The sequence below is a fragment of the Scomber scombrus genome, chromosome 19 (genome assembly GCF_963691925.1).
Source record: "Scomber scombrus chromosome 19, fScoSco1.1, whole genome shotgun sequence".
NCBI lineage: Eukaryota > Metazoa > Chordata > Actinopteri > Scombriformes > Scombridae > Scomber > Scomber scombrus.
Genome location: NC_084988.1, coordinates 4,780,957 through 4,896,904, shown reverse-complemented (window position 1 = coordinate 4,896,904; position 115,948 = coordinate 4,780,957). Strand labels below are relative to the sequence as shown.

Genomic DNA, 115,948 nt, shown 5'->3' with positions numbered 1-115,948 from the left:
GTCACTCTCTTGTTGCCCAAAAAGATACTCTTTCAATGATAAAAAGAAATCATATGCTTTGAGGGGAAATGATTTTCCCAGCTCAATAACTCCCTGCCCTGACTGTGTAGACCCTCCAATGGGGCCAGCTAGATAATCAACTTGAACCAAACCACGCCCCCCTGTTTTATTCCGGGGGAACTTATCAGCGCCTACATGTTGACTGCTCAGCATACGAGACCCAGCAAGAGCAGAGACAAGATCACCTCCACAGGCTCCCCATGCTGACAGACACGCACTCCGAAACGCTTATTCACTTGTGTGGACATTAGAGTCTCCAGCTCTGACAGGATGGATTTTTTGGACCGCGGCTACTTGGAGGCGCGGTCTCCTTATGATTACACCTTTAATTTCTGGAACGACTACCTCGGCCTGTCGACACTTGTCGCCAAAAGCAAGATCAACAGCCCGTCCTGTAATCCCAACTCTATCACCGAGTCTCTTAAAGCGACCCTGGGTTTGGATGATTCTCCAGTTTGCTCCTGCGTAATTGGGCAGGGCAGGGACAGCGATGGACACTTGGACTGCTGCTGCGCGGCCCCGGGCTCCCCGCCGATCTCCATCTATGATCTCAAGGAGCGCATCTCACTTCTCAGGCCGTACGAACAGCTGGCAGGTGATTCGCCTCTCGCAGACAGAGATTCACCCTCCTACAGAGGAAGTTTCTCCGGCCTGGACCTGCTCTCTATGGACAGAAGGCGCAAACAGACTCAGAGGTGCAAGCCGGAGCCGAAGGTGTGCGTCTTCTGTAGGAATAACGGCGCACCGGAGGAGGTTTACGGCACGCACATCCTGAAGACAGCGGATGGCAGAGTCCTGTGCCCCATCCTGCGGGCATACACCTGCCCTCTCTGCAGTGCCAACGGCGACAATGCGCACACCATCAAGTACTGCCCGCTTTCTAAAGATCAGCCGAGCCAGAGATTTGCAAAGGGGGGCAGAGTGATTGCCAAGAGGCTGAAAATCTTCTAAAGAAGAAAAGAACAGAAAAAACTAAAAAAAAAAAAAAACCGGAGGATATGAATGAAGTTTGAGCTGCACTGTCTGAATTTATGAGTTTGTATGACAGTATTTGCCCCATTTAATGCACAAGACAAGTCTGAAGAGAAGAGATTTTTAAGAAAATTAGATTTTTTATTGATTTTCTGTATTTGTCACAGCTTCAATTGTAATGTTTTCGTCTATCTTGTAACTCTATGGGCACATAGTTTACCCTCCCCTCACACACACGCACACACATACACACACACACACACACATACACACATACACACACACACCTCCCCTCCCTCCCAGCACTCTTTAAGACTTGGTGATCAAAAAATGAACCAAAGTACTGTACAGATCGACCTGTGAATGACCACCTTCATGCTGTAATGAGGAGTTACTGTGTTTGATGAAGCGCAGTGCCAGTGAAAACAGCCCTGTGCATGTCAGCAGGCTTGCTTTGGGCTTATGAGACGTCAACGTGAATGAATATGCAGCACTCCTGATATGAGATGAATGTTTAGTCCCATAATTCATTGGCCCCTTGGATGTATGAGGTCTGACAGGCCATGCAAGATGCAAGATATACTACTACTTTACATCGAGCACACTTTTTTCTTGAGATAAATGTTTTGTACCAAAGGAATACACTTTTTGTATTTAGCCTAAAGGTAATTTCGGTATTGTTTATATGTTGGATGTCTTATATTCTTTATGTGATTTTATGTGAATAGTATTTTACATATTTCGACTGAATGTAAAAACAGTGGAAGGTAGATCTGACGTGAAGTTCACCTTAATGCTTCTTAAGTAGCTCCAGGCTCTATTAATTTCAGTTTCCTGTCACAAGTTCAATAACAAAGATGCTGAAATGATTTTTATTTTAATTTTTTAGGGAGGAAATGTTCCTGAAATTCTTGTAAATGTATAAAAAAAGGGGTGAACAACTTCAGCAATGAAAAGCCTGACATTCCAAAGTCTTTATCTGTCAATAGAAATGTTTTATGTACTTATTTTTACCTTATGTATCATTGGGAAATATATTCACTGTAAATGAATAAACATGTACTTTGCATTTTGCTTTGACTATATTAGACTACAACTCACTTTTAATGTCATGTCATGAATCACACACTTGCAGCAGCGTACGCGAAAACATAACTGAATATGACATTTTGGGTTGAGATTATAAGTGAATAAGCATTTTTACACAACTGTATTGCATCTGAAAACATCTCTGCAATAGTCACACTGATAGGCAATGCAAATACGCCACCTAGTGTTCAAAACTGTTAATGACGATATCCCTCAGCAGAAACTGCTTCGGGGTTTCTACAGCACAGATAAGCACTGGGTTATTTAATAAATCCACTGTAATGGAGTTTTAATGATTTATAATTTGGCTTTTCCATGTGAGACTAAATCAGGATGATATTTTCAAGTCAGCTGTAATTAGAAACACTTAGAAACTATTTGAAACTTTTTGAATTGTCCAGGTGTATTGAACCTCAACTATTTGGGACTGACAACATGTGAAAAACTAAACAAACATAGACAATGTATTTACATATCTACTATATTTTTAATTAGAATAGAATAAAATCAATTTGGCCATTATATGTCAAGTATATAAAAGTTGTACTAAATAAATTAACAAAAATGAAATATTATGTACAAGGAATAAACTCACATAAACAAATAGTATAACCCACAGGTTCTTACTACATACATTGCAAAATAAATGTTATATTTACACCATCAACATCAAATTTGAGTATTAAGGTAAAGTCCAGCCCAAAACATCATAAAAACTTTTTTCCCTTTTATGTTTATACGATTCATAGCAGAGTTTAATCTTTAAGCGCAGTGAAAGACATCTGGTGGTCATATTTTGGTAGGACGTGGTACTAATTGAAGCATCACTGGCACCGTGGTTTGAGTCTTTAGAAACAATCGTTTTGGCTCAGTGAGACCACAAATTAAATGCTTCAGGGACAAACTGCATTTGAGTGAAATACAGCTGATAGCTCAGATAATCAGGAAATGAAACTTAAACTATTGGATAAAAAGATCAAACTCCAGCCAAAATAAGTGGAAAAGTTTATGTCCCTTTAAAAATATGAAGCGAACAATGAGCTTCATTGACCCCTATTGGCAACTGCTGAAAATTGCAACAGTTTAGATATAACTTGGAGCATCCCACTCTGCAAAATCCTCTGGATATAACTGACACACATAAAGTCACATCCTTGTCACCTAAAATAGAAAACCAGCTAATTAGAGCAGAGACCTAATAAAACTTTAAGTCTGACACATATAAAGAATTATGTTTGTGGACGAAAACTATGTGATGGAGGACACTGCCTGCATACGATGCTTTATTAATTGATTTTTAGGCCTGAAAATAATCAGTCTCTGTACCTGAAAGGTGGTTTGTAATTGCTGCAACTTGGATGAAACTCCACTAGATGACAAGGTTTTGCTTCAAAGACTCTTCTCTAACATACCATGAATAAATCATCAGGGATCAATCTCCAAACATTTGACTATCTTTCCTACATCAGAGAGGTGATTTTAATGAACTTGTATTGAAGCTGTGTGCACTGGTCTGTACTTTACTGTGTGTCAGAGTTAGAAAAGGTTATGTCATTTTTTGTGCTAAAATCATAATTATTGTCCTATTACATTGTTTTTAATCCCTCTATCTGCAGGTGCATATGAGTGTTAAGGGTCAAATGTTGGGTGCTTGTAGTGCAGAAGGCTATCAGGTGCTGGAAGCTCGAGCAGAATAATGCGATCTTTAAAGCAACTTACAACTGCACCAGTCTGAACGTGTCTGTTAGAGTCTGTGTCCTGGAGCAGGAATATGAATGGCTTCTCGTATAAGAACATCAGCTTGATGCCACAATTTCTTTTAAAACAAATAGTGAGACTGATTTGTAGCGACCCTCTGACTCATCCTTGGATGTTACACAGCATGAGTGTTTCTCTGTGTCAGCAGATACAGATACGCTTCCCTCCTCAGTGGTGTCTCCCACACACATTGTCAGGGCGGCTCAAGAACATCAGTGACTCATCAATTTGAAATAGATGAAAAAAGATACTCTCGGAACAATTGTTGTATTGTAATATGTAGGACTCTGCAAAGGGATATCGATCATCTAAAGGACGATCACAGCAGCAAAGACAGCAATGAAAAGAGGAGATGATCAAAAGTAAAAGTACATGAAACTGTTTCTTTAAGTGATTAAATAAATTGTGTTCAGTTCACACTTACCTGTGGTATGTGGGTTAATGAAGAATGCCCAGTCATCTTTCATATTATTCAAGATAGTGGGCATGTATTTACAACATTAATGTATTTTTTATGCTCTCTGTATGGTAATTAATTCATTGTTTTGTACAGTTAAGTGCCTGGCTGTTAAAGTATATGCCCCCTCACTTTCTTCATGCAGTATATATTGATTCTCCCTCACAGGTTTGTGGAAAAGACTTTGTTTCCAGTCATATTTCCCAAAGATTGCTCCAGTTTTTCTCAGTTTATCATCGTGGTTGTGTTCATTGCTTCAGAAATCCACCTTATCCTGTATTGAGGGTTTTAAGTGGAGTAAAATATGCTCATACTATTGCATAGTGTAATTGCTTCCAATGCTATTTTCAGGGCAGATTAAATAAATCTGCTCTACCGCATCTACTCTGCTGGGCATGGCTGAGAGAGAGAGTCAAAAAACCAACCTCCCCTCTCTTCACTGCAGCAGTCTGCTATTGGCCTGCTGGATGCTGACAGCACTGATGTTACTCTGTGGTGGAGGGGGGGCAGCCTCACTCTATAAAAGCCGGGGATCTGCAGCATCACTGAGCTGGTGCAGTGCAAAAACGCTTGCTCATCCTCACCGATGGTGTGCAGAACAAGGGGGACATAAAAAAAACCTTCTGAACCTGAAACTTCCATATCCTTTTCTTAAACAAACAAAAAATCCACAACAAAAAATTCATCATGACCTCCGAATCCTACTTCTCCTACCGCCGCCCTTGGGACAGCTACAGAGGCTCCCGATCCATCACTAAATCAACCCTGTCTTCCTCCCTCTACTCTTCTCCTCGAGCTCCTCCGTCCAGGAAGAGGATCCTGAGGCTGGCCTCCTCTTCCCTGCCAGATGGGTCTGAGAGGATGGACCTGGCTCAGGCCAGCTCCGTCAACACAGAGTTGCTGGGTCTGCGTACCCAGGAGAGGGAGCAGCTTGTGGACCTCAACGACCGCTTTGCCACCTACATCGAGAAGGTGAGGCACCTGGAGCTGCAGAACCGAGCCCTGCTTGCAGAGCTGGACGCGTTGAGGAAACGACAGAATGATCCATCCCGTCTGCAGAGTCTCTATGAGGGGGAGGCGCGGAGTTTGAGGGCCATGATTGACTCGGAAAACGGTGACAAGATGCAGATGGAGGCGGAAAGGGAGCACCTGCGTGACATCTATGACCAGATGAAGGAGCGCTATGAAGAGGAGGCGAGGCGGCGTATGGATGCTGAGGAGGCCTTGCAGAGGGCAAAGGAGGAGGCCAGCAGGGCCGTGCTCTACAACTGTGATGCCGAGGCCAATGTGGTCTCTCTGTGTGACGAGATGGTGTTCCTGAAGAAAGTCTTTGCAGAGGAGCAAGCTGAGCTTCAGGCCCAGCTGCAGATGGCTAACATCAGCGTGGATGTGGAGGTGTCCCGGCCTGACCTCTCCACCGCCCTGCGAGACATCCGGGCGCAGTACGAGCGGCTGGCAAACAAGAACATGCAGGCTGCCGAGGACTGGTACAAGAACAAGTTTGCGAGCGTGGCGGAGATGGCCAGCAAAAACAACGAGGCCGTGCACGCCATCCGGGAGGAGACCATGGAGTACCGGAGACTGCTTCAGTCCCGCTCCTCGGAGATTGAGGCTCTCCGAAACGTCATCGACTCCCTTAATAAGCAGCTGGAAGACTTGGAGGAGACACAGGGAAAAGAGGTGGCAAAGTACCAGGTGAATGAGGGATATTTGGATCCCAGTTTGCGTGAATATTCAGCCAATAGGAGAATTTGTACTAATATGTGGCACGCAAACTTTTTTTATGCCTATTTGTAGAGGCCTTTTCTAGAATAGTGGAAAGTGAAAGTCTCAAGAGGGACAGATAAATGAAAAGACGGTGTAGAAACTGTCTTTGCCTGAAGGTTTAAAACAGACAGTTGAGAATTGATTCCAGTTAAGGAAATGTGAGCAGTTACCACACAGAACACAATCTACATGAATAAAGTAGAGAAAATGCAGCTGGAAATTGTCTCTGAACCCAACATGGCAAAAAATGACATGTAGATATATTCTGCGCTGCAGCTACACCCTCCCCGTGCTGTAGTACTCAGCAGGAAATGATGGCAGACTCACAGCAGAGGTGAAAATCTGCAAGGTTACTGTCTGACTAAACCAGAGGAGCACATTACAGTGACACACCAAAAAAGGATCAGGGGTTTTAAACTTCTTGTGTCCAGCATCAGTAAGCTTGATGTTTTAATGAATTGCTTCTTTTTTTTTTTACATTTATAGGTGAGGATAAGTGATCTGGAGCAGGATATCACTGAAGCCAAGCAGGAGATGGCGCGTTACCTGAGAGAGTACCAAGACCTTCTCAATGTGAAGATGGCTCTTGACATTGAAATAGCTGCGTACAGGTGAGACCTCCACCGACACAATACATAAAATATAAACTAATATACACTTTTATTGTTGAAATGTGTACAATGAAGAGTAAGCTCAAGCTCTATTTTTTTCTTTTTAGGAAACTTCTGGAGGGGGAGGAGATTCGAATGTCCTACCCTGCCCTTCCTGGAATAAATTAAAACCTAAATGCCACCAGCCTGGCATCAACCTGAATTCTTCATGTCCCTTCTCTCCTGTCCTGACCTTAACATCTCCCCCCCAACCCTCCATTTTTTTACATTACTCCCTCTATCATCTTGCCCCGCCCCCTCTGACATCCCCCTTTCTTTACTCCTCCCAAGACCAAACCGCAAACCAAAAGCTCATTTCTTCTCAAGACAGATGCGCCCTTGTATTAAACAAGAGGTCCACCAGAAGTCCCCCTTCTTCTACACACGTTCTGACACCACACATCAAGAAGATGGCAAACTGTAAAATGCAGAGTGGCTGTACTGCAGTAGTTACATAGCTATGTCGGACGGCAATGTCGTTTTGGTTGAGCTCCTCTTTGTCATACGTGCTAAGGTCCAAGCAGCAGAGTTACCATTTGACTCCACTGGCGCCTCATTGTGCAAACATTTGACCAATTGTTTGTGAAGGAGGACAGAAATTCCTTTTACTCTCTTGATGCTTGGACTTTATCTCTGTTTGAAAGTGATGCATGAAAACTGCAGCGTTATTGACCGGGAACTCTACCAATCGATTACGCAATGTCCTGCACCCCTGGTTCTGTAGTAGTAGTCAGTGAACCAGTAACCTTAAAATTTATTTTCAATATATTAGAGACCCATGTTTGTTTGTTTTTAGTTATTCTTCCTTTGCATTTACATTTGCACACAAATACTGCAAGCTTTGGTTGGTTTAAAATCAAGACTGAGTTTGGGGTCTTTCTATTTGGCCGGATATTTAAACTTCTAATTTCCAATAAAACTGTGTCTTGTCTTGCGTAAACTTTTTGGACATGTAAATGCTGTGGAAGACTAATTGTTACTGGTTTCTCCTTAGAATCATGCAGTGTGTCTCTCAGCCGTTCTGCATTAGACCTTTTTTTTTTTTTTTGGTGTTTTTTTTTAATGTCCTGTTAGTTCATTTAAAGCTAAACAATGAAACTGAAGATAACTGCAGGAACTCCTTGTTGTTTGTCTGCTTATCTTATATCTAAATGGTGCTTAACATCTGTGAAACTAATACAAAGTCCGCACCATTACGCTTGGTGTACCTGTAAGAGCCGGCAACAAGCTGAATAAACATATAACTGACCTGCAAACCGGTTCACATCTTGTGTTTTCATTTGACACTTTTCAGGATATTGAGGAAAAATTACAAACTAGTTAAACATCTTGTGTGTCCATGTTATGTATTCCCTAGTTTTAGACCAAACAGCAGATTATTAATTACATATTTAAAGCATGTAAACTGTTGCAAAAACATAAAAAATGAGCAGAGGTGTCTCTATGCACAACACAATCACACAAAATGTATCCTGAGATGAGACAGAGACATCTACTGCAGCATAGTTTTAGTCGTGAGTGTCTCAAACTATTAATTATGTGTCCAGACGGCAGCTCAGCTCAAATTCTACTGTGAACGATACAAAACAAGCTGACACTGATTTCAGGCTCTTTGGTAAATCTGTTGTGTGTTTTGAATGCATTTTCATAAAATCTTACATTTTGAGATTTTGCTCTAATTGCAGCCGAGGCAAACTCACCTTAAATCTAATTACAAGGCTCTTCATGTCACACTAATTAAAGAGCTATTGTCATATAAATGAATCAGCGATGCAAACTGCAGGCTGATGATCATTAAAGTAATAAAGGTTCAATGGAAATATATGAATTATTGTGGTAATTAATTATTCATCGTAATGATGGGATGAAAAGGAATATATATAGTGTCAATTTGTGAGCAGACTGGTGTAAATTAATATTTTTATGTGAGACTTGAAAATTAGCTATAAATTCAAGGGCGGCTATTAACATTTTCCATCTGAAATACAGCATTAACAAGTAATGCATTTTGTAATTTCATAAGATATATTGCTTAAATTTCTCCTTACTCAAAGTCACGGCTCTCAATGTGACATGGACACACAGCAGCACTGCACCATTTCCCATCATTCCAAGTTCCTGGCAAGCGGGCTGTAGCTGTAAGTTGTTGGTGGTGCATTTCCTCAGCAGGATCATCAATCAGCAGGCTGACACCAGGCGTCCCACTGAACCCTGAAAATAATACAACCGGCATACAATTTTAGGACCTAACCCGAGAGAGGGATCACTTGTTTGAGAGCAAAAAAAACTAAGAATCGGAGACTGAAAGTTAATTTAATTTTCTGGATCATTTAATCACATCAAACAAACATGATGGATGGAGTAAGTCTGGTTGTCATGCAATTGTAGATATTCACATTTCCATTTTTCTGAGCACTTTAAAGGACTTTTCCATCCATGGTTGAATTTAAAGTTATTGCATGACCTTTAAAGCAAAGGTTCAGGATACAATCAAACCTGCTCAACTTCATCTGCGGCCTTTAACAAAGGATTGTGCACCTTTCTCAAATTACTGCAAAGACAAGGACCCTGTTTTTCATCCAATTTGTTTGTCTCTTCTACATGCAGTACTTCAACCTTTAACCTGCTGCTACATACTAAATTAAAACTACTGTATATTCTCCAATAGAGACTGACTGATAAATCAACAGGCTGATATTAGCTCACTGCAGATATATCGGTATAAATGTTATGCAATAAATTACAAGAAATTGAAGTACAGAAATGTTACAGACAGGTTAACCTACTGTACTACTACTCTGCAGCTCACCTCAGCTTTTTAGGGATGTTTTAAAGAGAGTTTTAGCTCATTATTTAACTGTTCAGCTGTCCTGTGCTTTCATAGTGTTGTTTGTTTAACTTTATTCCACCTGCTCAGCACCAAACAGCAAACACACACAGTTGGCTGTAAACTAGCAGGTGAACATTGTGGAGCATTTAGCAGCTAATGAGCCATGTATTTCTCTTAGGAGTTAGTAGAAAGCAATAACAAAGCTAAAAGAGTGTGAATATTGGACTTACATTCAGCAGGTAGACGAAAACACAGCTCCAAAATGAATGAATGTTGCTCCTTTACTGCTGGATGTAGAAATAACTTAATCAACTGTTTGCTAACAAGCTAAAGAGCTAGATTTGTCCCTCAGAGGTTGATAGAGAGCAAAAACAGAGCCAAAAGAGTGTGAATAATTGACTTACATTCAGCAGGTAGACGGAAATACAGCTCCAAAATGAATCAATGTTGCTCCTTTACTGCTGGATTAGGAAATAACTTAATCAAAGCAACAATTTAAAAGGTGATATTAAGTCAGTGGTGTGTTAACTTGTTTCTGCTGCCTCCTAGTGGCCTAAAACACTAATGTAATGCTTGATTCTTCAGTATTAATCTAACAATGTCATACATAACAATATACCAGTCAGAAGGGAACAAACCACCAACTTATTAATTACATTTTACTACTAATTAGCCTATGTACTTTTAATTAAGTATGATGTTTGATACAGGACTTTTACTTGTAATAAAGTAGTTTTTTGGTACTTTTTACTTAAATATCTAAACTGTTCTTCCATCACTACTGACTGTTCAGTATTTGTCAACTGTTACCCTTAGTAACTGTTGCTATGTTACTCCTGCGAGTTAACGTCAAGCTGTTTATTAGACTTTTGGAGGAAATATACCATTATTTATTATGAAATCTCAGTTATAATACACCTTTGAACAGGGGCGATTCTAGGATCAGCTCCTAATGAGAATATGACCTGCTAAATCAGTGGATAACGTAAATTACATTAATATATAGTAGAGTGGTCTACTATAATGTATAATAATAATGGTTTAGAATAAACAATCACAGATTTCTACAGATAGTTAATAATAAAGTACAATAAAACAATTTGAACCTGTAGCATAAGTGTTTGTCCCATATCTAACAGACAGGATCACATAATCATTAAAGTTGTATAAAATAATTTTATGGGGGGACAAAATCCAAAACTTATGTATTTATTTTTAGGGGTTAGAGAGTTTTATCTCATTATTTAACTGTTTAACTGGGTCTAAAAAGGGTCTAAAATCGCCCCTGCCCTTGAGGAGCACACACCTCTTTTAAAAACATGTTTCCTACCACCTACAGATGGCGATAAAGGCTAAACATCATCTTATTTAACTATTACTTCCTTCGGTCAGAGGACACCAACATGGCTGCTGCCTGACAACCATTAACATCAGTCTCAATGTTACAAACCCTCATGTGTTTCCAGTAACTATCTCTTTTACCTACTTGATCATCACTCTTTTTCCGACACCGACCATGTTGCAGGTGATCAGCGCGAGGACAGTCCCAGCCGCCCGGCTCCTCGCACCCAGGGGCGCCGTGCTCGTGGAGGCGGTGCGCGGCCGTAAGTCTCGCACTGACCCGGTGGCCAAGTCCAAGCAGGGTCGTATCAAAATGCCTGGTCCGGTCGACCCGGTGGAGATGGTCGTCCTCAAGGAGAGATACACCGAGTACCAGATGATGATGAGGGCGCTTCGGTAGGTTAACACTGAAAATGGATCCAATTATATCTATCTATCTATCTATCTATCTATCTATCTATCTATCTATCTATCTATCTATCTATCTATCTATCTATCTATCTATCTATCTATCTATCTATCTATCTATCTATCTATCTATCTATCTATCTATCTATCTATCTCGATATTGCAACAATATTGTAGTGCCATTGCCAGAAGTATACACCAGTTAAATAATCAACTTTAAAACAAACTTTTTTACTGCAAAAAATATCCAAACCCAACCCCCTAGTTCCAGCTTCTCAGATGAGTAATTTAAGTAGCCTATTTGATCTCCAGCTCAGGGAAATTATATCATTATAATTATCAATTTTGACTATTTTCTGACATGTTTGTAGACCAAATTATGAATTGAAAAATGATCAACAGACTGAATGATAATTAAAAGAAACAATGACACCAAATGCAAACAGAATAATATCTAAAAATCAATAAAAAACATTTCAGTATTTAACATTGTATTATATCTGTTTAATACACTGCAGAGCATTACTATTCATCATGATAAAATACCAATGAAATACAGCTTCAAATTTTAACTTAGATGCTTGCAGGTAAAACACAAAGGTCTTGCACTCCAGGAAACTTTGTGGGCAGGTGTGTCAGATCAGAAACTGTGATTGTGAAAGGACCAAAGAAATCCTGCACACTGTCAATCACTTGTACTCTTATTAGCACATTTGAGTCCTCAGACCTTAACACTGATAAAAAAAGCAATGTATGTAGTTTCTTCAAGAAGTGCACAGTTGTCCTTCTGAAACTACAAGTATCCACTGATTTTACAGGAAAATATAATTTCTAGTCTATTTATATTCTGAAATAACTTTAGTTGAAATGAGTGAATTGACCAGCATTTTTCTTCCATGTGTCAGTATGGAGTTTAAGGAGGAGGTGCTCCGAAGGAAGTATGAGGAGGAGACGGGCTCCATGGCGGAGGAGAAGGCGGCGCAGGAGGCGGAGGAGCATCGTGGCCTCATGGCCTGGAACAAGCAGGAGAATCTGCGTCTGCTCGCAGTCCGGTGAGAAGAAATAACAAATTATAACATGATGAAGAATATGAAACACATTTAAAGATATGGAGTGAATGCCATATTTTTAATTTGCAGTCTCTTGATGGCTCTTATATTTAATCTTATGTCCATGCACTTGGTAAAACCTCACTCAGCTTCTCTTTTGTGTCTGTCAGAGTTGAGAGGGTCCAGAAGGAAACGGAAGAAGCTGAACGCAAGAAATTAGAAGCTGTTCTTCAGCGTGAGCAAAAACAGCAAGAACTCCTCAAGGAAAAAGAGAGGGAAATTTTGCAGTTGCAGGTACGATCCCACTCAATGCCTTTTTTATTACCTTCTTTTGTCCCAATTATGTTGTTATATTGTATGTTATACAAGATTTTACAGCTCTGTTTTTTTTCTACTCATACAGGAGGATGCAAAGAACTTCATCACCTTGGAGAATTTGGATCAGCGTATCGAGGAGGCTCTGGACACTCCAAAGAATTACAACTTTGCCATTGACAAAGAAGGGAGAGTTGTTAAACAGACGATGCTGCAGTGAAGTGGCAGACGGACCCCTGTGTATCCGTCTCTGAAGATAAACAAAGACTGATGACAAATGAACATTTTTCTAATTCACACTGGAGGCGGATTTTCTTCAAACTCTGAAAAAACATTCAGCGTGAGAGAAGCTGACGTACCTGTAAACTGAGAGATATTAGAGATCCTGCAAGTGATTTAAAGGAATTGTTATTGATGGAAGCCACCATGTCACATTCAGTAGCAGTTCAGTGTTTTATGGAAACCTACATCCTCATATTATCAGTTAAGTGTCAGCTCGAAGTTTGGCTTTTGACAGAAAGACCATTTTTCTGTCTGTACGCTGTACGCTTTTATTTTTCATGTTCGTGCATCATATTGTTTTGATCATTACTGTCTTCTCATGATGTGTAATGTATGTAAAGAAAACTAATGTATATCAAAGTTTCCACTACATTAGTCTGAATCTTTTCTTTAACCGTATTTTAAGTGTGAGTTTTTAAAATGTGGTGTGCAGCACAGTTCCTTATTTCCACAGACGAGTATTACAAAGATTCGCTGTTCTCACTGTAAGAGCTGATCGTCCAAGTTTGCTTCATCTATGAGATAATACAGTCGTCTCTGTCCACTGTTCTGCTTTTCTTTGAGATGCTCTTCATATATTTAGCAAAGAGGAGGCGCTGATCCATGCAGAATCTTAAATATGAGACACAAGACTTCCATACTGAATACATTTGATCTCTTAGAGACAGGTGGATAACAAATGTATTGTTGTACATTTACAATTTTGCAGCAGCTAGTGAGTGATAAGCTCCAATAGGTCTGAAGTTTGTCATGCAGAACTTAACCATTTTATCAACTTTTAAAAACTTTTCTCTCTCTTCTTAGAGGACATTTAATTAAACTGCTATGGGTAGTTTTCTGAGTGTACTGTACCTGTGTGCTTTAAGGATAGGTGTGCACAGGATACAGATGAAAATTTAACACTAAACAGGGTCCCAATAAACAAATTACTACTACTACATACACAGATAATGATGATGTGGTTTTGTGTATCATTTCCAAAACTCTAGCAAAGGAGCTAAAAAATGGGGTGATAGAAATTTTAAGGGAACATTTTGCGTGAAAGTCTAAATCTAGTTTACACAGGGGGAAAAAAAGACAGGTCACAGCTGCAATATAAATCCTTGGTTGCTGCCCTCTAGGGGGCGCTGTGCACAACCCTCCACATTGTTGGGTGTTTGGGTCAATGACGTATAAGGATTTTCAACAACTCAATTTTAAATAATAAAAACAAGCATATCTAATGCAGTAGTTCAAACATTCAGAGTGTTGTGTACCTGACAATTCATATTACAATTTGAAAGTGATTTTAGTGGGTTTTTCAAGATTAATTGGCACTGGCCTGAAAAAAAAGTCATGTGGTGCGACCATGATTCATCTTGAAATATCTTATATAAATAAAAGATCATCATTTACAAAGATTTTTAAAAAATGCAAATACTTTGTTTCCAAACACTTTATATTACTGAAAACTTGTAAAAAAAGATGTGAAGCGTGTTAAGTAAATTAATTTATTTCAAGATGAATCGTGGTCGCACCACATGACTTTTTTTAAGGCCAGTGCCAATTAATCTTGAAAAACCCACTAAAATCACTTAATTTCCAATGCATAATGTGGATCTTCAGTTACACAACATTCTGAATGTTTGAACTACTGCATTAGATATGCTTGTTTTTATTATTCTACAATTGAGTTGTTCTAAATCCTTATACGTCATTGACCCGTTTACTGTTTAACAGGTGTTTACTAGCTTGTGCATGCCAACATGCTGCTGAACAAGTGTAATCCTCTTCTGTCAGGCGAGGCGTGCAGGATGATGATGATGATGATGATGATGATGATGATTAGAGGTGAAGATCTTTAGAGCAACTCACAGGCGACCTGAAGCAGCAGTAGTGAGTGAGGAGGTGAGGAAAGGGAAGGTGATGCTGTTTTTATACTGACTTTGTGATATACCAGTTTTTGTTTCTTGATAGAAAGTAATATCTGCTGTTTAGTCGGTAAGGATAACATTTAAAAAAACAAACATTTTTCTTTTGGGTTGATTTGCATTTAAATACTTTCACCTCCACATGAGCAGGGATGGTGCAAAATCACAAGAGAAAAAGCATTCATTATATAAAACAGGCATTTCCCAACATACACTGTATCTCAATTGTTTCTTCTTTAAAATCCTTCAATCCTAAAATGTCATCTGCATATCTTCCTAAATATAATCATAAATATATATTTAAATTGAGATTTTAAAAAAGGAGACAATAGTTTTCATTTGTCCAAATAATAGTATGAAAGTTTCTGTCTTGGTAGATGAGCCTATTCTTAATGTTTAATAAGAAGTAAAGTGATCAAATAGATAAAAATAATATTAAATAGCAATAGGTTTATCCTTTGCATTCATTCGTGTCTGATTTTGTTACAAAATATAGGACATTACTCTGCTGCTGGCTTTGTGCATCCTGATGTGAGCTATGGTGTAAAGCAGTGCACAGGGTTAATTTGATTGGAAACTGGGGTTAATGGGATTGTTCGACCGTGACAGGAAAGACTGAGATTAGCAGTAAAACGCCTGAGTAGATTGAGACGACCCCGCAAGCTCATCACCAGCACACAAAACTGGCATCTGTTCTCACAACTCAGTGTCACAGTCTGTAAATCTGATTTTCTAATTTAAGCTAAACTCAAAAATTGGCTGTTTCTCAACCATATATTTAAAAGAAGTCATCTCAAAATTAGAATCCAGTCACTTCATATTTACCTCTATGTCAGTAGAGATTTAAGTTTATTGTTTATACTTCCATCAAAGTTAAACTGCAAATTGTTTAGGTGAACAGTCAATCTTTTTACAGTTCTGCAGATACCAGAAAAAGTCCACGAGATTTGTCTAAACTGGTCATTTCTCATAATCCAATACAGTGGTAAATACTGTTCAGTGAGTCAGTGAAGAAAATAAAGGCTACAATAGTCTCAGTGTTGGACTAATGCTGACAACAAGTGACACAGTTTCAGAAATAAGGACATCAATAAGATTAAAAAAAGCATTATTCTAGTTCTGTTATTAAAGCAGTGGGGACCCTAAATCAAATCCAGAAAGTAGGGTAGCGGGATTATTAACTAGACAGGAAAGCAGAAACTTTATGAGAGATTTGCCCTAATTTTTGTTTTTTTTCTTGTGAATAACAGGATAATTTTAGACACTGTTCAGGCCTTTTGAAACTTATTTAAAGGTGCATTTAGTGGCATCTAGTGGAACAGACATTGCACAAATGGGATTGTTTTAATTAGTAAATAATCACCTGAAAATACTAATTCTTGTGTTGTCATTACTTTAGAACGAGCCCTTTATATCTACATAAGGAGTGGGTCCTCTTCCACTGAGCCCGCCATGTTTCTACAGTAGCCAGTAATGGACAAACCAAACACCGGCTCCAGAGTAAACGTTTTAATGTTTTTCATGAGTTTCGCAGCCCTGCAGGTTCTCCTACATGCTTGGAGGTGCAGGGAGGTTAGGTGTATTCAGTTGGCTGCAATCTGAAACCTCACCGCTAGATGTCACTAAATCCTACACACATGACCTGAAAGCAAAACAAGAAGACAAAATTATTTGGAGATTTGGCCACGTGTGGTAGATTTAAGCAACTTTACTTTTAGCCTAACTTTACATTTAATGTTAACAAACGATGAGAAATGTCCATGCTTTGTTTTAGTTTCAATATAGGAGTATGTTCTTGTTTTATAATGAAGCCGAACACAAGTTGAAGCAGCCGCTGTGTCTGTGTTTGACCAATTAGTGACGGTCATCATTGTAAAATCACACCCCTAAAGTTCCTCTATCTTCGGAAAGTTAAACTTCATCTAGATGTGGGACTTTTTTAGGCCCTCAGACTTTCCTACAGGAACTAAATCTAGTCCCATAGTTGCAGTGGAAATCCCCTCTTTGCTTTTTGTGACAGAGGGAACCACTGCTTCAATATGACTATAGAATATGACTTAATACAGTACAAGTGTTTCCAATCAAATAAATCACAGAACCGTTAATATTCCTCTCATCTTTATTTGGTGCAGCGAGTGTGATTACATCAGCAGACATACAGTACAGCAATTCTTGAGGGTGACTGTTGTTTATTTGTCTTTGCCCAATAACATCTATGTCTTGACCCTAAAAGACTATTAAAATACATACAGACTAAAGCTAGAGGTGGCTTCCAACTGGTTCTGACATTTATACTAATGAACAATCATTCTGACAGTTATTGTTCTGGAGCACCTTGGTATTGGTAATAAATACATTCACAAAATAAGTGTGGAGGCAGGCACGTAAAGACTTGACCAAGTGGTCCGAAACCATTTCAATCGATTTTTTTTTTTTTTACAACCTTCCTGAAACGTTTCTTGTGAGCAACATCCAACCTTTCAGCAAACCCTCTATCCAGGTAAGACTTTCATGTTTTATCTACAGATTTTTAAGAAAAGGAAATCTTTCTTTGTTTTGCCCACAACACCTACAAAGACCAGTAATACTTTCACAGAGCTGCATCAGTTTCCATTCATGAATCTGACTTTTTCTTTCTAGTTTTTAAAAAAATGTGTTACCAAACGTCGGACACACATTTCAGGTAGTTCTGAACCTGCTTGCTCCAAGAAAAATAAAAACTATTTATAAAAAAATAATAAAAAATAACACCTCATTCATGTCTAAGAACAATAACATTCAGTACTGTACATCTGTCGTACACTGTACTGTACGACTGACTTTATAAAATCCTATTTTATGATTTTTTTTTTAAAAAGTAGCATAAGCTCACATTAGACTTCGGAAACAAATTTAAAAAAAACATTAGCACTTGAATATTCAAGTATAATAACTCAGGCATACAACACATTCACCAGAGGAAAATACTGTTGGCTCCTTCTGTGACCAACGCAGAATATATGTGGGGATCCAGTTCGGTACCTGAAGATAAGGAGTATGTGTCTCACTTTTTGAGCAGATGAGGCGTGTTTTTTAATCATAAAACCCCAACTTTGGTTCTCATGTTGTTGAGTTATTGTCAATTAAGAAATCTGGTTATTCTGTCCGGGGTATTTCTCAAACCTCCTCTCTGCCTCCTCGCTGAAAGCATCACCTGCAGGTATTAAAAGAAAAGAATGAATAAAACAGTTAGGGAAACATATAAATAAATGTTGACGTTTATAAACTTTTAACTGTTTTTATGAACTCACCAATGTGGCAGTTATGGAACCAGATTCGATTTCCATCGTATTTGCAGTTGCATTTCATGGCGTTGTTGGTGAAGTCACTCTCAGCCACTTCGTAATTTGGATTAATCACAATCTGAAGAGGTGAGACACAAAACATAACTATAACATTTCTTTCACTTAATATCCTCGGAGTAAAAACTGTACCATGAATAAATGACTCTCATCTTTGTTGATAATAGAATAATCCAAGTTTCATGTGGTTCACGGTATTTCATCCATTATTTCATTGTTCAACCTCTTAACCAGACAGTATTTGCAGTGTATTCTACATTTTGAATGTCACATGATCCTGCTCACCTGCATGATGTAGTTTCCAGGTTTGACGTCTGTGATATCGATCCACTGGCAGTCGATGTCGTGACGGTACAAATCCCAGCAGCCCACGGTGATGCCCTGCTCACCAAAGTTGGCACACTCATACCGTTTAGAAACACCTGAGTGTGTGGCACAAATGAAAAGATAGATGAAGTGCATCATTGAATCTATATTGATCATTTTAATTAGAATTTTTGATAAAGACATGTTGTGTTCCATTGGACTGGGTTCATACATAATAAATAACTAAACAATCAATAGGCCGATTAGATTACACAACATCCACAACATTATAACATTGGCATTATACTCACCTTCTTCGCAATCTGAGTCCTCCAAGCAGAAACTGGCCTTGTGTCCTTCTGCCACTTTGGTGCCGTTGGCGTTCAGCAGATCATAATGGGTGAAAACATCCATGCTGTGGTAGTGGCTGTAAAACACAGAGAAAGAGTTGTTGTATAAAAAAAAAAAAAAATCTAGCCTGTGAAACTGAACAAGATGATTGAGCACCAAACAAGTTATGGCTCTTTTACACCATTTGACAATAATGTGTTTATGATTTAAATGATTTATGGACAGAAGATAATAACCACCATAAGTTCTCCGACATGCTTAAAGGGGAGAGATCTGTAACCTCACTGGTAGATGCCACTAAATCCCACACACTGGTACTTTAAATGATACATCAACACTTTAACTATAAAAGTAGCAGTGTAGATAATGGAGGGTGTTTTTTAATGGGTATTGCAGTGTTTTGCAATACAACAACATTTAAAAATGTATAGCCTGTGAATGTTTATCAGTGGCTAAATTTTTCTTGCAGGCATGATGTAAAAAGTCTGTTCATGCCAGAGGAGCTGTAACATAAATATAATTTACTATTAGTTTCTCCCCCACTAATCTTTGTGTCTTCTTTATCATCTGAGTCAGAGAAGAAAAAAACAGAAGGGAGGCGATGAGCTTAACAAAAGTGTAGGAGGAGAATGAGCTGATGTTGGGATCTGAAATATGTTATTACACTAAAGTAAGACAGAAAGCATTTGAACTCTTACTCTGGACTGCAAATTTGTAAATCTATCAACACTGAGTTTCCCAGAAGAACTATCTCGTAATCAGATATCCTGTAACTATGTACCATGATTTCTGCTGCAATCACCTGATTTGTTTTAGAAATGTAGAAACTGCGGTGCCCCAGTGGCCTATATGGGTTAACTGCAGCACCCTTGTTTCTCATTTCTCTCTCTTCTCACATATACTCTCATTTCTCTCTTAGTGTCTGGATAATAAAGGCATAAAATGGTGAAAAAATGTGTAAAAGTTCACTTTACATTATTGATAAAACAGGAACACATGAGCGTGCATGTTTAAATGTGTGCATCGTCATTTCAAAAAATAATTTCATAGCAATGGTCTTAACTTTATCCTTTTCTTCATTTTTTAACTTTTCCTCTTTGTGCTTTGAAATATTGTCCCTCTTCAGCTTTACCCACTGAGGTTTTACAAATTTGATTAGACCTGCTTTCCAGAAACGGTGTGAAAAACGTAATAAACACAACATTACCCATGACAGGCATGCCAGACCCATGAGTGCCGCCCAGCCTTTGGCTTGAAGTCAGCCCGGCCGATGTTGTGGATCTGGGAGGAGAAGCGGAGCAGACGCCGGTGTCCGTATGGCCAGTTGGCCTGAGCTGCAGTTTTTGACAGGCAGTCCTCTTCAGCGGCGCAGTAGAGCATGTGCAGAGGCCGATCCTCAATATAAACCGTCTGCTGCACCAGAGGGGCGTTCAGGACGAGGTCAGAGGCCGCTGGACACAGACACAGAAATAAAGCTTTAGCAAAACTTCAGTCAGGAAGACTTAAAAATGTAGTAATATGAACACTCAATCATTTTTCTGCCACTGATCCTGATCCAAATGAGTCTGGGTCCAAACTGATACTTTGATTTAACATGTATCGGACTCATTAAAATAACAGCTGTAGCTTTCTTACTTTGGCCAACATTTTTCACAACCTAATTAATCCAAATATCGAATATCCAAACTATTAAATTTATCATATTGAATTATTGATATGATATGAAATGGAGCAGGAAGAATATCTTTTACATGCTCAGGTCTGTAGTTTTACTTCACAAATCATCTATCATTGTCATCCCTCACATATGCTCACTCATATTTTCCTTGTTGTCATTGCACGAGGCCATGGACTCAAACATCAGCTGTTCACAACTTTCATGCTGCTGTTATGTCGCCCCACCACCTCCCCATCACTGCACAGTCGTTGCAGATTCAGCACTACAAAACCTTATCAGCCTTATCAGTCTCAGCAGAAGTCACCAGCCAATAGTATCTGGACTCCATGATTTAACTCACTGCTGATCAGTACTGAAGTCCCACAATTGTTTTTGCCTCAGTTGTCTCTCCTGATTGAACTAGGGTTAATATTGAGTTATGTTTCTTACAGAACATCCAGATAAGATCCACTTTCCTTGCAAGTATGAGTAAGAAATGAATTCCTGTTGCCACTCACTCTCAGAGCAGATGACTCCTGCGGCAAACTTTGCAGCTGCTTTCTGACAGCTGACAGTTTTGTGTTGCTGGCAGTGTTGCAGAGACATCTCGCTTCCTGCACACTTCACACCGCTCATCACCATCTCTGTCACGTTACTGCTGTCCCAGTACCAGGTTTCCTTATAGGAGGGGGTTCAATGACAGCAAACAAAGAAACAGACAAAGAAAAACAAACATCGATCAGGAGATAATCGTTCACGAATGGAGCGTTTGTTCAGTGTGATGCTGCTGTTCTAAATAAATAAATAAATAAATAAATAAATAAAAACAGATGTTCATGACTCATTTCTGGCTTCTCACTGAGGAAACAATGAACGTTAGAGTTTATGATCACTGGATCAACAATACCTTGCCCAGATACTGAGGGATACAAGATTTCAATAACCATAATACTTACTGCTAATGCTTTTCAATTCAAAGACACTATAAAACCTAATCACATACTTGCTATAACTTTATCAGCTGTAAATCACTGTCCATTATATTTTCACATAATATAAGCATCTTACAATTTTTGCAATCATTTTAAGATATCAACTAGTATTTAACGTCAAATATTTGAAGAGTTTGTTTCCAAAATGCTAAATATTCTTTTTTTTAAACTGTATCATTAACTAAACCTTTAAAGTGAATATTTTTTAAGCTCCTAGTGTCCTTTAAAATAAATGATCTATCGTTGTTTATGACGTTCAGAGAATTATAATTGGGTAAGATTTTATATCCACTTTGTCGACATCATTTATTTTTACTACAGTCACAGATTTACTTCATTTCACAGAAGCCACAGAATAATAATGCCCTATAAATGTTACACTGTAATTTGCTTCATTCTTGTGCTGAGAGTTATTTAAAGAAAAAAACCTCAAACAGTGTGTCACATTTTCAAAAAGTATATATCTCATTATGGAACAAAGCTCTTCATTTCTGTCTTTGGTCCTACTTACAGTGATGGCATGCATGGAGTAGCCCAGCCCTAGCTGCCTGCAAACCACCATGGCCTCCTTTGTGGTCCAGCCTGTGCTGCACACTGTGCCCCACTTGGACCCAACCTGAACCTCCACCCGGCCCTCATAACTGCTTCGGCCGCCCACTATCCGGATCTGCAGAAACGCCCTGCTGGGAGTCAGTGAGGGGACATACTTCCTGTCCTGTCTCTGAACCATCTAGGCTCAATCTACCGGCGTTCATTTACAGTCCTCAGGCAAAGGGGACAATTTGTTGTTTTGTGAAGCAGTAGTTTGGTTAGTCTTTTCTAGACGAGAGGATCGTTAACGTGGTTTCCAGATGAGGTCACCACTTGGCTTTCGGTAGTGAGCGGATTTGAGTTTGATTAGAAACCTCATGTGTGGCTGTTTTGGTCTGACCACATGGAACAGACCAAAATAGTGTCTGGTTACTTCATGATGGAAAAGAAAACTCTGTTGCATATGAAAATCACAATATACTGTCACATATTAGTAGATGCATGCATGTTCAAGTATACTCCAAAAACAAATTTAGCATCATAGTTGTGTTAAGGAATATATTCGAATGTTTCCATACTTTAAATAACAAGTCTGTATTAGAATATATAGTTAAACCTGCATATATTAAATAATATGTGTGTAATAACTGAATATAATTGAACATACATGCATAGAATTAAAAAAAACAACAGTATACACTCAGTGGCCACTTTATAAGCTACACCTCTCCATTTGCACAGACAGCTCAGTGCCTCTGTTGGTTTTTATATGACTCAAACACACACTGATGATCACTGCTGCCAGAGAAACCTGATCCAGTATCTCAAGAAACAGACAACCACTTGGAAACTTCAATAAATAAATTACTGTGTCTGAAGTTTTAGTTGGCTGCAGTCTTGAGGAGGACAATGTCTTGTTGATGAGACAGATTAAAGGAGAATAGACAGACTCTTAAGATAACCGGAAGGTTGTGATTGCGTATGTGAAAACAATCAGACAAGAACAAGAGGATGTAGAGATGAGATGATAATTACAAAACTGAGTAATAAAAGTATGGAGAAATGTTATATGAGTTTCTGTTAAAATGTGCTGATGGATGACAGCGATTCAATGGATCTATCATGCCTGGTTTCAGTAAAAGTTGGTTTTGATGATAATAGAATAGACGTGTTTCTGGGACATATTAGACCCATACGTGGATAATAAAAGGCAACCATCATAAGATACGTCAAGAACATAAGAATGAATTTCTTTTGCTCTTGGATGAAATTAAGACAGATGTCTGAAGCATGAATCTGTTGCCACAAACTTTTGGCAGACTCAATGGCTCGATCAAGTCTCAGTGGACAACTATGAAACATTTCGGACTCCTTTTAAACCACACAAACAGGGATCGAGCCTCTTAATATTTTACCCTAACAAAAAAGCTCCATCTTATCAAGTCACTTCTGTCTATAATCAAGTCAAGTCCTCACTTTCTTTCTCTTAAAACAAAATCTGCCAATTCAGTAAAAATATTTTAACCTCCTTCCAACACAAATCAACTAGTTTCTATATTAGTTATATATAAGTTATTGCTGCATTACAATCAACTTATTATTAGAAAATTCTCGTAACTAGTTGATTTCAGATAGAAACAGGTTTAAATATTGTACTGCGCTGACAGATTGTTTCACTTGCTACAAGAAAATAAGACATTAAAGTTTAAAATGATTCAAATTAAATGATAGGCAAGATATATTTTTGCAGTGTAGAGAAGAAACCGGCCACTGAGTGTAAATGACAGTATATTATATTTGCATATGTTATATACCAGACGACAACCTCCAGGTTAAAGCTCTGCTCTGCTGCAGGAAGATGCCCCCCAGTGGTGTTAATAACCTACTTGCAGGCCCTGGTTAGCGTAGCCCAAGCCCAGCTGCCTGCAGGCCACCATAGCCTCCTTAGTGGTCCAGTTCTGTCCACAGATCAGACCCCAACTCTCCGTCCCGTTAGAGTCTAAGCTCAGCACCTCCACACGACCCTCGTAGCGGGTTCGTCCACCTGTGAGTCGGATCTGTGTGGGCCCAAGGGTTAGGGACCACAGAGCAGAGCAGAGATACACAAAGGCCAGGTAGGATAAAAACTTTAGTGTTTAAACATATGTAGCTTTGATTATGTATAGAGTCAAAGTGTACATTTTCTGGAGTTTTTATCCCACTTATTCCGGCCTTTGTGTGCAACTACAGGAGATATGGGGGCGAGTATGATCTGGTAAAATACAAACTGTACAACCAGAAGAACCCGATGTTAAAGGGAAATCACTGCTGTCAAGAAAGAAGGATCTGCAAAAATGCCTTCTCAGAAAGTATCAAAATAAAAATTTTCTCTTTGACATATTTTGCAAATAATAAAATTTGGTCTGAGCTGGTTTCATTCAATTAAACTTTTAAAGTAATTCAATACGTACAAATATAACATTTTAAACTGAGGAAAAGGCGAAATGCAACAACTGTTTTTCATGACACCAGTGAAAAAGAAATATTGGTTATATTGGTAATTGATTAATAGAAATATTGAAGATGTGAGATTTCTGTATAAACTACTGTTAATGTTAGATCTAAATCTCACATCCTCAAGACTGTTAGAGCTGCGAGGAACTGAATGAATACACACACGATAGTACAATACACAGTATTAAACAACACTTTTTCAAGTTTTTCGACAGTATGCAGCACTTCAAATCATAAAAATTAAATTCAGGATAAGCAATCTTAACTTAGACTATTTCTTAAGTAAAATAAAATATTTTAGTAAGGGTGTTTAGTTCTGACCGAGTTCTCCAGCCCCATGTGGGGAATGTTGCAGCGGACAGCAGCGTCCTCCGTGTGTTTACAGTCCTCTGATGTGATGTTTTTAAAGGGGCAGTTCCAGATTGACCTCTCCGTACCGAGACACTTCACCTCATTCATGTAGATTGGACCCATTCCTGAACAGACAGGATGAAAGACAGACCTAAAGGTTAGAGACGGTGGAGCGATGTTTATGGAAAGGAATCACTGTCAGCTAAGACAACGTGAGGTTTTTGATGGTTTTCAGACCAAGAAATAAGGATTAGAGCCACTTTTACAACAATTTTAGCAACCAATACAGTAATAGCTTCTCAAAAAATAACTTTCAGTGATCAGCAGTCTCAGATTTTCTTGTTAACAAGTGCAAACCCAACATCTACTGTTAGCAGAAGGCTATTTATTTGATTAACCAGGTCATTTGAGAAGATTTTAAATACAAAGTTTGGGGTTGTATAAAAATGTTTGTGCCAATAGGGCTAATTTAATGCAGGATTTAATGAGCCTGAGCACATGTAATGAGTTGCTCGGATCAGATTAGAACAAGCCCAGTCAGTTCAATTCTTTTTTTTGGACCTTGACAAAAATCTAGCTTTAATTCTCAGGCTGAGAAAATCTGGGTCAAGGGAAGTGCGTAAGTACTCCAAACAACTACAAACTCCCTGACCAAATGGAAATGTTAAGATGATGAAGCTCTACTTCATTATGGACTGCTCTCCCCATATTATATTATAGATTTGATGTCTTAAATGGTTTTTAATTGTCTTAAATCATATCTTATGGCTCAGGGAGTGCTTTCTAAATGTTGTTATATTGTTGTCTGACCCTCAATATAATGACAATAAAACTACTACCACCACTACTATTATTTTGACCTTGTTAAGTTATGTGAAAGCTTTAATGAACTGGATGCAGGTTGAATGGTTGACTGATGAGACACTGATTTATATAAAAAATGCTACAGGTAATGTTTCATCGTGATACCATAAAGGACTTCCCAAAAACACACAGAGAGACATCTTAATGCTGAGGAAAGTGTATCTACTGTAGGACCAAGCTGTGATATTTGTATGATTCTTGTGTGTCTTTGAAGCTACACATACACTTCCTCTCACCCAGCTCACTTTTTATCCTGAGGCGTGTTTGCTGACCGTGCATGCTCTCAGTCAGCGACGCCCTGCTTTACATTCCCCCCCTCTAAACTCTCACTCCATCGATACGAGCCGCCGCACCATGAGATGATGTCTCATGCAATATTCTGTGAAAGGAATTCCTTCAGCGGGGCTAGTTTCCGACTTCAGTGACGTGTAGGAATGTTTCTTGGCCTAACGCAGCCAGGTGGTGGTCTGACATCCATCTGAGCACAGAGCCGGTATGTTGCTCCCTCAAAGAGATTTTGTGATTAGACTCCTCGCAAACTTCCTCTGCGGTAGAAATCATAATGTGCACACATGAGAGCAAACATCCCCCACCCAGCATCTCTCAAAAGGCTGCTTGTTTCTGCATTGGTGGAATCTCAGGGCAGTTCACCTAAATGAGGAAACTGCATGGGATAATTAATTTAAGGAATGTAGTTGGGGGTGTGTTTTGCATTTGTGAAAAAGTTCTCGTATTCATATTTATAAAAAAAACCCTCTAAACTGTGTCTGTTAGTGTGGTAACTTGGTCAGAAAATGTGTTTTTTTTTGTATTTGACATAATTCTGTCTTTTCATGTCGTTCCTTTATTGTTTCTTTTCCTTCTTTCTGCACAGCATTCCTTCACTTATTAAAACAAGCTCCAAAATGAGGAATCTGTGCAAGAATGTGGACTTGTTGAAGACAGATTGTCAGTTCTCCGAGGGTGCAGAGATGACCTTAGAGATTAGACATGCCGCTGTTAACCCTGAAGATGGGTTTAGAGGGATTTATTGCAAAGCAGGGTTTTATTCATAAACAATAATCACTGAGCCTAAAGTCAACATTGCTATCAAACAGATCATGTTATCAAGTTTTAACATACAGTTTGCCATGTTGTACAGAGGTGTAGAACGTCTCATTAGAGCTCAAAGACTTTAATTTTACTACAAACATTTCTCAGGATGCAGACATAACGTCACTGGTTGAGTTTAGGCTCTGTTGGTGGAGCCATAATCCTGTTTTTGAAGAAGTTAGCTAAATTAAAGGCTTACCTGTGACTGTAAGGGTCTTGTCCTTCACTAGTTTTATTTTCAACATTTGACCCTCTCTCTCTGTTCTGTGTACAGCAAAGTAACACCCTTTCCTAATTCCTATATTCTGGATGCAGAGAGTAATGTCTTTACTACAACTGGATAAAAAACTGAGATACATGCTGCAAGGATCAGTCAGGAAATATATCTTAATACATGGATCTCATTTATTAAGCAACTGAAGCAACAAACTGGCTGATGCGCTTAATTACTTGAACCTCGATCCAAGTTTTGAGAGGGATGATGGACTTCTGCCCAGAGTGCTCTTAGTTGCCTGCAGCTGTGGATATGTGTATATAAGAGCATCTTTTTCCCCTGTGTTTTGCTTTGTTTTGCTTCATATAATGTGCATATTGCATCTCTTGGTTTTGAATTGATAGGATGGGTTTAGAGATATTGTGTACATGGTGTAAAATCAATTTAAAAAGTGATAGATGAATGCAGCAGCAACCATTAGGCTGTTTAGTCGACTGTACAGGATGGAGCGCTGCCTCTGCAGGTAGACATAATGAGGCTGTTTCACAAAGTGAGCCAATTTATTCTAGGGCCAAATATCTTCACTGCAGCCAAAGTTTTTTGGCCGCTTCTCTAGTAAGAGGGGGAGTTGATTACTTCCTCTCTCCGTTTTCACTGACTTCTGTCTAAATTTAGTAAGCTAGAAAAAAAAGTAATTTAAATCCAATCAAAATGTAAGATGTGCATTTTGAATGATATGTTAACTGACAAATGAGGCTTGCTTAGACGGTGTTAAACCACAGAAAATAAAGTAAATCAAATTATTAGAGAAACTGACAGTATGCTCGCTAAATCCAGATCAGCATTTAAATGAGTTTCTCAATTAAAGCAGAATGGTTTGTATTACAGAGTATAACAACCTTTAATTACCAACCTTTTCAGCTTCTCTTTGGACACAAACCAACATACTTTTTCTTTATCACTGTATGACTTTCTCCTAACCTTGTCCCATACGAGCTCCGGTAAGAGCTTCCTTGGCACTGCCGAATCCGAGCTCCCTGCAGACGACGCTGGCTGATAGCAGGCTCCAGCGGTCATCACAAATTGTCCCCCACTCGTTGCCTCTCAGCACTTCCACCCGGCCTTCGCCCAGCCTGGCGCCTCCCTTCAGCCTCACGTTCTTCTAAACAACGAACAGACACATAAAAGGACATTTTAACCCACGGTGGCACATTAGTGTCCTGAACTCTCACCAGACCGACAACTATAGGCTGATAAATTTCAATACTTCCATCAAAGTGAGATTTGAAAGATCTTGCTCTGAGGAAGATTTAGGATCTTTAGTTTAGACGATGTGAATTCCGTAAAATTACAAATATTTCACTAGGAATATTATTTTTATCAGCGTAAAAACTGCAATTTGATCATTATGGAACACTAAAATGTTAGTTAACCAAGACAAGTTTTAAGAAAAAACATGAATGTCTACTGGAGCATCCAACTACATTTTCAACTACGTCTGCCATGTTTATTAAATGTCATACCAAATTACAAACAAGATCACGATATTTAAAACTTACTTTTAGGAATAAATGCCACTGAGGAACACTGTGAGTTGTGTGAAACCTCATAACATAATTGTTTTGTGAAACTATTGTTTTCAATGTCGAGAAAGAACATTTAAGTTGCAATACATGACTTTCAGCCACTAGGGGTCACACTATAGCACCAACAGCTGAATGTTATTTATTGCACCTTTAAGTTTTTAAGGTATTTTAAGTTGTACTGAGACTTTAAATGGCATTAACTGAATTTACAAAAAAAACTTCATATCTAAACCTTTTAGTTGTGGATAACATGAGTAGCTGATCCAGTGTTGTGAAATATGTAGCATGAAGCTAACAAAAGTAATTGACTGAGGCTAAATTCTCACATTCTATTAATAGAGAACAGACAATATTAACTTTTGATTGATCCTGAAAATTCAACTTCAGCCTCTTGTCAAGAGTCCCGAGAAGTTTACCGAAGTTTTGGTTTTCTTCTTTAAGCCGCTGTTTTGCATGAAGAGCGGCCCTGGCATGCAGCTGACGACGGCTGGCATGCCGCCCGCGCAGGACGCCGTGCTGTTTGGCTTGTTGAACTCCAGCGGGCAGGCGGCCAGGTGGATCTCTGTGCCTGTACACGCCACAGAGTGGATGTGGAAGTTGTTCTTCTGACGCTCCAAATAGTGCCTGAAGGGAAGAGAGACAGAGATAGTAAAGACTAGAGAACGAGCTTTACCGTCTTTAAGTGGAATGAAAGGATGAAAGAATTACCTCACTTTTATTTATAATATACAGTGAAAAGTAGAGAAGTCAATGCTATGTTTTTAAAGTAAATGACCACATTGGACCACATGAATGAATAAACAAATGAATACAGGAATGAATGAAACCTCCTGATCTTCAAAGGAAAAACTGAGGTAATTACAACACACAGCTCACAGAAACCTTCACAATAACCAAAACATTCTGGACAAAAGGACATATTAACAGTAATTAGGGGCCTGAGTTTGATCCTGGTTGACAACAGTAAAAGGAAAAGCATCCAGTAGAGTCAAATATTAAATTAAATAGTAAGTTGGCAAAACATTTATTAAAGAGATAGTCCAACATTTTGGGAAATATGCTCTGCCAATGCTGCTACTGCTCTTAAAACAAATTAAATATGTTAATTTTTGAAAGTGCTAGCAAAGTCAGGCTACATGTTTCCCTCTCTTTCCACTTCCACTATGCTAAGCTAACTAGCCTCAGGTTTAACTGTACAAACATGGGAGGAGCATCAATCTTTTCATCCAACTTTTGGCAAAAAAAAGTGAATAAACATATTCCCCAAAGTGTAGAGCTATTAGTTTAACTTTTATACAACAAATGGCTCTTTATAATCAAAAATCCTCTTAATACTTTGCTTAATACAGGCACAAACATTCAGTGATTTAAAGACTGTTCTGCGCGTACATTACATTAATTATTATCAGTTCAAATGTTGTTGTGGAAGCAGCATGTGTGTGGGTCTTTTCAGACAGCTTGAATTTACCCACTGACTTGTTTATCCTTAGATTACCTTTTGCCAGGGCTGCTCTGTTTAGACTTAGAGTTAGGTTTAGCTTTGGATGTCTGCCTGCAAGGTAAACACGGGTTAGACCGAACAGTTAGAAGAGAAAAAACGAGGTGGAAAATCATAGTTAAAAAAAAAAAAAAGGTTACATGTTACACAATTATGTTTAAAACGGTGGTTAGACTGCTGAAAAAGGATGTGTCACATTCAACATGGTGGTTAAATACAGCTGTTAACACAATATACTTGTGTAAAGTATGTTAAGTTCAAAAGTTGCTCCAGACGCACGGATTCGTTGAAGGTGACACATCCTTCTTAAATGCATGTAAATAAACACAAACATAACAAAGAATTACATAACTTGAAAAACAGACAATATATGACACGTTTCATCAGAACAGGCTCATATACACTAAATGGCCAAAAGTATGTGGATAGGCAATGTGGCGGTTTGACTTTTTCTTTGGTTTTTAGGGGTAAACCGTCAAGTGACTATATTTGGTAACATCCGTAAACATCCAAAATAGCCTCCCCATGTCTGTGAGGTTGTAGAACCATGTGGAGTTTTTAATTATAGACTTTTGGGTCAATGTTTTACCCTATAGACCGACGAGGAAACATATATAGTAACTTCATTGACCTTAATTTGCAAAATCAAAAGTAACAAAAGCAAAAAAGAGTAATGTAATATCCCCCAATAACTCTTTAGGGTTTAAAATGTGGATTTCCAAGTATTTCAATGCGTGCCCTATAAAAGGTTAAGCAACAACATAATTGAAGCTAAACAGTATAAACCCAAAAAGAGCAACAAACACAATCTTAAGGCAATAATAATCATGTGTTTGGTCAAAACTGTGCTTCATATTTTGGACCTTTTGGTTGAAATTTGGTGAAATCTTACCGCTGCAGCACACACAGATATTTAAGGCAGTGGTGTTCTTCCAGCTTTGTGGCAATAGAACCTCTGTGCCGAAAGTCAGATCCATGTAGAAATAGTTTCCCCAGTTTGGTGTGGAAGAATTTAACTGTGAGCCAGGCCTCGTCTCCCAACACCAGTGGCCGAATACTGGAGTTTAGAATATTTGGAAAAACCTTCCCAGAAGATAAGAAGCTGTTATGGTCGAAGATTCATTCCCACAAGTGAATTAATTAATAAAATATTGAACAGTAACTTATAATATCGTCCACAGGTGTCCACATATCTTTGGCCATGTATTGTACGACATGTAAAGCACATTCATTAATATGTTTGTTAGTCCAATCTATGTTATTCTCATTGTAGTACAACCATTATATCAATGCCAACCTCAAGTTACCACATTGGTTTTGTTGGACATTGTATGGCTTTGCTTAATTTTTTGGATGGGATGTAAATTAAGTCAATTATTAAAGGATAAGGCTTGTAATCTATATTTTTTTGTTATTGTCAAACAAATTCCCCGAAAACCAAAACCAACAATCAAGTTAGTTCATCTCTCAATAGTTTTTCGCTAATGTTACTAAAACTGGAGTTAATAGTGTGTTTGTGGGGGTCTATTTTCAGCTGTGGATTGATACACATTCGGTGCTCTATTGAGTATCTCCAGCAGCAGGATGTTGTAAGTGGGATCAATTAAAAATGAACCACAGTGCCCATTTTCACTTTAATTAAGGCTTTCAATAGTTTTTGGACGACTATTGAGCTCTATGACACAGAAGATTAAGATATATCAGACTTTGACTACACAGTTGGTTCAGTTTCTTGTTAGTTTTGGTCTTTTCATGGGATTTATTGACAATGAGAAAAATGTAGTGTATCACCAGACTCATTCTTTAAAACACAATGTTACATAAGCACATAATAAATTACACAGTACAGAATATATTGGTGGGTTCTTCAACTTCAATAAGAAATTTTAGTTACTCATGCTGTGGGGGAAAAAACCTCAAATATTTTGTTATTCTGGTAGAGTTCAGGATCAAGTAGAATCTGCAAATTATATCATGATCATCCAAAAAGCTGAATTTTAGCATTTAAATCTGATAAAAAAACAAGCACTGGAGAATTAGTGGTTCAGTGTATTCTCTAAAATGTGCAAAGTTAGCATTTTATTTGCTCTAGTACAATGTTTTTGGTTTTGGTTACCAACCTAACCGCCCACTATGTGTTAAAATGGCTGTATATCTCACTAACTGTACCTTCAATATTAATGTCAACCTACTCAAATTAAAGCTGATACATGGTACTTTAATGTAGTATATGTAACTGATGTTGTAGGTATGTCTAAATAAGTAAATGTCCCAATATTTAGTATCTGAACTGTATGTTTTTGTGCCACAGTCATTTGGTGAGTTTAGTATTCTCCAAGAAATGTGTTGTCATTTATTATTCACTGTATTAATCAATATTTATCTCCTCAAAGTGTCTTTTGGGTGGAATTTTCCAATGTGCACTTTATAGATAAAAGCACAAAAACATACAATGAGCTAACTTCCTCTCTCATCGTCCACCTGGCACTCTGAGCTGCAACGAACACTGTAAAGTATTTGCAGACTCTACCAGATGCAGGTTGGCTCTTGTCATGTCATGCGGACTCGGGGAGACACCAGCTCGAGCCTTGTGACTATTTCAGTTGAAGAACCCAGCATGAAATGTGAAAACTGACCTCCTCCGAAAAGCATGCCATAATGGGATTTCCAACTGTTGAATTAGTTTCAAAGGACTAATCTGTGGAAACTTTTAAGCCCCGGTAACTCACACGGCACAGATTGATGACATCTGTCACGTTAAAAAGGAATAATAATAAAAACCCAATTACTTGAAGATTAGACTTAAAAAGGTAAAAGACAATGATGTCAGTCACTTTGTAGGTTTTGTTGCAATATTCAGCATTTACTATTTTGTGCATTAGATATAAAAGTTTAACAAAATGTAAGAAATAATGTCCTTGATAAGGTTTCAAGTCTGTACAATGTGTGCCATGTCAGTAGAAATGTGACAGAAATAAATAGAAAATTAAACCTCCACACAAAGCAAACCTTTAGTTTAAGCAAGATGAAGTAAAAATTCAACCCGTTCACAAGCTGCTCATCATAGTAATATGATATTAGAGAGAAGTTAAGGGGTCAACTAGCTAGAAATGGGATCTAAATGGTTATTGTCTACTCCTATAGGAAACAGGAAACCCACTGTCACAGTAAACAGAGTGTAGACGGAGTTGGACGGTGGGTTTTCCCAGCGACAGTGTACCTTCCACCGGCTGAAACATTAACCTTTGGCCTGGAGACCTTCTCAGCTGCTCGCTTTTTCAGACGTCTGTAACAGTGAGACAGCCAGATTCATCACATACAGGAGAGAGACTGCACGCAAACACACACACACACTTAAACAAAACAGCCTGCCTATATTTCTCACACTGTCTCCAGGCTCCACGTACACAAACACACACACACAAACACACACATATATACAAACACACAGAAATCAGACCATAGTCACTTTTGGGGACATTACGCAGTTACCCCAACCCTAACCTTAACCACTGACCCAACAAACTGTTTTTTCCCCATTTGGCAAAGTTGTTCCTAATTAACTGGTCCTAAGTCCGAAATTTGTCCCCAAAAGTAGCCTATGACAGAAAATACACACACATAAATCAGATCATGGTCACTTTTGGGGACATTACATAGACTTACATTCATTACCTAGAGACTTACCTCAACCCTAACCTTAACCACTGACCCAAAAATCAGCTTTTTCCAAAATGTGGACACAGCTTTTGTCCCCAAAAGTAGCCTATGAGACACTGTGGTCACTTTCAGGGACATTACATAGACCTACATTCACATACTGGAGACTTACTCTGGCCATAACCATCACCATTATTGGCCTAACCCTAACCTAACCCTAACTTTAACCATTGACCCAAAAATCTGCTTTTTCCCAATCGGGGGCACAGCTTATGTCCCCAATTGGACATGTTCCCCCTAATTAACTGGTCCTAAATCTGAAATTTGTCCCCAAAAGTAGCCTATGACAGAGAGAACAGACACTATGGTCACTTTTGGGGACATTACATAGACTTGCATTGATTTCCTGGAGACTTACTCTAACAATAACAACTAACCCTAACCTAACCCGAACTTTAACCACTGACCTAAAAATCAGCCTTTTCCCAATTGGGGACTACCCTTTCGTCCCCAATTGGACAAGCTGTCCCCAATTAACGAGGCAAATTAGCAAGGCAAGTGTTTTGGTAAAGCACATTTCAACAACAAGATAATTCAAAGTTCTTTACATAAAACATTAAATGCATCAAGGTGGAATATAAGCATTAATAAATGAGTCATAAGTCTTACATTTGTCCCCAAAAGTAGCCTATGACAGACCACACACACACACACACACACACACACACACACACACACACACACACACACACACACACACACACACACACACACACACACACACACACACACACACACACAGGTACTGAAGGGTCAGCATTGAATAACATTTTTGACATTCCTCAGGTCTCCAGTATATTATGTTACAGACGTACGGTGATAAACACAATTACACAACTATTCCAACTATCCAAAATTCAGCCACTCGACTCTCATTCAGCAGCTTTAATTCTTTATCAATACAGTATCTACAGTGTCTGTTACTGGCTGGAGATACAATAGAAGTCCAGTCAGTAACTATGCTGTGAATTTGAAGTGATTTAAACCAGTCAGATACTGATTTAAATTACTTTAAAGCTGCAATAAGAGATTTTTGGCCACTTGGGGGCAGCAGACAACATCGACATACACAGTTTGTGCCTCATCTTTAAGTTGATATATTGAACTTTTGGCAAAAAGTTGATTATTTCCACATCCAGCAGTCATGGAACAATGTTATCATTCATTTGGAGTTGTGTTTCTGTCCACCTGCTGAATGTAAGTCAAATATTCACTGTTATTGTTCTCTATAAAACTCCTGAGGGAAATATTTGTCTCTTTAGCTGCTATATTCAAACAGGCTCTGAAGGGGCTGTTAATGTACTCAACTCAAATTCTTCAGTTTTATCTGATACTTGAAAGTCAGTAAAAGTTAAAAGGATAAAGCTCATACCAGACAAAAAAAAAAGAAACTGTGTCAAATTTATTGTGACTTCGTCAAACTGATTTCCAATGTTTAATTCAATTGCTGGTAATGGATAATTAAAACAATCTGACTTTATGTGTCCCAGGTTGGTGTAGATTTGGGTCCATCATGACAAACATAACATTTTAATGGAGCCAATACTCAGTTGTTTTTTTGTTTTTTGTTTTTGGCATGAAAACGGTCAAAGTCCCTTTATGACCAAATTCTGCTTTGAGAAAATATTTGTTGGACAAAAAAAAAGCTGGATTGAATTATTGAGGAGAAAAGCAGATTTGTACTGTCTTCAAGTATAACTATAACTGTAGAGACCAAAAAAAAAAATGAGGAAGGATTTGACTGCTGCTGTATACAGTTTGGCTTCCCTCCAGTCGTTGTTGTCTGTGCATTATGTGAACAACCCCCCCTCCTCCTCCATCCCTCCTTCTCCTGACCCTGGAGTATTCCCCAGAGACACAGCTTTCACACACGCCCGAGAGAAAACACACATTTCCCCTCGTACTACTGTGAACTATCTGCAGGGATGAATAAAACGCCTTCGACTGGAGCGTACCCAGGAATGTGTGCAGTCACGGAGGTTTCCAGAGTCCATAGGCTCCCACACATCAGGCTCCACACACTGTTATAATATCTGTTCAATCTAGACTCTACAATTTCAATTAGTAAAGAAAACACTTAATAAGTCTTAACTGTGTAATTGGATCATTAATCTTTCAATTTTATCCAATTATCCAATAAGATTAGTTCTTTTTAACCTTCTACTTTTATTAAAAATTACTGAATTCAAGTTTCAGAGATTCTGCAACCACAGACTGTATCATGGTTGTCATCTGCAAATAACCTCTTGATAATTAAGATCCTGTTTATTCACATTAATTAGGGTGCAGATGTCGTCACCCTGTGTAGACACAGAGGGGGGGACACTGCTTCATACTTTTACATCTCTGCAGGCAGTTAATAATCTCCAACTTCCTCTCTGCACAGTAATAAACAGAGACTGAAAAACATGAACTACAGTACGTGACCCGGCCGGAGTTTAAACACAAAAGAAAAGAAAAAAAGTGTGGCTTGCCTGGCTGTCCAGAAGAAAAACAAAAACATCCTCAGAGGAAGAAATGAGAAGCAGAACAAAACAATTAGAAGCTTCCTTCGTGTGTGCTTTGTTGAAAAGCTGCTGTTCTGCTGGCGGACTGTAGAGAAAGTTTACACATATTCCCCCCGTCATGCACACAATACACAGGAGTTATAATGTTCACTCTACACCTAACAAACACTGAGATCCTGCCTGAGAGAATGAGAAAGTTACAGGCACCTTAAGACTGTCAAACCTATCGATACTCTGATAGTTTAATGATATGATCTCTGTTAATTACATTATATGCGGTTCTTCTGTGCAAAGATGTATTTAGTTTATCTGAAGTTAATACGAAGCTTCATCCGTCCAAATGCGTCCAATCAAGTAGATCACTTTCAACTTTACAATCTTTTAGTGCTTAAAAGTGCCTTGATATGATTAACTCAGACTGTTGTAGCCTCATATAAGATTCACATCAACTTTTAAATCCATTTTTCTATAAACTCATGGATTGTACTGACAGCTGTGGATTTTCGCCCCCATCATTTAGATTGAAAGCACATTTGGAGAGGATCTTTAAATAGTCAGTATGAACAGGAGGAAAGATTACAGCAAGGAAAACCTCTTTCACTGCTCATATGGACACCTGACTGACAATTGAGAACCTGTCCTTTAAGAGTGATATCTTAAAGTCTCCTACACAGCAGATGACTCACTGACTTTAGATATTTTGCCTCTTTGCATGTTTGGGTTTCTTTGCACTAAAGCATCACAGACTTGGCAATTAGATCAACAGAGTTCAAGTAATGATTTAATGTGGGTGTAAAAAGTTGTTAAATGCAGCTTTAACCTGCATGAACCCTCACCAGAATCATCTGTTACCAGGTTAAAGTTGTGAGATTTACTTACCTATAGAAGTTCTTGTTGACCTTCCTCTCATGTGGGAATCCCAGCATGCCACAGACAACACGTGTGTTTTTAATCGTCCATCCCACGTCGCAGACCTGCACCCAGCCGTCCTTATATTTCACCTCCACCACACCCTCTGTGATTGGCACCTTCTTTCTGGTCATGGCGACCACGGGCCGGAGACGCACCTCCTCCACCTTGTTCTCATCCACTTGAGCCTGGAGGGAGGAAATCAGGATTGATTTTCAGGTTGTTTTCAATTAGAATAATGCCAGGTCTAGATTTACTTCATGAGAGAATAAGTTGTTGATCAGCTGCATGAAATGTGTCATCAGTGGGAATTTTTCTTTCATTTATTGTCTGGAAACATATTTTACACACAACACATGCTCAGTAGAGTAGAGTATACATCTATATTTCTTTATATTTTTGAGATTTCCTCTTTATTTTAAACCTTTCATATGTACTACACACTGTTTAATGATGTTAAATGAGGATATGAGGCTTTTATTAGCTGAAAATCATAAGACTATTAGTCAATATTCACATATAAACATGTATTTCATACTTTTAAATGAAATGAACAGACTACAAAGTGAGTCATTTTAAATCTAATCTTCTCACTCACAGCTTGTAAACTGTAAACGTGACTATCTCTGATTGCCTGCTTTGCAATGAGTCACTTCCACTGTGGTTTATCTGAAAAAAATCACTGGCTGCAGTCATAGATTATAGTCTAGTCTGGACGCCACATTTGACCGAGCTTGAATCACAGCAGCAGGCAGAAAGAGGGAGCAGTTGTGCAAGTGAAAGTCCGCCCACTTAACTCTTATGAAACTTTTTTTTTTGCGTAACACCCCTTTTGAATCATTCGAGTCATTTCCAGTCATCTGTACGGAGTCCCCAGTCCGACCTTGTTCACCTCGGACCAGTGCAGATTAAACATAAGGAGGAATGTGTGAATTAAGCAGCTTTCAAATTTTCCTCTCAGTTATTAACCTTTATTTGTCCAGGGAGGGTTTACTGAGCACATTTGATCCCTTTAAGATTTGCCCATATTATAACCATCTCTAACATACTGTAGCTGATGAAGGAGAGGACTACATCAATCGTCCAGTTCCTGAGTACAAAATGTCCCAGGCAGCTCGGAGATTTGACCCCAAGTTCATAGGAGTTGATGCTGCACTTCATAAGATTTAGTGAGCAACCTTTCCATACACTCCCTCAGTTCAGGGTATACATTAGGAGAAGCTGCTGGTGTTAATAGGTCCAGACACATGGTATAGAGCAGAGCTAATCAGCACCATGTGTATGGTGGCAGCTACAGGTGGAGTTTCACTGAGACAATAAATGTCTCCCATGTGGGTAAATTCTAGGCCTGTTAACACAAAAGCAGCATTTATGGGTTAATAACAGTTTCTTAAAGAATTAAAAAAAAGGGCAAAAAAATCTCTGTGTATGTGTTTTTTTTTTTGGTAACTTACGTCAATAACATTTGGGTCCACAAAGCCTGGAATCCTTTCGTCTTTGCACACGACTCCAGCGTCTTCATCGTGAGTGCAGTCACTGTTGCCCCAGCCGCGAGACTTGCAGAATTCAATGCTCTTCTCACCTCCATTACACAGCACGTTGTCCAGCCAGATTTTCCCTGTGTAGGTGGCAGACTGTCAGCGTGGCTCCAGAAAACTGACTTTTTAGAAATCATGCGGTCCAAACCGGGGAAGTAACACTTGGTTGCTTGTTGAACTGGTGCTCCGATGACTATGGAGGCTTAGATGTAGTAATAGTGGAACAAGAACCTGAATAACAGTTTCATCTAGGTGTCTAGTGTAAAGTTACTTTAAAACTTGTTATTAAACCTAAATTAACAGATTTTTTAAAAACAGCTAAACAATGAGATGAAACTTTATATAGAGCTCTGTGAAGCTAATCTCTCTGATATCTGATATCACACTTTAACCTTTATGTCGTCCTCCCGGGTCAAATTGAGCCCGCCTGTTTTTGACTGTTCCTTCTTTCCTCCCTTCTTTCCTTCCGTCTGTCCTCCCTCCCTTCCTAATTCTCCCTTTCTTTCCTTCCTTATCTTTCCTTCCTCCATCCCCCTTCTTTCCTTCCTTCCTTCCTTTCCTTTCTCCCTTCCTCCTTCTCTCTTTCTTTCCTCTGTCCTTCTTTCCTTTCTCCCTCCCTCCTTCCTACTTTCCTTCCTTCTTTCCTCCGTCCTGCCTTCCTTTCCTTCCTCCCTTCCTTATTTTCTTTCCTGCCTTCCTTCCTCCCTCCTTTACTTCCTTCTTCCTCCCTTCCTTCCTTCCTTCCTCTCTCCTTTCCTTCCCTCTTCCTCCCTTCCTTCCTGCCTCCTTTCCTTCCTTCTTCCTCCCTTCCTTCCTTCCTTCCTCCCTCATTTCCTTCCTTCTTCCACCCTTCCTTCCTGCCTCCTTTCCTTCCTTCCTTCTTACTCCCTTCCATCCTTCCTTCCTTGACTCGAGGACAACAGGAGGGTTAATGTTATCATGAAAAATATCAGTTATATCTGCTTTAATAAACACAAGTGGTTTCTTATATAAAAACTAAAGAATAAACTCTCTCTGCCTCTGAAAGCTTCATTAAGGATAAATCATGTCTTCATGAATGATTTGTGGTGCAGAAGTTTGGTAAAGAGACTAATTATGTGAGGAAATACTTTGACAGCTCAGATAATACGAACAGTATGTGAGGCTTAAATTTGATGTGACACACATTTCTGCAGTCTGCAACATAATTGAGATGTATGAATATCCCTAAAATGTGTGTGTGGTCCAACAAGTGTAAATATCTTCTTCATATACAACCATGAGGCAGAGCAAACTGACACTGTGTTGAACCACAAACTGAACCTCAGGAGGTCATGGAGGGTCACTCTCACCTAGGCCTTTGCCATATTTGGCACTGTGGGTCCATCCTGTGGCTGAGACGAAGCCCAGTTGGCGGCAGAGCACGTTGGCGTTGGATATGGAGAAGTCGTCATCACAGATGGTGCCCCACTCTCCCTTGTAGAAAAGCTCTACGCGGCCCTCGTTGTGTTTTCGTGGGTATCCGGTCAGGCGGACCTTTAGCCGCTCTGTTTGGGGCTGAGGGGACAGGGACGGTGTCGGTGTCGGTGTTGGCGTGGCTGCGTTTGATGGTGTTGTCTGAGTTAAACAGAAAGGCAACCACAACCCAAACAGGAGGCTGAAGGCTAATTGCTGCCTGCGACTTGACTTCTCCATTACGTCAACTGCACATAAAGAAAAAGGAAAAGGCAACGTCAACACCAGTGAAACATCTTGTTCTTCATGCAGTTTAGAAAGGGTTGTGAAGGTTGCTTTGGAAATGTAATAGGTTACAGATTACTAGCTACCCTGTTTAAACTGTAAGAAGTAATGTAACTGTTTCAATTACTTAATCAAAGTAATGTAACTTATTACATTTGATTACTTTCCTAATTTTCTAACCAATGTTTTCAGCTGTTAGGGTAAATTAACCCATTAAACACCAATAACTAAGTTCAGCTGTTTTTCATGGATACTGACATGATTTATAAGGGAGATCATTTCTTATAAAGCAAGATTTATCTCTCATTTTAAATGTATTCATTAGTTCATGTAGATTTTGGAATATAAAATTAAAATATTTGATGAAAAAAGTCAAAAGCCTGGCATGAGCTTAATTGGTACTGTGACACCATTTAAGCCCATGTGTGCTCCAAATAAGCTGATTCATCTAAAAAATATTTAAAAAATTGATGATTGAGGAAAAAACCCTCCTGAGAAAAATCTTAAAGGTCTGACTTCAGATGTAACCCCCTTTGTAATCATCAACATTTTCATCAGTAACTGCATTTAATTACACATGTTTTCTCAGTAACTGTAACGTATTACAATTATATTTATTTTGTAAATTGCGTAACGCTGCTACATGTAGCCTAACTAGTTTCTCCTCAACACTGAGTTTAAATGTGAATGAATACTTTACTATGAAGACAGTCCAGGTGGATCAATGTGAAGCCAGCTTTTAAATAATTCACTGAGTCTATTACAGTCTAGAGGATACAGAGCCCTTTAGATAACATGAGCAAAGTGTGTTTTTTTAACCATAAAATACCTCATGGACATGAGAAACTATCTTTCATGCACCTGAAAGTTTCTCGTGTGCACAAGAAACTCTTTTCTGGAGTTTGCAAACCATTCAATTTATATAATCACACACATGAGCAGCAGACTTGTATGTACTCCTAAACCTTCACGAGAATGTGAAATACAGCAGAAAATCAACGACAGTCAACCAGCTAAAAAGATAATAAGGCAGATTGCAAACTCTGTAGAGAAATCCCATGACAACCTTTTTCCTACGCCCACACAAGATAGTTTTTGGTGCTGTAATCCTTCAGATGGTTCAAACATTACATCTAAATGGTTTCTAAGCACACAAGCGAGATGCAACAATTCTCTTTTGGGACTGACCTAAGCACTATTTTGTATTTACATCACACTAAAAGGACACTTGAGCAGCACAACTTCTGGTTGGACACAGTGCCCTCCAAATGTCACTTTAGTCAAAATGATTGATTGGCCCAAGTGCCTCTTATTAACCTCAAAGCCTCGTAAATGATCCCTTAATTGTCTAAATCACCTCAAAGTGCTCTCCTGTTGGGCTAAAATGTCCCTGTGTTTGACCCAGGTGAACCTCAGTTAGTTTAAATCCCAATCAGGTGTGATTAAAGGGCAAAAATGAACCTTAGCATGCACAGATAAGCATGTGAGTGATTGAGGTGCCCAATCATCATCATATTTGACACTAATAGGGTTGCAATAGTTATTTTCATTATCAATTAATCTGATGGTTATTCTCTCGATTCATTGATGCGTCATGACAGAAAATATTGAAAATGCCTGTGATATTTTGCACAGCCCATTCTCCCATGATAATTTCCCACCCTGAATAATGAAAAACAAACATCACATCATACAAGAATCCTAAAATTCAGCTCAGTGCATTTTCTTAATCGCTGAGCAGCTGAAGCCAAGTGGACTAACAGAGGAGCTGAAGATACGCTCAGCATATGGAAGTAGGTTTGGTGTAAGAGTGTAGTGTTGCTCCAGCAGTTTGATTCAAACCATCTGTTCAGTGTTTACTTAAGTCTGATGTGTAGAGGAATAACAGGCCGCATTAAAAACCGTGTATCCATCACAAAGCTAACATGAATGTTTATATTTATGAAGTTAACAGCTGCACTTTGCTTCTTTATTCTGCAGTATTTTTTGCAATGTTGGTGTGTTAATTTTCACACACTTAATGTTAACCTCTACAAACCATCTTTTTTCCCCTAAACAAAATGCTGCCTCTGCTCTCTTAAACCTTCCTGTACAGCTCTGGTAATGTATTGAATGCTGCATAGACCTGCTATTGATAACTTGACAGCTACACTCTTTCTTAAAGAGTCAAGCTTTTAGTGAGTTTGGGGGGTTGGGGGTGTGTGTGTGTGTATGTGTGTGGGGGTTGTTCCCCCAGAGACACAAATACAGTAGTGTGGTGTGTTTGTACAGCGACCACAGACCGAAGGCACTCTTTCCAAAACATGTATGAGACTGACTGCGTCGTCTGGGTCCAATTTCACAGTGTATGGAAGGACACACACGCTCATGCTAAGCTTCGGTCGACAGGAGCAGAGACTCGGTCTGCACTTACAGCCAAAAGGTGCTACAGTGTGCAGGTATTCTCTATGTTATACCTTAACTTAAAAAAGATAGTTTCTCTGTCTTTACGGACAGTGGAAGCCCAAAGGAGCAGAGTGAGAGGCTGACATGTGACAAAAATACCAGAAGAATCAATCTGCAAGTGGACAAACTGATCACTTTCAAATTTAACCCACCAATAAAATGGCTTAGATAATCTGCCTAAACTTAACTTTTGCTTTATATAAAACCTCTCGGGTTGTGTGACTACTTGTGTTTCGATGCTGCCATGTTCCCACAAGATAGACAGCAAGGCCACAAAATTATACCAAAGCTGAATTTGTGGAGAAAGGTGTCTGGTAGAGGCTTTTAAAGTATCAGTGTGTCAGATTCAGTGAGATCTACTGTAGTAGTAAGGTTGCAGGTTGTAACCAACTTCACACCTCTCCACCTCCCTTTCAAGTTTGTAGGAGAATCTACGGCGGCTGTGAAACTCCTAAAAATCATGATGTGCCCTCTCTAAAGCCGGCGTTTTGTTTGTCCGTTCTGGGCTACTGTAGAAACATGGCGGACCTGCTCCCTATGTAGATATAAACGGTTCATTCTAAGGTAACAAAAACACAATGATTCTTATTTTTAATGGGATTATACACCAATTAAAACATACTTGTGGATATTACATTACATTGCTGCCAAGTCCGTTCCACTAGATGCTGCTAAATTCTACACACTGCACCTTTTATAATAAAAAAAAAACATAATACAGAAAAGATGAGTGAGTGAATGTAAAGAATATAAAATAATAACACAAGAAAACCTTCTAGGTGACACTGACGGAGCTGAAATTAATAATAAAATAAAAGTCTGACACTTCCAAATGGATGTAACGCTTAATTCACAACAACCCTCTCTCTCTCTCTCTTTCTCTCTCTCTCTCTCTCTCTCTCTCTTCTACATTTAGCTACATCTCTTCCTCTCTCTCCCCTCTCCATACCAATGTGCTCATGGATCAGGTCTTGTGAAAGGCTCAAATCAACCAGGCAACAGTTCTCTGGATCAGCTCGACATACAGAACCGTTCCAACACTTTAGTCCCTGCAAAGTCTTATCCTGAGTCGCTGCGATCACACTTTCCCACCACCACCACACACAGATTCCCACACACACACACACAAACACACACATCCCTCTTAATCTGTTTGCTAATCAGTACCAGAAGTCTGTACCTCTGTTTGTCCCGAGGCAACAGAAAAGACTTTCCTGCCGTGTTCCTGCCTGTTTTTCACCTCAGAGGAACTTTGGTGAAACTTTATCCCTAAAGTAGTCGACATGAGCAGGAGCCTCGTCACAGGGGCGATGGGGGAAAGACTCAATATTTTTTTAACCCTCACATACATATCCACAGTATCCTTTCATAATGAGTCTCTAAAATCACTAATGAACGCCTCATCAGTCGCAGGTAAATGTGGGATTATTAATCCTTAAGGAAGCTTTCAGAGAGCAGAGATACTTTTATTCTTCAGTTTTTATGCTTTTTGTTTATCGCTAATCAAACATTTACAATCACACCTATGTTACATAAACCATAAGAATGTTATGAGTTCAATGAATTATATTAAATGTATGAATGCAACAGTAATTTATGAATGTTTTAATTAAATTCTCGACAAAAATGTACATTAGCTGCATAGAAATGTTCATAAGAAGTTGAAATATTTCCATTTTTGTTTATTCTGGGTCACATTAAGAAGAAGTCAAATTTAAGGCTAAAAGAAAACAATATTTAGGGGGTTTTTACTGCTCTAAAATGTCAAAATGGGTCAAATGTGACCCTGAGCAGCATGTGAGGGTTAAGATCGGGGAAAACAAACAACACATGGTGGTCAAATCTTTCCTAGAAATTCTGAGAAAGTGCAGTTTGTGGTTTTATTGGATTTCATGGTCTAAATGCAAATCTCAAACCCTAAACACAACAATGGAATAGATCCACACTACACAGACAATTTCAACACAACCACTTTCTAATAAAACATCCTTTATAAGCTATAAATAAGAACAAATTTGGGGTGGTCCCATTAGTTGGTGTTTACCCTTGTCCAGAATGACATCTGCTTTGCATTTTCAGCATTTGAGTGAATCAGGAAAAACCCTCTGATGGATGGATTTACAACTTTTTTGTACTATATTTTTACTACTATTGTTTGTTTGTTTTACTGTTTGTGTGCTTACTTATAATGTATTGTTCTTTATTCTTTCTGTTGATGCTCTTCTATCTTTGCTATCCACTTGCTGCTGCAATAATGTAAATTTCCCCACTGTGGGACTAATAAAGGAATATTTTTATCTCATCTCTTATCATCTGGAAAAGAGCTGCAAGTATCTGGACCAAAATCTCTTTATGAACATGTTATTAACATTTATAACTGTAGGATTGATGACTTCATTCATAACCGTGTTACTGTCAAAGAGAAAATAGACTTTTCACAACCTGGCAAACCAAATGTTGTTCTTATTATAGTCAGTAGTAACTTTTAGGAAGCATGTCTTATTAGCAAGTGGCGCCAATTTAACAAATGATGATGGTTCTTGTCCTGTACTTAAGTACTTATAGATTTATATTCATAATCCAGTTTAAGTATTTTCAGCAAAAAGTATCAGAATTAAAAGTTCATGTTCTGCAGAAAAACAACCCCTCTGATAATATTACATTATTAATACTGATGCATCAGTGCATAAGCAACATTTTACTGTTGTAACGAGTGTCTTAATAACTTTATACAGTTAATTTAGTCGAGTGGTTTCAAAATCTAAAGGTTGAGTCCCCTCATAAGAACATAAAATAAGTCTGAAGGGCTGTGAGATTATTAAAGGATGAAGTATTCTGTCTTTTAAGAGTATTCATTGACCACTTTGGGCTTTAAGCTGTTACTACATTCAGACCATTTGAGGTTTGGAGGGGAAATGTGTTTTTGGTGAAACAGCTAACAGCTCATAGACATCTGAAATGTGACAAAGGACAACAACTAAATACTGCTGTTGGTTTAAGCTTTAACAAAGCCGTATATTTTACAAGCTTATCATATTTTCAATGTAAAATCTTGATCTGAAAAGTAACTGTAGATGTAAAATACAGGTAGTGGAGTAAAAAGTACAACATTTCCCTCTAAAATGCAGTGGAGTAGAATCAAATGGAAATACTTAAGTACCTCCAAACAGTACTTAAGTACAGAAGTGAGTGTATTTTCCACCACTGTAGATATGGCAACAGGGATTCCTTTGAAAACACTGCATACTCTTCTTTTCCGAGACATTATTTGGCTTCTGTTTCCTGTTTCAACATTCTTCACATTTTTTTTAAAAATCTGCAAGATTCAGTATCCGAAAAGTGAAAGTCTGTTTCAGCAGTCTGGATAAACTGCTGCAGATGAAAGCTGATTTAGTCTGAAAAAGCCACTTTACAGCACAGTGCTGCCTAATAAAGTTATCATAGTGTGCATATAAAGTACTCTGAAGCGTGTTTTTAACAGTCACACTATAATTATCTCTAGTTTTCTGCTTTTCTGATACAAATTAGGTTTTAACGTTGAACCACAGTGAAATTACTTTGTAAATATACATTTTGCAGTTTAAGCACAATCCCTCCCTGCATTTCTTTTTTATTACTATCCATAAAAACTCAAATAATTACCACAGTATGAGTCTTACCTTGTATTTCCCACTATGAGGAGGTTATAACGGTTCCAGTGGAGAAAAAAGGGGGGAGGTGTGTTTTTTTTTTTAAATGTTTGGTTATCCAGAAGTTCATAAACTGAACCTCTAAAGACAAAAGATTAATAAATAGTCCAAACAGCTTGAGCTAATTCATCTCCTCCATTAAACAGGGGTCCAGTTTGCGGCACAGTGGTCCACCCAGCAGCTCACTCCTTCTTTCAGCCCTACAGTCTGTGAATTGCCAGCTGTGCAGCCTCAGTGAGGAGGAGGAGGAGGCTGCAGGCTGAAGTGGGCTGGATTTATTCCCTGGAAAGACACACTAACTCTTTCATGGATGGATCTGTTACAGGTTGTCCGCTTGCATAACGCCAAAAAACGTGAGTTTTAATTCATTTCACACGCAGACTACGTGCTTGCCGGAGCATCCGACGTGGCCGCAAAACATTTACAACCGAAAAAAAAGTGAAAATTAGTTTTCTGTAAAAATATTTTGAGTTTAAATTTGATTAAATGTCAAATGTCATACTGACAAGCTGCTAAGTTCAGCCACACTCAGAAGTGACTTCAGTGAGTTTTAACTGACCTTACACAAATAATCATCCCCCTAGACCAGGGGTTCTCAAAGTGGGGTCCCGGGACCCCCAGGGGTCCTCGAGGGGGCTCCAGGGGTCACCAGCAAGAAGGGGAGTAATTGATTTTCACTATAACTCCTTCCTGAGTAACACAATGACAGAAAGCGTGAGTTTTTTTTAGTCACCAATTAAACATCAGCAAAAATCTGATCATGATGGGGGTCTGTGGTCTAATTTGTGTCCGTCTTATGATGTGAAACCACTGAGCCAAACAATGCTACAGAAAGGTGTATAAGGTGGACAAAATAACAGGAACACTAAAACATAATCAACCTCCAAACTACTTCAAGTTGAATATACAAAAATCTAAACTTGAAAATCATTAATCAAGAGGTCCTAATTATGTAATTCTATTTTATAGTTATAATTCATTTTATTCTTTTAGGGAGATTAAAATGACACAATATAATTATTCATATGAATAAAAAGACAAAAAATCATAACTACAAACAACATGGTGCAATTAGTTTGAGGAAGAAAACAATCTTTATCAAACCTACAAGTTTAATAGCCAGGTGTCTAAATACTGAGAGTAGAGATGATTTGATTTCATACTTTTCACATCTTTCATAGTTGTTATGTATCTATAATACATTTCATTTTCTATTTAGTTTAGCTCTTTTTCCTTCAATACCCCAAATTTTAAAATAAATCTTTAACCCCCCCCCCCCCCCCCCCATAAAAAAAGGCCACATGTACTCAGAAAGTTATGAAATATTCGCGTTTAATCAGGAAACTTCAGTAAGAAATGACAGTTACAAAAAAAAGAAAATAAGAGAGAACAAAGTTTTCTTTGCAATGTACAAGCAACCAATCAGTGTCTCATTTTAAAATCACATTACTGAAAACGTTACTTATTGTATTTTATACAAAGAAAACACGACAGGCACTTCAGTTAAAATCAACTCCTGAACTCGTAGATACTTCATCTGGTAGCTGACAGCTTTAAAAAAAACTGTGTCCACTGAATTTTGGGAGTCAAATATCATCTCTTTAAGATAAGTTTACATGGTCCCTGTGATGCCATTTGATAGGTACTGAAAACAAACATGTAAATGGGACGGATGTGCATTAAAATGAAATAATGGGACCAATCACAACCCTCGTGACACATCAGAGACACAAGGTTTCTACTTGACTAAATGTCTCAGAAAAAAACAAAAGCTTTAAGACTGACCGACCGAGACGAACATTAAATTAAAAACACAGACAGTTCACTACATTCGACACACTTGAACGTACCACTGACCTTTAATTTTTGGGAGAAATTCAGCCCTAACTTTTACACATTCATGAATATTTTCAGCGGGGCAGATGTTTGGGGCTCACTGGGGCGACACTGATTGTACCGATTTCCTAGATACAGCTCAGGAGAAAAGTTTGGTTATTAAAACTTCACAAATATGAACATCTGAAGTGAAATAACGACTGTAACAGTACATTATGTCCTTTACAGAGGCAGAAACAATCCACAGTCTCCATAAGTAACAATTCATTTCTCCTTTAAAGCATTAAGACTGATGTAACTGTGATGATGAGAGATTGAGTTTAAATAAAAATCCAGTGTTGAAAACTTGCTTGTTTGTATTTTTGCATCAACTGTTTAAAGTAGTGACAATGACGATAATGGCTCAAATATAATAGTAAACAAACAAAGAAGAAGCAGTGGTAAATGTTTCTTAATGTCTTGTTTTAACTTACCAGGAGTAGCAGGTGGATGGGAGCACCAGACAGAGTTAATACAGAAAATTATCAGCTACAATCTTTGGTAGTTTTGTGTTAAATTTCTTGGTTCCAGTCCCTCAAATGAGACGATTTGTTGTATTTGATGGTAAACTCAATATCTTTGGGTTAAGAATCGTTTTCTGGATTTCAAAGAGGTGATTTTTGCCTTTGGAGATGTTGCGTTGATGCATTTTTGGCTTATTTCTTATGTCATAAAAGTATAGAAATTTGCAATAGATTTAAATTCATTGTCTGTGCTCTCTCGTCACTCGCTCATGCTTTTGTTAAAATATTTACTTTCTAGCACCAGAAATGTAAACACTCATAGTAGGGCTGTAACAGTACGTGTATTCGTGCAGAACTGTTGAATAACAGGATGCTCGGTTCGCTCCGTGACTCAAACAGTTACTGATAAAATACTTCAGTAATGCTCTAACTCTGGAGGTGTGGAACAATAACTCTAGAGGGCAAGTTTTTAGCAGTGCACCACTAAGGATTAGCATGCTCATGTATGTATGATAGCAGGTTTGGTCCCTCTGGTGCATGTAACTGTTGTAGCTGCTGGAGCTGGATTCAACTACTTTATAGACACTTAAGACTATAAATCAACATAAAGCTGCAGGTGTCCGGACGCCATGCAGAGACAGAGAGGTTGTTTTCCTTTTCATCTGTAGTAAAACTAAAAACTGACCTGTTTCAGTAACATTTACATCCAATAAGTCGCCATGTTGTTTATCTTTCTTTCTTTTTCTACTGTTCCTGAATCATGACCCCAGAACCGAGGTACATACTGAATCATTAACAGTATCATTCAATTTAAAAACTCACTCCCATCCATCTGGTACCTAAGTAAAGTAAATTAACCATGTAAAAAAAAAAACAACTTTCCAATATTTGGACCACGACCACTGAGGGCTAAGTGCAGTCTACAAGTCAAAACTATGACGACGGGTACGTTCAAAGTACTTTTTCTATCTTCAGTATTTCAGGCAACCGTGGTGAATTTCCTTGAGAAACGTTTTAGACACGGCTCGACTCGTTTCTACTAAGTCCTGCAGACGATGGCTTCTGCGTAGGACTTTTGGTACGAGCAGGAAACCGGTTTTCAACCACTGACCACAACAGCTGGTGTGTGTCAAAAATTCAGAAGCCACTTTCACCATTTTACAAATCAACTTGATTGCTTGAGAGCATAATAATTAGGACCTCCAAATGTTGTGTGTGACAGTTTGCCGGCCGCAACCGAAATTTCGCAGTAACTGGCAGGTGGCCGAGCGTAAAAAGTCCTACTGTGGAAATGACTCTTAGCGGTCTAAAGTGCGAATGGTCTTTGCAGCAGATTGACAAGTGCTTCTTTGGGTGAAGTTGGACGGATTAAGAAGGATGCAGGAGCTCAAGGAGGGCTCCGACTGCTCCAAAGTAACCCTGAAAAACACAAAACAAGAACATAGTTTAAGTTAGTAATCATTGAGGAATGATCTGCGTCTGCACATTAGACAGGTCCGTTTTTAAATCTCTTCTCCTTGATCTTTGACACCTTGTAAGACGCCAACTTTATTTATTTGTTTTTATTGTATGCTGCTCACGTTTTATGAGTTTTAATTTATTTAATGCTTCGTGTGAGCTGTTATGCGTTTTATTTATTCTTCTATACACCACTTTGGTTGGTGCTTTACAGGTAAAGTAGGATTGGATTGGATTGGATCATTGAGGTATGAAACTATATTTTTGGTCTCTGTGGAGACTGAGTGGTAGCGTTACTCACCTCGTGCCGTAGGAAGAGGGCTTTGAGTTGACCTTTGGACCAGTAGTCCATAGCGTAGGCCAGCAGCTTCATAGAGAGGGTGTTCACTCTCAGGAAGTTGCCCACAAACACCACTCTCTCAATGTTCTTAGCGGATAAAGAGATAAATAAGAGAATAAAGTCAATTTATCTCAGCACAGTATAACACAAATGATAATACCGACCATCTGGGGATTAAACAGATGATACTGTTATTACCATAAAGCTCAGCTAGTTGTGTTAAAAAGCACACAGTAAACACAAACCCACTAAGTTATCTTTGCTACTTTCTTCTATTTTTTTCTGTCATGTGCACAAAAAGAAACATTTTTAAGACTGCAATCTATACTGAAGTGAACATGTCAACATTTTATCTGGATAAATCTGTACTGACCCCTTTCATCAGTTTTATTGTGAATGTCTCAAATCTTTTTTTTCTAGATGCTACGTATCAATTTCTAAAAGTCAGTAATTAAAGATACATATAATTGGTTAATTGGTTGCTTTTTATTCAATTTATCACTTCTTGATAAAACATGTTTTAAAGCTCATTCTATCACTAAATAAATTAACCTGACTACTAACAAAGGTTGTGTATTTCCAATGTGTTATTGTAACTGCTGAATCAAATCATCATATTCATCATTTAATAGATTTTTGTTTTGTTTTTGGGATGAACACTTCCTGTTTTTGGGCAGTGAAACATGAATGGAGGAACGTAGTTTACCTCCTCTACGCCTTCATAGCCCTGTACAATGCTGCTTGATCAAGACGCCACAAGGCAGCACCGTAAAGAGGCTGAACGCAAAGAGGAAACAAGCTGCAGGTACGATGGAGGAGGGAGAGGGGGGGTTCATTTTATCTGGACTGGTTCATTTTATCTCTGTCTTTTTTCAAATCATTTTATGACAAAACAGCTGACCTGATAAGATAATTGTAACCTTGATATAAACTAAGGCTGGGCAATATATCAGTATCATAATCGATATCCTGATATGAGACTAGATATCGTCTTAGTTATCGAGTGTCATCTTTTCCTGGTTTTAAAAGCTGCTTTACAGTAAAATGCTGTCATCTTCTGAACTTACCAGACTGTTCTAGCTGTTCTATTATTTTCCTTTAACCCACTTAATTATTATATTTATCAAAACTCTCATTATCGCAATGCAAATAAAACATTATCAGTTATTATCTAAATTAATTAGTTGCATATTTTCTCCCACTTCAGAGATTCAGATTAGGACTTTGTGTCTTTATCAGCTGTTTTGGCTTCTGCAGTTCACTGACAAAAACCTTAATTACCAAGTAAAACATAAATATTTGGATTTCTTTTTTCAGAGAAAACACAGATGCCAATAAAAATACTCTTCAGCAAATACGGTGTGTTTGTATGATCTCTCTTCCTCCTCTTACTAACCTCGTTGAGAGCGCACATTCGGGTGATGGAGCCGATGTTATTAGTGATGGTGACCAGTGTTGCTCTGGCCAGGTCCTCTTTGGACACTGACTCCCTCTTATCTTTGGACATCATGTTGCCAAAACTAAGAAATCAGAAAACACATTGACACTGAAGGAGAATGCTCTTAAAATTCAGCAATAGTTCACATCAAAAACAACCAGAATTCAGACCAAATTGAAGCTCTAAACTTTAAAAAGAAATATACTATGAACAGAAATATAAATCGAAGGTTTCTTATTTTAACTCTGGAATGGGAAACAGGGTAAATGTAGCACTTTCCTGGATCGTTAAAGCGGACTCTGTTTAGATTGGACAAACAGGCTCGTGACCCACAGTTTTAAAATAAAGTTGTTATAAATCGCACACCTTGAGGCCACAGCCCAGCCTGGAAGTCCAAACCTCTCGTAGTCTCCTCCGTAGATGTCCCGAACCAGCTTGTCCACACGGGTGCTCTCCCCTTCTGAAGCCATTTGTAGGGCCTCCTCGAAAGAGGAGCAGCCGGTCAGCAGGCAGCAAAGGCCCAGGAAGGTCCCACCACCGAGGCTGCGAACACAAAAAAAAAAAGACAGTTTAACATTCAAGAAAATTAAAAATACAGTCAGAAATTGGCCTGGAGTATTTTCTGCCTTGCTTGGCTTGGTTTGGCAGCGATAGAAAAGTCTCATTTAAGAGTCTAAAATTAAAAAAAGTCATAAAGAAATGTCTGCCAAGGAGTAAAAGAAAAAAAAAAAAATCAAAGTTTATGCACAAATTCCTCAGCCTCTCTATTCAAATACACCCATCTTGTGTTTCTTCCTCAGAACAAATGACAGAGGGCCATTGTGTTGAATGAAATCTAAGCATTCATGAATCCCCTTTCAAAGCCGCCAGACAGAGAAACCACCCGTGAAAACAAACCAGTGGAGAGTGTAGGAGGAGGAGGAGGAGGAGGAGGAGGGACAGCCAAAAATGTCCTGTTAAACTAACTGGATTCAACTGAACCCAAAAAAAGTATCAATAGAAAAAAAATGTCTGCTTCGTCTCAAGAGGAAATGGTTGGTGAAAAAAATAAATAAAAAAATGTCTGAATGGCCGCTTAAAAAAATGCTGTGACTTTTCACACCGAGGCACGAGGGAGACACAGAGGGAGATACAGAGGGAGACACAGAGGGCAGACGTCACCGACAGCCGGCACCCTCCTGCAAAACCCTGAATCACTTTAACAGACAAAAAATGTGTACGAAATGACAAAATGATATGACTTCTGAATGCTGAAGTCAAATATAAAACTGTTAAAATGGCATTCAAGGCATACAAATTAGGCATATATTTTATTATATTTTTTACTACTTTTATTTTTTTTTATTGCTTTTGTAATTATTAATTGTTCTTATTCTTTTTATTGACGCTATTCTGTTTTTACTGTCCACTTTGCTACTGTAATAATGCAAATTTCCCCATCGTGGGAGTAATAAAGGAATATCTTATCTTATATGAAGATTTAAATGCATTATGTTGCACTTGACAAAGAACGTATACATGTTTCACTCACTCAGATTATTATCTGGTCTCAGATCTTTAATCTGTTATTGGTGTCAGATGTAGAACTGACTCATTGAAATAAATGTTTTGTCTCATGTGTGAACGTCTTTTTATGATGTCTTACGGACTATCTTTGTAACAACCCACTAATCCTACTTTTAGTTTTCTTCGTGCAGTTGTACAGCATATATAGAAATCCGTTATCTGTATCTCTTGTGAAGTCTTAATCTCCCTTTTGACGTTCCGTTTAATAATAATAATTGTAGTTTTCTCTTTTTTCTTTGATTAATGTAACCCTCATACTGGAGAGTGTCTAGAATAAGCCCGCCTGAGGGTTTTTTTGCACTTCTCCATCACATCTTATGTTGCTTATATGTATATAATTTGTATCATTTATTATTATCTATATTATTTGTATACGTGTAAAATAATAATCTAAATGATCATGAAATGTCCTCTTTACTTTCCTCTACGTTACAAGCAGTAACATTTGGTAAAAACACGTGACATGTCAAACAGCACTTTCTTCATATACATTATGTCTCACGAGTATCTGTGAGTTTTACAGTCAGGGCAGAGGTCTGAGTCTTTGACGGCGATGTTAGGACCACAATTTACTATATGTGAGGTCACCACTACTGACACTACATATATCAGGATTTTAAAAGGACCAGTGTGTAAAGATTTAGGAGGATCAACTGGCAGGAATGGAATATAATATTCATAAGTGTGTTTTAATTAGTGTATAATCACCTGAAAATGAGAATTACCTAAGAACGAGCCTTTTATATCTAAATAGAGAGCGGGTCCTCTATCACTGAGTCCACCACTTTGCACCGCCGTGTTTCTACAATAGCCCAGAACGGACAAACGACACACTGGCTTTGAAGAGGGCTGTTCACGTTTTTCACGTTTTGTGGCTAATGTAGATTCTCCTGCATGCTTAAAGGGGGAGGGGGACGGGTATTCAGTGGGTTGCTATCTGCAGCCTCACTGCTATATATAAATAACCCTAATCACAATCTAAATCCAATCTTAATTAGGAAAATGTACAATACATAAATATTTAATGAATTTGGTTAATGGTGATACTTTGCTATTGAGTTCAACCTATTTAAAGCCCACCAGCCATCATGGCCAGAGCACAGGAAGTTTCTCTCATGGATCATTACCTTGTCCCTGTGACTCGTTTGTAGTTGTTCTCAGAGTAGACGGCCAGGATGCTGACCCCGGACCCTATGTTGACCAGCAGCAGGGGATAAGGGTTCTCCAGTGTGTAGGGCCTCTGAACGCAGCGGTCTGGGTCCGTGGGGTTTTCAAAGTAGTAGCACTCCGAGGGGCCGCTGGACACCACCGAGTCGATGTACAACACCCCTCGGATCAAACAGTCCAACTCGTCGAGCTTGTGAAGCTGCAGGTCGGCCATCTTTATTTGTTAAGAGAAAAAAAAAAGAAGAAAACATGGATAACATCAGTCAGGAGGGAGGGGGGTGTGGTCTGTCGAGCACAGAAGCAGGAAACAAGGGGAGGAGGGAGAAGCAGGGAGTAAGAAAACAGGAACCTTCTTTACAATTCAACAGGAGTGCGTTTAAATATAAATTTAAAAAAACAACCCCTAAATAATTAAAACTGCATCTTTTTATGATGGAAATTTTGACAATCAGCTTTTCCTTTTGCAAGTGTACACCCCATAACCCTTAAACAGGCAGGAGTGGAAAATGAGACGTGAAAATTATTCTTTTTATTTACTTTGATGTTACTAGTTATCTAATTTGCACCTAAATAAAACATTTTTAATATTATTTTAATTTTTAAAGTATTTTGTATTTTAGGAGTTGTATTTCCACCAGAATACGATGGCGCTATTAAGGTATTTAAAAAATGTGTATATATGCATGCATCTTCTGGTTTATGTTGCCTGTAGACTGTTTGAACAATTACATTTACTGATGCTTTGATGTTATCCATTAGGATGTACTACGAAAATTAATCTGATTAGATTTCTTTATTATTACACAAGTATGTTTTTAAACCTAAGAAATCAAAAAGCAGTGTCCTTCTTTGTCTTGATATCTACAGACAGTGCTGCTACATCTTCAAAGTGTGGATTTCTACACAATAGGGCTGTTATGATGTGATTACACGCGTTCCCAAAAGACGCTTCAAATGTGTTAGGACTTCACATCTCTCTCCCTCCTTTCCTTCCTGTCTGTATTCACTATCCAGAGTGTGAAAGCGGACAAAAGGGAGTGCGACCGCCCGGACCCACCGTGCGGAAATCAGACTCAAACTTGTACGCCCCCCCTCCAGTGGCACAGAGGGTGGTATGGAGGCTGGAGAAGTGCTTGTTGCGGCCCATCTGCAGGAAGGCCGGAAGGTCATGCGTTGGGAAGCGAATGAAGTGCAGGTTGCCCGTCCTGCCGCACAGCGTCAGGTCCTGCAGCTCCAGGTGCACGTCCCTGATGCCTGTTTTGCCATAAGCGGTGTTAGAGGTCAGGTAGCGCCGGATGCTCTTAAGGTTCTCCACCTCTTCCTGCTCCTCCTCGGCTGTGATGTCTTTGGGTTCGAAGTACACCAGCTTCACCAGAGTGCCTCCTATGTCCATCCCAAACCAGGGAAATGCTGCAGTATATGAAACAATATATGCAAAAAAATGTTCATCATCCAACATCTTGCACAAAAAAATAATTTATTACATTGCAGTGCATGATTATTATTGTCATTAATGGCAGTATTTGGATGCTTAGTGACAGTGAGGACATATAGGGTAGTGTTGGTCAACATAAAGGGAAGCAGCTTCATCCACAGAAGCAGTACAGTGTGTACCACGAACGCCATCTTGTTGCAAAACAGGTCCTGACTATTTACTGCCGCCACAGCTCACCAATATTACCATGCAATACCACCGTTAAAATGATTTTACTTCAGTTTTGCATCACCCCAGTACATTATTATGCCATTATAAATTTATCTAGAAGGATTTATGTGCACCATTGCTTCCTTTTTCTTTTTAAAATTCTGTATTTTCACTGCTTGTCTTTTGTGGGGGGAACGCCTTTTGATTTGTGTGGCTCCATTCCCAGTAAATACACTAAACCCCACACACACACACAAGCCTAGCAACGAGAACACCTTACGCGGCCTTGTTTTCTTCACCGAGTCGCTCCGAGTCCTTGCCGTTGAGTTGGAGGTTCGGCGGTCGAATGTGGTTCGCTCGGCGGCCGCTGCTGCCTCATTGTTGGGGTCGCTTCTGAAACAACCGGGCATCTCTTTGGCAGAGCGCGGATGCTTCGTGGGCGTTTCGTCTTCGTCGGTGGTTTCATCGTCGCGTTGGTGGCCATTAAACGCCATTGAAATGACAATATTATTATTTTTTACAACATTTATGCTGCAGTTTGTGATAAATAAAACCAGTAAATGTCAATGAATTATATGGATAATGAAGTCCAACGCTCAACGGGCCAGCTAATTACCCAGCTAAGTAGCTGTGTTGTCACTAACGGCTGGAAACTGGACGTTTGATTTTATACTCCCTGTCAGATAGAGGTGGGCGGGGCTAGCAGGTGATTGAATGCTGTTACAACCAATCAGAATGGGAGTCTGCCACTTGGTAAACATCTTCTAAAAGGAGGCTGACGTCACATTTTTCTAACATAAAAATATAATATATGTATGAATAGCAAAAAAGAAACAAGCAGCAATATATAAAACCCCAAAAAACCGAGAAAAGTACACTAAAGTCATACATAATAAAGATACAGTATAAGTAATTTACTGTATCTCAAAATACTATATCATTAAATTGTTATAATTATATTGTTATGCAGCTGTGTCACTGTATCTTTTCCATTTATGTACACAGTACCAGTCAAAAGTTTGGACACACCTACTCATTCATTTTTTTTGTTTATTTTACTAGTTTCTACATGTTTAACAATAATGAAGACATCGCAACTATGTAAACGAATGACTACATAAACGAAGATGGTTAAGATATTGCCAATAGATATAGGCAAACAGTGGCTATTTTGAGGAATCTAAAATATGAAAAATATTTTGGTTTAACGCTTTTTTGTTTACTGCATAATTCCATGTGTTCATAGTTGTGATGTCTTCATTATTGCTCTACAATATAGAAACTAGTAAAAACAGAGAAAGGTGGTAAGGTGCATCCAAACCTCTGACTGGCATTGTACACATATATATATATATATATATATATATATATATATATATACATATATATATATATATATATATATATATATATATATATACATATATATATATATATATACATATATATATATATATATACATACATATATATATATACATATATATATACATATATATATACATATATATATACATATATATATATACATATATATGTATATATATATGTATATATATATGTATATATATATATACATATATATATATATATATGTGTGTGTGTGTGTGTGGGTTTGTGTGTATGTGTGTACAGTATATATTTAACTGTATAGTATTTTATTATAAATAGTGTGTATATTACAGAAATTATACACAATACTACATAAAGTGCTTTAATATGTTATTATGTATAGTGTATTTAACATGCATAGAGTTTAACTTTTTTTAATCATTTCAGGTTTATTGATCTGATTGCCAAGTGCATAACTAGAGACTGTGCATACAAATTGAGATCAAACTGAGATTGGGCTTACAATTTATATGTGTATGATACATTTCTTCTACGAAGCATCTCTGCAGCTCAAATATCACCAGCAATGTGCAAAACACTTTAAATTAATCTTATTTTTCTCCAGACATTTTGTCTATTGCCTATTTACAATAAAATCTCTCACCTAACAGCGCACATGATACATTCATACATACTATTTGCTGGAGAAGAAAACCTATGAAAAAAAAAAAACAACTTTTCAAACATATATACCAGGTGATAGCCAGTAAGCAGTTGGGCTGTCTAGACCAGCTGTTCCCAAAGTTTTTATTGTACATCTTCAACAATATTTCATTACATTTTCATTTTGTGACATGAAAGGAAAAATCACTTTCAAGAGATGACAGGGTTTTTAAAATGTCTGGGAAACACTAGTCTAGACTATAAACCAGATAAATTAGCAAAATATGAAATCAAATTATTAGCTGACTGGTTCTTGTTGAATATTTGGTTTAAAACACCAGGAGGGCTTTGGAATGTTTCTGACAGACCTATGTTTTCTCAAAATACATAATTAAGATAAAATAAAGTGTATATATATGTACAAATAAATACATACAGTGCACTAGCCGTGATTTACAGTCCTACTTCCAACTATCCACAGGAAAAGAAAAATGACAGTGACACGGGTACTTTTCCCACCACATTCTAGTAAAATCCAGGACCCTGATATACTAATTCTCAATGCATGACAGCCAACAACCTTATCTAGAAAGTGCTTACCAGACAAGTGAACATACAACATTTCTTTCATTAACATACAGCCTCAGAGCACCTTTACACATATTTGCAGCGAGTGCACAGATGACCTGAGATCTCAACCCAGTTCCACAAAGTTCCCAAATAACTAGAATAAAATGGGAGGGTTTTTTTTTCATTCAACATTAAAATGATAAAACATAGTCCAACTTAACTACACACTTGTAATTAATGACATAACCAAAGCTCTGGTAAGTCTGCTATTACTGTGGGTAATAATTAAACAGCTGGCTCACGCCATCCCAGTCCAGTGACTACAATAAGGCACCATACCTTTAAGATCCTCTTTCAAAAGCTTTAAAGCCTAATCTTCTCTTCCTTTAAAAGGTATTAAATCCTTTTTAATTCTTAAACTTCCACGCCATCAGCAGTGCACAGGCGCCCACTCCTGCAGCGGTCAGAATGTACTTTGTATTAGCTGGCAGGGCGCAAGGGGCCTTCTTCTCCTCTGGATCCTGCAGTGTCTTGTGCTCTGGTGCAGTATCAGCTGACACAGGTGCAGAGGGGTGGTAGTTTTCACTGGAAGGGCTGTTTAAACTCGATACAGTAAAAGCAGTGGTGGTTAGTGGTGCGGAGTTGATCTCTTTGGCTGCTTGACCGTTGATTTGTGGTGTTGAGCTCTGGCCGTCTAGGTTAAGGATAGACGGCTCCTCGGCCACATGCACCACGTTCACCTGCACATCCTGCATGTCCAAGCTCTGGCAGGGAGAGTCGTACTGGTTTTCCTCTGGTTCGTTGTGGTCCAGAGCGATGCCGTTCTCCTCGCATGGCAGCGCAGAGACTGCTTCCACGGTGTTGACAGCAGAGCATGCAGGAACGTGGGCAGAGGTCACAGTGTCCGGGGCAGGTTCGCTGAATTGCAGACGCTGACTATCGCCTGAGAAGGGCTCCACTGGGGAGCTGGTTGCAGCGATGGTAGGACTGGCATGATTTTGGGGGTGGATGCTCATAAGTTGGCCAGGCTTGCTCAGACACACAGAGTTTTCATCATGGAGAGAGGCGTCGATCCCAGCAGCACCAGGCAGGTTGGAGATTGTAGCTGTAGTTTCTCTCTGTGGGCTGCTTTGAATAACCTGCGGGTAAAATTAACATCATATGATGAGTTTATTTTTGACAAAAGAAGCCAGTATAGATTGCTAAAGTCCCCCCTCTTATGGAGGTGAATGTGGCTGGATAAGAGACACCTTTAGTGTACTGAAGTGTAATACAACACTGCTTCTAACTATAACCTCAAAAGTTACTATGGGGTTGCTTCAACTTCTCTCCAATAGTGTTCAATAAAAAACGAATATTATAAGCTTCATAAAGATAGTAATGATTGTAGGGTTGTGTGACATGTTATATATTACTTGAGTTAAAGGGAAAAAAAATCAACCATGAATCATTTTAGTGCTATAAATGAAAAAAGGAATCATTAATGTTCCTTTCTTGTTTGGGACCATTTTGTAGTGTAGTTTCTAGTTCCCATAGTTACATTAAAGTTGGATTTATACTTGACATGAGGGTTAACTGGAGTCCCGCCATAAATACATACAGCACAGCTTTCGATTTCTCCTGTTTATAGGTCAACCACCATGTTTTGTGTGTGATCAAGCCGTCTCCTGCTATAATTATATTACCCACAGTAACAAAATATTCTGTGAGGTGCATGACCAAGCGGGAACACACTGGCTTAACTCCATTACATTCTTTCAATAGTGGAACATTGACTTAGAGCAATAACCGGAGTTACATCCCAATACAGTAACTTTGAAGACTACTGCTGGGCATTGCAGAGTTGACCTTAATTCATTCACTGTGATATGAAGCGGTGAGCAAGAGGTTTGTAGTGAAGTTGGCTATTACTGAGTCTGTAGCTGTCATAGGCCCTGATGTGTACTTATATTTTTTTGGAGTCACATTTCAGCTAAGTTGTAGCAAAACTATATATCCTGCCTAACTCACTGTAAGCAACTAGTTTTATGGTAGAAAAACCCCACAACAGAGGAGGGACATACCAGTTAGATGGCAAAAATACATCAGAATGCTTTTTAGTGTTTTGAATATATAGATTATTCTGGGACATGTATAAAAATTCATAAATGAAACTTTATTTTAGTTTTTACCTGTGTAGTAGGAGGTTCAGACACTTCTTCAGGCTGCAGGACAGTAGTAGGTGCTGTGACCACAGGAGGCATGGTGTCCTGGACTGGAGGCTTCTCTGGGGTCAGTGTGGGGTAAGAAGATCCATCGGTCGCATCTGAGTTTACTCGAGTCGGAGAGGGGCTCTGTGGTGGCCTGACAGCGTTGGTCGATGTAGTCTGGAGAGGATCTGGATGGGATGGAGCATCTGTTTCACATGTTTCAACAGTATGGGAAGGTTCAGGAGTCACCACAGACTTGACTGAAACCTTGCTGTTTTCTGAGCTCATTTGATCAGGAATCACAACCTTACCATCAGAAACATCCTGGATGTCTGATTCAGAGTTCTCCTCTGGCTCCTGGTGAGTTTCCAGCTCCCTCTCGGGTGACGGCGGTGCAGCTGCTTGACGGTGGTCGGTGTCGGGTGAAGGAGGAGGTGTTGATGGAGCGGGTGCCACTGCAGCTTCAGTGGACTGTGGAGGCTCGGGGACAGGCTCAGGCTGGGGAGCAGCCTTGGGAACTTGGGCTGCTGGACTCTGGGGTGCTTGTGGCTGCGCAGGGGTTTCCAGACTCGGTTCAGCCTGGGCAGGTGGCTCCGGTGGAGCTGCTGCTTCAGCTGGCGGAGCAACAGCAGCCTGACTGTCGCCATCACTTCCTGCAGCGGATGGTCCACTGGCAGATGGTGCTGGGTGGACGTGTGCCCTGACGACATTTGGTGGAGAAGGGCTGGGGTTGGTATCTAGGGCAAAGCAAACAATGTTGTTATTTAAATGTGTTTTGAAGGCAGATGACTAACACCTGCAGCTAACCCTGAAAATACACAGTCACTCCTTTGATAGAGCACACAAAGGAATATAAAAACACCATATTTGTGTGTGAAATCCTACCTTAACGAAGACTATTAGTATTTGCTGTGATGACTTGTTTCTCTGTGCTATCTTATTTGTAAAATGTGTGTGTGTGTGTGTGTGACCACCTTCTACCTCTAGTAACACACCTTAGTATATAGTATGACTTGTGTATGAAACACAAATCCAAAAGTGTATCAATGCAGTAAATCTCCTTCCCTGACAATTGAGAAGTCTAGGATTCTGGACTTCATGCTCACTTGTCTGGTCATTTCGGTGAAGAGGGAAACCAAACCACACTCCCACTCAGCTTTCTTTCAACTCTGCACAGCTGTAAGTTATCTCTCATGGTCAGAAAGCAGGGAGAGACTGTTTTGCTTTAACTGTACAGTATATTCATACTAACAAAGCTGTGTTCAAGACTGAAGCAAAAATAGTCACTAAAATATTTACATTTTTAAAAACAAATATTTAGTTTCCAAGTGATTGCCAAATACAGTGTGCCAAAATCAACACACTCAACCAAGTACACCAATTACATAATAATGTCAATATGGAACCTTTTTTTTACACAGTACAAATGTTTGGCCACAAACAGACACGGGCAGAAACACCCAACCAACACTGTGAAGAGATGCACCTGTTCAGCATTTTAGGAAGGCTGAGCGGGTGTTTTACTATAAATGTAAGTCAAGTGTCAACTAATATTCCTTTAATATCTCACAGGAAACCTTACAGCCCCCAGCTCATGTATTTATAATGTATACCAGCATAGCTCAGCATCCATTTTCTGAAAAATAAACCCGTGGCTATCTTTGATGAACCCAGAAGTTTGTTTAACGACACTTTTGCTGTTTTGAATTTATCCTCAACAACTCTTCTAACTATATGGATAAAAAGATATGATCAATATTTGAACCCTTTCTACCAAGTCTTTTTTTCATGCAGGTAGCAAGACATGTCCCCTGCTTGTTATATACAAGAACATTAAAGTGTTATTTTCTAATGGAAATACAAACTAATTTAAAGTAACATCAATATATAACCGACAGTAAAATGCTCACTTCATACAGATTGAGCAATAACATGTCATCTTTTTTTATTTTTATTAAGAAACAAAGTCGCAGTTTGGTAAACGGATTAAAACGTTTCCTCTAATTTGCAGCAGACAATATTTTTTTCATTCAGATGGTTTTAAAGAAACTTTGAGGATTCTGGATATTCCTTGAGAACAGCTGTAAGTGTTGTTTAACGTCCTTCTGGGTTTATCAAAGATCAGCAGGTATTAATTTGACAGAAAAACAAACGCTTAGCTGTGACTCGGATGTAACGATAACAAATGAGAGGCCTAACCAGGGGCTAGCACATAATCTTCAGGCTGTATACACACTTGAAAATAAACAAAAATGAAAATGACTGAACTATTCCCATCTCTTGCATTTGATCCTTACACTATTTTATACAGATTTAGGAAATAGCACTGTGTACTTACTGTTAACGCCTTTCAGAGAGTCGTATTCTGCTCTGATCTCAGCCGCTATCGTTGTCTGCTCACACGCCTCCAGAGCTTGGATGAATTGCTCCGGCCAGTTTTCTCTCCTCTTCAGACACTCCAGGAGAAGCACCATGCCATTAAAATTCCCACTATTCTCTCTTTTTGCCTCTATAGTTTCCTAAAATGTGATGGCACAAGAGAAAAAAACACACATAAAACAATTGATTGTGGAGGTAATCCTTGCGTAGGGGGTTAATGTTCAAAATGTATTAGTTATAAATGATTAGTTACAGTCATCAGTGATAATAAACTTTATTGTTGATTATCTTGATATCCTGCCAAAGAAAAACCAAATGTAAGGATCCATGCCAAAAAATACTTATGTGGTTATTATACAGCACAGTTATTGTTTGACTCTAAATGTCAGTATCAATTTTGGCCTCAAAATGTACTTATTGGGCTCTGCTGCTAACAAACAGCACTCTGCTATACCTGCTTATACCTGGAATTACAGCATGTCCTTAATCACAGTAAAGTTATTGTCCTTTCGTGGTGTTTTTTGCCAATGCAGCAGCAATAAAATGGAAATCAAGGCATGATAAAGAGTAGTTATAGTGATTACGGTAAGGTAACATGAGGTCATCTGTTATGAAAGCAAATTATTGGCTTTGGAAAAAGAAATTGACCAATGGTCGGCTTTATACATGATAAGCAGGATATGATACAGCACCAGAACAAACATAAATGTAAATGTAATCAAGCCTTATGTTTAAAACAGTATAATAAATAGCCAAATTCTTTAAAAGTTCCATTAGTCCATATTAGTGTGTGTCATTAGTGAGTGTCAAACCTCATTAGTGACTATCAACTATCTGTTCACTTATTCTTTCATGATCTATTTCCAGGTTTAAATCAAAATTATGCCAATTTGTGGCTATTTTTATTTAGGTAAGAAGTAAGAAAAAGGTTTTTTTTCTTATATCTGTACCAAAACTCAGATATTGTGTTGGCACCAGTATAGAAAAATGATCTCCGATACATTATATATCCCCAGTATTATTGCAACATTGACACCCAATCTTAGTACTAGTATCAAATAAAAACGTACCCTGTCATGAGCGGTCAAGCAAGGCAGATAGACCATTATCTCTCTCACTTTCACCTTGCTCACAATGGCGGGCATATTTCGCCGCAAGTATCCATTGTACAGTTTGTCACTGGCGAACGACATCTGTGGTGGGAAAAAAAAAAAAGAAAAGGAGAGTGAGATTTAAGTCTTCAAACATGTAGAAAGTTGTTCTACTCCTGATACGCCCACACACACAGTATGATTGTGTAAAACAGCATTTATATAGTTAATACACACTCCTCCTCCTCTTTGTGCAACCCAGATCTCGGTTTCCCGCACGTGAGATGTGAAAGTACCCAGAAATCGAAACGATGGAGCCTGATCTTTGCTAACGGGCAAAGACACAGAGAGGGGGATTTCTTCTTTCAGTAAAACAGAAAGTGAAAGTGAAGACCATGCCAGGAAAATACTTAACATTTCCCTTCGGTTTTGGTGTCTCCAAGATGCAATTTGCCAGTAAATGCCAACCGCAACCCCTTTTTTTCTTATTCACGGGAGGAGAACACTCCTACTAGATTTCAAGGTTGCATATGCAGCTGTGTGAAGCAGGAAGAAGGTGAGCAGGTTCTGGCTAGTCACTGATTAATCACCTCAAGTTTAATATCTGAACTTCACAGATGTGCCACATGATAGTTTCAAATGTCTCTCTCTCTCCAAGCACACATTCCTACAGCTTTTCAGGGTCAAATAGAAAACTTTGCCGCTCTTTTTTTTTTGTATTGAATACACGTTAAACCCCTTGCAGCTTGTTTGTACCTAAACAGTCAGGGCGAAGTAATCTGCTGTCAGATTCAGTCGGGGGGGAACATTCTCACAGCATATCCTGTCTGTCACCACCGTCTACGTCAAAAGAAAATGAGCAAGCAGCTGCAGCATGTTAAAGTTTAGAGTAAATGCGGGTCAGCTGCAGCAAGTTGCGTCTCAAGATGGAATAAAGAACGTCAGAGGTAGCAAACTAAAGAGCAAAGTCTTTCCTCATTTTATCATTAGCCCAGAACAGAGGCCATAGTTTACCACACATAGGTAGATATAGTGCTCTGTGTGTGTGTGTGTGTGTTCAGGCCCTTTTTTGGAGGAATGTGACAGATTGAATGTGAGAGTGTATTACCTTGAAGCATGCATCTCAAGTGTAACGTGATGAGTGATTGCAGATTAACAAGACAAGGAGGGTGGTGTGTGTGTGTGCGTGTGGGTGGGTGGGTGAGAGAGAGACACACACACACACACACACACACACACACACACACACACACACACACACACACACACACACATATGCACAGCTCCTTGGTGCATGACAAGGACACATTATGCACAGCTGAGCCAATTGAATGACCTCTAAACTTGCAGGTCATTACAGTCCTTTTGCTGGTCAGTGTCATATTTAGCTTTCCTAAAGGACTCTGGATCACATCTCATGCATGGTAAAATCTCACAGCTAACTTCTCCTTCCTTCTTCAGGTCTTTATTTAAGTCGCACAAATCTCACAAGAGTCGACGAGAAGTGAAAAAAAGTAGATATATGTACATTTAAACGCTGGCATAAGCACACAAACAACCTTATTTCTACTAATAACCTATAACCTCGCTTGTATTTCCAATAAAGAACTATGAAGGTTAACAAGAAGTTTGCACGCAAGATTAAAAAAAGGACATAAATTGATACACGCAAGTAAATTATTGAGATAAGTCGCATTAAAATGAGACACATGTCGCTACTTAACAGATATTAGCAGGTAAAAGTTGAGCAACATACAAGCTAAGGTTGCTTTACATGACTAAATACGACATATCAAAGGCTAATGTCACCACTGTTTCCTGTGTTGCAGAGCTACTACCGGCTTAAACAGTCAATTAAACACAACTTCCATGAGCTTACAAACACATTTAAGGGTTATTTACCGTAATGCCAAATAAACTAGGGCTCACCTTTCGCGTTTTTAGAGACTCGGCAGTTCGTGACTATCCCCTCAAATGCTATTCCTGCTCTGACAAAAGCTGTCAGACATCTGCTCAGGGGTAGCCCACCCTCAAAATGCATCCTGATTGGACGAGAGAGGCGTCAATCAAAAAGCGCACCAATTAGAATGTAGTTCAGGCTGCAGAGGAGGCGGGGTGTTCTTAATCTTGACCCTATGACGTGACCTTTCGCTATGGCAGCAGTATGAAGCCTGACCAGTGGTTTACATCTGTCTCTAATCCCTGATCCTAATCCGTTCACATGGATAGAGAGATACAAAAACAAAACAAAAAAGAGAGAAGGCAAACTGTGCTATTAATGCATGAAAAAAAAAAAAATATATATATATATATGACAAATAAGCCAAATATGGAGTTTATCCTATTGTAAATGTGTAGTAGTAGAGTGTGAAGTTGGCCCAGTCTTTATTCTTAAATTTTTAGGTTGTATGTTTCACAATAGGAGGGCCACTGACAAGCCCTGATGAGTTTTATTGGCTCCTCCTGCACATTTCTGTTTTGTTAGTCATCGTTTTACTTTTGTAATCTCAACAAATCAGCATGTATTACTTTTTTTGTATTATGTATTTTCTTTTCCTTTTATGTGCAAATGAACTAAACTAAACTAAACTATATTTCATCACTTTTAACCCTGAAGTCATTTGATATTGGTAGGCCTTAATCACAGAATTGGTTGTGGCTCGTTACTCCATTAGTCAGACCTGAAATAGGAAAAATGTGTTTCTCTTATAATGCACCTTACACATGTAACAATCGGCAAAAGACCTTAAAATCTGATTTACCACCACTATAGCTGTTCAAAAGCCCTATCATATGTTTTATTTTATTTTATTGTTTTATTGTTTTATCCTACAGCTGTTGCTGTTGTTGTTGTTTCTCGACACCATTGTAAATGAGCATTTCTCCTCAATGGTCTTTGGTAAAATAAAGGTAAATTATAATTGCAAGGTTTGTATTTCTTGGACTATTAAACTGACGTTTCTATGAGTCTTCAGCGATCTGAGTGACTCATATCAAGTGGATATCTGCCACACAGTCTTTTTTAAGCATCAAATTGTCTCTTTGTGTTTCCTCATACAATGTTTCCTTGTTGAGCTGTGGTGCAAGTAATAAAAAGAGGGACTTTGGCACTAAAAAGACTGTGACTTTGAAAGATATCTACTTGATTTGACTCATTTTGATGGAAACTTCATTTTAACGTTAGATAAACCTTTAAATACATTATTGCAGAAGCAGGCCGGTAGATTTCATCCCCCATCACTTACACTGGAAGCACATTATGAAAGGATCTTCTTATGGTCAAGTATGAACAGGAGGATTGATTACAGCAAGACAAACCTGTTTCAGTGTTCATCTGAGCACCTTACTGTTGTTTTAAGACAGACTTGAAAAATGTTGAACCCGTCCCTTTAAAAACAGAGCACTGTTGGTAAGTATGGGAAAGGAATTATGGATGAGTATGAGGGTAAAGATATGAAATATATAAATAGATGTTGCCAGTGCAGTTGCTTATAGTTGCTGCACAGAGATTAGTCATGATTAAATGTGGATTAGTAGATCTGAAATCTGCTGAATACAGAAATACATCTGCACATGAATATAATAATAATAAAACGAATGTAATAATATCAGCAATGGTTGATACATTTACTCAAATACAGTAGTTAAGTATGATTTAACAGGGAAAGGCTTCATTCATGATAATACAATAATATACAATAACTATAACACTCGCTGCATTCACTCACACATAGTACTCTAATTTTTTGTGTTTGTGTTGTTTAAGTACATTTTGCTGATAATAAGTACAAACTTTTTATATGTGACATTTTCAATTCAGAACTTTTACTTGTGATGGAGTATTTATACTGCTTTCACTTCCACTGCTGAATATCAGTATGTAAATGACATATGAAACACTGATAACACTGATTTTCTGCTTGAATACTCCTGAATTGCCTGTCATCAAAAACCAGATTTATTTTGTTAAGAACCGGCTCGGGGTCCACAACAAAAAAGGGTATCACACATGAATAAAGTGTCTAGAATAACATTTATTATCAACTTAAACTATAATTATGTCAGTCAGCAAAGTAAGTAATGGATGCACTGTATGGATTATGGAGGGATATGTGTGGTGTGATATGTGAAAAACAAAACAATAAAACTCTAACCCAGTGGTCTCCAACACTTGATTCTAATAATTAACTCGTTATCAAGCTTCAGGTGCTTGATAACGAGTTTACTATTAGAATCAGGTGTGTTAGAGTGGGGCAATACCTAAAACATGCAGGGCAGTAGCTCTCCAGGAGCAGGGTTGGACACCACTGCTGTAACCCATCTGGCTGGTGGAGGCCTGGAGATTAAATAACAACCTAAATAGGCTGCAGCTTAACTATGCAGGTGCTGATAGTTTCCTGATGTCCTCTCTAGTCTCGCCCACAGGTTCCTGGACCAGGAAGTCCAAGCAAAGGGAAGAGAGAAAAAGGAAGAGGATTATATATTGCCTATATTTTGCATCTCTTCTGCCCTGCAGGAAACAACACAACTGTGTGCTATAATCATCTCTAGCTGTGTCTATAACTCTGCATGGCTCATGTATTAAGTGTATTTATCTTTTTACTAACTTGCAGCTGCAGATTTTAACATTTTACCAAGACAGTATTATGATGATCATCTTTTATTCATGTGGTATTGCTTATTGTTGCTCTGCATGTGTCAAAAATGGTTATAATCAGTGTTGATTGGTTGCGTTTCGTTGCCTTGCCTTGCCTTGCTTACATGGTTACATGTGGATAATGTCGTAGTATTATTATACTGATGATTTGCTATTTCCTGCTGCTCTGCATGGATTGTGATTGTGTGCTTGTGACCATCTTGAGAATGCTCATTTGGTTGCTATTGTCTGGATCATGTAATTTTAATCATAATTTCATTGGTTTCAGAACTAAAGCACTGAAGTTCAAAATGAGCCAGCTGGGATGAAGATGAATTATTAATGTGAGTTGTCCTTCTAACCTAATAAATAAAAATACATTTTAGTTGTTGTTTTGTATGCTGTAACCTCCCACTCCTCCAGTATTGTTAAACCTTTGCTGGTTGAATAAATGAATGAATATTAAATGAGATTTAACTTGATGCACACTGTGTCAGTTCAACTCATGTATGTGGCTCATTATTGTGCTGTTGTTGTTGTTGTTGTTGTTGTTGTTGTTGTTGTTGTTGTTGTATGGCATTGCATTATAAGATGTTTCCATTTGCTGCATCGCATGAGCAGCTCTATAATGGAAACCTCACATACTCCACCCTCATAAATTATTATATGGTTGACTTAAACCTCTTCTCATACAGACTGGAAACATTATACGACAGGGCATAAAAAAGGTTACATAATTCACCATATCTTCAGGCTGTGTTTGCTTTAGATTTGATTTATTGTACCTTTAATGACATCATTTCATTTGTTGTTTAAATGTTTGTTTTACATACTTATCTCATTGATAAAAACTTTATGTCGTAGTCATTATTTTCCAAACTGTAGCATTCTTACTGTCGTACATTTGAAGCCTGAATACTTTCCAATGGAAACAAGATAAGATAAACTTTATTGAGCCAATGCAGGGAAATTAAAGTGTGTCAAAGGATCAAACGATAAACATGAGGCAGCAAATAGGTCACTGGTAGTCCAGATACCCTATTAGTTTGTAGGTGGGTAGACTTGTGGGTAAACTCAGTACTTTTACTGAACATGGAGAAGCAGCAATCGGTTTTTATGCTCCACACATCTGGAACAAACTGCAGGTCTGTTCTTTTAAATTAAGGCTGAAGATTTTTCTGTTTGCCTTTGATTCAATCAAATTTTAGGCTATTGACTAATATCTTACATTACACTGTACATTTTGTTCCTGTTTTATGTCTTTTTTTAGCTTATTTTTAAATGCATTTTTTATATTGCCTTGTGTTGCTTTTACATTCTGTCTTTATGCCCCTTTTTATGTTTTATGTAAAAGCACTTTGAATTGTCTTGTTGCTGAAATGTGTTATAAAACTAAACTTCTGACATTTCTGTTTGGTCTGGCAGTCGCTTATTTCTTGTTGGTCTTTGGGACTTTGTGAGAGCCATTCGTTTGAGTGCCTGTTCTGTTTAATTCATTATTGTTTGTTGTATTGTCTGTTCATTTCTATGTTTATATGTTTTTTGTGTCGGACGATCCCCTCAGAAATAAGACGGTGCATCTCAGCGTGCTTATCCTCAGCTTAAACTTCAAATAAATAAATAAATCTTCTCCTCAAAGATTCATATCTGCTGAATAATAAAAACATATTCCTTATATGATTTTGAAATAGGAGTGAAACACACGTTTATAGCACCAAATCTGCAGGGGCTGAAGTGAAATCTTTGCCACTGCTCACCTCAAACCAGAAGGTGGTGCTACTCACTCACTGAGTCATGTTTACATCTCTGCTGTGTGAGGAGAGATATACTGTATGCATTTAATCCTGCTGCATGAAATCAGCATGACTCCAGTGATCTGTATGAGAGGAGATCCGTCTTTGCATGACAAGTATCTTATTTGATGAGCATCTTTGTTAACTAGCTGTAAATTACCAGCAGCATGAGCAGGATCCCAATGATCTGAATTACTGGAGGGATAATGGGATGGATATAACAGCATCAGGCAGGATGCTGGTTCATTACACTGCAGGTCTGTTTAATAGGGATTAAAGATGTTTGAGTACACTGCTTGAATGTAAAGGTCCTTTTTTCATGATTATATGCTCTTTATCCTTTAAATATGTGTATAAACACTTCATATTTTACATTTTAAATGCATTCCCTGAAGTAAAACCACATCATCACAGATTTCATGAGGCAACACAGCCTGTGTGGAAGTAATTTTTTTTCTTTTCTTGAGCAGATTTTAGGTGTCTAGATGGTGTTTGCTATTTTGGGGGGAATGACCTAAAAAAAATAGATTAAACACCTTAAAGAATATGTTGCTTTGGCGTCATTGTAGTGCTCATGTGAATCTGCTTCAGCTCATGTCACAGTTGTAGCATTCATCAGACCTCACCTGTCACTCAAGCTGTGTGGGCGGCACTGCGATGTCTCCTAACAGCTTTTGTTGGTAAAGTTTCTGCAAGTAGGTGGCGCTCTTTTCTTTGTCTGTTCATCCGTGGGGGAAAACACTGTTCAAACGCAGTTATTCTTCTGTTTATTTTTGAGCAACTCAACTGTAAATGTAAAGCAGGTGACTGCCAGGGGATTTCCCCCCCAGGAGACACAGAAAAACAGAGTGTTTAGAAGATCAAATGTAAAGTAAGAACAGGTTAACTCCTCAATTGTGTTCATCTGGCCGCTGAGAGACATGTTTGTATAAAAATGTTTGAATTAAACCTCTGGTCACTTTTGGCCTGCGGTCTAGAAAACAGCATGAAGAGTTAATTACCAGAGTGATAATTCTTCCCTTCTTCTACATTTTGTCTCATAATCATAATAATAATATGTTTGATGTACAAATGCAGACTGATTATGTTGCAGTGCAATCCAGAACTGTACAATCCAGAAAAGTCTTAACCCGTACATACTGTTCAGGGTCAAATTTAACCCATTCTTACATTTGAGAGTTGTAAAAACACCCTATACACATTTATTTTAGCTGGACTTTTCCTGATGTGAGCAACAGAACAAAAAAATGGAAATCAAAAGCATCATTTCTTTTTTTTGTGTGCAGCTGATACACATTTTTTATATGCAAATGCAAAAATTTAAAAAATCACCATTAAAACATGATATATTCATCATATTCATTAAAATGTTCTCCTGGATCATAAAATAGTGATTGCAAATGTATTTTTCCCCCCATAAATAAATAGAACAGCTACGTTAAGGATTAATCAAACACTTATTAATGACGTATGGGGAATTTATGAATTTGAATTGGTGTAGAGACTAGTTATGAGTCAGAATATGAACAGTATGTAAGGGTTAAATGACCATATTTCAGCTGGTCAAATGACAGATAATCAAAAAAAATATATATATAAACCCCAACACACTCAGGACTCACCATACAGCTCGGCACGAATGCTAAAATCTAACAGCGAGTCCTGCTTGACTCATGTCTTGCAGGGCAAACCCTCCTTTTAGCAGGAAGGAGGATACATATAATAAAGAAATAAAGACACAGCGAGAGCCTCGGGCAGCTTCAACAACCCATCACGGTTGAGTGGGGAGAAAAAAACACAATGTACATCTCAATAAAAGAGCAGGACTGTACTCTATTCAGAGCCCTTTTGCTTTAAAACTACAGCACACTGGTTAAAAAAAAGAAAAAAGTAAAACATAAGGCTTCACCCTTTACATTCTTTACATTCATCGACATGAACTGGAGCTTGTGGGATTTATTTCTAGCATATGAAGCCATGTCAGTCATCAAATCACCCCTCTATTTTTTTTTTTTTTTGCCTTCTGATAATCAAGCCTGACTGCTTTTTCATTTTCTGCAAGCTGAGTCCGAGCAGCCGGAGTTCAGAGCTTGGTTAGAGTTCATCAGTTCAGTTTTTAGCAGATGCAGCCATAACCTATAAACCAACATATGATGCCTGACTGCATGAATGATGAATGAGATGAGCTTTCATTTATATATTTAATTATGCACACACTAAATGAAAGCTCTCCCGTGTTCATCTTCTTCAAAGCAGACAGAGTAAAATGGAAATGGGGTCTTATGGACTGTGTCCCCTAAGGCAGTTTGATTTTATGCCAACATTATGTTTATATGGCCAAGTGAAGCAGAATGTATTAAGCGTTGCACAACGTTACATAACATGCTTCTTGGTCACTGGGATCATTGATATTACCACATAAAGACCTTTGAGAGCATCAAGCATCTCATAAAATTGTTCCAACCAATTAGGCCTAGCTTTTTATGATGTAGTGGAGGATGTGTTGGTGGCTATAGGTTAGGGTTTGCTGACACGTCACACATCTCTCCTGGGTTATGAGAAATGGTCTAGACCTCCACCTGAACCACCGCTGGGTGCATAAAGGTTGCGTCTGACTGAACTGTAAGTGCTTTTGATATGTGTGACCTGTATATCTCACACATGCACTAACACCTCCAGGGTTACAGGTTGGACCTCTGTGGAAATTTCTATATTATGAAGGGAACAAAATAAAGTACAAAGAGCACTGATGGAAAGTAAACACACACAAGTACTGTATTTTGATGTCTGTATATTACATTTGAGAGCTGTAAAAACACCCTATACACATTTGTTTTAGCTGGACTTTTCCTAATGTGACACACAGTATACAAACATGGCAATAAAATGCATGTTTTTTATACATTTTTGTGCAGCTGATACACATTTTTATATATGCAAATGTAAAAGTTTAATTAGTATCACCATTCAGCCATGTTGCTGTATTCATCATATTCTATAAAATGTTCTCCTAGACCGTAAAATAATGATTGTGAATGTCTTTTAATCAAACTGGAGGATTAATTAAACATTTATTAATGACTGATTGGGAATTTATGAATGTGAATTGGTGTAGGCATTAATTATGAGTCAGAATATGAACAGCATGTAAGCAGTGGCTGCAGAAGATGTAGATGCCCTCTTGAGAATCTTAATTTTGCCCCCAGGAAGCAGAGACACAACTTTTCAGTTAACTCGACTATAAATAAGCTTTCTGTATTTGCACTGTTTAACCTAAACATATAATTTTCTTCTCTAAAGTTACAGCTATACAATAACTGGGGGAAAAACTGTTGAGGAGCTTTAGTCTTTACTGACATTTCACACCATTACTTCATAGAGTTCTTCAACTTTCTGCTTCTATGAAGGTATAAATGGCCTGGAGTCTGTCAGGCCCTCTGGCACTGTCTTTTAAATCCTTTTTTTGAAGGGTTAAATCAAAAGCTGATGAAGCTTCTTCTACCGTCCGAGTTGTTGGATTCTGCTACCAGGTGACACAAGACCTGCCTCATCATCTAATCTCTTTCAAAACACTTTTCTCTAAAGCTTTTGATTAGATTTTATCCTGCACGTATGAGTGTTTGTGTGTATGTGGGAGGGTGGAGTGGTGAGCGCTCTCTATGTATACAGATATTTTTCTCCTTATTAATTGTACTTTTATGGTAGATTTGCAGCACGCATAAGCTAATCCAGACAATCATCAGGTGTTAGCTATAACATGAGCTAACAAATAACATGCACATCCACTTTAATAACTGTTCTTTAATGTTTCAGCTATGAGTTACATTCATTAAGTCATGGCGGGCTGCACCACCGAAATCCATGGTCTGTTGTTACCTCATATAAAAATGATGCCAACGAGTTCCACACAGTGACGGACACAGATGTACAATTTGGGGAAAATGGAGCGATGCTATCAGATCAGCACTCAGAATACTTGAGTTGAAGTATTGGGAGAAAAAAAAAGGTGCATTCGTGTATCCTGTTGCACATCACTCATGTTTTTTTTTCTTAGTTTAATTTCATATACTGTAGAACATGCACAAAAATTCTTGTCCATTTATCAGTTTATCTATAATTTTGTCATCCTGGTTTTCCATACTGTACCGTCTGTCTGTCAGGATGAATCCTTCCTCTGTTTCTCTTCCTGAGGTTTCTTCCATTTTTTTGGTTTTTGGTCCCTTATTTGCAGTGAGGGTCTAAGGACAGAGGATGTTGTATTGCTGTACTGATTATAAAGCCCCCGGAGGCAAATTAGTGATTTCTAATATATGGCTATAAAATAGATGATGTAATAAAACGTTTATTTGGCACCATTTCACATTACCTTTATTCCTCATTTGTTTATACTATCATTCTTCTAGGACATTTTTATGTAAAGTATATTTCAAATAAATTGTATTATAACATTGCATGCAGTTTATCCTCTTATAGCATATTAGCATTTATACTTGCTGCTTATTGCAGTCTTCAATCCTTTTACAAGTTATGTAAATATATTATTGATTATGTGTTGCATGGTTGAACCCCCGGGTGTTTTTGCTGTTGATATTACAGTATATTTCATGTTTACTTATTTTAAATTGTATATTGTACCATTTATTCTCATATTTCATGCTGTATCAGTGAGTGTAAATCACAGAAAGCATTGTCTGTTTGGCAGGAGGTCTGTCCCTTCTGTCATAGCAGCCCTAAATAAAACACCCAGCTGAACACTGTATATAAATATATATATATGTGTCTATGTGTGTGTGGGAGTGTGTATGTGTGTGTAAATGCAGTATGTGTGTAAATACATGTGGGGCTATGAATGTACTGTATATGAATATATAATAATCTGTCAACTATATCTATATGGTTCTCTTGTAAGATGTGCAGGCTATGGAGACAGATTCATTTTGTATTGCTTTTCATTTATTTTCAATTGTCCTGTGTGGAATCAATATATCATAGTGTATCATATTGTATTGTATTGTATTTTATCGCATTGTATCTTTATCTTATTGTATTGCATATCATCTTTAGTATATTGTCTCCTACATCAGATTGTACCTTTATCATAACATATCTTATCAAATCGTACTGTATTGTGTCTTTATTGCATCTTATATTGTATTTTATCTTATTGTATCTTTAACGTATCATATTGTATTGTAGCTTTATTGTACTGTACAGTGTTGTATTGCATCATATCTTACACTGTATTGTATCTTCATTGTAGCGGATCGTATTGTTATTGAATCATTTTACATCATATCATATCACATCTTATTGATCTTTATCATATCACATCTTATTGATCTTTATCTTTATCGTATCGTATCTTATCAAATCTTATTGTATATTTATTGTATTGTATTGTATATTGTGTCTTTATCTTATTGTATCATCTTTATTCTATAAAGCTGTAAATAACAAGTCACTGCTCTAAAACATTTAATTTAATGTGTAAGTGAACGTTACACTTGTTTAGTCATTTAGTATTTTTTACATGTTTTACATTATAATTTTGCTCCATTATGGAGATTATGAGCACATGACATCAAGACAGTGTTTCTACCTTTAATTAACACAAAAGGCCAAATACTGGACTGACATGTGGGAGAACTCATTTAATTTAACTTGCTTTAAATGGTTTCCTTGATTGGCTGGAAAAAAATCATGTCTGTTATTCAGTGTTGTATCTCACTATGATGGAAAACTGTAGAAGATACAGTGAATAATAGAATAAAAAACCAAGTGACCCCAAGGGCAGACATTTGGAGTAATGGTCTATTGTCAATGAATAAATTATGTGCAGGAGCACAATCATACTGAAGAGCTTTAGAGGCTTGTTTTTTTCTCTCTCTTCAACCTGTAACCTTTCTTTTCACTCAGGCAGACTAAAATGTCAAATCTGCCGGGGCGTCGGAGCCACGGGCGGCAGCTGCTTTACTGGTAAACACACAGATGACTAAAAGCAGGTTTCTTTTCACAAACGCCGAAAGGTTAGAGCGGTAACGCAGGTTATGTGTGGCGATTGGCTTCTGACCATCCACATCAGATTCTGTTTTATTACTGACCCAAAAACTGAATAGAAAAACTAGGTTTGGTTTGTCATTTTAACTATTAAATGTGAGTAATTGGGTTAATTAAACGACCAATTAGGATCATGTTGTCTGATAAAGGCTTTAGTAATGACTCGGAGACTGTCATATTACCGTTTCGCACTTTTATTTACTTTATCTGTCTTTATCATACGAGAAGACAATTAATTGAATATAAACTTTGTGACACACGATAGTAACACTTTACACCCCATGTATCACTATAAGCAGTATAAAAAACATAATACATTGTTTATAATACTTTAATAAGCAGATATAAGGACATTTAATGAATGCACAGTGTTTTAAACAAGTATAACTTCTTCCATGGAGGTTTTTTTGGATGCCTCACAGGAGAAGTTAAGGTTATTGGCACTTAAAAAAGACACCATATCTGCTTAAAACTGAATAATATTGTGCTAAAACCCATTTATAAAACCTTCACATAGTCCATATAAATGCTACATAAGGCAAATAATGCAAAACCATTGTTTCTTTTCAGGTGTTTGTTACAACAACACTTCCTGAAGGTTCTTTAACATCTTAACTGTGAAAATAATACGACATCCTACACTTTAATAACCCCTGACTGGAGCAAAGACTCAGTTTTAAGGTTGTCGTTGTGACCTGAAACTCTGCAGTCATTCACACGGAGGAAAACTAAAGTCAGCTTCCACACAACTACTTCATAAAACTGCCTGAATGCTGCTTTCACTGAATATATGATTAATGACCCGACCTAAAATATGCAGCTGGATTAGTTGAGAATTTAATATAGAGAAATGATCTCTGTCCTCACAGTGCATGTCGTGTCATAACCATCTGAATTAAATGGAGAGATTTGATGGTGATTAAGGGTTAGAGTTAGTGTTCCTGAAAAAATAGAGAGCAGTCATTATTTGAGAATGTTTTAATATTCATGTTGTGCATTACATGTAAACAATCACAACAAACCCCTTGACGCTGGAGAGTCCCATATTTACATTTGATTTGTACAAAGCTGCTTAATAAAGATATTCTACTGTAACAGTGCAGTACTGCAAGCAAGAACAAATATTCAAAACAGAAACATGTGTAACATCGAAACATGATAGTGTGCAAGTTTATTTTACATCTAATCAAGTTCACGACAGCAAACAGGCCGATACAGCCTTTCAAAGAGGGTCAACAAACTAAAAACCAAGATTAATTCTCCTTCTCCTAAAAAAAAAAAGACACATTCACACCTGGTTCTCTACAACATTTTCTCCTCTCTCCCACGGAACCGGATCCTGCTCATCCTCGACCTGCGTATTTCTGCGTCCTGTCCAAAAGTGCTCCACATCTGGGAAGGTCTTCTCCTCTTGCGAGACCGAGTTCTCGACGGCGTTGGATCCGACCTCAGCTCCGTTCCCTTCTGATTTTGTACATTTGATGATGGGGGGCTGCTTTGAGCCTCTGCAGGTCGCCATAAACCAGATGGTGACCAGTCCTTGGCGCACATCGTCGTACATGGTCATTAGGATGACCGGAGAGAAGGAGCTGCATGCGTAAAGGAGGACCTGCGCAAAGATGATCAAACCAGCAGGGGGTCTGCTGTACCCGAGTCGGATCCAGGTGAATGTCCCCCACTCTGGCAGCAGCATGAGCCCAAGGGCGCTGCTTAGACACAATAAAACCAGGATCACCTTGCTCTGATGCTGGGGACTGGGTGCGTGGTTCACCGCAGTGTGCAACATTTTGGTGTAATAAGCAACTGATAAAATAACCGGCACCACAAAAGTCACAGTTGGATAAATCTTGTAGAACATTTTCATGAAGTCAGCTGCGCACACTGGCATTTCAGAGACGCAAATAGTGTCGCGACCGTATGGCAGTAAAGAGGCAAAAAGCATCTGCGGGATAGGAAACATCATTGACACAATCCAAATAAACGCCAGGGCTCCGTGGATCCACGTCGGGCTGCGGAGGGGGCTCATAGCAGAGCTGGGAACCAAAGTGTGTTTGGCTCTGGTGGTGACAGCAAGGATTAAAGTTTTTGCCACCACGCAGGAGTGCTGGAACCAGTCCGTGGTGCTGCAAACAAAACTCCCCATGGTCCAGGTCTGCTTGTAGTAGGTGACTGCGCGCACCGGGGCGCACAGCAGCAGGATCAGCAAGTCCGTGGAGGCCAGAGAGGCGAGGAGAGCTTTCACCTCAGAGCCCTTTCCGTTCCTGAAGTCACGAATGAAAATCAGCAAAACGAGCAAATTCCCAATTGCTCCAGACACACAGATCCCGATAAGGATGATCGGCATGGCTGTCCTGGCTTCGCCTCCCTGGAGAAGTTGAACTCCTCCAACATAATCAAAGACAGAGACGTTAGCAGGGCGATCAATATCCATTTCTTCACCTGTGACTTTGAAGTTAAAACTCCTAAAAGTGAAAATCAACAAATAAAAAAAATCTAATCTTTTGGTTTTTGGTTCCACTTCTCAGATTTAATCCTGCATGGAAGGGGAAAAGGCGGAGGAGCTGTCCAGGGCGCCGTGGTGCTGAAACACTTCTAATGGGGTCGAGATCGCATCAGCAAGTGGTGGGTGAGCAGGCTGGCAGGTACTGTAGGCTATTTCAAGTGCTGCCATTTAGCATCGTCAACCTCTCACGTCATTTTTATCAGCGTGGCTCGAGGCTAAAGCCAGCCCAAATGTGAGCTCAACGTGATACCATTTACATTCAAACACGTCAGAGGGAGCACAGCAGGGGTGTGGCTGTTAGAAATATGTCGAAGTAAGAAATTATCTGATTCTTCTTGATATATCTCGCTCACAAAGACATCACAAAACATTTAAAAGCCTCTTTAACATGTGAAAAAACAGGCAACAGAGCTGTGACTTTTGCTGAGATCACTTATAGCTGTTGGTGCTTGAAAGCATGGTGCCGAAACTGCAGTTTAACTAAAAGTCATGCAAAAAGGACACAAAGTCCTTTAAGTACATTTACAGATTGCCTTAGCCATCATTTAATCAATGCACCCTACCACAAATATAAAGTAAGGCTCCCTTTAATTGCTTAATTCATGTCTCAAGTTCCTTTACTAAGGGAAATGTGCATTAAATACATCACAAGTTCAGTTACTGTCATGTGTTTATTCATTTAGGTTTAAAGCACAAACAACTTTTAGGGGTACATATTGGTAAACTGAGGAAGAAATTCACTTTTTAAATCCTCCTCTGTCCACTTTTCACTTTTAATCTATAAAGCAAATATATGTTTTAAAGTATAAAGATTGAGCAACAATATGTAACTATACTGAAAGAGGAAATAACACATTCTTATCCTTCCAAATGAAATGTTGAATTCATAACCAATACTGTTACGACCAGCAGATTATGGTAACAGAGCCAGTTTAATGGCTTTTTAAATGTTTGTGACTCTTCCTAACTTGTGCTATTGTTACATTATGTTTTAGTATTATCATGCTATAATGGTCACTTGTGTCTAATAGTTATATATAAGATCACTTTAAGGTGTTGTTTTGTTTAATGACTTATTCCAAATTCGTATCAAGAATGTTTTGTTGGTACAACTTTCCAATAAGACACCCGTTATAAAGAGTGTATGAGTTGTAACCGAATACTTTATTAATTGCTAACAAGTCAGTTACAAGCGTTTAATGATTTTTATATAAACTTTTAAGCCATTTATAAGAAATGGCTTGAGCTCAACTGATAAATTGGCTTGTTGCATATTGGCTTACTGCAGATTTATCTGAATCGTCAGCTGATATGTAAGACTTTTTTTCATGTTTAACATTTGTTATGCGATTTAAGAGAATCCAGTGAAACAGGTTTGTTTACATCAGCAGATATATTGATAACAGATTATTCAAACATCAAATATCAGTATTAGCATCGGTAGAATCCAGTATGAGCGAGCTCTAGCTGGCTCATTGTAGAAAGTCCTCCTCCAACTTTACATTTGCTTAAAATAAAGTTATTAACTTCATTAGGACGACCCCTCCAATGAATTTTGCACCATTATCGTCTTTTTAACAGCTGTAAAAAATCTGGTCCAAAATCAACTTATTCACAGTGTACACATTTACAGACTTAATGCACTAATGTAAGATATACATTAGTTCTATTAATGACTTTATAGAACACATATATTCACTTGCAAGCATTTATTTAGGGATGATCAACATTTATGACTGCCAAATCGAAAGCGGAGATGCACAAGTCCATCATTTCCCTCACAATATCAATTTCAATACTGCAGCTCAGAGTATCTACCAGCTGACCTTTTTTCACAGAGGACATTTTGACTTGTCATAGCAGTAAAACAACAGCAGGTGAACGAATAACTTTAACAATGGCTCAGTTCGGTGCTCAAAGAAGCCCGTATCAGGGTCATGAATATAAACAAACAAAAAAGGGATCCAGGCATAATTAATGTATTATTTGCACCCTTTTTTAACCTGCTTTGACATTTCAAAATGTGTGCTGTGACACAGGTCTATACTGATGTAATATTAATGACCCAAATCTAAAACTTATACAACACGCTGCATGAAACTCATTGGATGAAGCTCTACGTAAGATAACATGAGACTAGGGATTGCAGTGACTGAACTGATGTAACTGATAGTGGACAAAAATGATAATGACAAAGAGACTGTATTTAATGTGGATCAGTTATATCATGGTCAAAACATGATCCACATTTTCCACATCCTGGTAACCTGAAATCTGGTCTTATTAATGGCTTAGGGCAGATCTGTAAAGCATTAGGAAATGATTCAGTAACCCTTAATTAAGACTTTAGTTATATCTTCCACAGTCCTTATATAGGCTATCCTATTAGTAGCAGTTGTTTCATGTCTTTATGTCTAACCAAAACTCCAAAATGCCACCAAACACTGACTGAATGACACCTTCACATCCTCTTGCCTCTTTGTCTGGAGGACTGAAAGGACTTTGGGCTTGGGCTGGAGGACAGGAAATAACAACATTAAAAATAAAAAAACAAGAGTGAAAGAGGCCAGTTAAAGTAATAGAAGAGTAAAATACATCAAATTAGACTGGAAAAAAGTAAAGGAGCATCAAAAAGGCAACATAAAGGATAAAAAAATATATGATGAGCAGCTTTAAAATTGTGTCAAAGGCTGTGGGAAACAGATACATCATCCAATTTAAGATTTAAAAGCAATCAGCATTGTCTCGAGTCTGAGCTTCTTAGGTAGTTTGACAAAAAAAAACAACAAAAATAAGGTTTTTAAAATAAGAAAATAATGAATAAAAAATGATGATTTGAGTCTTTCAGGTCATTCAAATAAATATTAATGAACTAAATCATGTTTCACTACATGTGCATAGTAGAATTATTTGAAATCGTGACCCTGATGAAGCAAACTGCAGAATGTGAGGTTTGTTTACTTGGCTTGAAGAGCAGCCGGATGATGATTGGGAGAGAGGGTGAGGCTCAGGGGGGGAGAGAGGCTGAGGTGATGGAGGGGTGGGAGTTGTGTGGAGAGGTGAGGGTGCCCACTCAAATGCTGTCACCTCCTCTAAGAGGGATGGTTGCTAGGAGACCGGAGCCACCATCACAGTATGGGGTTAGGAAGATGTGAGGCATCATGAAGTAGTGTGAGATACAGACGGATAGAGAGGCTTTCAAAAGACCTCAGATGTAATGAATGAAAAGTTACAACTGTTGATTGCAGAGAGTCGGGAAAAAAAGACTCTGGTTGTATTTAGAGAGGTGACACAAAAGCACATGCAGGGGTGCCGCCCTCGTTGCATGCAGTAATCACAGATAATTTACATGATATGGACCTATAAATACGCTGAGAATACATTTCAGTTTCAGCTCTCACTGATTTTGCAATCAGTGTAACACAAATATAAAATTCAAATCTGCATTTATTTACGCAGATATGCACTTTTATTTTCAGGTTAGGTCCCCCAAGACCTGCATACACATTATCATAAGTCTATGATGCATAATAATGATTTTTATTTAGATTGCACATTTTAATGCAGAAGCGCTGCCCAACGTGATTCACAAAACAGGATTAGCAGAACACAAATATAAGCAATAACAATGATTAAAATGGTTGATGCGTGTTAGTATGCTTTCAGTACATATAGCATAGGATGACCAGCTCGGAGAGAGACAGAGAGAGAGAGAGACACTCTCCAAAATTGACTGACAGGACGCCTGCAAGTCAGGACAAAAATACCTAAGGAGCCCTAGATCATATTTTGGGAAAGTCACCCTTATGTAATCAAACACCTATAAAAAAACTGCCCTTTCAGTCTGTTTGTTGTCTTCATGCACATATTGGGAGGACCCAAGCTCTTATTAAACATGCACTGAAGAAATATCGTCGTCTCATCGTTGGGTACCTCAGAATCAACACAGGAACTGGCATTATCAATATGGATGCCTCATGAAACAATAAAAACTGAAGAGTTGTTAAGGTAGGAGTAACTGAAATTAAAAACACAGACAGATATACAGCTGTGTGTCATCTGCATATGTAGCATCAACATCGAAACCTTTTTGACGTTTATGCCAAATGAGCAATTTTCATTGGATCTCGACAGATTTGTACTCTAACCTGTACCTTAAGCTCTTAAACTCTAACCACAGTCACGAGAGTTTGCACACCTGGCCGATCCAATGTAGTATTTATTATTCTTATTGGACTGAGTAGGCGTGAGTATCCAGCTCTTAAAATAAATCCATGGCCTAACTTAAGTCTAACCTCAAACAGCTGCCAGTATAGCTGTGGATCTGGTCTGATATATTGAATGAAAAGAATCATTATCCATTCAAAAACTATATTTATCCATGTTAGAGGAAGAACATTACCTACAGAAGGTTTTGTCTTTATGCGCTGTTATCATTTTGTCAATCATAGCAGCTTTTATCGTTAGAAGTTGTTTAATGTTCTGTCATTTCTATAGTGTCATTTGAGCAAAGAGTAGTTTTTTCTTCTTAAATGGTGGCAGTCTCATCTTGGCTCCTGGGTTTTTCTCAGCGGGATCTTTCTTTACAAGGAAAAGTGAAAGCCATCTTTTTAAATTGTGCATGTGCCTATGTATAGTATAGTGTCTGGTACATTTACTGTAATTGTGGTGCTTTTTCTTGTACAATAACCCAAACCAGCTGAGATGCAAGAGACCAAATGACTTCTCTTTTCTTTGTCCATGTATGCTTCCACCACTCCAGCCTCTGTAAGACTGAATCAGTATTATGTGAGAGTTGGATCGCCTCCCCCCCAAGGCTTTTTACAGAGTCGGAAAAAGACAGAATAACAAGAGGAAAAAGAAAATGTTGGAGAGGAGGAAGGCGGAGGGAGAGCTATAGAAAAACCCAGAGCTGAGTAATGAACTCCAGTAATGTTCCCTTTGGAGGTATTCCAGTGTAGAAACAAAGAGGAAGTACTTTTTCCACCACGGGGATGTCTACCCTAACAAGCAGACCATGCCATGACAAATTTCTGTCCCAAATCCCTTGATGCAGAAAAGCTTTTACAGCATCAAAGAAAACAAATGCAGGTTTTTCTGATTAGCGTTATTCAGCGAGATCAAAGGTAAAAAGGTCTCCCCAGGTAACCACAGACAGAAACCGGTGTTGCTATCAGAGCCTCTCCTTATTCATGTTCAGAAGTGGAGAAGCGATTAGCAATTTGTTGTTGATGTTGCGACCCTGCTTTACATGAAAATTGACTGCTTTCAATCCCCCCTCCTCACTCCCCTTCCATCATCCCCTACAAGTGAGCTCAAGACAGAGAGTGATGGGTGCTGACATCAAGTTACTCCTATATATATATGTAAGTGGCAAGACTGACAGTTACCATGACAACTTGTGGATGGATGCCACTTGACTTGCAAACATGTTCGTAACTGTCTTCGTGCCTCAGTCAACAGATGAGTTTCACCTCTTTTAACGGTTTTAATTACTCTGCATGTCTGGGTGAGTGACAGATAAGGATTGTCATGATGAGCAATTCAAGACAGCTTCAGACTTACTAATATGTACATGTTGTATTTTAATTCATTTGAAATGACACTTACAACATTTTTTTTCCAGCCAAAAGTAAGACCGAATGCTCCTGAAAATGTCAAATGGTGTAACTACAAAATAATGATAAATATTTAATATTTATTCTACCTACAGTGTATTTAAGTGTACCTATAAAGAATAATTACTTAATTTTACAACTTTTTTTTCTACATTTCAATTTTAAAGCATTTTGTCAACATTGAGCAGCACATATCCTAAAAACAACCATTTTTCTAAATAAGTTTTGACAAATTATATAAAATTTGTTTGAAAAAAACATAGTGCTCTGTTGCTAGAAGTAGATTATATTTATTTCACATTTTATTGTTTTTTATTTATTTTCCTGTACATAATCAGATTTTTATGAAAAAATACTGGTTACACCAATTGACACTGGGTTGCATCTCATCATTGAGCCCTGTACACTGTGTGTGTGCGTTAGCTTTGTGACAAACTGCAGGAAACATCTTCATCGTTGTTTGGTTGGTTTGGTTCAGGCATCATGCAAAGAGATAAATGACTGCCTTTAGCAAAAGGGCAGACTCCCGCCTGCAAAACAGCAAATAATTAATGTCAAAGGTTTTTTTTATAGTGTGTGTGGGAGGGGGGGGATTGGATGGAGAGGTAGGCTTTTCCTTTTTTTCTTCTTCTTCTTCTTTTTAAACATTTTTTAAAGATAATTGAGTGCAAAATAAATGTAAAAACACATAAAAACACATGGCATAAAACAGCACCATAAACAAAAGAATACAGAATTAAAATAAATGAATACAATTTGGCCTTAATATTAGATGCACATGTGGTGTGTGTTAGTTTTTGTGTTGCATGTGAGGATACAAATGGGAGAGAGCAAGAGGGACAAAAGAGAAGAAGACAAAAAGGAAAGAAAAAAAGAAAGCTGCAGAGGCGTTGGGAGGCATCTCCGGTTGGGTGTAAGAGGTGATAGAGTGAAACCAGGACGGGTCAGGACAGAATATTTTCTTCTTTAATCTTAAATACATAAAAAGCTAAGACATATATGCAACTGACCGCTTGGACACATGGTGCTATAGCAGGTACTATAAGCATTGTAGGATCTGTGAATATTACTTCAATCACCTGCTTTTTAATGATTTATTCTCTCTCTTGTGCAGATGAATGTTAGCTCTATGCTGCTGCCTGCTGGGGCTTCCTGCTGTTAGCTGTCACAGCTGATCACGACTCTGACAGTGATCACTTATCAACTTAAAGCTGATGTTTAAAAAAAAATCCACAGTGTTTTATAACAACCAGAGGTGGAAAAGGACATTTCCTCAAGCTCTGTACGTTACTTTGTATCGGAGACAAAGACAAAAGTAGAAAACAAAGCAAAACCCTGTTAAATAAGTTACATTTATCCTCATCCTGGGTATGCATATTTAAAAAGATAAAGCTACATCATTTATTTAACTTCCTAGCAACATGAAGAAGACAAAGATCATCATTATAATATAATCATAATTGTGTGTCTCGCTCAGAGATAATCTTTTTACAAATGCATCCTCCATATTTATTATTATGTGAGTCAGTTCCTCCATAAGTTGAACTAAAGCAGAGTAACTGAGTATGAAGTGCTTAGCTGAGTGTTTCATTTCAATACTTCACAACATTACAGAGGAAAATAGTGTAACTTTTTACTTGCATTTATTCGTGAGCTGTAGTTATTCTGCAGAATAACATTAACTTAAAAACCTAAAATCAGTTGTTCTGTTTTGTATATCTTATCTATATCTTTGAAGAATGAATGTTGGTGCTCTTCATCAAGGTATTGATTTTCATTATTCAGAGTTAGCTTTGATCCTTCGATAGATAGATAGATAGATAGATAGATAGATAGATAGATAGATAGATAGATAGATAGATAGATAGATAGATAGATAGATAGATAGATAGATAGATGGATGGATGGATGGATGGATGGATGGATGGATGGATGGATGGATGGATGGATGGAAGGATGGATAGATAGATAGATAGATAGATAGATAGATAGATAGATAGATAGATAGATAGATAGATAGATAGATAGATAGATAGATAGATAGATAGATAGATAGATAGATAGATAGATAGATAGATAGATAGATAGATAGATAGATAGATAGATAGATAGATAGATAGATAGATACTTTATTAATCCCGAAGGAAATTAAGGGCATTCAGTAGCCCATATTAAGTCAGGTTGTACAGTCAGTCAGTCAGTCCAAGAAAAGAAGTAAAGTCAGCCATCCCTCTCCTACAGTGTGGAGTTATAAAGCTTTATGGCCTCGGGGACAAAGGACCTCCTCAACTTGTCCGTTGAGCATGACAGCAACAGAAGTCTGCTGCTGAAAATACTCCTCTGTCCAGTTAAAGTGCTGTGCAGGCGTGGCGGCCACAGTCCATTACTGACAACAGCTTGCACAGGGTCCTCTTCTATTCTGCCACTGATGTCAGAGACTCCAGCTCAACGCCAACAACAGAGCCAGCCTTCCTCACCAGCCTTCCTCACCAGCCTTCCTCACCAGCCTTAGTTCAACTTTTCAATTACAGCATCAACCCAAATCTACACAGTTGATCAAATTACTTGCAAAAGTTTTGTTTTCATTTGGGTTTATTTAGACTTTTATTGATTTGTTTTATACTAATTTACTTTGAGTTTACTCCTGGTTCTATTGTTATCATTTAAAAAAGAAAATGCAATGTTATTAACAAAAAAAAAATCATCATTTAAACAACTAAAATGTTACGAAGCGATATATAATGTGATATATCTTTGCTGTCCTGTGAAAACAAACCATTCATGAGCAGCTCTGTTTTCAGTGTGACATCACTATGGGTTTATTTGATTTGATTTTAATTGGTTTATTTCACTTAAAAAGCAAAGCAATCTTCTAAACTCACTGGGGGAATATTTCATCTTCCAGTTTGTGTTAAAAAAAAAGTTAAATAGCAAATTTGGAGATACATGTCCTCACTATACAAGGGGTCGATCTGCTGCAGGATGAGTATACTTCTATTTTAGATGCTGCTAGTACATTTTAATAATGCATCTGTACTTTTTTACATAAGTAACATTTTAAATTGATGACTTGTACTGCAAAGTTGTCATATTGTGTTATAACTACTTACAGTTAAGTAAAGGGTCTGAATGCTTCCTCTGCCGTGGAAAACAACAACTATGATACAAGTTTTGGTACTTCGCCTGAGCATCTTCATTTCGTGAGGCTTTAAAGTTTCACAGCACTAAACATCGGATTAAACTGTTATATTTCTTACTCTGAATTAACTGACCACTGTACACACTTTAAGTTACAGCAGAAGTATGTGGACATTTGGACACTTTGGATCTTATTCAGTCCACATTTCTATTTACACAAATAATCCCCATTTAAGTGTTTTGCATGTCTTGTATTAGTTGTTTCTGGGTTGTTTTATTATTAGTAGTATAATATCTTGTATGATATATATATATGTTTTGCTAACTTTATTATTCTCATCTCTTTGTATTAGTACACTGAACGCTTAATAACATTGTCATTTTTAATCTTATATTATTTTTATCTGTTCAGGGACTACAGCTGCCTCTTGGCAAACTCTTGTCTCATTTAAAGTTAGATTATTAATGTGCTCTGTCTCTGTAATAATGAACCAATAAATAAAAACACTGTAAATAAATTCATGTTTCCCCATCTAATATTTCAACATTACCAAAAACCAGTACCATAAATGAAATGGAAAGAACTTGACTTCCCTGCACATGAGAGAGACATGAGACCGAGACAAGACTTCAACCTCATTTCACACCTTTAAGATGAACTGAAGCAGCGACTGCAGGCGAAGACTCATCACCCGACATCAATATCGGATGCTTCACAGGCAGCAAATCCCTGCAGCCAGGTTCTCTGAGCTTGGAAGAGGTTCAATAGTCACATATGAGTTTAATAATGTAGTGTTGAGATACCTTTGTGACAGACAGGGTTGAGTGAAAGAGTTGAAATTCTGCTGGAAGTGCTTTTACGTTTAAAAAAAGAAAGAAAAGAAAATGCATCCCATCAGAGACTTGTAGGGACTTAATTTTGCTTTTAAGGTTGTGAATATAGATGCTGTGCTGTCAGGATGAGGATTTCTGGGTTTTGTGTAAATAAGGATGACAAATGTTAGATCTGAAGAAATACTGACTGAAGAGTGCCACCATGTGACAGAGGGAGGAAGATCAACACAGTCACCCACGCATGTCATGGACCATTTCTTATCTCTAAGTGCTGGATTTAAATGGAATATGTTGCATCTTATTGCAAAAAATTCAAGAATAGGGTATTTTATGCTATTTAACATAACTATAAAATCAACTTTCTTCTTCATATATGCATAATATAATAATTTAAATTAGTAATTTCATCCTCTAATTAAAGAATTCCCACTTTTATAAGACAGATGTGTAGATGCTTTAATCTTTGCATGTGTTTTATATATTTTTTTTAACTGTATTTATTTATCTCATGAAACTATCAGTACCTTTATATCAACAGAAGATGGCAGCAGATGATAGTTTATATAAATAATCCTAAAAGCATTTCACCCTTCAGCCACTAGATGGCGGGTTTGAGACATCAGTGGTTTAAACATTTGATGATTTGGAGTGAATCAGAAACAGTAATAATCTTTTGTTGGTAATCTGTTTATCTCCCGTTAAAACAAACACTTCTTAACACTACAGGGAGGGAGTATGAGAAAAGCTCATTAAACTTAAAAGCTAGATCAGTTTTATGATGAATTTAATTGTAACTAATATGTGTTGTAGTTTGCGCTAAACATGCTTTATTTAAATGATCACATCAAGTTGGAAAACAACCTCTTAAAATATCTATATTTCTACTGTACTTATGAATACATGTATTTTGGGCAATTATCAAATTATTATACAGTGAAAATAAAACATTAAAAAGCTTTCTTTAACAGGAGCAGGGTTGAAATCCATCAGAAATCCTTTAAAAGTACCTTTATTTTACCCTCATTTGACTTTTTTCATTATACAACAAGGCAAGGGAAGATGGTTTTATACATATAGCACATCTCCTTACATATAAATTCAGTAAGACAAGTACAGAAGATTATAATAAATGAAAATACAACAACATGCAACAATAAAAAGTTAAGAAAATATACAAGAAGCGGACAAAAACCATCAGTAAGACAGAATTAAGGCAATGTGTCTGCCTTCAACAACTGTAAAAAAAATTAATACATTTAAAAAAATCTTTTCAAGGACAAACATGTGGAAGATTAACTTTTATAACTTGGTGAAAAATGGTTTATAGCATAGTGTGAAAATTATTTCATAGAGGCTTTAAACAGTCTGTGAGCATCCGCAGCACTTTTTATTGCCATTGATGTTGTGTTATAGTTGAATCAGTTCATCTGCATCTGTAAAATCAATCTGCATTCACATCTGGATTTCTACCTGATGATAATAAAACTGTCTTCAAGTCTTTTTCACACTGTAGTTAAATACAAGCCAACCGTCCTTTGAAAGAAGAAAAAGCACATTAAAAAACCTGAGGGATTACAGCAAGTTATCAGCAGCTGTGGTAACTAGGATTTGTTGTAAGTGGGCCTGAAGTATAAATCTGGTAATTTTCTAGATTTTTTTAATCACCAAATTCAACGACCAAAACTAGTAATTAATTGATCCTATTAACAAGTACTGTCTGTATCCAAAACCTGCTCATTCCTCTGTGCTTCAAAGCCCCACTGTTGTCCAAAAACTATTAAAAACACTGGCATGTTCCTGCATTAACATGATGACACACTTTTCATTTAATTTTCATTTAAACCTTTATTTAAGATTATTAGAAAACCATTAATAGTGACCCTAATTTACAATGGTACCTAAAAACAAACAAACAAAAACAAGCCAAAAAATGAAACATATATAAGCAACATAATAAGTTAAACCAGCTACAAACAGGCAGTAAATGGTTATTAATCATATTCCTGAAGTGTCCAAGAGGAATGAGAGTATTCGGTTTTATATCACATTGTAAGAGGCTCCATGAATTAACTGCACTACAACACTGAACAGAGTCTTTTCATGTTCAGTCCTGAAGAGCCAGACGGTTAGAAGTGGACCACAGTTCAAGTGTAACAGAGATGTGATGTATGACGGTAAATCTTCCAGATACCAGTGATCGTTGCTTCATCACACCCACATAAACTGTCCTACTCCTGGAAATACTCAGGAGACCAGATCCAGGTAAAAAATAGTCTCCAACAAAAGACACATTTACTCCAGTTTGAGTAACGTTTGTCCAGTGAGTCTTTTTTTGTGGTTCTATTTGTAAGTTCTAACACAGGATTGGTCTTTTCTTTGATATTCTATTGTAGTTAACAAAAATTGAAGTTTAAGTCCAATCCTGCCACTTTTTAAATGTATTTTTCAAACATCACACATACCCGTACCTCCTCCTCTCTATCCTCCCTCACAGTAGCTGGAACATTATTAAGGGTCACACCTCCTGCACAGCATACAAACTCTCCCTGACATTAGAATAATAACAACAACACATGATAAAACAGCAAACAAAGACTGAAAGACAAAGACAGAAAGAAAGGTAAGTCTGGTGGTAAAACCTCTAATTCAGAGGCGTCAAACATTCGGCCCGCGGGCCAGAACAGTCATGGCTTCTAATCTTCCTGTAGACGTCTAACTTGGGATAATTGTTACTTAAATCTGAATCACATTGCTTGTCACACTTTTCCTCGGTGGGTTTTGGACACATTTGTATCAGTATTTCTAACCAGGGTAACCCTAGATGGTTTATTATAGTAAAATGATAATATGTATTATAAATTATTATAGGTATTTATGCAATGTTTTTACTGATCCGGCCCACTTGTGATCAAATTGGGCTGTATGTGGCCTCTGAACTAAAATGAGTTTGACACCCCTGCTATAATGAGTTTAAAGCGTAAGGCTGGCAATTTTCTCTATTGTTCTTATCGTGAACACATCTCATGTTTGGAGTCAAACCAACACTGATCTGATCTACTGACAAGTATCATGTGTGTGTGTTTAAAGCCCGATATATCTTATTCCCCTGAGCCATAGACCTCTGTCTGTCCAGAGCCTAAAAACACATCAATGAGCCTCACTGCTGCACGAGATGATTCCTGCTCCTTCATCCCAAAGACATCGACATTTTCTCCTGAATTTCTTAAAAAATGTACAATGTACAAAGTCAAGAAGTTGTCATATGAAGCACAAGAAGCTGTGAAGCTCTGTGAACCTGACATCTGCTGAATGAGGAACTTCTCTCCAGTGGCTGTAAATGTGATCACTCTTAAAAGCCTTTGGAGCCGTTTTTAAACAAACTAACATGACCAAAATCTTCATAATAACATGGAAATAATAAGGAATATGTCACCCAGTGCAGCGGTGTGGCTAATTGATTTGTTTTCAAAAGTTTTTGGACAACAATGGAGGTCTATGGCACAGAGGAAAGAGACCCAAGAACAATACTTGTTAGTAGATCAGTTCATTATTGGTTTGGCTCTGATCATGAGATTTGCTGACAGTATATCTCCAGCCATATCCTCTAAAGTACCATAATTCTGAAATATTTTGGACATAATCTCAAAATAATCATCCAGCATTAATAAAACATGTTAGCATGACATCCATCCTTTAAGTCTGGATATATTCCAGACTTGGAGAAGTGAACCCTTATTAGGATCTTGAACTGTATGAGTCCAAGTCAGACACATGATGAGCTTATATGGATCCATAAAAGCCTCTGAAAATGTCTATTTCAAGAGATTTACATCTTCAGTGGGAGCTAATGGGCTCTACACTGAGAGATGCAGACAGAAAGTGCTGAGATGTTAAATTACATGTTGTTGATTTTGGTTTTTTAACAGGATTTGTTGAAAATAACCAAAATATTGAATCCTGCCAGTTTCATTCTGCACTTCTCAGGAATCTGTGAGTTTTATGGATTGCTTATATGTGCAGGGAACGTGACATAATATTAAAACGGAATGAAATAATGTGTAATTTTGGCACAAATGGACCTGAGAGGATTTTTTACATATTGATCTTTAGCTTCATATCAGGCTGATTAAAACGAGTCCAAATGATTTTCTCTCATGATGTTTCTATGAAATTGGTGAAAGAAAAGCCTGCAGCCGTTACTATGGGAAGCTGTGCGTGTGCATGCATGTTAGAAAGACATTAACACACTTACACACATCAGGGTTGCAAACACACACAAACACACATGCGGTCAAACTGATTAAAGTTAAAAGTTTTAATGCACACAATAAGCAACAAAATGTTGTTTTGTTTTGTTTTTTGTACCTGTGCTGTGGAAGGGAGAAAAAAAAGCCAGTTTTTATTTAATCTAGATGACTTGTATGTTCTCGCCTTTATGCACACAAGGCCCCGCTAATCTTGTTCTCCATCGGCCCCTGTGCATAATGAAAAGGGGCTTATCATGATGCTGGCCTCAGGGTGACGTCGACTTTCTCCATTTCCGCCGCGAATAAGGTGAATGCCACTTAAACCACGTGACCGGCGGAAATCTCCCAGGACCCATAGGTGCCATTGCTGGCTGGAATGGGAACAATAACTCAGAGAGAATAAAATGAAGAGTTCAATTGGGAAGCGATTAAAATAAATAGAAGCTTTGACTAGATAAGACACATACCATTTCCTCATCTATTTAACATTCATTGAATTGAATAATCCGGTCTTATTATCGTAAATAGTCTGCATATTTACCCTGAATATGCTAATTTATGTTTGCTGCAAGCGCTCTGCGACTTAATAATTTTTTCATCAATATATGCATATCTCTCGCTTTCTCTTATAGCTATTTCTAAAGAGGAGTGGAGAGAGAGAGAAGCCGGGAGACCTAGGGAAAGAGATGAACACAGTTATGAAGCGCTCATTGTTTCTGTAACTTTTCTATTCATTTTTTTTTTTGCACTTTGCCCAGGGCCAACCCAGTTACATTTCAATCAAAAGATTCATTGTAAAGTCATTATCCCAAACTAGGCCCCGATAATTGGCTGTCATTTTGCATAGTGGTGGCACTCTGGCTTTAGGGCAAATGACTGTGGTCTTATCTTTCACTTTTAAGGAAAAATAATGGACAATTTATCATTAATCTGCTCTGGGAAATAATAACCAGTTAAATGTCATTCCCTGTGTCGTGCCTTACAAATAAAATTGTGTCGCTCTGGGCTTGGGCTGATCACTGACTGACCTATCCTCTTCACTGCCAAGGTAGAGGAGAAGTTTAACGCAGGCAGCATGGTGAAAGCCTGTTGGACCACAAAGCATTAACATAAGTCCGCTGCAGTGCGTAAATATACATGTAATAGGAGTTATAATAACATCTTTTTGTGTGTGTTTTCTTATGTTATTTTCTCCTGCAGCTATTTTTTAAAATCTTTAATCTTTAATAAACAAAAGCTCCACAAAAGCTACTAAATAGACCTGGTGGTGACGTGTTCCTTTTGAGTTTTGCTTGAACTTTGAAACTCAACAAAATAGAGAAGAAGTCCTTAAATTGCTCAGGAAAAAATGGCAATTTGAACATTTACACTTCAGTGAACTGGGCAAACCGTGTAATGATTGAAAGCACCAAAACTGCTGCTAAATGGACCATGTGGAGAATCTGCTTTATCAAACAATGTCTACGCAGTGTTAGAATTTACTTAAATAGACTTTAAACTTGATTGAGTCACAAAATCTGTCACAATGATGGTGTAATCAGTCTTTAAAACCAATCTGCACTGACACCTGCCTGATAATAATATAAACAAAAAAGAAAGTCATTGTTCACTTTGAAAGTAGTCAAACTATCAGATAACTTAAGCTAGTTGAGTTTCATAAAAAATTAAAGGACAACAAACACATTCCTGGAAAAACTGAGAAAAAACATTCAGCAGATGAAATGTATTCCCAAAACATAACCAATGCTGGAATTCCAAATTTGAGTGTTTGACTTTTCTCCTGAGGTTTGCATTGGGATCATTATGAGACTAAATCATGAGGTAACGCACAGTGTTGAGGCTACAAAGCTAGCTAAGGCTGATGGGAAATGACTTTAATGTTTGCAGGTATGTCCAAAAAACACAAAGCATTGGACGAATTAAACATTTGACCTGCAAGATGAAAAGAGAGAGGATGGCTTAAATCAGTAGGATTCATCCTCTGGGAGTCATGAATGTCTATTTATTGCAATCCATCCAACAAATGTTGAGATATTTCACTAAAAACCGAACCAAGAAAAATAAAAATGGGATCACCAAAGGATTCATCGTGAACATCTGTTCAAAATTTTAACAGCTAACAGCCTCTAGCATGGCTAAACATCTAAACACCCAGCAGTTATATAACATTTGTGGAATATTTAGTAAATGTATTCAGTAATGCAGCCTCGGCTTGATCTCAAGGGGAGGTAGACTAATCAGGAGATCGGTGGTTCGATTCCCGACTCCTCCAGTTCACATGTTATGAGATACCAAATTGCTTCCAAAGGTTGTGACATTGATGTGTGTGTGTGTGTGTGTGTGTGTGTGTGTGTGTGTGTGTGTGTGTGTGTGTGTGTGTGTGTGTGTGTGTGTGTGTGTGTGTGTGTGTGTGTGTGTGTGTGTGTGTGTGTGTGTGTGTGTGTGTGTGTGTGTGTGTGTGTGTGTGTGTGTGTGTGTGTGTGTGTGTGTGTGTGTGTGTGTGTGTGTGTGTGTGTGTGTATGTCCTGAGGTGCCCGTTGACACCTTGCTTGGCAGCCTCTGCCATCAGTGCGTGAATAGGTGAATGTTGACGTGTAGTATAAAGTAATTTGAGTGGACTAAGACTAGAAAGGCAGTTCATTTACCATTTACCATTTATCATATCAGTCTGTGTTGTTTATGATTCACTAGTTTGAATTTTCATTAGGAAACATTAATGCACCCAAATGATTGTCTCCATTGTCCGCTGCAACTGTTACTGTTTGAGTTGTTTTTCTTCTTCTGAAACAAGCAGCCGGCCTCGGTGAGTGACCCTGCTCATTGTTATTGGGCCTCATCAGTAAACAATATGAGATAAATGGGAGAGTGAAAGGTTGACATCAGCAGAGGACGACACTCATTCCCATTCGTTTATCGGATTAGGCTGCTGTGAGAGGACGAGGCAGAATGACTCGTTTGGCATTCAAAGGCAACTGTGGCCCAAAGAGAGCCTGTTTGAACAGGGATCAATTATCAATCAGTCTATAGGCGAGGAGGGAAGATTACCAAAGCTATACGAGTCGTGTTGACAAATAACCACGGAGATCCTTTCAATGAATGCACACGGACAAACGCCTTTGGCTTTGACACTGGCCACTGCCGAAATTCAGATTAGAGTCCATCTCATCAGCAGATTAGTGCTGTTTATGTCTGCTCAATCATCCTGCATCATTTCTGGACCCCGTTGTCATTTCATCCGCATTAAAGCCTCTGACTGGATCCTGCACGGGCAATTATGTCCTTGTAAGCTCGCAGGTTGCTTTCACTTTGTCAACAAATCACACTTTTAGAATTGCACTGTATGTCCCCATAAGACCACTCTGTGCATTTACATGTTATTATAGTGTATAATGTGCCATAATTGCACAAATAGAAAGGACGCAATCACAACAATCAAATGAAAATCACACAGTTGGTGCACATTCATGAACTAGACACATGAAAATGAAAACATCATGAGATACAAGTGCAGCTATGCAAATACATGAACCTGCTCTGAACCTGCTCTAAAGGCCAGCGATCATAAATCACCTGGAATTTAAAACAGATCATGAGAGGGAGCGAGCTTTAAATGAATGATTAAACTATTAAAAGATCATTTGCTGCTGTAATTAGTCTCGGGGAAAACAACATGTATTGCTGCAAGCTTTGTCTTGGTGAATTGGTGTTCTTACTCAGATATGCAGACACATTCATGCAGAAAAGTAGAAGTTCAGATCTTAAGTCCTTCATAAAATGGAATTATTCATACATCAGAATTAATGTTTGTGTCACAGCAATTTTAAATCAGATCTCTCACTATATAAGTTAACATCTGACTTACCTTTTTCCCCTTATTTGTTAAAATAATCTTTACATGTATGAATAGTATTATTATCTCATATATTTATATTATTCAGATGTATGTCATGGGAACCCAACAGTGCAAAAATGGATTTAAAAGTTTATCTGAAGCTAATATGAAGCTTCAGTCGTCCAAATGAGTCAAATCAAGTAGATATCATTTAGCATTACAGTCTTTTTAGTGCCAAAGTCCTTCTTTTTGTTACTATACTTCCACCACAGCTCAACAGGGAAACACTAAGAGGGAATTTGATGCTAAAAAGACTGTAAATGTGACAGATATCCACTTTATTGGTCTAACTCATACTCATACTTTTAAATGCATTTTTGCACAAAACAAGGCTTGTGGATTTCACTCACCTTGTAAGTGCATTTGGAGGAGAGCTTTTAATAGCCAGTATGAACAGGAAGAGTTATTACAGTGAGAAAAAACCTGTTTCAGAGTTCATATGGGTGCACGGCTGACTGAAGCACGTAAACCTCTTTAATGTTTCTCCTAAATCATATTGTATGAGAGACATTCAGTGCTTTGAGATTACATAGAATCATAATGCTGTGGTCAAAACTTGCAATAGATGAATGTAAAAAAACATTTATACTTAGTGTTTAGTTGCTGAAAATGTTGGTGAGGTTTTTACCCAATAGTAACAACAGATCAGTGACAACAGATGTAAAACTTCTCGGCTTTGTTATGAAAAAAGTGCAACAGATGAGGATGAATCCGACCAAATGCTGCTATTTGCTGATGCTAATGCGACAAATAAAAGTCTCTCTTTAACAGCGATGAAAGATAAGAGAGAGAGAGAGAGAAGATCATCTGACAATAGCTAATAAAAAAGGGGGGATTTGACATTGTTCTGCTGTTGTGCTTCACGACTCCCATCAATAGCAGCAGTCAGTGTGTCAGATCGGAGGTGGGTCAGCTGAGAGGGCAGGTTGAAGGTTACAGAGGGCCTCGGTGAGCAAACAGTCCCCTCGTAATCCTGACCTTCCTTTTCTCTGTTGACCGTGACAGTTAAGAACCGCTGTGACTCCGCGGGCACGTCTGGACGGCCTCAAAGTCGAGCAGGTTGGACTCAGACTCAGACAGACAAACATAGGACATTAGAAATCTGGTTATTCATATCCCTGTATACAGCGTCCAGGTTTCAGATCATCTGTTGTATCTCGATTCCTCAACAGACAATGTTCAGAGACCTGGATGCCACACTCTCCTGGTCTCTATTGGAGGACTTCAGCTAGCATATACAGGCTTCTAAAACCAAGACAAGACAAGAAATTCAATAAATATGTTTAATGCAAAAGCAGTGTGCAGAAAGCTACTTTTGTACAAGTGGCTACATTACAAAAATGCCAATTAAAGTAATGTATGTCGTAAAAGTTTTGATTATTTTTTCTCCTTATGTTTATTTGCTGTTGTGCTTGCACTGTGACATCTTCCCATTTGACTTTTCTGTCCATTAACATCAAGTTCCTGCAAGTTCCTCCTCTTACATTTTTCCCGAACAAGCTACTGTTCCCGGAAAGCTTTATTACATTATATAGATAAAGACAGCAACAAAGCTTTCATGCACCCTCATGTCTTAAAGTTGAATTGATTTTGGTCTTGTGTTGATCACAGAGTTTTAAAATACACATTTACTTGTCATAAAATGTCCTTAAAATGAAGCAGACATCTCAAAGAATAGCAATGCCACGTTTGTGAAGTGTTTCCAAGGCATTCATCTCATGCATACACACTCACACTCAGTCCCGAGGAGGGTCACAACGCTTTCCTGCCCTCATGACCTGCAGGGGGTCAACAAGAGCAGCTTTACAAATCCTGACTTTATAAAAACACACTAGGAGAAGGTCCTCATGGGAATTAACCCTACCCAGGCAACCCCAAACAGTAAATTACAGAGGGCTTACATGATTCCTGCGTTCCCTGGGGACATCAAACAGTCAGACAGACTCATCGACAGGCTGCGTTAAACTCGCCCTGCTCGCTCCACTTTAGATCTGCGTCTCTCTTTTGTTCCACTGTATTAGTTCAATCCCTTAAAGACCGCAGGGAGGCTGCTCTTCTGTCTCTGCTCTCTTTCCTTTTCTTTTTTTCTTTTTTTTGCTCAGTTCCTTCTCGTTCTGTTTATAAAGCGGTTTCTCTTTTTTTTGGACAATGACATCTTCTTTGGTTGTTGGTGAAAATAATGCGGCTCATGTAAATCAAAGAGTGAATTCAATTTGAACTACAAACAGTTATTTAACCTTCTCGTACTGGACTCATGGGAGGGGTTGGATGTCTTCGATTTAAAGCACAGGGGGGGGGCTCAAATTCATTTTACTTCAGGGACCCCATGCAGCTCAATTTGATCTCAAGTGGGCGGTTAAAGTAAAACCATTGCATAATAACCTATGAATAATATATGATATATATAATAAAGACTTAATAAACCATCAAAAACAGATAAACAGCCTGAGATGTGTCAAGAAAAATGAGTTTCAACAATATTATGTCTCAGTTTTCTACAGATTGTTTTGCACAGAAGTTGCTGATTGAGTTTTTTATATTTGAATGTCTTAAATATGAAAACAATATGTATGATATGTAACCTGAAACAGCATTTTACACGAAGTAGGCTCCTCGCAGTTTAACTTGCTCCTGAAACTTTGCAAAGTTATCTGGTTTTGGCCCGCGGACCTTATGTTTGACACCATTGATATAAAGGGGTTTGCATATGTGCAGAAACCAGAATCCAGCAGTTATTTTTAGCGATGTTAGTAGCATGACTGAAGAGAAGTCAGTTGGCCCAAGACTTTGCTCCATAATGAAATATCTCAACAACTATCGGATGGATTACCGTGATATTTTACACAAGTCTTCATGTTCCCCAGAGGATCAATCCTACTGATTTTAGCTTTGATTTTTGCTCAGAATTAAGAAAAAGCTGATGTAAATGTGTTTTCAGGCAGTTTCGCTTCTCCAAGCTGCACAGAATATCAGTCTTTCTGCATTCGTAAAGGATTTTTTGGCATTAAATGGTCAATTCTAGACACATACTGGGTTCTCATGATGCTTTAAATGCCTTCCTTCCTATTAAAAGTGACTACAGATCTGCTTAGAGCAAATGGTCTGTTTTCAATGCAAATGGTCTGTACTGTACTGTGTAGTAGTTTTGTTGTAGAACCACAAACTAGCATAAAAAAATCAGCACAATTTATCTGCATTAGTCCAAAAATATCTCTATATCTCCGTCCTAAAAGGCTTGAACTCATGCATATATGGGATTCTGGGAACTGTGAGGTAAAAAGGTGGCTGGCCCGTATTGACTCAGGGACAATAGCCTGTATGTCTGAGTGTTTTTTCTCAGCTCTTCATTGGTAGGAGCCCCGCTGGGAGCAGATTAGCCTCTTCATGGGGGATGTGACGCCCAGAGAGGAAGTATCAGAGGAGGACAAACACAAGGACGAATCATGTGGCCGTCACTTAATATTCACCGCAGACAAGCAGACAGCAGGAGAGGGCTTCCTCTGAGCTGACGTGAGATTTCCATTTCTACTCTCCCTTGTTTTGATCTCTATTAGCTGCTACTGAGAGGAATGTTGGTGCTCTTTGGAGGCAGAAATGTTTAAAATAACAGCAAAAGAGAGGGAGAGAGAATAGGAAACATACAATTCATGCATAATTATTAGAAAATATAATGTTATAATTGTTTATAGATCACCACAAATACATTTTTTTCAAATTTTAAATCTTTTTTTCAAATTAAATTGAAATTTTTAGAGATTTTTATAGGATGGTTTTTATTGTTTCAGGGTTATAAGAGTTGACATTATTACAAGACTACAAGATATTATTACAGTACAGATGTGAAAGACTATAAAATAATAAGAAATCATATTACAAAGGAGGTTTTTAGCTGTAGGCTTGTTATCTAAACAGACACGCCATCGATTTTTATACATCGGTCCAAAAAGATATTTATTTAAAACAGGAGGAGTTTTATCTGTTGAACTACCTTTTTATCTGCTGAGCACAGACTCATAAGATGTTATCTCTGCCTTTTTATTTACCCGGTCTTTCAAATCTGCGTCTAAGTCTTCTTTTTAATGCCTCAAAATAAGTCTGAAGGCTGTAAACATACAAATTATAATAGTAATAACAGAAAAAGCACATTTTGATATTGTTGATAGTTGACATTCATCCCCAAATGATCACAAATCAGCAGTCAAAGGTTTTCTGAAATCCAGATGTTACATAACTTTGACCTGTAGTCACTAATGTACATTCCTATAAACTTCACACTTCCACTGCACATCATTTCTATTTAAGCTGCTGCCTATATTCTGTTTTCTAAAGCTGGAAATCTTAAATAAGGATAAAATGCTTTAATCCAGAATATTTTTTCATGGAAAATATACATAAATATCCAATATAATGTTGTGTAAGATTACCAGAAGGACAGGAGGGAGGTTATTTGTATATATTTTTTTGCATTCTTGAGAGGAAATGTACACCCAGAATGAAATTTGGTGCAAGATTAACCACTTTGTCAAACATTTAAAAAAGAAAATAAGTAATAATACACTTTTTAAAAAGCCTCTCCCTTTCAGTCTGTGAGGAGTTGGATGTTTTGACCAACAGATGGCGTCAGATACAAAGATATTTAGATTGTACTGATAGTTTCAGCACATGATATTAGATCATCATACTGATCTGCTGCAGGTGTCTGTTAAAAGTTTAAACTCTGTATTTTAGCAGAAAATAAATATCTTGTCTGCAGCTGCGCCACCTTTAAAGGACCAATTAAGACCTTTATTAATAGCCTACAGCAGTGGTTCTCACAGTGGGGTCCAGTCCAGAGACTCCTTTAGGGGGTTTCCAAAAAATACTCTTATCAGATGGGGGACCCTTGGACAAAATCTTATCAAATGGGGGTCTGTGGTTTAATTTGTGTCAGTTTGAGCACCACTAACCTAATATATCTTTGTAATGTGTGTCAATGAAACAGATGCATGATGAACAACGTGAGTATTTTGCGTCCCCCTGCTTGCAGAGTGATTGACAGCAGCGGGGGTCAGGCCTCGGCTCTTTCCCACATGGCCCTCAACCGCAGTTTAGCAGATAATTAAAATATAAATCGGACAAAGACCACTAAGTCGCTGGTTAAGCGTTACAAAGGGAGAGCCCACATCCCCAGAGCTGGTAAACCAACACCGTATTATTGAGGCCACAAAGAAAAACACGCCGCTCGCTGCCAGCTGTTCACCACAAGTGTTGGCGGCCGAAACGTTCACGGTCCGCGGGAAAGGAGCGCTGCGTTCAGGCGCTGCTGGAAATATGAGCATCTGGGGCATGAATGCCATAACAAATACAGTAGGTATTGCTAGTTATTATAGCAACACTTTGGGTACATGTATTGTTTGGATTAAGTGAGAATGACAGGAAATCTTGCTCTCAGCTTTATTTGGTTCACCCAATGTTTGTTTTGTTTGTTTTGCATCTGCACTATAGCAGCAACATTTGCACTCATTTACACTTTTATTTTTATTGCACTTTATTGATTTTAGTCCTCTATGGTGCCATCTATCTATTTACTTGTATAGCCTATTTTCTAGAGATGCTGCGCTGTCTCGTTGTCCCTGTAGCAATGACATATAAAGTACTTTGAACTTGAACTTTTGACCACATTTAATACTCATCAATCACAATTAAGATAGGATAAGATTACTTTATTGTCCTGAATAAAATTTGTCTTGGGCTAAAAGTGCCAAATACAGTGCACATAAACAACATACATGACAGACACAGTGACAGGATCAAAAAAATGCAAATATACACACAGAAAGAGATTTATTCCTTATTTAAATTGAGGGTCTAAGGACAGAGGATGTTGTATTGCTGTACAGATTGTAAAGACTCCTCAGGCTGATTTGTGATATTGGGCAAACAAAACTGACATTTGTGAGCAGTTGTGTGATAATTAACAGTAGAGGAAAATGTTTACATTCAGTTTTTGAATGTATCTCTAATCTTTGCCTTTGGTGGAATAGCCAACAACTTATAGACAACTGAAACATGCTAACGATACTTTTTTGGAAGAGGTCACAAACCACAAAAGTTGTGAACCACTAATTTCATCATTTACTATTATATAGATGTGTTTTTTTGTAAAAATCCTAATCTGATAAGTAACTAGATCGAATAACAACGTCTTTAATTACATTTTTTTATTATAGGGACAGCTTAGTAATGTAATACAATGTCCTATTAATGGCTTACAGGTTAAATTATCATCAATATACAAATAAAAATTAACATTTATCCTCTTGATACTGCACCTGCTGTTTACCGTCACTCTCTGTCATTAAAACTGCTTTTGAAACTAAGCCACTTAAAAAAAATCACCTCCAAGTCTTTCTTCATTGCACCCACCCTCGTCTTGTAAATGTTACAGCTTTTCCTCTCAGCACCTGAACGCAGCATCATACTGCAGGCTGGGAGTTGGCTGCTCTGTGGGTTTCATGGCTTTTGGCACTGAATTAATCTCCTCTGCTGTTTAGACAGGATAACACTCATCTACCTGAATTTGACAGGTCTGTTTTAACATTCAAATAAACTCCTTAAGCGCTTCATCCTGAAAGCAGCAACCTCATGTTGGATTAAAAAATGGCATATGGTATAAGTATATAGACTCATAAAAGCACTAATGTAGCAGGAAATGTCATTAAATAGCATGAGTTTATTGGCAAGAGGCAAGACTTGATACTTTAAGTAAGACAACAGTAAACAGACAAATTAGGCTGAATGGTAGCTCAGGATTGTCTCCTGATACTTTTACATGAAAGATTGGAAAACATCTGTGCACATTCCTGTCTTCAGCGTAAAAAAAGGATGCTGTGTAAGCTGTGTAAGTTTTCCTGGCAGCAGTGATTTCTCTCCATGTGAAGTTTAAACACAAAGTTTTTTGGAGATTGGTCAATAATTAGGTTCCTGATTTGGACGCCAAAATCATCCATGTGCGTGTCGGGGTCATCAAATAGTCCATGGACTCTCTCGAATGAGTCGTCAGGAAGTGAGTCAGACATAAATGTGAGATCATTTGGAACAGAGGCTCACTAGACAGATTGTTAATTGGGACATTTTTGCATGGACAGTCTGGATTAGTGAGGTTTAAATCCTGCTTTTGTGTGGTCCAGTTTTTATTTTATTTTCCCAAAACAGATCAGTGTAATACTCATGATGCCCAACGCAAACTGTTAATGATGTACAATGTAGATTTTTTGGTAAAAACCTAAATTAAGAGCATGCTGTCTGACGAAAAATAACTCCAGTGTGGAGCCTTGTGTGAAACAATCAAATATCTCTGCATGCACAGTTACGTTCAGGTACATCAGGTTTAGAAACAGGCAGGTTTACTGATCTGCCTGAAGAGAAAAGACTGTGTTTGCTCTGTGGTTTAGGTGAGATCAAAGGTAATTTAATGTTTTATTGCTCATGATATGATGAGAAACGTGAGCTTTGTTTCATTACTGTGACTGTATTTTGGTGTCTTATAGGTCCATGTGGGCTGCACACATGTATATGCATGACACACCCAATGAATAACTAACTGAACATCATTATAACAGAAATTAGAAAATGATCTTTATCACTACATTTTGACAGTTAATATATTTTAAATGTTTGGTTCAATAAATTAATTTCCACTATTACGAGGTCTATTGTTCCTATAGAGAATGAGAATTTATGTAAACCTATAAAACATCCCACCCAGCACCTGACATGTATCAGTATCAGAAATAAATCTGCATTTAACTGCTGGTATTTCATTGTGAAGCCATTATAAAAAGTGTCCACCTGAAATATTTGCTGACTGGACGTTTTTATTCAGAAGCTTTTGGAGCAGTTTGGTTTCTCCTGTTTCCAGATAAAATCTCATTATGGCGCCTCGGACCCAGCGGACACCTGATATCACCCACACAGCCTAAATATTTAGATTCACACATAAAGCCCAGTAACACCAGTGTCACGAGTATTCACTACCCACTGACAGCTGCTGCTCACTGACGGTGTATTTAGACAGGAAGATGTAGAATAGAGAAGATTATCGTAAAACTGAAGGTACAAACCCAAACTATTGTTTAAGTCAGCACCTGCCACATACACTAAATACCAGGAAATGGTTTCTTTCCTTTAAGTTTAAATGACCAATTTAGTTGTTATCTAAAAACACGTGTATTTCCATGATGCCATCTCACTAGAAACTTAGAGATACAGCCTTTTATTTTGGCACAATGCATTTCTAACATAAACCAATGGGCTTCGAAACTATTTCATAACATAATTTCAAGACATATGAAAGAAAAATCACCAGAATTTGAGTTTTTTTTAACATGAAAACAACAAAGTTCCTCCATCATCATGTCATATCATGATGCTAAGAGAAGCTTTTCAGAGCACGGATGATTCACAACATTAGTATCAACACTCTGGATGAACCTGTACCATTTCGGTATCTGATAAGAGCAACATAGAGTATACTGTATCTCAATAAAAGGTAAACACTGGGACCAAAGCAGGACTAATTAGTAGTGTAACTGTAACTATGTGACTGTAATGTACATGTAACTCAAAAGAGTGGAAGTTACTCTTTAAACAAATTATGTATGACCAGAATACATAAATAATCCCAAAAACATCTACTGGAAATTAAGTTTTCTTTCAGGATACATTATATGTTTGTGTACGTGGATAAAGTCTGTCGAGCATGCGTCACGTCAAAGAGGATTCCTCTCAGCAGCATTTTGGTGGATAAATAGGTTTAAAAGAAAGTCCAGGGTGTGAAAGCAAATGTCCCCCATGGGAATGAAGACTATTTATCTGCTGCTGTTGCTGTGAGTCTAGAAAAATATATATTCTGGCCACTCAAAATATACTTATGTAATAGACTGAAACCTTTATTTATACAGGAGATACTGGCATACAACAATAAGTGTTATAGTTGCATGAAAAAAAACAGAAGTAGCCACCAAAACAAAAACAGCAAGAGTGATTGCAGAGGTTTTAATACTGATTAAAATATTCATATAGAGAATAAAACCAAAAGCAACAATAACAGCTACAAAAAGACAAATAGATCATAACAATGACAAAGTTGTTAATTAAGATATTTATAATTCAACTGGTGGTAGTGTTTCAATAAAAGAGACAAACTGTCACACTGTAAGGTGCAAAGTATATAAAAGTTTTAAACATAAGTATTAAACATATTCTTGCTTTTTTTTAGACACTTTTTTTTGCAGGTGAAAGATGACTGTACTCAAATGTCAAATCATTTCATGGCATTATAGATACACATTATGTCATATATATTGATATCCACAATATGATATAATAATGAAGCAATAACATTTAAAATACCAAAGTTCAAGTTGTATAAAACTGAAAATGTCATTCCTTTTTTAAGTGAATCTTTAAAAAAAAAAAGCCTCTTATGTGCGAGACACGTGTTGACATATTGTGCATGAAGTGTATTTACAGGCAGTCACAGCTGTTTCGGGCCCCGTGAATCTGGGTTGGTGTGAGTGTCACGTACGAGGACAGGAGCGCAGCATTTCATTATGTTCATCAGGGGTGAGAAAGTGAGCCCTGATGAGGTTTCTAATTACCCAGTTTAAACTCTAAGTAGGCCATTTGCACTCTGGTGCTTGAACTGGATCCATCTCAGGCCTCGTCTATCTGTTTCCCTTGGCTCCACGGAAAGTGTGTGTGCGGCAGCTGCTGTCCCTTATTGTCTACCCGTTTATATGTGTGTGTGTGTTCAATCACAGCTCCATCTTACACAAGGATTAGCCGTGGTTATGTAACAGCTGTCGGTGTCGGGCTCTGATATGAATCTGCGAGCCTGATGAGGGGATGATTGACAGCTCGGCTCCAAGAATAGATGAGGAATAGTTGAGGAATCTCTCTTTGATGGGGCCCCGTAAGCTCCGAGTTGATCTCTTCACGGGGCTTTCTATAGAAATCTCTCTGTCGTCTTCGTGATTGGCGGGGATAATATCTTAATTAGACAGATTAGTCTGTCAAAAAATATTGCTAAACATTTCAGCCTCTCATTTCGAGCATGTTAGATGCCTTTATGGCTCTCAAATAGGTTTTGTCTCTCATGTGATTAGAGAGAATTAGGCCGCCTTAAAACCTTGTATTAGTCTGTCTTGCAATAGGAAATAATAGGCATTTTGGCATTGTATCAAATCAGGAAACTGAAAAAAGTCACTCTAATTTCTATTCTTTGGTGTGATGTAAGAGGAGATGTGTGCTGAGATGGTTGGTCAATCAGCAGGAAACTATTCAATAACAGTGCTGATCTTTTGAGAGAGTTTATAGAGCAAAAATGATCTGATTTCATCTTCTTAAAAGTGAGGATTTGTTCTTCTTTTATATAATTATAAATTCAATATTTTGGTTTTCTCTGAGTGTCAGACAAAACTAATTATTTGAATGTATCATCGTGTGATGGAGATCTTCTTCACTATTTTCTGATGCTTTTTAGACTTAATAATTAAAGCTCACCTCCTGCTTTGAATAATAATTTGTGTCTTTAATGATTTTTCCCATAACCCCTTCTCCCTCCCAGAAATGATAAATATATGCAAATATTGCTCACTTTAGGATTTTATTGGACACAAGATGTCTCCCACTTCACTGAAAAGTCAATATATGTGCACTGTAATGTTTTGAGTTTCAACATCACACTTGTATAAGATGCATACTGGACCACGAATGGCATCCAAACTAGTTCTGATGTCATAAATCATACTTTTAGTAAGCATCTTAAAATCAGATATAATGTGAGCACATACATCATTCTGCACAGCAAACATCACAATGGAGGAAAAAAGTGCAAAACCTATTTTTGAGTGGAGGATGACTTAAATTATTTATGACAAGTCCAAAGTCCAAAACTGCACTAAACACTGGTGCTCTTGAGGAAAAGTCAAATTTGTAGCTGCTGTTTCTCATGGTGCCCAACAGAGGGCGCTGTAGGCTTCAGCTTCTTTACGTACAACTCATGTTCACAGTTAATAAATGCAAACAGGACAACTTGTTTATCTTCACCTCCCTGATGAATTCCCATTCTTGTAAACACAAGACTAAAAAAAAAAAAAAAAAAGAGCAGACAAATTCCTTGAAGTAATCTGCGTGTTATCAGATTTCCAAATGTCCATCAAAACTCTCGGCTGTGGGGGTAAAAAGCTCAGCGGGCCCTCATAATTTATGCAACATGTGTCAGCCATTCCTGTACATTCAATGTGTAATGATGGATAGCTATAGCATAAGGACATTAGGATGTAGCTAGGGTCACAATGAGGTCAAATGTTTTGCATATTGTGTTTTTAATTAGTAAATGAAGACAGTGGAAATTTAAAAAACTTCACTAAAAAGATCACAAACTTTTTGAAATGTATATTTTTCTTGGCAGCGTCCTCTCTCCCACCTGGCAGGCCATGCAGGTTAAAACACACATCATGATTTATTTGCTAAATGCTTTTCGATGCAAGTCTGAACCGAACATCCGTGATGCCAGCTGCCCTCAGTGCATCTAGGTCACAGTTGTAGATTTCTGGACTTCAACAACAAAAATCTGCTTCATCGCTCTGGCAAAATTACATCGTTCCACAGCCAAAACTCACATTTTGGCAAAGCTAAAATATTTTTTGCGGCATCTTCCAACTCACAAAAATCCACAACATTCAGATTGTACCATTTATCAGAACAATTTCACCACATTTGATTTCTTTGAGGTGAAAAAGTTCAAGTGATTTTCATTTTGCAGTTCAAAGAAATCATGACCTTTAAAACCTGCATTCCTAGCTGCTCTAAAACTAATTTATTTTCCAAACCTCATTACTGCCTCCTCTAAAATTAACATCCTATAAAACATTACGGAAAGATGCCTGGTTGGTATCTACAATAATGTGACCAGAATGGACAAATTAAATTTTGAGGCAGATGATAAACTTGTTGCTTTGGAGTCAAAACATACTTAATATTACGATCCAAAAGAGGGTGAAAGTGTTGTCTGGTTTTATTGTGCAATCTTTCTCTTTGTGCAGCAGATATTAAACATTTGGAAATAATAGGTGGAAAAGTAGGCGGAAAAAAGCCAAACATCTGACAGATTGAAGTATGAAGTCAGTATTTGTGGAGGGAGTTTCGACAGTGGAAAAAGATGAAGTAGGAATTGGCCAGAGGAGGAGAAGAATGCCTTCCGTATCGCCCACATTTTCATGTTTACAGACTACATCAATTTGAAAACTCTCACTGCACTTCAACTTTCATGGATAAATAAGATTTGTTAAGTGGCCCACGTTGCCACGCTCTCCTTGATCTCTACTTCACAGCCAGTCTGTTTACTCAGTCTTTACCTGAGTGGAAAATCTCAAGTGCCTCTGTCAAAATACTCACCAAGAAGAATGAAAAGTCTTTTACCGTCAACACAAATTGGCCCCATAACAGTAATATTTCATATGTTGGCAGCAGTAGACCAAAGGTCGACTCGAATCTGGTAACAAGTGATGCTCTTTGGACGCTTAATAGCTGCCAACGTGCCTTCAAGCATGCCACGTTGTCTGCAGCTGCTTTAGTGGAGCTGCTCAGGTATGAATGCATATAAATCAATGATAATAATAATAATAATATTTATTTCTATAGCACCTTTCATACAGGAAATGCAGCTCAAAGTGCTTTTCAACAAAAGAAATTACACAGGCCAATTGCTTCACATTAAAAGGGCCTAAACGGAGCATAGAGCAGAAACATTAATGTCATAAATGATGTAAAATAAAATGATTTTAAAATTGTAAAAATAGTACATAGTAAAAGCTAAAAAATAGAATAAATGCAATATTTAGAATCAAGCAAAATACAACATTGTAAAAGAAGTTCAGTAGTGTACCAGTGTAGTTTTAAAGATTTAGACACACACATACACACCATTGAAACTGCTATAAATATCAACATTTTAGTAAGAAGAGTCTATTGATTGGGAATAGGGAACTCACCTGCAACTATTTAGATAATTCAATAATCATCTTAGTCATTTCTTTATGCAAAAATGCCTAAAAAGTCCTGTCTCTGTGTAATATATGATGCTAAACTGAAAATCTTCTGAATGTTGGGGGTTTTGGACAGTGGCTCTGACAACATCTGAAGATGTTGCAATAAGCTCTAAGAAGTAATAACAGGCATTTTTCATTATTTCTTTACTTTTATAGATGATTACGCAATAGATGCAGCCCTACTTTCAAGTCTCCCAGATGTGTTTCTAACTTCAGTTTGTTTTGTAGTTCATTCCAGTAATAAGATGGATAATACAGGAATAATAACTTCCCAGTTCAGAGATTATATTATGAACGTTTAAAAAGCAAAGGTTGTTTGGTTATATGTTTGTTCACTTTCTGGTGGATAGCTGTGAGAAGATGTGCCCTCTTTTAGCTAGCAGCTGGTTAGCTTAGCTTAGCATAAAGACTGTAAACAGAGGGAAACAGCTAGCCTGGCTCTGTCCAAACTAAAGGTAACAACCACCTACCAGCACCTCTAAAGCTCACTAACTAACATGTTAGATCTTGTTTGTTTAACCTGCACACACAAAAAAACAAAGTGCAAAAACATCAATTTGTCATTTTATGTGTTGGACTACTTCCATCAGGAGTGTCTGCTGGTTGCCTGGCAACAGCTCCTGACCAAAACGTACTCCTTCATAGTGTTTAATCTCCTGTAAAATGACTATTGACTAAATTGTGATTAGACCAACAAAACTATAATGATGAGGTGAGTTTATAAGTGCAAGAGGATTAAAACAGAGCCAGGTTAGCTGCTGCCTCCTGTTTCCAGTCTTCATGTGAGGCTAAACTAACCAGCTGCTAATATTTACTTCACTAATCTGATGATTATTTTTCTACTCAGAGGCTTTCTGGAGGAACTGCATCAGTAATGAGGTGAGAAATATTCCATATACAGTACCAGTCAAAAGTCTGGACACTGTATCCAAACCTTTGACTGTATGTAACTAAGGACATTTTGTATTTTGACAAAATAATCTTAACTCAAGGTCCACTCACTAAGCTTTCTGAGTGTTCAACTACTTTTGATGATCTTTATCAGCAAACAGAAGCTGACTCTGTTGAATATTGTAGGCCTGAATTGTCTATATATCTACAATATAGGCATAAAACAAATGGTTATAGAAAAGGCTCACAAATTAATTAGTCAGTCCTATAAGAGACTAATTATAAATAGAGCTGCAACTCATAGTCCTTTTCATTATCAATTAGTCTGCCCATTAATTTTTAATTTGTGTATAAAATGTCAGAAATGGGTGAAAGATGTGGCGAAGGTGACATCCCCTAAATGTCCACAACCCAAAGGTATCCAATTTACTATCATAAAAGAAACCAGAAAATATGCACGAGAGAGGATGGAATTGACTCCAAATGATTACTTAATTATTAAAATAGTTAGGGATTAATTTAATAATTGGCTACTAATCCATTAATCGGCCATCCACACCTTCACTCTTGTTGCTCTGTGGGATCATGCAACTGTAGGAAGGATACATGTTACTGTGTGTCAATTACCCAATTAAGCAGCCTCAATATGTTATCCCTTTAAACAGTTTGTCAATAAACAGGCTGGGTTATAAAGTATAAGTATACAGTATAAAAAGGCCGTCCATTTTCCTCGGGTCAAGCAATGGCAAATTCCTCACTTCTTATTGATTTTCTCACATGTAATCTGTTCACAGCGCTACATCACCAACACCAGGAGCAATGTGAACTGGCTCGTTTCCTCCCTCCATCAGTCACTCTCAAGGCAGACATAACCTCACAACACACACACACACAAATAGACACACACACACACACACACACACACACACACGAAACCCCCGGGGGTCAAACGAGGCCTTTCAGAGCAGCGGGTCAGCCAAGTTCAACCAGACTGGAAGCTGGCAAGTCAACTGGGAATGAATTGTTCTTCAACTATATGACAGCTGGCAAGAGGCAAACAGGGTCTTCATAGAAAGAGAGAGGGACAGAGATAGTGAGAGAGAGAGAGGGGGGGGGACAAAACCAGAACCAGGAGGAGGAAAAACAGGAGTAAAAGTTTGCAGATTTAAAAAATGAATGAGTTGAAGACAGGAAACGGTTTGACAAATGACACGAGCGACCACAAGTATGGACATGAACAATTTAAAGCAGCACTGACAGAGAGATTATAACTTTAAGAGAAACTGTTTCCATCTGTTTCCCCAAGTTGTGCAATAAAAGGGAATTAGTTTAACCCTCCCACATTATTCATATTCAGACCATATACAGTTTCCCCACATAATTAGTCCTTACCAAATTTCTGCACAACAAATCATTCACGAATACTTCATCATCAGTCGTAGATAAACAGCAAGATGAATCCTTATTAATGAAGCTTTCAGAGAGCAGAGAGGGTTTATTCTTTAGTTTTTACACTTAAAAATATGTAAATGTGAATAATATAACAGTATTTCTTTTTTAATAACGTGTATCAGCTGCACACATCTGTTTTAGAAGTTGAAATATTTCCATTTTTGTTTATTCGAGGGCATCAGACTAAAAGTAAAAAAGTATCTATGGTGTTTTTTACAGCTCTCAAATGTAAAACAGGCTCAAATTTGACCCTGAACATTACGTACGGGTTAAGAAACACTCTGACAATATGTGATAATCTGCTGTCATGATGTTTGCTGTCATGCTCTGGAAACAGCTTTACATGTGAGAGGGCTGACAGGATGTACCAAAAATATCATGAATGTGGTCGACTCAATGTCACGACCATTGATGGCTGCAGTGCTGCTGTCATGTTAACCATTACATATTGTTCAGGGTCACATTTGAGCCTGTTTTACATTTGAGAGAGGTGGACTTTTCCTAATGTACAAAAAAAGCATCATATTTTTATTTTTGTGCAGCTGATACACATTTTTAAAAATGCTAATGTCCAAATTTGACCTATGTTTATTAAAAAAATTCAAAAATCAGCATTCATTCACGTTATATTCTTCATATTCTATAAAACGTTCTCCTGGACCATAAAATAGTGATTATGAATGTCCTTTTATTCCATAGTTAAACACTTACACCTCATTAAGGATTAATCAAACACTTATTAATGACTGACGCTGAATTTGTGAATGTGAATTGATGTAGAGACTAATTATGAGTCAGAATATGAACAGTATATTAGGGTTAAGCTTAATATATTCTTGCGTTACAACACAGGTCGTAATGGTAATATAAAAAATAAAGTGATTTTCCAAGAGTATAAATGCAATCTGAGGCTAAAAAGTTACCTAAAAGTGTAAAATAAAGGAAAGAAAACAACCGATTGCTGTAAACCGTTAGTTTACATGTTTTATTAGCCAGTGCAGCTTTGTAGGTCCAACTTCAATCAGGTTTATATTTATATTTAGATTAATTAATTTGTGCCCAAGAAAGTGCCACAAGTGCCACAAGGTTTGCAGGTGTGTGAATGATTATAATTATCAAGTCAATTACTGTGATAAAATTCTTTTAATTTACAGGAGGGGAGTAAAATAATTATAGTCATATATATATGATATAAAGCAAAGCGGAAGAATCACCCCCCCGCACCCCTTTTACCCCTAGTTTCCCTCAACCTTCTAACCCCTGACATGATGAGCCAAGACAGTGTAAAAAAGAAAAACAAGAAAAACAATAGCAAACCTAGCAAAACAACAAAAATGCATGCACAAACTCCCAACCCAAAACCCCTGCTACCCAGGAGTCCCAAAGCCATCACAGACTTCATCATAAACCAACAGTATACTCACACGATGGAATTGCATAATTTTACTGATTTCCTTCAAGTTTAAGTAAGTTTAAGTTATCAAGTAAATCACAAATTTAGGTTCAAAGGTGAATCTTCCTATAATATTGCACTTTGAAAAATGTCCTTGTCAAAGAGCCTTTGAGCAAAGCACCAATGTCCATACATGTGTGGAGTTAATACTTAAAGACAGAGGAGGCTAAACCTAGTCGAGTCATTGCACGACTCCAAAAATGGCTGCCAATTACTCAATGAGAGCTTTAAGGAACTGTATGTTGCTTTATATTTAACATCCAAAAATAAAAGATTTATAGGATAGGTATAGGGTAACTTTATTGAAGAAAGGGAAATTCAAAATTGACATAACAGTATATCCAAAAGTAAAAAAATAAAAATATTACATTTAAATTAAATAAAATAAACAATAAAACCATCTCAAAATATTATATACAATAAATATACTAGTACTGGGAGCTGTGGTGTTGTACAGTCTGATGGCTGATGGCATGTTGTACCTTAAATGCAGCACACTCATAGAAAAAAAGACTGCAAATATCAGGACTAAGTTCACCTTAAAGGGATAAATGTGTTGTAAAGATGCATAGTTTAACATCCTAGGAGATGCATCGGGATCATTAAAGGTAGCCGGATAAAGAAAACCAATCATAAATCATCTGTTTCCATCATCAGCTGACATCTGGAAAGTTTAGACTAAATATTTGGTTTGTCAGATGATAGAAAAACTCTCTGCTACTGTGAACGTATCTACGGGCAACCAAACCTGTCAGTGATGACTGATTATCAAACCATTAAAGACAACTACTAAACTTGTATGTTAACAGATCAGTCTCCATGACAACTATGTAAACTCTACCTGCAGATGAAAACCATTGAAAGCTCTGGAAAAAGATAGTAGGTGGACCATGAGTCGGGATTGTTTTGTCAAATGAAGCATCAACATGCTGCGCTAACACCGATGCTTCAATATTAGTCAGAAAGTCACATTTGGCTGCTAATACTTTATGCAGGACTTGAAATAATCTAAATACTTCTGTAGCCTACTGTACTAGCATATACTGTGTGTGTGTGTGTGTGTGTGTGTTTATATTACACAGACACACACACCTCCACACACAAGCACGTGTGTGATTGATACCTATCAGATTTCACACTTTTATCAACACATTGCAGGAGTGGTGGTGTGTGAGTGTGTGGAGTTGATTCAAAAATACTTGACACCCTTTCAGATAAAAGTGTTTCAGAGGCCTTTATCAGTCAGCACTAATAGAAACTAGTTTTAGATATCTTGTTTTTTGGGGAGGGGGTGCTGTTAATTTGAACAGGTATAAACAGAGAGTAAGTGGAGATATTACACCTTACATTCCTGCACAGTTGTGTGTTTTAGTCTGTGTGTACCTTTAGCCCATGTGTTGTAGTCTGTGTGTACCTTTAGCATGTGTTGTAGTCTGTGTGCACCTTTAGCACATGTGTTGTAGTCTGTGTGC

General features: G+C 38.0%; 7 protein-coding genes across 8 annotated transcripts; 3 read left to right on the top strand and 4 right to left on the bottom strand.

Annotated features, from left to right (window-relative positions):
* Nucleotides 1–318: 318 nt before the first annotated feature.
* Nucleotides 319–1,011, top strand: LOC134001137 (nanos homolog 1-like). The gene has a single exon (XM_062440701.1). The coding sequence runs from the start codon at nucleotides 331–333 to the stop codon at nucleotides 1,009–1,011; it is 681 nt and encodes a 226-aa protein (XP_062296685.1). The 5' UTR covers nucleotides 319–330.
* A 4,001-nt stretch (nucleotides 1,012–5,012) lies between these two features.
* On the top strand, nucleotides 5,013–6,882 carry neff2 (neuronal intermediate filament family member 2). Its single transcript, XM_062440283.1, has 3 exons — nucleotides 5,013–6,031; nucleotides 6,590–6,714; nucleotides 6,822–6,882. Exons 1-3 carry the CDS (start codon nucleotides 5,024–5,026, stop codon nucleotides 6,880–6,882), a joined length of 1,194 nt encoding a protein of 397 aa, XP_062296267.1. The 5' UTR covers nucleotides 5,013–5,023.
* Nucleotides 6,883–10,995: 4,113 nt separating this feature from the next.
* Nucleotides 10,996–13,350, top strand: mrps26 (mitochondrial ribosomal protein S26). Its single transcript, XM_062440535.1, has 4 exons — nucleotides 10,996–11,320; nucleotides 12,238–12,384; nucleotides 12,552–12,675; nucleotides 12,785–13,350. Exons 1-4 carry the CDS (start codon nucleotides 11,100–11,102, stop codon nucleotides 12,914–12,916), a joined length of 624 nt encoding a protein of 207 aa, XP_062296519.1. The 5' UTR covers nucleotides 10,996–11,099; the 3' UTR covers nucleotides 12,917–13,350.
* A 3,656-nt stretch (nucleotides 13,351–17,006) lies between these two features.
* Nucleotides 17,007–46,881, bottom strand: loxl3b (lysyl oxidase-like 3b). The gene is made up of 14 exons (XM_062440497.1): nucleotides 46,662–46,881; nucleotides 40,170–40,520; nucleotides 38,755–38,918; nucleotides 37,271–37,488; nucleotides 29,083–29,290; nucleotides 28,062–28,242; nucleotides 24,881–25,035; nucleotides 23,953–24,123; nucleotides 21,062–21,221; nucleotides 20,094–20,337; nucleotides 18,847–18,962; nucleotides 18,515–18,651; nucleotides 18,179–18,290; nucleotides 17,007–18,081 (listed from the first exon to the last, which is right to left on the bottom strand). The coding sequence occupies exons 2-14, from the start codon at nucleotides 40,510–40,512 to the stop codon at nucleotides 18,011–18,013; spliced, it is 2,280 nt and encodes a 759-aa protein (XP_062296481.1). The 5' UTR covers nucleotides 40,513–40,520; nucleotides 46,662–46,881; the 3' UTR covers nucleotides 17,007–18,010.
* Nucleotides 46,882–48,013: 1,132 nt separating this feature from the next.
* pank2 (pantothenate kinase 2) lies at nucleotides 48,014–57,278 on the bottom strand. The gene is made up of 7 exons (XM_062440723.1): nucleotides 56,925–57,278; nucleotides 56,057–56,409; nucleotides 54,960–55,213; nucleotides 52,633–52,809; nucleotides 52,225–52,348; nucleotides 50,790–50,915; nucleotides 48,014–50,449 (listed from the first exon to the last, which is right to left on the bottom strand). Exons 1-7 carry the CDS (start codon nucleotides 57,136–57,138, stop codon nucleotides 50,399–50,401), a joined length of 1,299 nt encoding a protein of 432 aa, XP_062296707.1. The 5' UTR covers nucleotides 57,139–57,278; the 3' UTR covers nucleotides 48,014–50,398.
* Nucleotides 57,279–58,726: 1,448 nt separating this feature from the next.
* Nucleotides 58,727–66,837, bottom strand: mavs (mitochondrial antiviral signaling protein). Of its 2 annotated transcripts, XM_062440200.1 has the most exons (6): nucleotides 66,798–66,837; nucleotides 64,848–64,970; nucleotides 63,737–63,917; nucleotides 61,710–62,135; nucleotides 61,381–61,586; nucleotides 58,727–60,348 (listed from the first exon to the last, which is right to left on the bottom strand). In XM_062440200.1, the coding sequence occupies exons 2-6, from the start codon at nucleotides 64,968–64,970 to the stop codon at nucleotides 59,617–59,619; spliced, it is 1,668 nt and encodes a 555-aa protein (XP_062296184.1). In that variant the 5' UTR covers nucleotides 66,798–66,837; the 3' UTR covers nucleotides 58,727–59,616. The 2 variants fall into 2 exon arrangements, with proteins under 2 accessions (XP_062296184.1, XP_062296183.1); XM_062440199.1 differs by having other exon boundaries at nucleotides 61,381–62,135.
* An 11,805-nt stretch (nucleotides 66,838–78,642) lies between these two features.
* Nucleotides 78,643–79,785, bottom strand: LOC134001256 (G-protein coupled receptor 151). The gene has a single exon (XM_062440824.1). It carries the CDS (start codon nucleotides 79,783–79,785, stop codon nucleotides 78,643–78,645), a length of 1,143 nt encoding a protein of 380 aa, XP_062296808.1.
* Between the last annotated feature and the right edge of the window lie 36,163 nt (nucleotides 79,786–115,948).

Excerpts from the sequence above, each read along its gene's own strand:
- LOC134001137 (XM_062440701.1), top strand. The coding sequence starts at position 331 with ATGGATTTTTTGGACCGCGGCTACTTGGAGGCGCGGTCTCCTTATGAT.
- neff2 (XM_062440283.1), top strand. The coding sequence starts at position 5,024 with ATGACCTCCGAATCCTACTTCTCCTACCGCCGCCCTTGGGACAGCTAC. Across the intron at positions 6,032-6,589 it reads AAGAGGTGGCAAAGTACCAG|GTGAGGATAAGTGATCTGGA; the intron begins GTGAATGAGGGA and ends TTACATTTATAG. Across the intron at positions 6,715-6,821 it reads ATTGAAATAGCTGCGTACAG|GAAACTTCTGGAGGGGGAGG; the intron begins GTGAGACCTCCA and ends TTTTCTTTTTAG.
- mrps26 (XM_062440535.1), top strand. The coding sequence starts at position 11,100 with ATGTTGCAGGTGATCAGCGCGAGGACAGTCCCAGCCGCCCGGCTCCTC. Across the intron at positions 11,321-12,237 it reads ATGATGATGAGGGCGCTTCG|TATGGAGTTTAAGGAGGAGG; the intron begins GTAGGTTAACAC and ends TCCATGTGTCAG. Across the intron at positions 12,385-12,551 it reads CTGCGTCTGCTCGCAGTCCG|AGTTGAGAGGGTCCAGAAGG; the intron begins GTGAGAAGAAAT and ends TGTGTCTGTCAG.
- loxl3b (XM_062440497.1), bottom strand. The coding sequence starts at position 40,512 with ATGGAGAAGTCAAGTCGCAGGCAGCAATTAGCCTTCAGCCTCCTGTTT. Across the intron at positions 25,036-28,061 it reads CGGAGCTCGTATGGGACAAG|GAATGGGTCCAATCTACATG; the intron begins GTTAGGAGAAAG and ends CTGTCTGTTCAG. Across the intron at positions 20,338-21,061 it reads AGGAGTCATCTGCTCTGAGA|CGGCCTCTGACCTCGTCCTG; the intron begins GTGAGTGGCAAC and ends GTCTGTGTCCAG.
- pank2 (XM_062440723.1), bottom strand. The coding sequence starts at position 57,138 with ATGGCGTTTAATGGCCACCAACGCGACGATGAAACCACCGACGAAGAC. Across the intron at positions 52,349-52,632 it reads GGCTGGGCTGTGGCCTCAAG|TTTTGGCAACATGATGTCCA; the intron begins GTGTGCGATTTA and ends CTGATTTCTTAG. Across the intron at positions 50,450-50,789 it reads CCCTCTTCCTACGGCACGAG|GGTTACTTTGGAGCAGTCGG; the intron begins GTGAGTAACGCT and ends TGTGTTTTTCAG.
- mavs (XM_062440199.1), bottom strand. The coding sequence starts at position 64,970 with ATGTCGTTCGCCAGTGACAAACTGTACAATGGATACTTGCGGCGAAAT. Across the intron at positions 63,918-64,847 it reads GCTTGACCGCTCATGACAGG|GAAACTATAGAGGCAAAAAG; the intron begins GTACGTTTTTAT and ends ATCACATTTTAG. Across the intron at positions 62,136-63,736 it reads CTCTCTGAAAGGCGTTAACA|ATACCAACCCCAGCCCTTCT; the intron begins GTAAGTACACAG and ends GCTTTGCCCTAG.
- LOC134001256 (XM_062440824.1), bottom strand. The coding sequence starts at position 79,785 with ATGGATATTGATCGCCCTGCTAACGTCTCTGTCTTTGATTATGTTGGA.